This window comes from Lepisosteus platostomus, chromosome 12, assembly GCF_059453375.1.
Source record: "Lepisosteus platostomus isolate fLepPlt1 chromosome 12, fLepPlt1.hap1, whole genome shotgun sequence".
Classification (NCBI taxonomy): domain Eukaryota; kingdom Metazoa; phylum Chordata; class Actinopteri; order Semionotiformes; family Lepisosteidae; genus Lepisosteus; species Lepisosteus platostomus.
The window spans coordinates 4,851,671-4,958,720 of record NC_142622.1 but is presented as its reverse complement, the minus strand read 5'-3'; the positions used below and the strand labels follow the sequence as shown (position 1 = coordinate 4,958,720).

At 37.4% G+C, this 107,050-nt stretch overlaps 2 protein-coding genes across 3 annotated transcripts; both read right to left on the bottom strand.

Moving 5' to 3' along the window:
* Positions 1-360: 360 nt before the first annotated feature.
* calcr (calcitonin receptor) lies at positions 361-71,083 on the bottom strand. 2 transcript variants are annotated; one of them, XM_088600538.1, is made up of 13 exons: positions 70,211-71,083; positions 37,020-37,092; positions 33,851-34,013; positions 32,410-32,520; positions 31,586-31,698; positions 29,803-29,894; positions 21,563-21,689; positions 13,514-13,667; positions 11,250-11,310; positions 11,087-11,153; positions 10,439-10,657; positions 10,294-10,335; positions 361-7,238 (listed from the first exon to the last, which is right to left on the bottom strand). In XM_088600538.1, exons 2-13 carry the CDS (start codon positions 37,068-37,070, stop codon positions 7,017-7,019), a joined length of 1,422 nt encoding a protein of 473 aa, XP_088456664.1. In that variant the 5' UTR covers positions 37,071-37,092; positions 70,211-71,083; the 3' UTR covers positions 361-7,016. The 2 variants fall into 2 exon arrangements, with proteins under 2 accessions (XP_088456664.1, XP_088456665.1); XM_088600539.1 differs by having other exon boundaries at positions 70,522-71,083.
* A 25,480-nt stretch (positions 71,084-96,563) lies between these two features.
* On the bottom strand, positions 96,564-102,824 carry tfpi2 (tissue factor pathway inhibitor 2). The gene is made up of 5 exons (XM_088600536.1): positions 102,656-102,824; positions 102,112-102,282; positions 100,899-101,078; positions 99,787-99,960; positions 96,564-99,344 (listed from the first exon to the last, which is right to left on the bottom strand). The coding sequence occupies exons 1-5, from the start codon at positions 102,726-102,728 to the stop codon at positions 99,277-99,279; spliced, it is 666 nt and encodes a 221-aa protein (XP_088456662.1). The 5' UTR covers positions 102,729-102,824; the 3' UTR covers positions 96,564-99,276.
* Between the last annotated feature and the right edge of the window lie 4,226 nt (positions 102,825-107,050).

Genomic DNA, 107,050 nt, shown 5'->3' with positions numbered 1-107,050 from the left:
GGAACAAATCAAAGATTATAACATGGGAAATTACCGAACTGAATTTAAATTTCACCTTACAAAGAGTTTCGAGGAACAAATTAAGCTTGTAAAACAAGCAATTATTTTTATTTCCTACAAAATACATTCCCATAATTGCTTTAACACCATAGTATATATACAATTACTTACAAAAGTGTGTAATTTAATGTGTAGTTAAAAATTATAACCAGATCTGGAACTGCTCCATTCATATTTACAGTAGTGGTGGTATAGTTAAAAATGCAGAACATGGTACAGTAGTTCTTATTAATGCTGTTTATCCAGAGACAAATCCTTCACTAAGAAGACACCGCATGGACAAAACCACGGAGACAAGACTGGAGTATGATTAAGAAATATATTTTCTATTGAGAAAGCTAATCACAAGCTGGTCAATGGTGCAATTTACAAAAATGGGGACTCCTCATTTTTAAGATATCACCGGTTACTTCAACAGCAATAAAGAAAAGCAAACACAGGCAGTAAACATTAAATATGATTTCGAACATGGAGACTTGTGGAATATTTGCACCAGTATTTCTGTAGCATCATATGTACAGTGCACAATACAACTTAATAACATTACAGCAGGAACATACATTTTTAAAAATATATATACTGTAGCAACATGTGCCTTTAAGAATTACAATGGGAAACACAAATAATGCAATCAAATTTGTGATACATAATTCATTCTTTTTTTCAGTCATAATTCAGAACAGAATTAATTATAGATTAATAATGGTAGCACAGTGGTGCTTAATTTCTGAATATTAGCGCATACTTGGTACTGATTCCCATTTAATTGTGAGGCGCTCAGCTGTGACAGATCACAATGAGAAGGGCTGGATTCAAAAACCATTAGGGTGGTAATGCACCAGGCTTTCAAGAGACTACTACTACAAGAGCTAATTAATAGCTGCTATCTCATTACTTAGATGTATTTCACGAGGAATGACAACGCCCCAAAATCAAAACGTGGCGAACTATTGGGAGTGAATATTTGGCTTAACCCACTTGGCTGAGGGAAGACCTCCTGGCCGTAGGACGAGGAGGCCAGGACCCCCCGCAAGGTAACCAAGGGGCAGCTGCAGAGGTGGAGTTGGGGTGGAGGTGGGATGCAAAAGTCGCATGCGAGGGTGCGGGAGGGAGAGGGAGATCGCATTTGATATTTATAGTGTTCAGTGGAGGAAGGACGAAGGGAGTGATTGCAAAACACAGACAGCTGGGAATGATTGAGCGTGGTTGTTGTCACCCCTCCCGAACTTTAGTTAAATAAACTCCATTTCTTCCACCTGATTAATCTGATTTTTTGCTTCTTTTATTAAAGATATTGTTAAATGATATTTGCATGTACAGCGTGCTGTACACTCAAGGATGATTGTGCTATACCTTTCCTAAAATTTTAACTCTTTTAATTTAGATGAAGACATCCAAAAATAACTCACAAAAATAGTTTTATTGATCTTATCATTTTCAAAAGATATCTCTTGATATCAACACATGTACAGTACGTGTGCTGGGTATGTTTAGCCCTCAGAATTTCTTTGATCTAAGAAATAGCAAAAAAACAAACATATGACTAATGTCAGAGATAAGGCTTTGAAGATCTTAGCATGTACAATAATTCCACTCTTGTATTTAAAAAGGCATTTACATGTAGTCAATGTAAGTACAGCACTGCAGTGAATGATTTACTAGTGATGGAGTAAGTTGTGATCCTTTAAAATGTAACCATTAATGTTTATAAAAGCTTATTAAAAAATAGCTGAATTAGTGCTATAACATATAGGTAAATCATGCACAGAAGTGGATTAGGGTTTAACATTTTTTGATGCTCATTTTAGCAAATCTGAATAGATCTCTTATATTGCTGAAAAAACAAAATATGTATATGCAGTAAACAGTTTCAAAGTGAGCAAGAAAAACTATGAGCTGTCTTAACTCACAAGTGAAGGAATCGGTTAGTAGGTCTCAAGAGCAGGTGGAATAAATCCCTGATGCAGTTTCTCAAATCTATATATAAACTATTGTGCTAGTTATATTGTTGTATAAAAATAACATAGTTTTCACAGCTGCAATTACAATTGTTATCTTTATTGCTGGTGCACCAGCAAGATGGGCCACACATTCTTGCTGAGTGAAGATGTACTCAGGAAAAATGTAAGTGGCACAGGGAGAATGACAGAGAATCCTGCGTACAGTCAGGGAACACAGTGGTAACTGAGACATGTGGCATGAGTAAAACACTGTCAGCCATTGAAAGCATGTACTGGCCTATTTAAAGAAAGGAATTAAATGCCAGTGTGAGTTGTTGCTTCAGGGAATTTCCACAAGACTGTATCGTTCTGTACTCCGTATGTAAAGATTATGTTTGTTTTTTTAATTGTAAATAAATACTGGGGGATTGAAGAGCAGGTTGTGTAAATGAGTGTGAACTGAGATTTTAATCCAATTCAAAGTGCAAAGTTTGTCACTGTAGGAGTATGTTATAATTCAAGCAAACAATGTACTGTATACTAGAGTGAAATCATCATGGCTTTCAGTTTTTGATCTCAAATGTTGAAGGGTTTCCATTTTTTTATTGTATTTCACAAGTATATTATATTTTGTATAGGAGAACGCTCTAATAAATATTGCACACTAAGGCACAAAAATAAGAAATTTATATAAATGGCTTTGAATGTATTCCACTCCATTAAGTATTTCTAGTCAAAGATTTGCAATTAGTTGATCTGATTATTCTTCAATTCAGAGGAAGGTAACTACTTCATGGATATATTAATCAGTTAAACAACTGACCTAAACCAAAATCTTCACATACCCACATGTATTAGTTAAATTATTACACATCTAAAAAATAATTTAATGACTCATGATTCCTTTAGAACTACTGTATATCATGATGGAATGATTAATGGTTCCAGTTTTTTTAATGAGATGTGAATCATTCAGTCTTTTAAACAACTTGGGATGTACAAGTTGTCAGGTTTAATCATAGTAATTCGGTGAGTTAGGCATTGGAAAGCAGAATATTGTGAATATTTTATTACACTAAGGACTCTACCCTAGCTGAAAATGATATTCCATTACTAAAAGTTACATGAAGCATTCATGGATATTTCAACAAATATGTTTATTTTAAATTATTTTAAGACGTTCTACACCAAAATGAATACAGCATAGTGAAACGTGCTGACTACTTCATTTACAAAGCAGTACTCTAGAGGCGAGAATAATCAAAATTCTCCAATCAAATGAACAACCCCATAAAAGAGAACACATATTGATCTTTTTGCATAATCTAAATTTTGGAAAGATGACAGATTTTTCTCCCCAGGAAGGCTGCAAATTGCACTTTGAATATGGAGTCTTTATTAAATGTGCTCTTCCATCTCTATTTTAAAGAATTAGGCAGCTAAACATATTTAAAAAATGCCAACACATTAATCCTCCTGGCATATAAACAGGAATATAAACAGCAACAAACAAATTGTTTCAAAATATTTTTTTTTTTAATGAAATGTTTTCTAATATCCAAACTATATTGCGGCAAACAGTTTCAGCAACAGGATGGTGACACAGAGCAGGCTGGACACAGGAGTCTAAGTTCCAACAACATGGGGTAAAGCACTTTAGTCTACAGTGGGCATGTGAGTCAGAAGGGGAGATAGGAGGGGAATGAGGGGGTGCAGGACATTGTGGCAGGACATGTGGCAAAAGAGAGAGGGAAGGTGGGCTTTCCTCCTTATATAGGGTAATGCAGGAAGAAACGGACGCAGTCATGTCAGGGGCTGAGAGAGAAATGGGACAGTGCAACAGCAGGAGGGAACAGAAACACTACAACTTCCAATATCCTTCGTCCTTACATTTCTAGCCTCATTAAAAAGGAAAATTCCTTGCTCTATCGGAAGTATGCATTGCAACAGTCTTTCTTCTTTTCTGTACTGAATCATATACAGTTTATTAATCAGTTTATCTCGGATTATGGAAATGGTCCCATATTTTATTTGCTGTGCAAATGATTTAAAGTACAGCAATCCTTCACCACACAAAACATTGGCTAATATGTCTGAATTTCTTTGCTCACTATGTTAAGCTTATTTTGTACCAGCCCAGTATATGTAATGTTCTCATCTTATATTTTACTCAATACCACATACAGGCTAATAATGATTGAAGTACTTTGGTTAGATCCTAATAAATGGGAAAGAGACTAAATATGCAGAGTGTATTTGGCGTAGCTCAACTGGCTGAACTAAGCCATAAGGCTGTATTGCATAACTCCCCTGTGTACTGTGAGGATTGATCCAGGGAGTTGTTGTAGAGGTGTAGATGAGGAGGTGGAGGCACTGTGGGGAGTCCCGGGTGCGAGACCAGTGGAAGAGCAGTACCTACAGTAACCTGTCTCCTGTATTTCTATGATAACTTTGTGATAATTCCAAAAATGGGATAATTGTACTTGGAGCTTTTGATTTCACTGCAGAGTCTGGTCCAAGGTACAAAAAATAAAAAAAATGACAGCTTTATTAGAATTCACTTCTAAGGCCGTAGTAAACAGTGTTGGACAGCTGCAGTTATGTGTTAGTGGTTAGGCAATTCGTTATCCAGGCTGCACAAGAACATCCAGATGCAATCAGGCTAGAAGAGGGGTTCTTTGTGAATTTCTGGACTGCAGTGTGTTGGGAAATGTATTTAAAATGCAATCTGTCCAGAAGCCAGCTAACGAGCAGGTCATTTTACAACTAGCCCGATGGACTGGTGAATATATACATTTCTAAATCTCCCAATTATTTTTAGATTTACCAATTTGCCACATAAATTATAATATAAACATGATACCACACATACAGCTTTATTCTTGGACTCACCTGTTTTTTTTAATGTCTACATCTGTAGTAGCACAAAAAGCACTCTACTAAAGCAACTACATTTACACCGTTTTTCTCATTCTAACAATGATTTACAGATTCTTTCTGGATCTTTCATCATGATGCCCACGTTCTGAAAAGAGATCAAGCATACAGTGTTTTTACCAGACACACTGGAAAGACAACATCAACATCATTATCCACTTCAGGTGTGGAATGACCTCTTTACTGTAAACAGCAGGCAAACTCCATAACATGGTCGTGTAAGTATTTTGTTTAAACAATATTAGCATGATGAAAATAACATTTTTGAGAAGATATTATTTAAGAAAAACTCTGCAGGTATTGCACACAAAGCCAAAAACATGAACATGAAATGCTGATTTAAAGTGACATACTGTATCATAATCTTTAATTAATAATGCTAATACCACCAATAAGGATCTCTTAGAAAAATATTTGTTTTTATTAATTTCTTCAGTAATGTAGATAATTATGTACAAATAAAGCGCACAAGCTTGATAGGAATGTACCAAAAAGACCATCCCGTATTGAAAATTGATATGAGTTAAAAAATGTTACACATCTTGCTACTATCTAAACATATAACACATAATTGTAAAAATTGCATTTACCATTTTTAAGTGTCTCTGTCCTTTAACACCACTGTTCTTTCGCACATGTTTGAGTATAGCTTTTTATCATTTTCAAAATATGAACACGTGTTGGCGTAAATTGTCACCCCTTTTGCTCAATGGACTCAATGAACTACTGGACTAAAGTTATAAGACACAGGAAATGTCAAGTTACTGACGCCACCATTGTTACATGCAACCCACTTGGAAATGTAACAATGGTGCTGTCCATAGCTAGTGACCTAAAATAGGAGAACATGGCTTGACCCCCTAGAAAGAGCGGAGAAGGCTGTACAGTATCACTGAATACAAAAAGGGTATTTGCAATTTCTAGCTGTTTCCTGCACTTTTCTTTGTGATTGTGAACCACAATATATCCTCACTTTCATATTTCAAAATGTGATTTTTTTTTCAAAATTTGTGCAAACCCGACTAACAATTTAGTTAAAGGCAAATTCTCTACTGCTTTAAAGTAAAACAGCAAGTGTAGATGTGCTCATTTCTGGTGAACAATTCATACAACTCACACAATTCTTAATTTATTAGTAATTACATTAATATTTCCAATGCATCACTATGCATCAGTCATTAAGAGTAAATATATGAAAATAATAAATACAAAAAATGACCGATTGTCATATATATATATACTGTATATGCTTTTGTATATTGTAAAATATACAATACAGTATAAACTTCCTAGGAACAGGGTCATCATACGAATCCCAACAATTAAATTCAAAAGAAAACAAAGGACTTTTCATTTACTGCCAGGGTCTCAGTCATTCTGGCTGTGTGCTATTTTGTTTATGGTTCCTATTTGCATTTTTAATCTCCCACTGAAATGTCCAGCAGTGTTACATTTCAATTTGTCCATTATTCAGTTTTTACACACTCTCACCTGACAAAAGCTCTACATGTGCTGCTGCACAAGTAGGTACTTTTATGAGGCTTTTAAGACCTCAACAGGTGTTGTAACAAGTGATAACAAATGGAAAAAAATCAATACTTACAAACATCATTAAAGGTGGAACAGATGAAATATGTACAAGACCCACAAACTTAAGTTAGGCACCAAGGAACGTTATATCATCTCAGAGATACACAGTATGATTTGTCATCTAAGGATTTTTTATGCATTTGGCTCAGAATCAATGGAGAGCATACCAGTCTGTGAACTGACACACCCTTTGGTATTTGAACAGCAACAAATCCTGATGTAGGATGATCTTCAGCCCTTGGGAGCTTGGAACTAGCAGCTTCAGAAATACCACATTTGAATATGAACTCCTTTCTTTTAAAAAAACCCAGCACTGAACTACAAACATACCCTTGAGCTCTCTCCCAGAAGGCCCTTCACTGCCAAGACAGACTCTACATTGCAACTTGGGTGTCAAGCCAGCCAGTTTAGTGTCTGACCTGGGGCTTTGGAGTCTTGTATGAGGAGGAAAGTGAAAGTATCTTTTTTTATTTAACACTTGTTCTTCAGTCAGGCATACGTCTCTTGTGATTTTAATGCAACCAATTCATAGTCTTCTGAATGTTTCCCATTTAAGTGTTCGCTGTTACAGTCAGGCTGATATAGATAGACTGGGACCTCTGTGATAGATGTCGTAGTGCATGAAGTAGACCGCATAGAGCAGTGCTCTTTCCTCCGCTGGCCCCACTGAGCTTTATATTGCATCCATTGTCTCTTGAGAGCTGCCTGTACCTGAGAAGTAATGTAAACAGAATTATTTAGCATACAAATACACCAAAGAGATCATTCTGTGTTTCAATCGCTGTAGTAGCAGTTGGTAGATACATCAGAGATGAACTGTGCATCAGCAATATTCTGAAGGGGAGATTTACTGGCTTGTAAACTTACTGAACAGCCAAAGTGTCATTTGAAGATTACACAATGCTACCAGTGAGACGATTATACAAAGATGACACAATGGCTACCAGGTGTGTTGCACCAACTTGTACCTGGTTATGTTTCACGTTTCATTAAATCAACACGGAATTACTGATGCACGGATGATTACTGCTTTGGCAGAGTTCAAAAGCATGAAATTAACAAGAGTTAAAAAAATGTCCAACTGGTACAGAACAAACAGTTGTGTTGAAGAAACTAATGTTCTCACAAAGCCTCATTATTAAATGTCAATGGACCCTTTATCTCTCAGATACTTAATCTGTTTTGCAGACACATCCAGCTTGTTTACAGCTTTGCTTCAATGGTGATTTTAACTGACTGCTCATGCATGAGCTACTGTATTAATTGACCTACAGTATTTTTTCCAGCACTGTGTACGGTACCTTCCTGAGTATTAAACGCAACATTTCAAAGACCTTTCAAAGTTGCTCAGTCATTGTTCTTTGGTAAGTACCCAAACCACATGCTGGATGTCCCACTAGGTTATTTTCAGTCATTGCTTTGTTCTACATTGCTCATACATGGATTGCCTTGTTCTTTTTCCAAATCTTAAACATTTCTTAAACTATTTAACCAGTCCATATACTGAAGTCCTGATGTACAGTACAATATGTATAGCTACTGTATAAAGAGATGGATGAAGACTTAATTATTTTAGTATTATTAGTACTGTATATACAGTAGCAGGAAAGCACATATTCATTTTAAAATAAATAACTGCCCCAATACCCACAATACTACTACTACTAATAATAAGAACAGGCTCAGCCCACTTGTAACAAGTCAATCTGTGTCACTTGGCTGAAGAAGATCCACTTTTGAAAAAACACTTTTAAGATGAAAAACAAAGCAGATCAATATACATGTATAAGTAAACCTACACAGTGCAAAGTAAACCCACTGCATTACATAACGATATTTTGCTAGTATATGGAATTTGGCAGCTTATTTTATAAAGTCAGCTAGATAATTCAATCTGTAGATTTTGAACTCCTTACCATAGCATAATAAACTGTATAATGGACCACATACAGTAGTGATTATGAGGTTTAACCAGTAAGAGGCTGTTATTTTTCTAAGCTGCGATATACAGTAGATGGATAATACAGTACAGTACATAATTGGCAGGGTGCTTTCTATTAGGGCACAGATTCTTGGTCAAATATTCACTTTGCAGCAAAACAGCTTTCCAGGCATATGTTCCTAACACTGTGGGTACTGTTTGAAGCCACACAAGAGCAGGTGTGTGGCCACGTGTTATGCCACATTAAACTATCAACAGAATTCCAAGAAACAGAAGTCTCTTGGAACTTGTGGGCAACATAATTATGCCAAGACTTGCACAAAGTAATGCCCCACTCCAGAGATAATGTTCAGGAATAATGAGGAAGGTAATGCAAACTGAACATCTCTTGCTTCCCAGTTTGTGTTAGAAGACATTAATAACACTTTTTATTAAAACAATTTTCTTGAATTAAAAATCTGGAATTGATGTACAGTATGCACACATACACAATACAACTCATGGTAGGAATCAGATTTTCCAGCATACATAAGTACCATACTGTGTTACTTACTGAATTTTAATATAGAGTTTATCTTCTGGAACATTGCGCATTCCAAAAACAATATCTTAGACCTTATTACATCTGGAAGTGCTACACTATCCAGTCAAAGGTTTGCCAAAAGCCATGAACATCTCAACAGCCATTTCACTCTCTGTAGCATGACTTCTGCATATTCATTATGGTTCAAATGAGGTCTTGTTGGGAAGGTTGGGAAGACTGCTCATGAGCCTTGCATGTCGCTTGTAAACCATTTTTCAGTTTTTGAACTTAGTGGAGATCTCAGTGTTGAAGGAAGTGTCAGATCTGTGTATGTAACAGCAGTGGCTTTGTCATCCTGAATAACAAGGAGCCCAATCCATAATAATCAATATCTGCAATAAACATCATACCATAATTTTCATATATCCTAATGCTTCTCTTCCTACCCTCCTACCCTTTGCTTCTAACGCTATTACACTCATACCTAAGACATTTACTGGCTTCAGATATTCAGCCCAAACCCCATTTGCATTAAAAGTTTATTCCATGCTGAGAAGAGAAGAAAAGAAACACAATGTTTCAGCTGTGGAGCCATGACACCTGAAGAAGACTCCACAGCCGAAACTTTGTGTTTCTTCTCTTCTCAGCATGGAATAAACCTTTACCTCCACTTTGCAGCCTACGCATGCTGATGCAAGTTTACTCACAGTTAATAGTTGTTTGATTTTGAAAGCTTATCCTGTGTCCATTTTATGTAGAACCAAAACACTTTTAATCTATTTTTCTGTAAATTAAAAATGCTGTGCATTGTTCCAGATTCGTCTCTTCTGCTTGATCTCAAACTTTTCTAACGCCACCAGCACCTCATAACCCCATTCCACACCCGAGCAAACAAGACAGCAAGCCAAAGAACGATGAATATCCCAGCCAGTTCCTTGTCGCAGAGTGAGTGGAATGGTAGGGTGCTGGAGTTATAAAAACCCTAATGGTTAAACTTACTATGACTTACCTTACCAGGCAGAGTTATCAGGAGTTTAAATGAGGAGTATGCAATGAGTCTATCCGAGGCATCACGTGAGTCATGCAACCGGTGTTTGTTGGCACAAGTCACAACAATATGCAATGCTCCAGCTACGTGTTGTCAGCCACTAGTGACAATCTTCATTTCTAGACATTATCTCATCTCTCATATTTAAGGCATCTACAGAAATTCTTTTTTGACAGGAGCTACCATTCTCAATCTTATATTGTCACACACCAAAATGTACACTGGCATTCCCAAACGTAATAAGAAAAGTTACCTCTCCATTGAAAAAGCAAAATATTGTTGCCACCAGCAAACCCTGAAAAGAAAAGAAAAAACACATTTCTTCACAATTACGCAAAACTTCAGTTTGCAACACTTTCAGTATTAGAGTGGAATACTGCAGATTTTCAAAACATTACCTGATAATGCATTAATATATGCATAATGTAATCATATATTTCTCCAGCGAGTCTGTTTTCTGGCCTCCAGGGGAAAATCACAAACTGGATTCCCAGCAAAGGGACAAGGATCAGGGTGGCCCTCACAGCTTTCATGTACATGTTAGACTCTGCTCGATGGGTGTCTCTCAGTTTTGTGACCAGCACTCTCACAATATTGAGCAGAAAGAACAAATTAACCTGAAACATACAAATTGAGAGCTTATATCAGAATTCAAAAGTCACATACTGTACAGTATGAAAGACCTTAAACAGATTAAAACAATAACACAGTTCGCAAGTAAAGTGTAACGGTGGGACACAGTTACAGTACGTGTTAAGGAATGTCCAGATTTGAAAGAAAAATCATCAGTCCCTACAGGTTTCTTCAGGAGGTAAAAATTAGCTCCATTTCATGAACCAAGATATTATTAAATGTTTTTTTTTAACTAAGCACTGCTGTTTGGTATGTTTCCTTTTAAAAATCTAGTCTTCTCAAAAGATCATGAGGTGTCTACAAACATAGGGTGTAGGAAGAAAGCTTCAACTTTAAATTTCATTTTCAGTAGAAAATGGAAGTTATTTACTGGATTTACTGGTTTTCAGTAAGAAAGATTGAAATTGACTTACTAATAGTGCTGCCATAATGGGTCCGTGTACAATATAGAGCAAATGGGTTTCCACACTCATCCAGCAGCTATTAAAGTAAATTATGGATTTAATGCAAATGTCAGTAATAATATTTTACAAGGAATTTGAATTCAAATGCTCATAAAAAAATAACAGTACTTACATGTCATTAAAATATTTTGTTCTTGCAACAGCGTGGATTGAGGCAGGAACTATAGGGAATCCTACACAGCGTAACAACAATGCAGGGAGAAAAGACTGGTAAAAGAAACAGTCTACGAAGCAGGTAAAGTAGCATCATTAGAAACATAATGATGTGTCTCATGAGAATTACACGAAATTATTCAATCTAATACATTCACGGCAGAGAAAAATGTAAATAGCAAGGAGGGTTTAATTGATTAGAATGAAACTGGGAAATTGATTATTTTAAATGGCGTTTAACTTTAGTTCAAAATAATCCAATAAATCAAATTAAGAGAGAAAACATTAATTCTGGATTAAAACGTATAACATTGTTTAACATCTGAACGCCCATGACTGTTTATATATACATAGATATAAACAAAAGAAAATGACTTTTGGAATTATGACTATTTTTTGTTATAATTGTGGATGGAAAGAGAGAAAGCCAGGCAGGATATCATAGGAGGCAATGTGTGCCAGAATTGATGAAAGATGGGATTGGCCGACATGGACAATCATGAATAAGACAGATGCAGTACAAGGTTATCTCCCAGTCCTCAGCAATAGCAAAGATGTCATGTTTATGTCACTGATTTATCAGTCAGGCACAGTGGATCCATCCTTGAACACTGCACTAAATTGTGTACAAGAGGAAAAAATACATGGCTAACAAACCATAAATAAGGGATTTAACTGATTATTTGAGTAACTAAATTAATCAGAATACCTAAAATATTATATGACTTGACGTCTTATACAAAACTACATAGGCAAAGTTTCAGCTTTTATTCTTTTAATGTGCTTCAGTGAGGATTTTACAGGGCCTTATAATAATAATAATAATAATTGCTTACACTTATATAGCGCTTTTTCTGGACACTCCACTCAAAGCGCTTTACAGGTAATGGGGACTCTCCTCCACCACCACCAATGTGCAGCATCCACCTGGATGATGCGACGGCAGCCATAGTGCGCCAGAACGCTCACCACACATCAGCTATCAGTGGGGAGGAGAGCAGAGTAATGAAGCCAATTCACAGAGGGGGATTGTTAGGAGGCCATGATTGATAACAGCCGATGGGGAAATTTGGCCAGGATGCCGGGGTTACACCCCTACTCTTTTCGAGAAACACCCTGGGATTTTTTTAATGACCACAGAGAGTCAGGACCTCGGTTTTACGTCTCATCCGAAGGACGGCGCCTGTTTACAGTATAGTGTCCCCATCACTACACTGGGGCATTAGGACCCACATGAGCCGCAGGGTGAGCGCCCCCTGCTGGCCCCACTAACGCCTCTTCTAGCAGCAACCTTAGTTTTTCCCAGGAGGTCTCCCATCCAGGTACTGACCAGGCTCACACCTGCTTAGCTTCAGTGGATTGCCAGTTGTGAGTTGCAGGGTGATATGGCTGCTGGCCTTACAAGGCTTTTACTGTAACCTGCATATTCAATATAGCATTCAGCCCTTTAATAACAAAAAGGCACTGTCCTTCAGATGAAGTGTTAAATTTGTGGTGTTAACACCAAAAAAGGTGTTAAACTGTGGTCCTCACTACAATGTTGATCTCACGGTACTCTTCCTAACAGTATAAATGTAACAGCAGTGTCCTGGCTAAATTAAGGAGTGCCTTAATTCAAGTGGTAAAATAATTCCTCACTGCTCTATGTATATTTAAAAATCTGTGGGATTTTTAAAAGAGTGCTACATAAATTCAATTATTATTATTATCAATAATTAATAATAATACATTATTTTTGCTTCTCCATCTGAACCTTTATACTGCACAGCTCCCTTCCTCAGTGGGACTACAAGGGGATCAAATCTCAGACCCTGGAAATACGAATCCTGTATCACTGCATCTCACAGAATAGCAGTCTTATGAATCACAAGGGATTAATAGCAGTTAATTATCAATTATGTGTTGCTTTTAAAAACGGAGTGCAGATATAAATGCATTTCAAGGTCAAGTGTTTTTTTATCACACCATCATACCATTAACAGATCTGACATTCATCTATCAACAGGTCACTATAAACATCAGATGTATCTGATATACAGTAGTGGCTGATCCAAATGGGATCTGTGGGTAAAATGACTACTGCTTACTACTGTAAGCATTGTGCTTTCTTTATTTTTTGTTTTAAACTTTGTTTAACATTGATATGTTTTTTTTGTATCCCCACAAATAACATATTTTGTGTATTTTTAAATGGAAATTTTTACTGCCAGAAATCAAACTCACCCCAGCCAAGCAGATAGTACCAGTGTAAATGTTGCTCTTCCGCAAACACAGCCACCACGATGAGGGTGTGAAGGTATATCCCTTCACACAGCATCCAGAAATAGTTACAGCCCAGCATGTACTGATGAAAATAGTTCAGAACTTTACAACCCACCTGCAACAGAGATTTGAGGTCACTGGTTACAGAAATCTGTGTTGAGAAGACAGGGAACTGATCTTGTTCTCCCATTTTGCCCCTGTGCAGTCATGGTGTGTGTGTGGGGGCCAGTGGTTCCTACCCAGAACCCCTGTATATGCTGTTTTTTATTACCACTGATCTCTACATCACCAGTGCTAATTCACGTCACTTATTAGTCCGCTTGCTTGTTTAGGGTTTTGGTTTACTTGATTCTCCACTCAGTCCTTAGTTTTGAAAATATCGGAATTCCAGCATATTGTTTCCAGCAACGTCAGCAGGCAGTATCATAACAGTCTCCCTCAATTAGGGTTTTTTTCCCATCTGCTGAGATCCAATTGATTACATTTCATGCAGCTTACCCAGAAATTTATACAGAGTTGATGCCAATTATAAATCCCTTCCAAAGGCAAATGTAATAATCTAGGAATTAATTAGCTTGTGATTAAGACCTCAGTTGGAACTATCACTTCTAGTAGAGAACTGGGGTTTTCTCCCTTTTCTGCTTGCAAGCCTGGCTGTGAGGTCTTGCATAGATACATTAATAAAAAGCTTACAATTCTTTTATTGGTCCGCTCATTACTGGAATCCTCCCAGAGCTTGTCAGGATAGCATGCCAATTATTATTTCATTTGTCTCATAGTAAACAATATTCAATAAGCTTTGTTTCAGTCATTTTGAAAAACATGGAAATAAATATGTTTGTGGACGCCAGAGAAATCTATTTTTATGGTGAATTTTTGGAAAGAATGCTGTGAAGGAAAATAAAGTTATAAAAAAATGCCCTGAAGCTGTTATTGGCAGTATATACTTTTATACTAAAAGTCCATTTAACAACCACATACCCAGCCAAGGCTCTCTTCCTTGAGCATATTGTACTGATAAAACAACCGTGGAGTGAACACAATATGTTACAAAACGTCCTCTGTTTTAATCTTGAGTCTGTGTCTCAGTCTAAAGGGAAAGCTCCAAAAATCCCGGAATTTAATGATATTGATAGGGTTGTTCACAGTAGGGACATCTACTATAAATTTTTAGGAAAAGCTCTTTAAATATATATAGCAGTTTCATTACATATTTGCAACATATAAAAGTAGGTATCTGCTATTTATTTAACATTACTATGTTAATTTTCTAGTGAAATCTAAAAAAATTGAACCATGCCCTAAATTATATGGTACTGTATTTTCCATTCATACATTAAAGGTAGAAAAGGCAATATTATTGTAAGGTCAAATGATGTGGAATATATAGTATTCAGATCCTTCTTATAGTTAGGAATGATTTTACAGTGTGACTGTGTTCTTTTATTGAAGTTACTATAGCTGCTGTATATTTCCTCGCCAAAAGAACATTGTGTGAACTACAACCACATGCTGCTTCGTGAGGGCGCAGTGAGATCCCTGTGGTTTTTACAGAAAAAGAGATACATGGAAAAATCATTCTGAACACGCCAGAATGGTTCCAAATACTTTAACTTGTAAAAATCAAATTTAAAGCATTTTCCAGGTGACTTGATGTAACTTCAGATTACTGTTCTAATTGCAAATGTGCCCTCTGTGCATACTGTAGCAACACTTCACACTGTTAAAATCATACAGTACAGTATAAGTCCTTACATACTGTATTAGTACAATTGTGTTGTAAAGAGATAACATACACATTATAAAGTAAACAGCTAATGCATCCCCCCTACTCCCTTAAAGTAAGCTCAACTTTAAAATTCAGAAAGCCTTTTTCTCACAAGAATGAATTGGTTGAAAGGTCTTCTGACAAAAACAGTAAAAGCTGAGGGTGATGGGTATCTTCCATTCTATTTTCTGTGAATTACAGTATAACTTCTGTCTAGTGTTAAGTAAACTAAGTATAAGTATAACAAATATATTAAAAAGTCATTTTCAACACATACTGTACAAAAATAGTTATTTTAAATTATATACAGTTGTGCTGCAGTGATGTGTTATTATAGTCCCTTATTCAATGAAATGGAACTCTCCAATCCCTTCAATGCTGAATTAGCCATTCCAACACACAAATCACTGGAATTAAGGTATTTTCTGTCTTAGCACTATAACCTAAGTTACATAATATAACTATAACTATAATCCCAATAAAGCATCTCTTCAGATCAAAATCTAACCTCCTTCTTCAAGATCACCTGTAATCTTAAAGTATGTAAACACGTTTATCCCAGCTGGTTCACAGTAAACCAGCCTAAAAAAATCTACAAACTTTCCCCATTGTATACCTGCCAAATACAGTTTCTGAACATAAATCCATACAGTTCTGGAATTTACTTATTTGGTTTATTAATAGCACTCAATATATTGTTTGTCTGGAAGTCCCTGAAATTAGTTCTGGAGAACAGCATATGAAATATTGCCCAATTTAATTAGTTTTAAAAATGGGTTGTTTTATAGCTCAAACATGGCAGTAAAGAAACTCCTGTAATCGGAATCTCCATTTTCATCTGATAACTTCAGACTCATTATATATTGTTATATTATATCTAAGCAGCACAGAGAAATTACAGAATGAGGAGAAGGTACAGAGAATGTTGTATAAGAATTCATGTATTCATGTATGTTTATCAACATACTTCATCATAAAATTGAAGGGGTGTGTAACAAAGCCAAACAAATTACTAAAACACATTTAAGAATATAAAAACTGTATATTCTAAAGAATATCTGTAATGCCACACTGCCAATCTCAAAAATCAGTCTTGATAGTCTAGTCTACTGAGACTCCTCTTCCACATCCAACAGCTGCCTAGTGTGCAGCCTGTTGCCAATATCATTTTCCAATCAAAGTAACGTCAAACACCTTGAAGCAAAAAACATAGCCTGACATGGAATGACCTGTAACATTTTTAAATGGCCAGCAACCATGAAAAATTTGAGTCTTGTGTAAACAGTAAATCTCTTTTCCCCGTGAGCGATGTGTTAAGGCATGTTAACAGCCGCGGTGATTAGTTATCTTAAGTCAGGATAATCAAGAAATGTCAAAGAAATGCATAGAAAAAGACTCAGGGGAACTATCAGAAGTTAATTCCACAATGAAAAGTTTAAAAAACAAATATGTTTCAGTTTTTGAGCCTTCACGAGGTGGAGGAGAGAGGAGAAAGGAGAAAGAACGAAGAGGTGTGTGTTAAGCCACGCTCCAGAGAAGGAGCTCAGGGATTGTTCCAGGGATAGGAAAAGTTAAGATAGGTAAGACCAAGCATCACGTCCCCCTGCACATACAGTACAACCACCCTGCTCACCCGAGCTGGCAGGGGCTGGGAGCCTGACCCATGCAGCTTAGGAAGCACGGCAAGGTGGGACCAGCCAGGACAGGCAGAACATAATAGGAGAGAAAGAGGCAGGCTAGCAGCCTTCAAGAGTGCCGAGCAGACACACACAAAGATAAACGTGCAGTCACGCACAACTAGAGAACCACAGATGCTTGGATTCACTGGCCTTGAGGCACATCTCCAAGGTTCGAGCTCAACTGATCCATCATAGTCCCGAGCCACACACACAAAGGGACAGGGAACCCGTGACAGATTGCTGAGCAGACGGGAATGCATGACAGATACCAAACTGACGAGATTCCATACCAGACAGACTGGAGCCCGAGAGCGTATGCTGAGCAGACTGGGGACTGGAGAATAGAGAGCAGACCAGGCTGACAAAAACCCATACCAGACAGATGGGGGTCTGAGACATTAAGGGGCTCAAGGGGCTCAGCATTAAGTCAGAAAGACGGAGGTCCAAGCACAGTCAGATCCACTAATTTATTGAGCACCACACCTGGCCAGGGTGTGGCTGCAAACCGAATCCAGGTGCTCAGAAATTCCAACATGGACCATTTCCATGGCAACCGTTGTGGAGACACCAGGAGGCAGTGATGTAACAGGTTGACGAAACCCTGCTAGCGCACCTGATGCGGAGGATGTAACAGTACAATGGAAACGACCGGTGAGAAAGAGTATGCAGATTAATAGAAATCATGGAGATGAATTTCAGGAGACATTTTCTTTTAGAAACCAATTAATCTCTTGTTAAGAACCAGTGGAACTGCATTTCCTTCTGCTGCTACCACCAGTGTCAAACATGGCCCTGGTTACTCCCTCTCAGCTCCTGCTGCTCCTGATTCCATTTCTTTGGCTGCGGGTCTATCTTGCATCTTACCTCCGGCTCAGTCTTCAGGTGTCCTACAATTTGTACCATCTGCCTTTCTTCTTGCTGTTATCCTCAGAGTCCAACATGGACATGGTTTCCTCCCTCTTGACCCCTGCTGTTTCTGTCACCTTGGACCCACATCTGTCCAGCGTCCTACTTCTGGCTCAGTCAGTTGGCATCCTACAGCTTTTAATATCTGTCTAGCGTCCTACAAATGTCTGCCTGGCGTCCTACATCTGCCTCAGTCAAGGCATCCTGCAGCTTCTAATGTATGTCTTCTCTTTTCAATATGTCTGGATTTTCACCAGCCACTATACATGGTGTCCAACACAACCCAACACTGGTGGTACCTTCAGTACCGGGTTCCTCTCTCCTGGCCCCTGCTGCTCCTAATGACATCTCCTCAGCCCCTGGTCTGTCCAGCATCCTACTTCTGACTAAGTCAGCAAGCATTCTAAAGCTTTTAATGCCTCCCCTCTCTTTTAACATAATTTTGCATCTCCGTGTTGTGCCTGTACATTTTTTTTCTTTGTTCTTTTCTGCATTGGTAGTCTTTGGGGTTCACTTGTTTCTTTTTTGGGGTTCCAAACCTTTGTCCTATTGCCAGGAGGCTAACCCAGTACTACGCAGGTTAAGTCAAAACATATTATACTTGAATACTCAACAGACATTCATAAAGCATCTGATTATTGGATGACGTTATTCATCACAAAATGGAAGTTCTCAATGAGTGATAATGACATATATAACTAATTATTATGGAGTTTCACTATATATACTATACAGTATATACAGTCAGTCTCTTGCAAACACCTCACATTTTGTTTACATTCACCTCGCCTCCATCCCATCTCCAACTTTGTAGCTGCTCCTTGGTTAACTCCTAGCTCTGAATGGGGGTCTAGCTTGATTGACCTATTGCCAAGAGGCTTCCTCTTAACCAGGCAGGTTAAGCCAAAACCTATTATATTTAAAAGCTCAAGAACCATTCACAAGGTATCTATTCCTTGTGAAATGAAATTTGTTTTTATTGCTCATTGAATATTTTGGGGATGATCTAATCTAAAGTGATCTGAACTGAATAATCTGAAAATCACTATTTCTGAAATATGATTTACATTTAGTTGCTAAAAAAATCCCAATGAAAGAAGAACCATATGAAGAAGAAAATATCATTTAATGAAATCAAGTTGACACAGGAAAAATGTTAGTACAATATCAAAGCTATTTTTTCTGGAATATTGCATTTTTTTAAACTGTCTGATGAATATCCAATTCAGTTTTCAGAATAAGGTTTTAAGAATTAATAGTAGTAAATTCCATGGTTGATATCTTCTTTTTTATTAATCTACTCAGCACTTTACTGTGTGTCATTCCAAGTCAAATATCTTCATTTAAAAGAAAACAGTGTAATTATTTATCCTGTCTTGGAAATAGTGAAATGAGCTTTTAGGAAAAATGTTTTTCGTGGATGAATCGGACACATGGAACATGAAAACGCTTTTATCATTCAAACGTTAATATTGAAATGTCATCTTTGTAGAGAGGAACTACGCTAAGCTTGCAATTTTATTTTTAACAGTTTTGGCTGAAACACTTCCTTACACTATTGACACACCTAACAAATGAAGGCATGTGAGATGGGCTTTTTAAAAGTGGATAAGCTACTTTATTATAACTTCAAATTATACTGCAGTAGATATCTTAAAACTATTTTGGTAAATAATATTTCCATATACAAGGTCTTAAAAATAAATTCATACCTCATTATTCTGTAAAAAAAACATAAGTGGTGCTTCATTTGAGTGATTACTAGAACTCTCAAACAAATCACTTGAAAGGAACATACAGTGAAGGAGAACAAATCCAAAGAAAACAACAATGTAGTCACTGATAAAGTACTGTAACATTCACATTCCAGACAGACAGATTTACATCTGTGCTAGTAAAACCTTCAACCTATTCAAAGGATTTCAGAACTGGAGCTCAAAGAACCAGACTCAGCACCCACTGTTCAAAATTCTGCCAACGGAAAAAATAAGAATCATATTTTTCTAAGACAGAAGCATTAATCAAATTTATACACATTTAAACACCATTATAACGTATTCCATTCTGGAGATTCATTCAGTATTTGTAAGACAAATGTAAACAACAATAATAACAATATACATAATGACATCTTCCACTAAATATATTTACTGACATTTAATATTTTGTGTCAAAGATTTATGTGAGAGAATGACATTTGCAAAAATAATTTGTTCTGATTTGTTTAGGTTGTTTGGGAAAATGCAAGAAGTCTTAAAAAAGGGTGATGGATAGGAATGCTGCCAGACATTTGGCCTTCAGGGTTCAAATAATAAAATTCCTACTCATTGTCACAAGATTGCATTAGCATTGCTAATACTACAGGAAGCCTGATTGACAGCTTCTGCTTACTATAGGTCAACCGATCATAGACAGTTGAGGTTGTGGGATTGTGATAATGTGAGCGTGTGCATCTCTCATTAAACACAGATATGTGACAGTAGAGGATGTACTGTATTCATTGTAGCTCACTGATGTTTTGAATAGAGTTCACTGAGTTCTTCCAGCATGGTGACATTGTGACATCCATCCTCAAGCACCTTTTAAGAATCTGCAGTGTCAATGTCCTTTATCTTCCACGCCACCTACAGAATACCCTTGAGACAAGAGACAAGGGCATGCACTGCCACAGAATCTTTTACCATTAGAAGGTCTTTCCAGAGAGAACTGGAAGAGTAAACCAACATTCATGGACTGCGTGGATGAGGGCTCTTTGCTTTTGAAGTAATTCCTTGTAAAGACAAATAATTTATAAAAGTATCTGATGTTTCATTATAGTTATGAATTTCAAGTAATTACGACAACGAGTTCTACTACAGAATGGTTACAAATGAAGGATTGCCATTTGTCCCTGTGGCACATTAAATCAGGCCAAACGCACAATTAATATCACATGAGCTTTGCTCTTTCGCAAACCTGGTGCAATATACAATACAGCAGTACAAGAAATGTGTGATTAGATTCTAGATTTTAGACTGTCCTTTTTAAACTTTTGAAAGAACCTATGTTCAGCTTAGTGAAGTTCCCAGAATTTTCAAAGGTCTACCAAGTTCTATTAACATAATAAATACTTACTCATACAGTATTACTTACTCCCATAATGTCCAGCAGAAATACTCCTTTCATTTCAATGTCAAAGTAATTGACTTACTATGTACTACCCTCAGCTAGCACATCTGAAAGCCATTGTACTAAGCATTCAATACAAATAGCAGCTATAGTGCATTGCCAAAAGGAAAAGTGAGTGCAAAGAGGAGACATTTTCAACTGCCATGGTGCCTTCTTAGAGCCATAATAAAGAGGACTAAACAAGACAGAAATATTCATTTGTAAGCACTAAAATGAAACAAAGCAAGTTCAAGGTACAAGTATTAAACGAAAATAATCTCCTCATTACTTGACCCCTCATTTGGGTCAAGAAAAACAGCATGGCACAACTCATCTTACAAGCAGATTTCAAAATCAAAGTAAGACCTTTTAGATCTTGAAGGAAGAAGGTAAGAGCAGTCATAAATTACAGGTAAAGAGTAATTTCTCTTCTCTTGTATAATATTTTACATAACATAAGCAATTTCAAGACAACACTTGGCCAAATAAAACAATTCAGAATATACTTACAGGATTCCTTTCCACCACCCTGGGGTTGCTTGCAACTGTAGTAAGGTTTACAATTGTAAACACCGAGTTTAAAACATAGGAACAAAACAAGTTCTTGTGAAGTGTAATCCGCTGGCAGCTCAGGCTCCTGGAAGAGAAAAATACTTTCAGCCCACTTGTACTGGAGAAAAATTTATAATGTGGTTTATATACGGTACATTCTATTTGAACTATTATTTCATCTTGGTTCTGCATTGCTTTCTGTAAATTACAGAAGAATACTATTGGTTCTGTGTCAAATAGACAGCTGCAATATTTTAGTCTACTTATATTTTAAAACTTCAAGAAAAAGATCTTGATTTTTTTATGTCATGAACCGCATTGTGTGTAGTAACTGATTTTAAAGGAAGAATATACAGTTTAGCTTATTTTGTCTGGGTTTGCGACTTAATAAAATTATGGGTGATTCTAACTTATGTCTGAAATATTGTTGGAGGAAAGTTTGTGTTGCCAGACTTTAAAGAGTCCAAAATATTTTTCATATGCAGCAACAGCTCATATTATTCTGTACAGATCACATTTTAATTAGCAATGATGTAAACAAAACCATAAATAAATCAACAACATTGATAATCTGGCTTTTACTAACTTGAATAGATTTTCAGATGTTGCATGCAGTCTTGAAAACAGTTAAAATAAGTATGTTAAATACATGTTCAGTTCTGTTTTTAAAAAATATTTTTAAATGCTATTAAATGGCTTTTAGCATCTGGACCTTTCAATACAGCCTAGCTATTCCCATAAAATAAATGACAAGAATTAACTTAAAAAGACATTATGTTCAGGTTGCAAAGTGTTCACGTTTCATATTATTTTAATCAAGGAATGAAGGAAAGAAGCACATACAATTATTTTCACAGTTCTTAACATATAAACATATCGTGTACCATTTTTCCTTTGACCAGTTTTGTCTTTTGGAAAAAAAATAATATTCTCATATATTGCAGCTCTTATCTGATTCATGAAACGGTCTGTTGTATACCGTACTGCAAATAATTAGGGACAGAAATAAAGGCACCTAATGTAAAAAAAAAAAATCAAACAAACACACCAAACTCATTTTATCGCTTCACTTAATTTACATTTCAATTTCAGTGATACTGTATATTGGAATAGAACTTGCTTTGCATTTTTTAAATCCTAAAATATTATTACTTTTTTTTTTCCTGCAACAAGATTCTTTGGTCCAGATCCATTTTATTTGGCTCAGATTGGGGGAGTCATGGAGTTGAGCGAGTGAGCAGAATAATGTGAAATCCCAAATGTCCACAGCTTGAAACACACATTACATTCTAAGGGAGGAGAAGTATAGTTTCATCTACTCGTGAACCTTCACTTAAAGAAGGCAACGTGTCAAACAGCAACTGTAATGAATGCTCCAGATGCAACGAGAGCAGAATCTCAAACACGCATATAAACATGCAGAATGCTGGCTTAAGGAAAAAAAACATCAGACTGCATGAAAGACTAACTTCCTTTTAAAAGGTCTCAGTACTATTAAATGTTTGGGGAACATATTGGTTTTAGGATGAATGAAAAGTAAATCACATTCCAAGCAGAATTAAGGAGAAACCTACAATAAAAAGCATACCACTGAACCAGGATTTTGTCAGATATTCTTGTGCAGTATGGAAAAAAAAATATTGCAAAGTGCAAGTATTGCCAAATTAAAAATCTTAACAATACAAATAATAAAATAACATATATTTTATATTTTTATAGTGAAACAAAGTTCTCTAAAATATCAATGGAGAAAATCTGATCTAAAGTCACTAGATTCACATAAATAAGGTTCCCTGAATAAGTATTCACCCCTTTCCAGTGAGGTTCCATTTTGTTGAATTCCAAATGGTGTATACACAGTTATCAATGTGAATATTGTGACTGAGAACTGAAATGTTCAAACACCTTTAAGGGTGAAAGAAGTTATACTGTATGTCATCAAAAACTACGATAAAAAACTAAAAACTAAATACAAAATGGTACATCTTTGGAAGGGGGTTAATACTTGTGAAGGCACTGTTGCTATTATTTGCAATACTGAAAACCAATATTAAAGATTACAGGAATAATAACACAGCTGGTATTGCCTGAATAATTAGAGTAGCTGCTATAGAAAATGGACTACAGTCCTTTGTAGTGCTGTACAACATTGGTTGATTAAAAGAAGTACAAGTCAAGTTCAGATCTATGGGCCTTTAGCTGTGTGCCTCTTTTATAAATGGAACCCACATTGAAAAATCTAAGTCTATGAACAACACTAGTCCATACAATTAAGGCACAAAGTCTTTTTTTAAATCAATCAGGAACATCAGAGTGGCTTTGACCTTTATTTACTCAGGCCCTGAAACATTTGAAACAAAATTTCTCTGACTCATACTAATCATTGAAGTACCACTTCAAAAAAAGTTTCTTCAAAAAAGTAAAGTAAAACACATAGCAGATTTCTCCAGTGGAGCACAACTAATTACAAAGACATTACATTTTAAAAGAAGGAGGAAAAAATAAGAGAAACTGTTCACTAAGTGCAGTGCAACATGTGTTTGATCAAAAAACGAGGTAGAAAACACTATGGCATTGAAAGGATAAGGGTCTGAGGTATTTAGATAATGTTTGAGAGCTGTCTGACACTGTTTTCATAAAACTTTCAACAGCAGCTTTTTCAAACCTACAATTTCAAACAGAGCTTCCACAAATAATGATTGACATTGAAATGAAACTGGTTTTGATAATCTGCTGTGTACTAAAGGTAAAGAGATCCATGCATTCAAGAAGTTAGAAAATACGCATCTTTGAAATTCCATTCAAATCTGTTGCCAATTATTACTTTGAACCTTGCATTTTACTTCTTTTTAATGTTTTTTTTTTTTTTTTTTACGGCGCCCCTGGAGCAGTTGGGGTTAAGGGCCTTGCTCAGGGGCCCATTCTTGATGATGTGTCTTTATTAGTAAATATGTGAGGTGATGTTTTATTAAAACGGCTCTGATAGCAGTTAACAAATGCTCCACTCTCTGCTAAAGCAGAGAATATCCTTCTATCATGCCAATTTGGCTTGAAGAGGTCTGTTGACTTATTCTTTCAAAAAATTTGAAAAGGCACTGATAAGGCACAGTACAAGACAAAGTGTCAATTACTCTCTCCTTTAACATCTTTTGCTGTTTTCTGCAATGCAATGTTGCACATAAAAAAAACATTCAAAACAATATAAAATGTGATTTAGTAATTCACTAATAAACACCATCTAGAGTCAACATGTCTTAGAGGCTGTTTGGAGTAATTTGCCTAGTCGAGGGAATTGCAGACTGTAAGGATGAGACTTACTGATCCCCCCTTACTTTCACAAAATATGAGCCAGGGAGCTGCTGCAAGAGTGTAGATGGTGTGACAAGAAGGGTGTGAGAAAGGTGTGCAAAGGGAAGTTCAGGAGGTGAGATAAAACATACATAGGAGACCAGAAGTGGGCAAGCTCAGGCTAAAATAGAATTAAAGTTCTGTTAACCATACCTTAATCATGTTACTGTAAACCATGCATTACTTCTCTACACTGTCTGGCCATGTGGAACAGGGTTCAGCACACTGAGCATATTATAGAAGTCACATCCCTCCCTTGAAACCGAGACAGTATTTAAGACAATATTGAGTGAGGATGAGCTGCACTCATGTTGGTGCCAAATCTCATAAGCTGTAAGACTGGGACTTTGACATTTAAAGAGATTTGACTGCAAACATCACACACTCAGTTCATAAAACTTTCTCATTTGATATGGGGCTTTTTCAATTTTCAGTTAGACTCTGTGCACAAATCAGCTATATTCTTTCTCATTCAATGGACTTTATTCTAAAAGACAAAATAATAACGATAATCATCTTCATCATCTTTATTTTAATAGTGCCTTTAAAAACATTAACCTCAAAGAGGCTTACAATATATACTTGATATAACAAACGCCTGTGTTTTATAATATGTTGGAGGAATTGCTTTTTCTACAAAAGCTTAAACCAGATAAACAGTCTTCCTTAATTTAATTAATGTATCTTCTGTGTATCAAATATTTCAAGCTTGAGGAACAAAGTACAATGCTATAATAGATCTAAAACTCATTTCCACAAGAATTTTTGACATTCCAATCAATCCCTTACCTTGCTAAATTGGTCCAATTATTTGATTTAAACTGAAATGTTTAACACTTTTATGCAAACCTGACAAAAACTCCTAGATTAAAAAGAGCCTTACAAGATCAAAACTGAGACATTAAAATATTTTTACAAATGTCATTTTGCACTAATGTATAGTTAAAATATTTAAAGTTGATACAATTTACACTGGAATGAACACCACTATAATGCACTAGTTCTCTAGCAATTAAATTTTACACCTCTGACCCAGTTATTCCATATTATGTATTAGTGTCTTTATTAGAAACGCACTTATTATGCATTAGTATTTCTTCTTTCACAACTTGCTAATAAACCAAAGTTTGCTTTAGATTTTTGTTAAACATCAACAGTGAAAAAAATATGATTCATCATCCAGGTTCCAGAGGTTTTCCTCATGCAGACTCTGTGGTTGAATTGGCAAAATATTCTGAGCAACAGAAGTGTAACAGTTTTTGCTGACAGAAACTTCCAGTTGTATGATGGTGGTTTAAAATTCTCTGCTATGTGGATTATTAATCAATTCACTTGTGTAAGTATTTTCTCAAGTCCCAAACCAATCCAAAAATAATTAGTTAGAAAACCACACACGGAAAAGAAAAAATAACATTGTATGAATTATTTGTAGCTGTCTTAGATTATTCTGAAAAGGTACAGGTTACTAACGTATAGAAACATTTAATAAAACCAAAGACTGGCTTGGAACTAGTGGAAACAACTACTGCATATGAGATGGCAAATGAGATGCAGTATAACATCACTGCCTTCTGTGGGCTAGAGCATCTGAGATGGGGTAGGGAGAATAATGAAGTGTATTATCCACTGATGTCAAATGTCATTTTGTCCTTGAAACACGCTAAAAAAGAGAGCACATGTAGGGATTTTAAGATCAGCATTATTTGGATTGCTACATTATTTAAGCTGACAAGTGAAATGGTGAAAGTATAACAATATAGGAAAGAATATCTTTTAACACAAGAATGCAGATTGAGGAAACGTTACTGCTCAGCATTATATTAACAATGTACTTGCAGTTTTTCCTATTCTTCCATCCAGAGGTTCCAATTTTCCAACAGGATCACACAGTACTAGAATTACAATGGCACAGTCTTGAGAAAGCACTGATCTGGTGTTGCTGGGGTCAGCTTTTACACCTGATCTGAAACCAGCAGAACATCTGTGGGACTAACTTGCCAATGTCATCAACAGGAGAAAACCACAGTCAGCCTCTGCCAGCTGACTGATGCAGTAAAGGAAAAAACCTACAGCAGTCTCTTGTGTTAATGTTCGGGGGAGGGGTCATACCTCATTCGAATCTTGTAATATTTTCATTGAAAGTGTCACATTACCCTGTCAGCTTGTATCATATACAGTAGATACAAAAAATTGGGGACCCAATGAAACTGCTGAAACAGATCAGCACAATACTGATCAATGGCCTTTCAGTCCCACAGTCCCAAAATTGTACTACCAGAATAGAGCTGTGGCCATTGTTGTAGAACATGAAAAACCAGCATAATCTCATTTGGATTTATTTCCTGAAGAAGAAATTCAATGTCTATTGAATGAAGGTTAATATTCAAGCTATGACTTTTCATTATGTTTAAATTATTTTTAAACATCTCTTTCATTTTTTAACTGTATTCTATCTGTTTGCTTTAACACTTATGTTATGAAAATTATTTCCTAAACATTTCATACTAGATCAGATTTTAAAACCTTTTAAATTTACCCGATCTTTAATTTGAGTTTTTATAATCTACTCAGCTTGATATATAATGGACAAAATATCAAGATTCAAACATAACAGTCAGTAGCACGTAACCTTGTCTTAAAACTTAGACAGTTTCAAAATTGCTTTTTCCCCTTCGGCACTTCTGAAAATAAATTCAGCAACAAGACATTCTGAAGATCCGCTTGAGGTATGAATTTCCTCTCTTTTCATATTATGAATCTGAAGGAACCAAATCTAGGGTTTTGTGTTTGTTGTCAACATTATTGAATGTTTCTGTGTATACTCAACTGTGTAAGCCATAGGAATTGTTCAGTTGAAAGAGCCAATTATCTTTGAGAACCATACCTTTTCAGCTTCAGTATTTACCAAATGAAAGTCAGAAACATGAACAAAATAACCTCTTCTGCTGCTTAAGAGTTCTCACTAATTGTGTACCATATATCGAGAAACATACTTCTGCAGTCAACAGCAATGATACCACCTTATACCCTGATCCTGTCAGATGTCAGAAGCTAAGCAAAACTGGGCCTAGTCAGTATTGGTATGGGAGACCATCTTGCTGCTTCAGGAGGTGTTGGCTTACCAGTAGATGAGACTCTTCCTGCTTTCCAAACCAATTCCCTGGTGACTGCGGACATACAGTACATATGTCTGTCTACATACAGATTTTGCAGTCATGCTAAGGCTTATTCTGTGTTGTCCTGAACACAAAATGTTATATCAAGGTCTTATGTATTTGATCATTAATGATAACCATGGTAGTGAAGGCCATCTACATTATGGACTTGCTAAAGTTCCCTATTCTTCTAGAGAAACTGTTTCACATTTCTGTGCATGTCCTGCTGTGTACTAGAGCTCTATTAACTTTGCCTTTATAAATAAGAAAGTATTCTGCGGGTAATTCCTTTGGCGCCACACACAATGGAGTTTACCCTGGTTTCCATGGTGTGAAGTAAACAGAGAGCACATGACCCACTCCCATGGGTGGGACACCAATCCATCAGAATCTCTACCTGCAGCAAACACTAGTCCCTGTTCATACTGCTGGGCGGACTGGAGCCATCAAGGCAAAGTATATCAGTCAAGGTACAACAGCAGTATCTGCAGTAAGAACTAGAACGCACAACCCACCAGCCATGAGTCCAAATGTGCTTATTATTTTATGTTTTCAGTATATGTGTTAATAAACTATATATTTTATATTGACTTCAAAAACAAATGGGGACATTTGTCTTAAAGTGTTCATCTGTCTTTATATGGTTTAATTACTTTATCATGGCGTAATGCATCACTATGTTATTGTCTAGGTAATTTCCATGGCTCATCAGGCCAGAACTTCCTCTGGATTCTGTGGTGTTAAGTGGGCAAGAGAGCACATGGCTCCCCCTTTAATTATGACATAACATGCATGCTGATAAAATGTGTTTATTATATAATATTTTTACATTATACTATCATATGATAACTAGAGATGATAAAGATTTAAAATAAGTGTATAGTTATATTCTGCTGTTTAAATTACACCTAAAATGATACATTTACAATGCAGTCCATTATTAATCTCTACGTTCTGTATATAATGCAATAACAGCTATACATGTAACTTAACTTAGTGTGCTAACGTAAGCTTTTTTGTACTGTTTACTGTTAATATCAAAATTTAAAATTTGAGCAATGCTTTTGCTTTATCCTTTTTGTTTTTTTACACTCGCCTCTGTGATGGTTTCCAAGCAGCTACATACCTATTGAGCCCATTTTGTGCTGGAGTGTATCCTGCTTTTGAAGAAACATTAATATCTGAACTTGCCGGAAGATTATTCGCAAGATGTCTACTGAACCCTTGCCTGTCATGCACAGAATTAACTCTGAGGAGCTTGACGTCACATACTGAACCATGTATAACCCACGAAAACATAAATAAAAGCATGTAATAACCATAACAAGAAGAAGTTAAAACGTGACGTGTACATTTCAAACCAACAGCTTCTTGCTTTCCTCTTCAAGTTATGTCATGGCAATGTCTTCATACAGATTTTGCATTCATTCTAGAAATACACTCCTAGAAATTTGTGAATGTATTTTATGTTCAAAGATAATAAAATCACAGGTAGTAAAATAATGAGTACTTCCTTCCTGAGAGAGGAAATGAAACATTTAACCTTTCTCACTTAAACAATCACATTTTTCCTGGAAAAAGTTCAGCTGACAGCTTTATGACATTTTACACACACGTAGAATGCTTGACAGTGCTCTTTCATGTAACATTTGGGTGCCATTTCAAACATGATGACATGGAATGAAAGATACTTACTTGAAATAAAAGAATATTGCCAGAGAGATCAAAAGTGATGCTATTGATAAAGCGTGGCCAACTATGGCCATGTAGTACAGAATATAAGCCATCTGTGAAAATAAAGACATTTTAGTTTTTGTTATGTACAATTTCTAATGTAAACTGATTCTTAGCATAGAGGCTGAAACACAGAACCACAGTACACTTCTGATGCTAAGATACAGACTTCTGAGCACATACTGTACAGTGTGGCACATTTTACACTATAGATTTTGTGTTTTTGTGTAAAAATGAAGCTACCTAATACTATCACAGCAACAGAAGGAAGACTGGAGCGAAATTAATGCATTCTGCCTTTGAACACGTGACATAAAAGGTTACATTTGCTACTTTTACTCTTAATTCTCAGTTCATACATTATTTCAGCACCATTGATGGGTGAGACAACCCTGATTCAATAGGCCTATTCCTATCAGGCTGATTCAAACTGCCATCTAGCAAGCTGCTCATTTTTGTTAATTAGTTTGTTCACTGTTTATGTCTGGTATTATATTCATGGTACCACAGATCAGTGGAGTGAAATATTTATGTGCCCCTACAGTATATTTAAATAATATTCAGTTCTAATGGTCATAGCACTCCTGTGCCAATTGTGGCAGTTATGAATCATGTTTAGTGGAAATGAATGGTGACAGCCTTTCTTGTGAGGAGTTAAATTTCTGATTCTGAACAGGCTAGGAATGTAATCTGTCATCTTAAAATGTGATTAAAGGGAAGAATCATTGGAAATCCCCATAAATTAGCTTCAGTCTCCCTTCATGAGCTGCCTAAAACAGTATAATATTGATACACATCAATATTTCTTGGATGTCTGGGAATGAATCACAATGTGCCACAGTGTCTCAAGGCTTATTCTTATGGATATGCTGTAGAATTCATTCATAAGTAAGACTATGTTACTTATAGAACAGAATGAGATTCTGAATTACATTTACAGTACAGTAACTGTTTCATGATTGCTTTTGGATATTTATTTGATCTTAAATACAATTCCCAAAGAACAGGAATGGTTTCAAGACTAATCAAATTGAGAATCAAAGGTACCGCCTAAATGCCTAATTCAAGCAGATACTTTATAGTAAATCTGGCATATTCTATCTAACCATCCTACAGACAATCATAATAAGAGCATTACAGGGCCATGAAGACTATACGTGCATCCTAGATTTTTCTTTCCTTACTCTTTTTCCTGTGTGAGTGCTTTATGATGTCAGATTTTAGTTATAATGTTTATTTTTTAATTGGGCAGGCTAAGGAAAAATAAATTATGTTCATGAACCCTTTATAAGGGGCGGAGTGGTGGCTCTGTGGCTAAGGATCTGTGCCTGTGGCTGGAAGGTTGCTGGTTCAAGTCCCATAGCCAGCAGAGGAATCCTACTCCATTGGGATCCTGAGCAAGGCCTTTAACCCCAACTGCTCCAGGGGTGCTGTACAATGGCTGACCCTGCACTCTGACCCCCAGCTTCTCTCCCTGTCTGTGTGTCTCATGGAGAGCAAGAAGGGGGTATGCAAAAACACAAATTCCTAATACAAGAAATTGTATATGGCTAACAAAGTGATCTTATCTTATATTTTCAAAGTATAATAGAGACTCATGCTCGTAAGTTTGACTGCATATAACATTTGATGTATTTGTCTACTTATTACCGACATATACTGTACCTTCCTATATAGCAGGTTTTAAAAACAAATCATACTTTGTTTAGAAATTATAGCACAAAACAACAGTACAGTCCCTTACCTTTAATTTGTCCTTTGTATAGGCAATACATAATGTATAGTTAGACCATGTTCTGTTGGTCTCAGGATGTCGGAACCAATTGCCTGATTCATCACAATATTTGGTTACTTTCTCTAAAAATAGAAAAAGATATAGCTAAATTGTTACGGTGTACTCAAAAAGTTAAAGAAATGAACAAGAACACTAGTACTTACAGTATCTACAGTACAGTATGCAACATCCAGTAAGACCAACACTGTTTTCAATATCACAAGAACTGGGAAAGTTGCACCTACACCACAGGAACTGCAGAAGATTTAATCTGACACAATGATTCAGATACTAAAGATCCTAATAAATAATAAAACATTTTATTTGCACTCATCCTAAAAATGATTTTTAAATAAAACACAAATAAAGAAGATGAAAACTATTTTTGGGGTTAGGAAACCTTATTAATGCTAGAGCATCTCCCCCTTTTCAGTTTCACCAGGTATTAAATGATCTTAGTTATGAGTAAACTTGGCACTTCAGAGTACGGCACATTTTCTGAAAGGGAAATGAGTTCTGTTTTTTATTACTTGCCAAAGTACTTTATTATTATAGCAAATTAAATGTATAAGTAATAAGAAATGTTTATCTCATTATGCTAACACACTGTTAGAGTGAAAATATACAATATATTGTATGGATTTTGCTCTGTAGTTTTTTTTCCCTTATGATGTGAACACAGCTACCTCTCTTCATTTTTAGACTGTAAATAAAACAATGAAAGATATTGTGACAGGTTTAGTTATAAGTTTGCTGAAGTATTCTTAGTTTTAGGACAACATTGAAAGTCTCACCAGTGGAGTCAAAATCTGGGAAATAGGTTGGACAATTCTGTGAGGTGTATGTCCCAGCAGGGGTGTCCTCCCAACACAACCACCCATCCCAGGTCCGGTTACAGTAAGGACCTTCGGGATTCACAAGAAGACAAATAAACAAAATGCTTTTTCCTTCTTTTTCACAACGCTTAATCAGACATTTCTGTGTTCTCACAGCACAGCATCAGTTAGCCTATCAACCCATCCTAAGATACACTGTACAATATTGTGTACATATTGGTCACCATGATATAAAAATCTGTGCAGCCAGATACTGTACATTCCCCTTCTCAAAAGAATACTCTACACTGACAAGATAACAGAACTGAACCTTGTTAGTGATGAACAGACAAGACTACAATGGGACCCGATTCATGCATTCACAATCCTCAAAGAAGATGATCAAATCAATCACATGCAGTTCTTCGAGGCCAGCAGTGATACCAGAGGACTCGTGTGAATTGCATTTTAAATGGAGAACAGGAGGCACTGGAACAAAGTGACACCCCGCCTTCTTTGAGGACATGAGTGGATGAGTCCCTGGATCAATTAGCTGCAGAAAAATCTCTTCTTGTGTGCAGCCACTCTTACTGTATGTTCTCGGTTTCACGTTTGTTGTGCTTAGAGGAACATCAGACAGAAACGCCACGGTGGAGACCAGGAGACCAACTGAGCGCGTTAAGGACTCTTTGGATATTTTGTGTGAAAATGATTTCCACCCGTTTGTGTTATACTTGTGGTGTTATTGAACGGATGCTCAGGTCAGGGTCAACTTCTAATGTTGCAGTTCCTCTTCCTTGCACATTGAAGCTCTCTGGCTGTGCGGTGCGCCACGTGCATCCTCTCGACCTCCCCTCCTTCCTCCTCAACATCACCTGTGCAGCAGCTCTCCCCGGCTTGCCCTGCCGAAGTGGGGGGGTGACCATGCCCAGGACAGTCACTTTCTCAGCCAGGCGAGTTCAAGCCAAAGCACAAAGCATGCTATCTTTTTGACAGCCTGTTTCAGCATTATTAGAATTTGACCAAGCAACTGAATTTTCTCCAATACAATTGCTAGTTGATACTATAGTTGATACTGCTTTCATGAACTAAACCACTCAAAAATGAGCCAACCTTCTAAACAGATGCGAAATAGTATCATGTACAAATGAAAAAGGGCAGCAACTCTGGCTGGTGGATTTAAAAACGATCTTAAATAGGTCCACCAATATGAAAAAAACACCCTTAATTTAGTTTAAATGCCTTCAGGGCTGAATACCTGAATCTCATGGTGAAGGTTGTTATAAATTTATCATTCATCCCAAAGTTAAGTACAGAATTGTCTGTCAATATAGAGTAGATAATGCATCAAAACATTAAATTACAATAATTTATAACATAACTTTCCCCCTGAAAAAAAAGCAAAAAACAAAGCTGTTACCTGTTTTATTGTAAGGCTGATCTCTATACATTTTTTCAAAGCATTTGTATTGAGCATCAATAATTTTTTGCCTTTCCTCAGCTTTCTGCCTCACCAGTGGACTGACAACAGTTTCTGCTGTTGGTTCTGTGTATGTTTCTGTAGCACAGCTTGTAGTTGCCCTCTGTGAAAAGAAAGCCATTTCATTTTCCTGAATGAAAATGCAGGAGGTTTGATAGAAACAAAAAAAGCACAATCACCAATGTAACAGGAGGCTGATGTACTTTGTTGTCAGTCAAAAGATGACTGTTACAGAGTGCATTCATTGTGAAATACTGTATTTTGAAATATACTATTGTTCGTATATGTGGTGCATACATTTGCACTGCTAAGATATGATTAGTAGCTGAATGTTTGCAGGACAATTCCCTTTGGTGACTTTAACAAAATAGCGATAACATTAAATTAATTCAACACAACATAAAAATGCAACAGCACTGCCAATGACATTTTTATGTAATTGATAATAATGCTGTACTCCTCCAGCTTTGAGAAAAAAGCAAATGAAAAAACATGAACCATTTTCTTCAAGAATGACATTCATTAATTCATTCATTAATTAGGAAAGGCTGGAATGTCTGAATTATCCACATTGGTCAAAAAGTGGATGAACCCCTTTACACACAGTAAACGCAAACACATATACTGTTGAAGAGCGATGTTGAGTGATAAGACGGGTCTGAATTATTCCTGAGCGGGCTGGATAATTGGGATTGCTGCCAGTGATTTCCAAACAGCGCCAACTGAGTACCGAATAAGAGCTGCGTGATTTCCATACTTCAAATACCTGATGCACTGGAAGATATTGTAGAAAGACAATGGAAGAACGTAAAAAAGCGTAACTTTCAAATTCCTGAAAAATTAGAGAGAGGATGTGAGGATTCTTCATACAAAAACAGGTAATATTAGGGACATGCCCAAAGCCTCAGCTAAACAACTTCCCTCTGTTCTCTTTTCTGTCAAATAAATAATATGAAATAAGCTCAGGTGCATTTGGCTCTCAGGGCAGTTAAATCAAAGTTCAGAGATGGCTTTCCAGTTGGAATCTTTCAACAATCTGCACTTGTTTTTCAACTCTTTGAACTTTTTTCCTGGCTCCGCACAAATGTGCAGATGATTCCCTGCCGTGATGGGCTCACAGAAAACCTTTCTGTCAGTGACAGGAAAGGAAAATAAAATATTTTTAAAGCCAAATCAAAACAAAGTGGGTCTCCAAAATATACTTCATAATTTAATTTCAATGTAGCTGTAAACCACCTAGAATTCTTTTAATTTCACATCACAGCTCTCGCAGCTCATTTTTTGCTCATAGCCTAATATTCAAACACCTCAGAAATCAGACAGGCCACAAGAGAAAACTACAGATTCATAAAACATACATACATGTTTTCACACTGACAATTTATATAAACAAATAAGGAAATTAAGGATGTAACTGTATGTACAGTATTCATAAATACTGGTTGTTGGCAATCTTATTAGAGATAATATTATTAAACTGTATATGTACAGTATATTAATCTTCAGAATTAGCTAGATAAAGAATGCAAGAACTTAAGGCACTTTACTTCTATGATGATCATTTTGTTAAATGTTCTTTAAACATAAAACCAGCTCCAGAAAGTCTCCTCTCTCCTTTGTTCTTCATCTGGTGATTAGAAACGTTGCTCCCAGCTTATGGTGATGATTTCCTGGGCAGCTTTCCAGGGAATAAAACCTGTTTCCAATCACTTCCCAAGTTTTCCAGCTGACAACACATAACTCTTATCTGATGACCTAGGCACTCAGCTGTAGACAAGAGGATTTGTTTTCCTTGATTTCAAGCCTAATCTAACATGACTCTTTCTTTTTCTAAAGAGTACTGTTGTCCCATGTAGAAGTTTAGCAGCCGTACATATGATGTCACTCCAAACATTGAAGTAAATGACGTCATACATACGACCACCAAGCCACCACGCATATCAGCCTACACGTATTCAGGGTGAAGAAAGGTTACCCAGAGGTGCAATATTTATGCAATAAAAAGCTTCTTAAAAAAAAGAAACACTCACACAGTGCAGGTGTTGAAATACAGTATGTGCCTCCTAACATACAGTACCAACACAGTGACAGGGACATCCATTCACACAGAACCTGAACAGCTTTCTGTCATCGATGAAAAAGAGCAGCCCTTCTTGGAAATCAAGAGGCCAGGGTACATCAGATCTGAGAGTGCCTTTCTCTTACACATCATTGATTCATTGTCTACGCTCAAAACCTCTCTTCCCTGTTTCTTGCTGTCACTATATACAGTAACAATTTTCTTGTAAATGTATAACAATTATATAACAAATAATAACATTATTTGTTATTCAAAGCTGATTACAAAATTTGACATTAGCAAGTTGATGCATGAGTAGACAGAACTTGAACAAACTGACTGACAAACATATCGGGGCTGCTTTTTGTGAAAGGTTATAGTTCAGTGTGTGTCTGCTTTAGTGAATGTGAATGCTCATTAAATATACATTCATCGCTCTTCCAGATCACCAACTTCAACTCAGGCAGCACATTTAAAGAGATTAATTACATTCTATTTCTATGTTGTTGTGCAGAGATAAGGGAAAGGGTAATTAAATTTAAGATCAAAAGTAATGATTGGAATGCTTTTATTTCCTTGATAAGAAACCAATTGGGAATGTATATTGCATGTTCTTAATGTATAGAAGACAATCTAGTGTTTGTGCACTTCAGACTGTTGCTAGCTTTAATAAGTAGAGGCTACATTTCTGTGGTAAAACAACACCAATGCCATTTGAAAAATTGATTTGTTTTTCCATTTAACCATCTTAACATGTAGAAATAAAATACTGAAGAAACAAAGTATAAAATAGAATTAAACAAAAACCGAAAAACAAATGTTGCATGTTTTCCTAGCTTGTAGTTACAGCAGCTTTTACAGTAGTTACTAACCCTAATATGTAAAAATAATAATCTTGGGGGAGATCAAAAAAGTGTTGCCTTTAAAAGCTACTATTTAAATGCAAGGATTTCATTAATCTTACCCGTTTCAGTATTTGCTGAAACAGGCAGATGCTGTAAAATATATTACCAGCCTAAGCATCTTTAGAAAATTATTCATATTACTTACCAAACCTAGTGTTAACGCTGTAATGAGCCAGTGCATGCCTTTTAATTCCATCACTGATTGAGCTCAGATTGACCTGACAACAGAAAAAAAAACACACAGTATGCATGAATGAGTCAGACAGACTGATACACTTGACTACAGAACAAACCATGTAAAGATTTTGTGCTTACTTTGTTTACAAGTAAACATTGCCAAATATTTTTGTTCAGTTTAAAAACGTTTTGTAAAATATGGTTGTGAATGAAGTAAAGTACAGTAGATGTTATTAAGAATACACAGAAGGCAAATTATTTGGCACATTCTTAATTCAATACAAGCAAGGCATTGTAAATAAACTTCCTGTTCCTACAAAAGCATCGGTAACAGTTCCTATAAAAGGTCATGTCTGTAAAAAAACATAACACTCTGAGATCATACTGACATGTTTGATGCTGAATGATTCAGAAAGGTATGAATTAATTCCCTGCCTTTTTTCCCTGATTGCAGTTTTTAATAAGTGCTTAAAAAGTTTTGAAAATTTGATTTCCAAGTTTATATTAAATATGATACAGTAAATGATACAGGTATATTTTATTTTATTATTATCATGCACTATGTATGTAGTTTGTGTGCTAATATGTGTGCTGTTTGTTTAACAAATATATTTAAACATCTTCACCTATTTCCAACACAACTTCCCATTTTACAGTATCAGTATACTTACCTGCGATGTCAGATAGGAAGCCCATGAAATTGGGGTATTTTACTATAAATTAAGAAAATTAGCTGAAATAATAAATTAAACATAACACTTGATAAAACAGCTATTTCAAATGGAAAATAGGCAAAGGGACACTCAGGAGGCACAATATGAAGTGGGCAAGATTAGGATATGACTTCCTCCCCAATTTCAGTTAATAAAATGACTGCTGTTAAAAACATTCTTTGTAAAGAATGAAAAATAAAAAAACAAAACATCTACAAGCTTTAGTCCAGAACTCACAGCACTATAATCCATTACTTCTACACGCAAACAATTTATCAAAGCTTATAACAGTATTGACCAAGCAAGCTGATGTGTTTTCCACATGCATTTCTGTTACAGGAATAAAACTTACTGGCACCAGTGCAGTGCAACACATTGTTGAATCATTCTGCTTAAACTTAACAATAAAAAAATATTTTTTTGCCTTTATCATTAACTTTTTCAGCTGAGTCTCTCTAAGTACAAAGACAAAAAGCACATTACACAATGTGAAATTAAGGAAAGTTGGAAAGCCAGGAAAACTAAATACAGAAGGTAAAATGATCCCCAAAAGTCCCTGAATTATTTTTAAGGCTGTTTTTCAGAGCTTTGGGGCACAGCAACAAAAGTTCTGTAACCCAGAGATTTCAGACAAACATGGGGAACACACAGTAAACCAGAATCAACTGAGGTTCCATGAAGCACTAAATCAATAACATATTGCCTAGATATTGTGGAGCCATGCTGTGCACAGCTTTAGGCATAAGCAAAAGGATTTCAAAATAAACTCAAAAGCTGACAGGAAGCCAGTGCCGGGACTCCTGAACAGGAGTAATGCAAAAAGGTGTGTCCGACCTAGTCAGGATTCTAACCGCCAATTTTAGAGCAGATTGTTTTTGAGACTGCTGAAACTGGGGTTTAGCATATTTAATCCTTGAAAAAAAACAGCCTAGCAATATTTCTCAGATTGAAAAACAATGTCAATCCAATACTCGGCACATGTGGTTGAAAAGTGAATCCATGATTGAAGATTAGACTTGAAACTTACGCACAATGCCAACAATTTACAATGCTACAATTCCGGCTGTATGTAACTGGTGAGAGGAGCTCTACTGCATGATTTCAATCTTATCACAATTAAGGAGCAAAGGGTTTTGTTTCATCCAAGCTTTTATGTAAAGGATGTTTAGAATGAAAACCCACAAGACAATCTAATTCATGTAGGTGTATTTATGTTTCCGTTCAACTGATTTACGTTATATACAGGAACATGAATTGTTATTGTTAATAGAATGAATTGAAAGCCCTGAAACAACAAAAGGCTTGTGTTCCTCCCGGACCTGCATTATTAACTCCATTAGATAGGTCTTAGATGTTCAAGTGTTCTGACCTTGATGGAACTTGATTAATCCATCATCGAAGCACAAACGAAACTGAGCTAGCCCTGTGTGTTAATCCATCCGCTTAACAGGTGTTCCAAGCTTCGTGGCCTCCAATGCTTCCATATTATTAACTATGTTTCAAAGTGTGTTTCTGTGAGACACAATCTATAATGATGTATATGAACATTCTGAGCTTAAAAAAAGACGCAAGCATTTATCTGTGAAAGCTTTAAAGACCTTCCTATTATTTTAATTGATTTTGACAAATAAGAAAAAAAACAAATTCTGATTTGATCAAATAAACTGTTTCCTGTTTCCTGAGTTGTTCTTACAAGGTTAACCATCACAGATATGTCACAACTTCAGTTTCTGAGTTGCATAAAACACTTTTCAGTGCGTCAACATTTTAGGTTTTTACTGGCCTTTCAAGTAAAACATTTTCATTTCACATCCTTTGGTAAAGCTTACCAAAGCACTATTCATTCATTTCTGTGGAAAAGGAGTTATAAATTATAAGGGAAAAAGTTTTGCGGGATCAGTGATATGTTTTTAAAGTGTTGCCTAAAGGCTCAGAATTAATCTCAAAATAAAACTGCTTTGAAGACAAAATGTTCCCATTTTCTGGAGAGACGTTAGAGACAAATCTAATCTCTAATGGTAGTAGTGCTTCTGTAATGAAGATGCTAACAGCTTGCAAAAGTTTTTACCCCCCTTCCAATAATATCTTATCTTGTTGAATACAGTAGTTGAATCTCTCCATAAAAAACACCACTTGACTAAGGCAGAGATGAGAGTTTTTTAAATCATGTGAATCACAATTACTACACACAAAGGTTATCCATCTAAATGTGTGCCTTATCGATGTCATTTTCTGCACCAGAACTAATTTACCTTAATTAAGGAGATGAATACTTGGGATCAACTTAGTTTAGTTTGGGAATTTTCTTTGCCATTTTTGCTGACATTTAACTTCTCTCCCTAGTAAAAGTGTTTGGTTCAAGCAAGTGTTGATTAATTAATTCTATTCACTTCAAACAACGGGTGCACATAATTTGTAATTCAGCAAAACAGGATATTGTTGGAAGGGGGTGAATACTTTTGCCAGGCATTGTACAGTATCACAAGTGCATCATTAATAAATATCATAATCACATGCAACTCGACTTGAAAGGTTTTTAATAGGACACTGAGCTATAATCTTAAGAGCATTCTTACGTGCCTTTCACAACTTCATCTGGACTGAAACCCCCATGGAGTCACAGAAAATTGTTGTTCAAAAGGTTTACTGTAGAGGGATAGTTACTTGACAAGCTTACTACACTGATGTTTTTGTCATTGGTATGAAGCCATTACGTTTTTGAACACTGTCCAAGAGTAGTAACACCCCGGGTATCTGGGCTACGTGTGCTTTAAGCATCACAGCATCAGCAGGCTCAGTGTGGTCCTTTGACACGCATGGTTGCCTAATAACTGAACACCTTTGGGATAAAGCCAGACATCCACTCTGTTATCTATCCAGTTCAGAATCTTTGACAGCTCTTTTGTGAATTCATGAGGCATTCAGTACATATAGTCACTGAAGTGACACTGTACAGCCTGATTTGATGCTAACGGGAAATACCAACAGCAGTGATTTCTGAAATATCATATGCAGTACTGTGATAGGTCCAAGTGCAGACAGGGCACTGTTGTTTCACATTTTAGGTGCCCAGATTCCAAAATGGACTAACATAAATTACAGTCACGCATGATATATTAGCATAGCTTCATCACTCTCTCTAAAGCAAAACTGGCACGCAATATCAAAGCTGGTCAGAACACACGAGCATGCCTGCCACATGCCTCAGAAAGCTTGCCTCTGTTATTTATTCTGACATCTCAACTCACTTGATAATCCAGGCTTGTTTTCCACATTCTTTAAAACATAGCTAGGACACATGGTCCTTGCTTTAATGTTTTAGACAAATACTATTTCTTGACATGCTGTTTTAGAAACGTACTATTTTTAAATAAAGTGTTCAATGTGGATTATGTGCTTTCTATTTTTTGTCTAAAAAATATTAAAAAATGTAGCACTGATGTAACAGGCACACTGACAACAAAAAGCACTCATGACTGCATTGAAAATGTAAAAACACTTACTCATAAAAGGATGGCACTAACTCAACTTTTCTCAAAGACACACAGTACTGAAAGAGGGCTCCTCAGAGACACCAAGAACTGTGAAAGAATGTGCAGTTCTACTGTACCTGTATCTCTATGATAGTAAAATATCAAAAGAATTTATCTTCTACCTGTCTTGAGATCATTTTTACTGAGGACAGGTGCATAACCAATATGCTGGTGTTTTCAAAATGAAAATGTTGTCTTCGAATGCTTCAGATGTATTGAGTTATTTTTATTTTTATTAGACTGCTACAGTAAATCTAAACAATCAAAAACTAACTAGATCTAAGCCGGCAGCACAATGAGTAATCACTTAATTACTTAATTAATCACTTAATGGTCACCACGTTACAAAAAAGTGTTTTGCTGCTCTGCTAAATGACCCTTGGAAGTCCATCTGAAACTCCAGCACTTATTTACAGAAAGGATTAAGGGAGTATTAAACAAGCTACCCAGCTGTGTTGTCAGAGCACATATGCTGGCTTCTTTCAAGAAAGGTTTGAACAAGATACTAGAATCAATCAGCTACCAACTACCAAAGCAAACTACCAGCAAAATGACCACTCCATGTGTGTTACATTTCTTACGTCCTTACAGTATGTGATCACACAAGTTTAAAGCATTTCCACAAATTAAGCAAAACACACCAAACTGGTATCTAAATAAAACAATGAAAATGTATATATTAAATGTATTTTAGAACATTGAATACTATATCTGTCCCTCTACCTTCAAAGACACTCTGTCAGGAGAGTCAACTTCTGCTATATAGCTGAACATTCTGTTACACCAGGTCAGATGAAACTGAATACACTTTTTTCAAATAAAAATTAATAAAATTAATAAAAATGTACAGCATGTTTACAACAACAACAATAATGATTTAAAAAAGTTAAAAACTGAAACCTTTCATCAACACAGCCAAGATTAAAAACCAACAGTGTTTTTTTTTGTCCTTTAGGAAGTCTTACAAAATGATAAGAAGTGTGACTGGATAACTGTTGTAGGCATTGTATTTCAAAATTGGATTATCATGCCTTTCTGGTACAGTATTAAGCTATTTTATGAACCAACACTTGTTACTTCAAAATTGAAGATTATCTTGATTTGTCAAACTGAAGTGTACTGCTTGAGTTTTTTTATCTAATGTTCTAACTGGTTGAAATAATAATCTGCTCATATTCACAGGAACAAAGGGGGAAATTACTGAATAGCATTAATATGGCTTTGGAAGCAAACAAATTAAGAGAACACTACTAATTAAAAAGAAAAATATTTGAAAACATAATTACATACTTTATTGATATACAAAACGAAATTGTAAATTGTGTAATTCTAACAACTGAATCCAGGTTTCTCTACTGGGAAATTCATTGGAAATTATGTTTTTTTTAAAGGATTTTAAAATAAAAACATACTGTATCTGCACCAGGTTTTCCAGAAAGTAAAAGCCCGTTTTTTCTCTGGTGCATTAAGAGCGAATAACCAGCTCTAGCTCCCAAAGTCACAGGTAACTCAAGCGCAATAAGGTGGAAAATTATGTTAATTAAAGAAAATACAGCACAACAGGTCAACATGAGACACTAGAGTCTAAATATCTGAAACATTCTTTTTTCTGCATCACAAAGTTTTCAATTGAAAAAACATTAACAGTAAACCACACAATTTGATTTCAGTTACTCTCGTAACATTTGGTTGTGACCAGCAAAGATGAAAATATTTCATGCATTTACAGCATAATGTGCTTTAATGTTCTATGTCTGACAAGCTAAAAGAAATAAATATGCTTACTGTTGAACAGAAAAGACTACAAATAAACAATTTCAAGGACTCTTAATTTCTCATGGTGAAGTCGATTAATAAGAATTGGAATGTGTGTCATAGACTGCCTAGATCTGGCTGCCTCTCCTATTTAAGCAGCTGCGCAGGAAGGAACCTGGTTAGTGACACTAACTGTAAAATGAAGAGCTTGAGAGTTCAGTTGCTGAGATGAGAAAAATGTGCAAGAGTTAACAATATCCCCATCAACCCACAATGCTGGCCAGTATGGAAGACTGGAAAACAAATCTTAAATCCTGCATGGAGCTTGTCCCACAAGATAAGATCACTTTATTAGCCATGTACAATTTCTTCCATTAGGAATTTGTCTTTTCACAGACCCCAGCTTGCTCTCCATGAGACACACAGGCACACAGACAGGGAGAGAAGCTTGGGGGCAGGTTCAGCCATTTATACAGCGCCCCTGGAGCAGTTGGGGTGAAGGGCCTTGCACAAGGGCCCAACGGAGTAGGATTCCTCTGCTGGCTGCGGGATACAAACCAGCGACCTTGCAGCCACAGGCGCCGATCCTTAGCCACAGAGCCACCACTAAGCACTTAAGTGACACTACAAACATATGACAAAAGGTTTTGTGGTCAGAGAAGACACAACTGGAACGTCTAACAACGCACTTAAGTGACACTGCAAACCCAACGCAGTTCATCGCAGTTAAAACCATCCCTGCTGTCAAGCATGGTAGTGGCAGTTTTGTGTTATAGTTCTGCTTCTCATCAGCAGGAAGTGGGAAGCTTGTCAAGATTAATGGGAAATCGATGGAGCAAAGCACTGGTAAATCATGAAGGTTTTCTTCTTTCAGACTGACTTGAATCCTACTGAGAATCTGTGGAAAGAATTGAAAACTGCTGTCCACAAGCAATCCCCAAATAACCTGAGTCTGAAGAGTAGGATGGGAAGAAACAAGTTGGTAGAGATGTCCCCAAAAAGACATGCAGCTGTAACTGCTGCCAAATTTGCTTCCACCAAATATTGAATTTACAAGTCTGAATACGTATGAAATCAGCATAGCTGTTTTTTTCTCTATACGTTTTGCTGACATTTACCGTAGCCTCTTACACTTAGATGCCTTCAGTTTGAGCATTTACATTTTTAAAAAATAATAGGTTAAAAATTAATGTTTTATTTCAGATCAGAATTTCACAAAATACTGAATACTGAATACTTTACAAAGCACTGTATAAAATACATGTACAAAATTCATAAGTACTCCATTACCGTTTAACCCCTACAGTAGTTGTATTTATTGGCATTACTGATAGAGATTTTAAAGGGAATTAGAAAGCCCCAAATCACCTGCTAATATTGCAGTTTTTTTTCTCAGAGTTAACCAGAAAGCATCACCAAGTGTAAACTTAATTCCCTCCATACCATGCTGAACCATTGCTGCTGACATTGCAATGTTACCAAGGGTGCTGTGCATCTGAGTTAACGTAGATTCAAGCCTACAGTGCCAGCCATTAATCTTCCTTTGATGAAAATGCAGACATGAAACTGTACTGTAGCTCCTTTGGACATTTATAACGCAGCACAGTAATATCTCAATTCTGTCTTCATTCAGCAGAGCAAATGACTGCTGTTGCACATACAGTATGGGGGGAAATGAGAGAGTGTCCTGTACACCTCAACAGTTCTGAAGTTATTCTGCCCTACTTATAATTATTTGTAAATATGGATATTTATGCAATATGCAATACATTTATATTTATATTTATATCTATGGTTACATCTATATTTATATTCATACGTGTGATACGATTTTCTGTGTACTGTTCTGTTCTAGTTTCCTCTTGTGTGTCCGGACTGTGAGTAACTCTTGTATTGTATTGTATGTATTGTACTATTAGTATATAATTCGTTACACTGTGGCTGTGTTGTGTGTGTTAAGCTGCTGTTGCACTGCAATTTCCCTCACGGGATCAATAAAGTATCTATCTATCTTATCTTCAGCAGTCAGAAACATGAAGGGCACATACAAGCTACTAACCCATTTGGAAAATAAGCTGTTGCAGTTCACAAAGATGAAAATAAATCAGTCTGGGAATAGTAAAAGCTTCTCAAATATTTTCCTTTTCAAACATTCAGACATTTCAAATTTCATTTTAGGCCTGGATTAAGTTAAATATTAACCAACCTTCTACCCACAAATTACAAGCCTAGACCTTGTTTGCAGGTTTAGAAAAGCAGGCAAATTAAAATCCAGCACTAGAATTTGCAAGTGAAAAAGCAAGTATTGGATATTTACATCTGAACAATGGTAGTAAGAGGTCTTAATGGCTGTACTCTATGTTGGATTCAATGTTTTTATTTTCAACGCAAATGCTGCATTTCCCCTTCTAAAGAGTAACGAATGCAGTTCCAGGTATTCTAGGCCCTTCTCACATTAATTACTGATGCAGCAATGAAAGCAGACTCTCAAGCACCTGAGTGCAGAATTTGTGTAGCGCGAGTCTGAACAGTATCTTTTTAATTCAATGTGCATGGTGCTTAAAGGGTGGCACGGGGGCACAGTACATAGCGTTGCTGCTCTGCTGTGCTGGGCCCCTGGGCTCAAATCCAAGGGGGCCGTCTGTGTGGAGTTCATCTGTTCTCCCTGTGTCCTCCCACAGGGTCCCCTTTCCTCCCACAGCCCGACGACATGTACAGTACAGTAGGTTAACAGGTAGCATGGGTAGGTGAATGGGCTTCTGGGAAAACGGGCCCTGGTGTGAGTGAGTGTGTGTGCTTGTGTCTGTGTGTGCCCTGTGATGGACTGGCGTCCTGCCCAGCGGGTGTCCCTCCTTGAGCCCGCTGCTTACTGGGACACCGCTCAGCTGCCTGAATGAGATAAAGCAGTTCGAAAATGAAGAGCGAATGAATAGATGGAGTGCTTATCCCAGGCTTTAAATCATCCATAGTGCTGACCACTTTACCAGATCAGGGAACTACCTTTTTCCCCGACTGAGGAATGAGATATGGAAAATTGATTCCGCTTTCATGGTTAACTACTACTATTATTTCTGAATATTATTTTTGTGAAATGAGAATACATATTTGAATAGAAAGCCAAAAGATAATTCGAACTGAAAATGAATTTTCAATTCACCTGTTTGAGGGTAGAGTGATTGGAATATTTGCACAGGACTTTTTTTTAACATTGCTCATCCTTTATTTCGATATGGAAATCATGTAGTAAGAAATAGCACAGTTCAGCTGTCCTTCAGCTGCCTTGCTGCACATCAGCAATGATCTACATTTGGACAGAGATTGTGTTATTGTCTGTTCTTGTTTAGGTATATTTCCTAATAGCCTTTGACATAATAAATAATAGCATTTTGCTAAATTGCTTATAGACTCATGCTAGCCTCTGTGGGAGCAGGCCTCCCTTATTCTTGATTACTTCTTAGCTAGGCAGTCGCCTTCAGTTTGTATCCTTTTCAATTGAATAAGACGAGCAGCACATGAAGCTATTGAGACCAAAAGAATTTAGTCTCGAATATTATTTTAGTGAAGCTCCATGGCCTTTTCTGTGGCAACTGTTCAAGATAAGAGAGGTAAAAATAAATGCATAAATATAAAACATAATTCAAGAACCATTCTCTAAATCAGCATATTAAGCATTGGTACACAATTGTATGAAATATATTTTTTTCAGTGAATTAACAGAAATTATATATAATTTTAAATTATTTTACACATTGAAGCATCCAATTCACCAGTACAGGAAATCTATTTTGAGTTCAAACACTAAAAATATACACAGGAGCACATTCATGTTGTATTTCAACCCAGGACTGTGGTTTTCAAGACAACAAATGAATACAGAGTTCACTTAATTGCATCTGCATTACAAACTTGTTATGCTCGGTGACTGCAACTAAAAAAATGGAGCAAAGGAACAAGTAATAGGTTTATTCCATGCTGAAAAAAAGAAGAAAGAAAACACAACGTTTCGGCCGTGGAGGCTTCTTTAGGTGTGACTTCAGTGAGAGGTGAAGAAGGCTCCACGGCTAAAACGTTGTGTTTACTTTCAGCATGTAATAAACCTATTACTTGTTCCTTTGCAGCCTACGCATGCTGACGCAGCTACCCACCTGAACTAAAAAAATGGAGGACAATTTGAACATATTTTAAAATATGATAAGTACAGGTATTTAAGGATAATTCATTAATTTAGTGCACTTTCCTAAGACAATGAAAATATTTTAACCATGCGTAGTTATCATATACATATAAAAGCCATTCTATACTTCTTTACATGTAAATACCATGCTGTAAATATGCTTTATTTTATTTTCAGTTTAGAGAAGAAAGCTTTAGGTTATAAACTAAAACATAAATGCTTGTTAACTAACATACTGCGAGTCACCATTTATTTCTCTAATGCTTTTATCCAATTAATCCCAAATTATTTCAATTTACACATTTATACAGCTTAGTATTAAACTGGGGTGATCTGAGCCCATGTACTGTATATTTAATGTGTCTTCCTTTTCAGTACACCGGAGACTCTGGAAGAAACAAAAAATCGATGAGGATCCAATCTCACCATGTGGTTAGATCTCTATCTCAGCATGTTTTCTTGCTCTTGGGCCCCACTGATCTCAATCTATTCACACTGTCCATCTCCTCATTAAACTGTCTACCCAATCCAGGCCTATTACATTCAAATTCTGTGCATGGTATGCAATTGATTAATTGAACAGGCAAACATGAATGAAGTTCCTCAAATTCTCAGGCCAGTCAAGCAATCAATTAGACCTTCATCAGACAGACATCCATTAAGGCTGGAAACTCTCCATTATTGTGGAAGCTGGGAACCACTCTGCCTGCCCCTGATGATTTAATCCTTTCTTCATTCCACTGTATTATATTAAGTGGATCCACATAAAGTACCTGATGTACTGTATGTAATGTCACTGGGCACAGAGCATAACTCAACATAACTCATTAATCTTATAAGCAGAAAACGCAGATGCACAGCAAGGATATTTTATAATGCGTCGAAACTGCAACAATTAAATGGCTTTTTTTAATTGCTTATGTAGAATTTCTATTATAATTGCTTACATTTGTATAGTAGGGGAGGTGGAGTGCAATGGGTAAGCCTTGGGGAGTATAACTGAGAGGTTTAGGGTTTGGCCAAGTAAGATTATGCAACCAGACTACGGCCCAGTTTCTGAAATTGCTGTGTCTGCAGCAGTATATGAATGGTAGCAACGGAAGTGCAGGGGAGCACCTGTACACAGAGGCAATAAAAAGGCAATTCTGTAATTTAATCATTTTACGCCTGCGCTAGGGTTCATTAAAATGTGCAACCAAGTGCTGCAATATTCGAGTAGTCACATCCCAGGTGCCTGGCTCCTGCACGTTGGTTGCTCATTACCGGTGTGCTTTTATAGGGATGGTGTAGCGTAGCAGGTAAACTGACTGGTGGATTATGAGTTCAAGCCCCCACTACACAGCAGCAGTCATTATGCACCAGAAGCCACACAACACAGCAGATCAGGTGGAGAAGGGAGATAATACAGTAGTTCATAAATGGAATTAAATGGGAAATGAATGGAAGGCAGTTATTGAGGCAAGCACAAGTGGAAATTTAGCGAGGAAATATGGGTTTACTCCCCTACTCTTTCAAGCAGAGTTATAGGATGTTTAATGACCAAGTAGTCAGGATGTATGTGTACTTCTTCAGCATCATCCCCTGAAACACTGACAGCTAGACCACTCAGATCAGTAAGTGACTCAGTAGTGATTTTGCTTTGTTAACAAAGTGCAAATTGTCTTTCATTATTTCTTCTATTCTATTTTAAACGTGTATTTCATTTTTTTCTTTCTCTCCATGGATTAATTCTGAGCTCAGATGAATGATGAAAATGTATTAGGCTTGCTGACTGCCAGTTGAGGAATCAGCCTTTCATTTGTCAATCAAAGTTTGAAAATTACACAGTTCATAATGTGTTGCATTGAATTTACATCTGTAATTATGGAGGTTAGTAAACCATAGATTGCTTTCCCCCTTTAAAGCACATATTGCCAAATGCAGATAATTAGACTGCATGTTTAATGAAATTAGTGAATTGTTTTTGAGACAGTGCTAGGTTTTCACACATGCCTCAGAGAAATCCAGAAAACTAGTGTTGAAAGATTTCCATTTATTGTATATCCCTCCCTAATACAAAAACAATTTTACTGGTAAAACATACATATTTTAACAAACAAACCAGTAATCTGATGCCACAATTCTGCAACGCTGAATATAATCACTTTTTTTAAAATTAACACAGTTTCAGTTCTCACTGTGCTGTAATTAATATGTTTCGTAGATATTGGTGTGTTAAAAAAATTAACATCTATTCAAAAATTTAAAACCATTATTTATCATAATCATGGACTATAGCTGAACATGGACTGTATACTCCTGCAACACACACATAAAGACATAATATCTAGCTAGTTCTTGTATATTTCTGACTAAAAAAACATTCCCCAAAAATCTGGCAAGATTCCAAAGACATTGGATTTAATTATCTTTCTGTTTAAAACGCTTGCCTGCATCAATTAGTTCACTAGCATACAAACATGCCTGTTACAGCAAATGAATGCCAGCAACTCCATTTGAGTTGCTACTCTCAAGTGTTCTGCCAGGTTTAAGCCAGAAATTAATTATCTGGATGACAATCATAAATCCATCTCTCAGGAGATGTTCAGTGATGAGTGACTGGTTAACAATAAGTAGTCAGTAAAAATATTGTTATGGACATGCATGATTATTAAAATGTTCACATCTTGTTTTTGATGTTTCTGTTATTAGTACGGACGAGCATCACGATTTTCAGAGAAGCCTGTACAACTATAGAGTGTTAATAAATTCAATGGTGTTGGTATAGCTATTAATGTTTTCTGGTTACATGTTCTGTCAGTTGCATTCACAGAGACAAATCAAAAGCTTGGTGACACTTGGGACAGCTGTAGAGAAACTGACTGTGGTGATGAGGCTGAGAATTAATACATATACTGTATACACACCTGTTAAACAATCAACTAATCCCCCAGGATAAAAGTCTTCACATATAGGAAGGGACCTATAATGTAATAATAATAATGTTTCTTTATTAGCCCTATACAATTTCTTGCATTAGGAATTCTTCTTTTCGCATATGGGACCTATATGTGAAGGATACAGGAAGAATGATATAGGAAGTGCAGTTCCAATGTGACTGACACAACACATATTATATGTCAGCATCTCCACTACACAGTAGATTTCACAAGGCAAGACAGCAGCCAGAGATCTTGTGACAGTAGAATCGTTTATCGCACTTTGTGGAACTCTGGCTTAACCTACTGTTGCTGAGGGCCAACCTCCCGGCCATAGGACAGGGAGACCTGCACCCCCAGGCTTAGTGGAAAGGTGACCTAGGGGTAGCCGAAAGGTGAAGAAGTGGTGGAGGAGGGATGCAAAAACAAGCAAGGAGAAGGAGAGGGTGATGCATGGTATATACAGTATGTGAACTGAGGTGATTACATCAGGATTAGTTGTGAGTTGCAGCAGCAAACGTTCGTTAGAACTCAATTAGTTAGGGCAGTGAGCAACTGCTTTACCAATTGAACTAACAGGGAACATTTTGTATACCACATTTACAGTGGGATTTAGACAGAATACGGGGATTAAAATCCTTACTCTTATGAACAGTTCTTTGGGATCTATAATGACAAAGTAACAAGTAATAGGTTTATTCCATGCTGAAAAAAGAAGAAAGAAAACACAACATTTCGGCCATGGAGCCTTATCAGGATATGTAGGACAGGATATAATTTCCACACAGAATATACAGTAGTTTTTTAAGATTTGAATGTGACACACATACACACAAGAGGTAATAAAGGCATTATGGAAAGTTTGTGTATGTATTAAAAGCACATTTAAAACAAAAATTACATCCGTATTGGAAGGCTTTACTTTATAAAATGTTCAGAAGTGACATGAAAAAATGGTGATGTATTTTGTGAAAGAAGTGAAAATACATAATTTCTCAAGCAACACTTGACTACTGTCTCCTGCGAATAGCAATTTTTCTACATTGAAATTTCTTTTAAATTTAAAAACTTTGCACCATCCTGTGAGTGAACTGGCAAGTGGATCTTGCATGGCAGAGATAAGATCCTGTCAAAATCATCATGAAATAAATTGAAAATGTGCTATATCAAAAATTACAATAGAAATTGGCAGAGCATTGCTTACTTTTCAGGTCTGAATTTATTCATAATGTCTGCTCAATATTGTGAGAGTGAAGTTTGAAAGAGTAATCATTTAACTTCACATATATACTTCGTAGCACTTGTTGAAAACTTTTGTTGTTTTGTTGAGTAGCCATTAGCTAGAAAAGGGGAGTTCAAAGAAAAACTAACTAAAGAGGAATTGTGATTAAAATCTGGTTCTATCCTTACTTTATTCTCCTATTTTATTTTCCTAGCAGAAAAAAAAGATTTAAAATATTTGTAATCACAAATTTCACTCCATGATCACACCCTCCACACACAGTTTTTAATCAACTCAGCTTACTACTGAAACACACACACTGACCAAACAAGAAAGGGGACCCCATGCATTCTTCTCAGAATTGTGCACTGGGAGGCCAGCTTTGAATTTTTCCCTCCTGAAAGCCCTGATCCAAGCTCTTATCCATTGGAGGAGTTCTGTGGCTCTTACTGACAACACTAATGTACATGCTTACAGATGAGCCACGATGAGCCACAGGGAGCACTGATGCACAGCAAAGTTTTGGAAAGCCTTACTGATATAAAATGCACTGAACCCCAGAACAACTTGCTCAGTTCATGTCACTCTTCCAGGAATGTGATCACATACAGAAAATTCCCATACAGAAGATCCCCAGGACTGCTTGGATCAATCTGCTGTTGGAACTAGCATCTCTACTCATTGAACCACACAGAAGCCCTTAAACATATTTCATTCTGTGGGGTGTCATAGGGTAAAGAACTTAATTATTCTAATTCTAAGAGTCAGGTTTCATTAACCTTTACATTGTTAAATAATGGAGAGGGTTTAAAGTGAAATAGCAGCATGAAGTGAGGGAGAATAGAGTTAAAGGTTGTGACGGAAACTGCAAAAGCTTGCAGATTTTTTAAATTTTGTTCTAATATAGAACTAAATTGTTTAGTTCAATATGCAACACGCACATATTGTCAGGAAAAATAAAAGCACATTTTCCACCAAGTTCAGATAATACAACCGAGTCCTTTTCAAAACAGGAAAAGGTGAAGGTCGAGGTGCTGAAATGTTAATGTGATGCTGATATTGTTTGTTTTCTTATTTGATAGTTTTGTGTGAGCATTGTTGTGCATTCTGTATTGTTTATACAGTATAATGGGATTTGTTTTTCTAGATTTGGTTGTTGTATAGTCAATAAACACAGATTTAACCTAATGTGAATAGACTGATTTCTAGTTTAAAATGTAGTGTAGTTGTGGCTTTATAAGGATCATCATGATGTACTGTTTAATATTTCAGGCTACTGAAGTACTGCTCTGGTTTTATGAGTCATAAACAATTTGCAATGCGTTATGCATCAGGATATTAGGGAGTGTTAAGCAATGTTGTATGCAGGTAATTTGTCTTTGCAGTTAATTTGTCCTTTGTGAATGTGTCATTCTGTGCGTTCCTGAATTTCCTGAAAAATGTGATTAAAAACAGAATTGGAGTTGTGCAGATTAGTTTTTTAAAATATTGAAAAAGGGCTATATCTTCTTGCAATTGTGACCCTTAAAACATAAAACACAATCTTTTAAGAATTTATCAATATTAATTTATGAATAGTTAATACCTTAATACAGGCATCTGCAGTAGGGAGACTATCTTCAGCAGAAGTTTGTGAATTGTAGGGTATGAAACATTTTGGATCCTTCGCTTTACCGATATGTAAAGGCCACATCAGGAGCAGGAAGTTATGACCTATCAAATGACCTGCAGCCTCTCACCCTGGCTGTCCCAGCAGAGCTGAAGATATTATCCACTCTTCCTCTTCTTATATCCTGTTCTTTTCAGGGGACTGTGGCAGTAATTCCTGGCAAATCCCTAATTACTCCTGAAAGCTGGTCTGACCTACAGACCTCAAAGAAACATTTCTTTGACATTATTACAGTACGTGTTGAGAGCGACAAATACCACCAGTATCTCCAGCTCATTCTCCGCACAAATAGGAAACACATGTATTCTATATGTTCGTACAGGTGCAATGTGACCCATGCTCCATAATTAAAAATGACATAGTCAAGTATCCTGGGTTAGGTCATGAGGAATACTCAAATTAAAATTTTCTGGCCTTTTCTTTTGCCTCTAGTGCCATGTTTGTGGTCTAGATGACACAGGCCAGGGCACTGATGCAAAACACTTTTGTTTCTGCTCGACAAAACATATCAGGGTATGCACATGTGGGCTACACACATAACCACAAATTATCTCCTGCTATTTAAGACTGTTACAAAGGTGATACCATGTATTGCTCTTTAACGTATTGCAGCAGATATTTAAAAATTTAAAACAACTGCAATGAACGCACAAATGCAGTTGATATTGACCAGCACAGGTGATTCGCCTATGGCAGTAGTCGAGAACCTGCAGTCTGTGAATCATATGTGAGATCAATACGCATAAAACTAATCAAAACACACAAAAGCTCATTATCATTGTGTAAATGATCAATTTGACTCAACCAAAATATTAATTAACGCATAACATAACGCATCGTAGTGCTCTTCCAGTTAATACTGGTGCCTCACGGCTGCCTCTTGGGTCCTGGGCTTGGTTCTAGAATAGGCCATCTTGAGCCTGAGTCACCATATTCTGTCTGCCAGGTACTCCAGTTTTATCCCCCTTTCCAAAGACATGCTGGCTAGGTTAACTAGTGTCTCTAAATTATGCCTGCAGTATGTGTAGTTCCAGCCTGTTTCCAGTACTTTAAAGAGACGTTCTGGTTGCTGCCACCCATTACGGATAGATTTCATAGTGCAGCTGAGTGCTAAGAGTTCCCGGATTAGACTACTTTCCAGCACATGGTCAGAGCATAAATATAGGAAGCAAACAAAGTTTAAGAGTTCACGTCTGTACTAATATTTCATCTCATTATGTGATCGAGATATAATCTGCTTGTTCGATAACCTTGCAATCCTCACTGATTCACTTCTTAATACTATACAAAGATAAAAGCAAAAACCTGTGTTGGCTTTGTCAAATGTCAACTATAACATTGTCTTCTAACATATCCTTTAATTCAGGAATAGTATCAGACACAAAATTCAATATTATACCGTATGGGGGGTTCATTAGAGTTTTAAACGGAAGGTCTTCACTGAAATTCAAGAGTGATGATGACAACCAAACCTTGTGCCCTAGTTTCTCTAATTCATAAACATTCCCAACCACATTGCTCTAAACTATACTGTATATAACAAATCTCTCTTATTTGAGAATTTCACCTCACACACCCCTCCTCCACTACATCTCCACCTTCGCAGCTACCCCTTGGTCAAGTCTTCACTCTGTATGGGGGTCCCAGTTTCCTTGTCCAGTGGCCATGGGCTTAGGCCAAATTTTACTGTGGCTAAATACCCAACAGACATCCTAAAATGCTTCTAATTCTTAGGCCTCTTTATTTGATATGAATGATCGATAGGAGGTCAAACCCTAATCTCACCCACTTCTGCCTACTTACAGTACATACAAACATCCCATTTAGGTTTTACTCACTAGTTCATTTGAAATCCCTCCCTCCACCCCATCTTTGCACTTGCTGCAGCTCTTTAGCTCATCCCTCTTTATGGGGGGGAATCTGACAGCCGCGTCATCAGAGCCCGGCTGTCGTTCTCCTCGTCCAGGCAAGCTACACCAACAAAGTGAACTAATTCAAATCATGCATCTACTACGCTTTAAATCATGGTCTGGCCAAACTACTGAAAAGAGAGTGATAAATAACTAATTCCATGGCACGCTCATACATAAAACTATTCAACGTCTCCCTGTTTTGATAATACAAAGCAGACAGCACTGAGAAGGCCACCTCGCATGTCTTTTTGCTTTCATAGTTCAGACTTTGTCTGCTCAAGTAGGTTCTTGTTTAAAACTGTTTTTTTTTTCATTAGCATTAGAAATGGAGCTCCAGTCCGTGGAAAGTAAACACTTTGCACAACAGCCTGATAGTACTACTAATGAAATGGAATGGTTACTGTTAATATTGCAACTTTCAGTGTATAGGGCCCAGGAGACCATTGCTGCACTTAGAAAAAGCTCAGCTGCTACACTGCAGACCCCAAACTTGAAAGGCTTCAGCTTTAGACATTGAAATAAAAAATGACAAAAATTGCAGAAAAATGACTTACTTGGTTTAAAGGAAAAAATGTGATTGTTCTACATTGCAATTCAGTATATTTCACATGTGAAGATGCAGTTATCTTTATAAAACTGTCACATCAATTGGCTTTGGAATTCATAGGCACTTAAAGTTTGATGAGCATCAATTATTCTCTGTGAATGGAGTAAATGGATTGCCCTTTGGTGATGACTTAATTTTCCAATTGGTTTAGAAGAGAAGATTAAGTCACAGAACATATTCATCCTTTACTGTATATAGTTGTTAAGCTTCAAATGCCAAGCTTAGTTCTTTGCTCCAAGAGACTACCTATGGAAAAAATATAAAACACACATTTTCTTTCATCAAATTTGAAGGTTAAAAGAAAAAATATTTTTTTCACCATCATCTTAGATGCGGTTTAAAAACAAAAGCGCAATCATTGTTACAATTAAATAAAATCTCAGTTCCCATCACTAGTTGCAAGTTACTAATCCCAGGTTCTATCAAAAACCTGCTAAATCAATGCCCCAGTTTTAGCAATTCTAAATGTAAATTGTAAGAATTTGTACATTGTTGTTTTCTTTTTGTTGATGAGGTACTCTACAGTAATTTGTTTGCCTCAGAAGATTCAAAATCTGACTTGCCTTTTTGCCCAGAGCATTACAATGTTTTTCTACATGAACCGATTGAATGTTATTATCTAAGTTTAAAATGTGGCCATAGTCACTTCTGGCTATTTTTTCCATGCGGTTTTCATTTTTTTCATTCAGAGCTGATTCTTTTTTTTCTTTGTAGAACAATTCTGTAAGCGGCACATCACTGTACAGATTCTGTGAACTTAATTACACTGTTATGACATTTCTGCTGTTAAATTAGTTACTGTGATAAGTTATATTTCACCATTCCTTAAAGTGTTAAAGTGTTAAACAGTTAAACTGTTTGGATGGGTGCTTTTTAAATTTAGGCTATCCTAAGTAAACATGTAATCCATTCTGGTACTGTTAAGAAATCCTACTGCAATGCTTTATTCAGTAGTTCAGCAAAACTTTAATACAACGGGGCAACAAAGTTTAAAGGAATGGTATATTTAACGTTTATTTGACGTAACTCAGCTAGCTGACAAAATAGTTCAAGTAGGTAGCTGCGTAAGCATGTGTAGGATGCAAAGGAACAAGTAAAAGGTTTATTCCAAGCTGAAAAGAGAAGAAAAGAAACACAATGTTTCAGCGGTGGAGCCTTCTTTGGGTGACTCCGAAGAAGGCTCCACAACCCAAACGTTGTGTTTCTTTTCTTCTCTTTTCAGCATAGAACAAACCTTTACTTGCTCCTTAGCTGACAGATTGGTAGCCGGCCTCTAAGAATGAGGCCACCTTCTGCTTTACAAAGAATGAGCCAGGGAGCCGCTGAGAGGGTGAAGATGGAGTGGAGGGAGGATTTCAAGAACAGATGCACAAAGGGGTTGTAACGAACAGTTCTTTCTGGACCAAATGCGGACGACACAGTCCGACGGAGTGGGGGAAACACTGGGGAAACGTCATGCAGGAAAACAGGGCTGAAGACAGGGGGGCGTGTCCAAGGTGCGCTGGTGCACGGGGAGGTGTGGCCGAGGCGAACAATCCGAGAGTAATCCTTAGGGAAAATCCAAAACGCAAGGGTAAGTCCAAAACCAGGAGATCCATCAGAGCAAGAATTAAAAAACCACGAAGGCCGGGTCGGAACCGGCGGACGGGGAACAGGAACGGGAACCGAGATTAAAACCTTAACGGGACCAGGCGCTTCCAGGTCCCGGACTCGCACGATATGGAAATCAGAGCAGACCGGATGAGCGTCAGCGCCTGGCTTTTAAGGTGGGCTGGGAATAGGGAACAGGTGCAGAGAATAAAGTCTTAAGTAAAAGGGCTGGAGCACCCTTAAGGAGGGGGAACTAATATCGTGACAGGGGTGTGCAGCAGGTGAGAAAAAGTGGACGAAATTCAAATTTGACCTCCCCGTGAGCATCTGTTTAAAAACTCTGTTACATTTTTAAAATAATAATATTCCAAAAGAAATGTACCTAAAGCACACTTTTAATTGTATTAGTCAATTATAATAATAGTCTATAAGACATTATTAGACTTTAAAACTGACAGCAAATCAAGAAATGAAACATAAACACAACTGATGAGTACTTTAAAACAAACTGAAAGTTTTTGTAGTTCAAAACATGATTCTAAAATAAAGGTAATACAGTCTCATTTATTTATACAAAACTGATAAAAAACTGGAATATTCTGAGACAACAATGTTTAAAACTTCATCAACGAAGCAAAAATCAAATTAATAGAATGGAACGCTCTCTAATCTAGAAGATGAAGGCGATTTATCAAATCGTTTTTGGGTTTTGGAAAATTGTGCCTGTCTACATTTACAAGATTGATATTGGCTACAAAAAAATCTAATCAGCAATTAATGTGAAGACACATTACCCTTACCCAGAACTCTGTTAAGTGAAGAGTTAGGCACACTAAGAGATCCATTTTGATGTTCATCCCTTTATACTGTACATAGTGTGTAATTTGATAATCATAAAGCCATCGTAAGTGACAGAAGAATTATCAGACCCTAGTCTTAAGGTTTCATGTCCTGCATTGGCCTCTGAGCATTCATTCACTACAAACATTTCTCGAACAAATGTTTGCAGTTCGCCTACTGGTCACACTTGGGAGTGGAGGACGCTGTCATCTACAGTATCTGTCACACAGAGCTAATTCTCACCTGGAGAGGCTCCACAGCCGAAACATTGTGCTTTCTTTCTTCATTTTTTTCCAGCATGGAATAAACCTATTACTTGTTCCTTTGCAGCCTACGCATGCTGACGCAGCTCCCCACCTGAATTACTGTACTAAAGTCTTATCTATCTATCTTGACTCAATTTTTAAATCTGGTTTCAGAAAGCCTGAAAAGACTGCCAAGAAGCTCAAGGCTGAATCCTGGTCAACCACCATGAGTACCTTTGTTTTCATTAGTCCTGTTTTTTGTTTTCTATGGTTTTTCTGGGTAAGAACCCATTATTTGCGGTCTGTTTTCTTCAGGGTCATGAATGCACTGTTTGGGAACGTGACTTGGATCATGGATACCATAATAGACATTGTAGCTACCACTCAGGGAGGCAGGAAATATCCTGGGTGCACTCAGGAATCCAGACTGCTCTTCCATTAACAGACATATTGATTAGCGAGCACTAATGTTTCCTTTGGACAAAATTGAAATTGAAACATTTTTAGGTCCAACATAATTCTATTGCCATCTTTTAAAAGATTTTAGAGGATAAAAAATAGTTTAAAGGTAAAGTATTACCTGATGAGAGTATTCCTGTAAAAATGATGCAAAATATAATTAAACGGATGGTAGAAGAAAGTCTTATGAAACAAAATCTTTAGGAATTTAATTATAAGGAATACATGTGGACAGTGAACTTCAAATGCAGCCGATAAATTAATAAAAAGTTACTTTTAAATAACAGCACATTGTTACAAGGGAATTTTATAAATAAGATAATTTTTTAGTAGACATTAATCATGTAATTTTCTGTTTCTCTTTGTCTACTACTGTCCAGGAAAAGCTCATTTCTCATTTAACCATATATAAAAAGCCCTCAATATCTTCTTGTGACTCAGACATTTAATGCTAAGTGTAAATCACACTGTGAAAGACAAAGAAATGTTGCTCAGGGTGTATTACAGATTTTGCCTCTTTATTTCATAAATCATTTTATAAATCCTTCACTTTCTAAATACCAGTTTCAGATGCATTATTCTCAAAGACATATCCTTAATACTGAAAGAAGCAGATGTCTTTGTAGTTAATCACACGTACTTTCATATCTGTTCCTTATAAAGATTCTGGCCTAAATTCTGAAAATATAAGACGACAAATATATCTTATTGTAATTGACCCATTATTGCTGCTGGAACGCATATCACTATTAACTACATTTTTAAAGCAATACAAAAACTTTTATTTTAAAGTAGCATTTGTTTCATCTTATTATTATTTAGCAATAGTAAAATTATTCAATTGCATTAATGTAGATCGGTGATTATTAAAAATATAATAAGATCATAAAATATTATTAGTACATGGTTATAATGCACGTATATACTGTACAAATACTCTAACAACTTGCAAAATAAGGGGTTCAATTTCAGACACCACAAAATAAGAATTTGATATAGCAAATAACCTGCTAGAATTTACAGCCTTCTCACCAGCTATTTTTACTTTTGCATGAAAAAATAACAGTGCTGTCTCACATTTCTGTTTCCCTACAGACCCGGGTTAAAGCAAGCTTTCTCCTTGAGACTGCGTTGTTAAAGTATTCATAATAGCACAACCAGGTGGTAAAGTCCAGACATCCTAAGCATACATCCAGCACAACTGCAACTACTGTACATGCACACATAGATCTCCTAACATACAAGTTACAGTATAGATTAAAAAGCATTAAACAGCAAATGAACAGCCAACCCACTACAGAATCAATAGCATCTGTTTTCTTTTAAATGCTACTGAGTGGTTTTTTTAAGAGCTAACAGCAAGCTTTCTGTTTTCCCAGAGAAGCATGCAGTTCAGGCAATTAATATTATACTGTAATGTCTAGTATTAATCAATGTAACAGTTTTTTGTGCAGCTTAAATTACAGTGTTGAGAAACTACAAACTGATATGTTGCCATGATGCAGAGAGGAATTGTAAGGCCCAGGCTCCCATTAAGTGTAGTTTAGGACCCTATGCAGACTGTATTATCCAGAAGTAAGTGGAGAAGGACAACAGGGAAAGGACGTAGGAGAGGATCGGGACGGGCTGACAGACAGGGGAACGTGACGACGGTGAGCGGGTGCTCGGGGGGCGTGGCGCAGGCAAACGAGTCCAAAGAGTCCAGGAGGAGAATCTGGGGCGCAGTCCAGGGTCCAGGTAACGGGAAATCCATCCAAGACATATGAAGATTAAAATCCGGAACGGGATCCGGAAGAGGAACAAAGTGTTAAAACCAGGGTAACGAAGCCAGGCGCTCCGAGCCCCGGACTCAGACGGTCAGGACGCCGTGATGAAGCCTGTGCCGTCGGGTCTCTCCTGGACCCGCTGGTAGGTGGGCTTCCGGGCGTCCATCTCCCAGTGCTGAGCCAGGAATAGTGAGAGCACCAGGCTGAAATAGAGTCAGACTAAACAGGGGGCAGGTGCACGTAATAAACTAAAATACGAAAGCGTCAGAGCGCCCTTAAGGGCGGGATTACGATCGTGACAGGATTTTTCAGAATGTTCTCATATATCACTGATTTGGTAAAATCCCGTGAAGAAAAGTAGTCAGTCAACATCATTATCTGCCAAACAGCCCAGAAAAGTGATTTCTATCCATTAATGCCCACTTTAAACATAGGGTTTTGGTCCTGAGTTAAAGACTAAAGTGTGCAGAAATAAACGTGAAGTACAGTAACAGGACAAAAATAGGTTGATTCCATTCTAAAAGAAAACATGACAACATTCCAGCTGTGGTGCCTTCTTCAAGTGTGATGGTGTAAGTTTTAAAACAAGAGTCTGAAGATTATAAAAATATACCAGTATAATTTAGGCAGTGCTGAATACTTAACAGTGTTTCTTTTCGCTATGAGAAGTTACTCTTCAGTGATTAGTCGCTATATTAATGAGTAATCCATAATTTATTTATTTTTTGTTAACTGGGCAAGTACCATGGGTATAAACAGTACATGAACTAAAGTTTCTGATCTTTGGGAACATAAGACTCAAGTTTCTCAACAGTTCAATAAACTTAATCTTGCAAAAGTGCAGATGGAATCATTTGTAAGGATGATATATACCATTTAACATCAAAAGAGATATTTTGCCACTAGACACTTTCTTTTGCATTTAACAAGGATTTTTTTTTAAATGCAAAGGAAAGGAGCAAGATTTTTACTTTTATGATTCATGATTAACATGAAAGAAATGCCCCAGTCCTAGAGCATCACCCCTTCACTCACCTGCTAAATAATTAAGCACTTAATTTTAATTGCTTCTTCTTTTTATCATTATTAGCTGCATTGGCAAAACTATATTACTAATATTTTCTTAATGTTAAAAAAGGAAATTGCTTCTCATAAAAAATCCATCTTAAAATGGGCTAAAAGAGAAAAATCAACATTTGACAATTCTCATGCCAGGCTTGTGGGATATGTATTTGGTTTAATGGAAGAAAGCACTGGAGATATTTTTAGAACCTCAAGTTCTTTTTGCAATTACAGTATATCTTTTTTTGTTTATCGTGAACGCAATTTGGGAAAATGTTACAAAGAAAATGTTAATGATTTTGATCTCTAATTATGTTATCTGCTACAAAATACCTTGATCCTGCCATAATAAAAAATCCAAAATAATATTTTCTTTTAATCTATATTTCTAACTCACTATTTCATTTTCTCAAAGATATGCTAAGTTATTTCTGCTTCATTTTCACTTATTTTGTTTCAGAACAGATGAAGAACATAACATTGTTAAAAGATTTACGAAGGAGAGGAAGACATTTGGTTCATCTATATAATTTGATATATAAATATAATCATCTCACCTTCCTGAACTTCCCTTCCCTTCCTTGTGAAAGTGAGGAAGGATTCGGTCAACCTCATCCTTACAGTCAGGCTGCTGGTCCCTCAGTGAGGTGAATTACTCCAAACAGCCTCTAATACATTTTGTCTGTACAGTATATTGCATGTGTTAGGATCTGACCAAACTACTGAAATACAAAAAAAATTTAAACTGAAGCTTTTAATTCCCCACTGAGTCATTTAATATACATAGACTCAGATTTAGTCTCCTCTACACCTCAGGAAGGACTTAGAAACTGTGCAGATAGAAAAGAAGAACAGCAAGCCTAATGTCAGGGATAAAAGGACTGAACATAAGGCAAATTAACAAACAAAAACAGGTACAGTGTACTCCCCAATTTGAAATATTGCTGAAGATCGTCTCACCAATTATGAACTATCAAAAAAGATCCTAGTGTAAATGGCAATTAAAATACTGGAAAATGACAAAAAATACATTTAGCAGAGGATGTAAGGATTTAAAATAGAAAGCTGTTTTTCTTGTGAAACATGGGTGCTCAATGTTTTTAGACTGAGTGATCTATATCCATTGTCAACATCTGTACTGGGGGATTCATCATATAAATACTATAGTGTATTCTTTCACCTAGCAGCTGGAATTACAGTAGGTCAGTTGAAAAGTATTTCCTTGCAAACACACTCTCTTTTAGCTGTGATTTCCACAATTTGTAATGTTAGGATGTCACAACTAAGTCCTTCATGCAGTGAAAATAAAATTCCCAGGACATCGCACATGATTAGGTTTGCATTAGTTACACATTACGTAGCATACAGCAGATTCACAGTGGTGTTTTGTATTTAGAGAGGGCAGTAATTCGGGCATCAAACATAAAAATCTAGCACTGTATAGACTGACATAATTTGCTTTAAAATATTTTTTATATTTCACAGAAAATGCTGTTAATCTTGTTACAGAAATTATTTCATGTGTTAAGTTGAAACCTTTGAAAGAAAAGGACACAACTAGGAGCCAAGTTTCATTTTGGACATAAAGGCAATGTCAAAGCAAAGAAGGTTAACAAATGACAGGTGGTTATTCAGTATATCTAGCTTATTTGGGTATTACAATGGTTCTTTCAACATGCTTTCTGCAATCTAAAGATCAGCATCTTTTTTTCATCCACCTCACCTTTTACACTTATATGTTACGAACCTTGCAAGTTAATGTGACTATTTTTTAAACAACTGGACACTTTAAATGGGATAATATATTCCTCTGAAATCCAATTTACTGCCTTACACTTTGGAAGAAAACTCTTTTTTCGGCTCACCACATCAGTGATTTTAACAGCAGGATCTTCCATGTGTTATATAAAAATGCACAAAGCCTAAGTCTAAGTTTTAACTCTAAGCATCAGTTAAATCTATTGGACCTCTTAACAGCTTTATAGTGAAATATAACTGGTATTCACCAAAAATACAAGAAATGGTGTGGATAGCACATTGCAGAATAATTTATGTAAAACATTTTTTCAATATGAAATGTTTTCAATATGAAAACAATGGAATTGTTTAGCTTTCTAACGTAATTGAATTATATGAATGTTGTTTTTTTTTACAATTTGTTCACAAGGAGCTGTGGAATCCTATATCTGAACATAATGCACACATGAAATTTGCAGGGAGAAAAAAAAAAAGGTTGCAAGAGTTCAGTCAGCCAATTCAAAGTTTACACAGACCCTTGCCATATTGAAACACACTTATGGTGATAATAATATTCTGTTTTCTGTATGTGGAACAGTATCAAGTAGGCAGTCAGAACCAAAAAACTTACAGCCGCATGCGGGTCATACATGCTTGTTTGTTAGCGCACAAAGAGCGGAGATATTAACGTGCATCGAGGTGTGAGGTTTTGTCTTTGTGGTGTGTTTGTTTGCTCCTTTATCCACTTATTCAGTACAACACAAGCCAGGATTGAATCTAAACGCCCACCAATCGCACATTTTATACCCAGTACTTGATGACAACTAGATCACTGTTTTTTGCCAGAGACGTCTCAGTTCTTGTTTGTAATTGACCGTGAGGGGGCATGAATGTTTTATTTGAATCTGGGTCTACAGTATAACAGTAACAGGTACTTTCTCCCTAAATTACAACGCTCAAATCACATTTTTTTTATCATTTTCTAATTATTGATATATTAAGACATATTTGAAACATCTATCAAAGAAATACACAGTAAATGTAAAAATACCAGTTCTGTATATCAATCCCATTTAAAAAAGTTTTATTTTTATGACCAATGCAGGAGACTTTATTAATTTGTACTTGCTCTGTGTTCATGAATATACTGGTTCAAATATACTGGATGAAACAGCTAAAATAACAGAAAACGTAATTTTTCTGTGTCTGTGCTATTTATAATCCATGTCAGGTATTTTTGTAAATAAAGAATATAATTATTTCTTTAATTTGTCCAGTTGAATGACAAGTAAATAAACGCTCAATGAAGCCAGGGACAGAAAGTTGAACTCACATATCTCTAATTGGTCCAAGAATCTCACCTGGTTGTTTCTTGAAAGAAGCCAGGCTAACAACTTCAAAAACATGGCTGAGCAATTTGTTCCATATTCTCACAAACCTTTTGGTAATTTGAAATGTACTTTCACACAGCATCCAGTTGTGCCCTCTGCTATGTGTCTCACTGTTCATTATGAAGAACTCCACTGGGCTGACTGTCAGTGCATTTGAGGACTTTGTATACTTATATTAGATCCCATCATAGTCTTCTATGTTCAAGCCTAAAAACGTCCAATTTCATCAGGCTGTCAGAGTAGAAACTCCCAGAATGTATCTGTTTGCTCTTCTCTGGACTCATTCCACAAAATCAGTGTATTTTCAGGTGAACAAAAGCTTACAGAATATTCCAAATAAGGTATCATTACTGCATTAAACAATTTTAACATAGCATCCCTGGATGTAAATTTTCTGCTTTTGACTATATGTCCTTACAGTTTGTGTGCGTTTTGTATTGCTTCCACACAGTGCCTAGAAATTGTAAATGATGTGTCAAAACAAATCACATGACTACTTTTGAAAATGTAAATGCGTATTTAAAGTACAACAAGGTTCTAAGGAAGGAGGAGAAATAACAAAACCACTTATCTCATACTGTACCATCAGAAACTGGCTAATTATCACCACAGCTGCTTGCTGAGATAAATAAAAGGGATGACTGTGTGGCATTCTTCCTAACAGGCTTGGAGAACCAGATTCCAGACCCATTTCTTCAATTAAACACACAGTTCAGCGCAGTCAATTCTACCTTTCTAAAGAAAGCAGTGAAAGGAATCAGTTAGGTGACACAGTTAAGCTTTTTTGTTGTTGTTGTTGTTCACTGCAACAGCGTCAAGCAAATCTAATGCAAACAAATCTGTCAACGCAAAACACCTGGAAGAATTCAGCCATGACATCTTCCAGAGATCTCCCAGAGGGACAGAAGAGCAGGGGTGCCCCAGTACTTCAAAAAGCAAAATCAGAATTTGCCTCTCAATCAAACAAATATCTTTGATGACCTCAATATGTCGCAAATACTATATATGTTCAGCTACTAAAAAGCTAAATGTGGTGGTGGTTGTTCCTATGATTTAATTAATAGAAGACGATTGCATGTACTATTTCCTCATGATGTCTTAATCCAGTATGAGCCTAACACAATCTTATACAAAATAATAGCACCACCTACTGATCACAGATACCTGGAATGGAGAACATATGGCTTCAGAGCACTGAGAAATGTGTGCATATTAGACTCTATATCTAATACTTTTTTATTACAAAGAAACAGAATTTTTGAAAATTCTAAAAGAAGTATCATTGTTCTCAAAACGTTTTGTGTGTGTGTAGGTTAGTACACCAGCTCTTTTGTTCGCAAAACTCTACGATGAGCTCGGCGTTTTCCAACAACTGAGAAAGCAGTCAATTGTTAAAATGAAACTTATTTAAAAAGGGCCATTTTCAGAGTGCCAGAAGCATTTCTGTAATGTTAAGGCATGTTAATGTATAAATAGACTGGAAATGCACCTACTGTAGGAACTCATTGACAACAACAAATATTTGTTTATTGTTTAAATAAACCTCTTTTATAACAGGGTATACAAGAAAAAAAATGCCACCCTCATATACATAAATGTTGAAATAGTCTTTTGCAGGTAGCCAAGCTGAGGTTTGTAAATCTCTGCATTATAGTTATCACTAATAAAGTATCCATTTATTATCAATAGGCTGCTGTTTTGTGATAAGAATTCATGAAAGCCTATTCTAATATCCCATACTCACAGGACCCAATATAAGAAACCTCCTGAATGAGACACTAGTCTAGCACAAAGCACACGCACACAAGGAAACACCAAGTAACACTCATTTATAGACAAATTAACCAAGCCAGCATGTCTAACAAACATATAATGTACTGATGTTTACAATATCACAATTATCTCAAAATACTGAAACAATATGTATTTTGAGGGCAAAGCTGACACTGTAAAAACCATTCTTTTTTATATTTCTTGAAACTATGTTCTTACCCGAAAGCACAAACAATGACATTTTCATATTAAGTACCAAACCATCTGCTTCCCAGAACATTAATAGCTGTTCTAAACATCAGAATTTTTCATTCATCAATTCTTTATTTTTAATTTAAACTGTCTTTTTCGTAGCCTGGATTGTTTTTCTAATTGAATTATTTTGAGAGTGTATCTAATAAAAACCACCGAATGCACACTTCTGTTCATACTGTATATATGCAGCAATAAATGTTTTATTTGTTTATGTTAAAAACAATCTAATTAAAGAAAGTACTATTAAATTAATCTTGCAATTCCCTCTTGATATCAGGTTTAACAAATTGATCATTTATTTCACCTGACAAAAAACAAATTTAAAATCCAATATTACATTAAAATATCACTCTTTTTGTATTATTCAGATGGGGCTTTACTTCCAATCTGTGTACAAAAGCAAACATTTCACATTAGAGTTTTATTACAGAAAATTAGACTTGATTATATTCACAATTCCCCTGGTTAGGTCTGACAGTTGGTGTTGAGACACTGATGCTACACTGAACAGCAAAAGAAAGTAAATTTAAAATAATTTGGAATCTGTTTCTATCTGAAGGACAGCACACATCTGTTTTCTATAGCGTTTGACATTTTTCCAGTGGCCTCTATCAAGCTGACAGAGCTTGATACATGATTTCTACACCCTAATTTTCACAGCGGGACACCAGGTACATGTAAAACAATACATATCACATCACAAAGTCTGATACTGTTCTTTGTTGTTTAAAAAAAAAAACTGAAAATGGTACGCAAGTTGTACGGAAATTAAAAAAAATGTAATGGTGTCATTTTTCACCATCACTTGAAAGTGGGGTTCAATGTTTCCATTAATCTGTTTGCTCTAGTATAATGCAGTTTACAAGCTGAACTGGTCCTCATACACCACTGCTATCAGCTGAGTAAGTCTTTGTTTTCTGAGGCTCAATGTTTTGTTAAAGAATCTCTTGTCAAATCTCTTTCATATAAGGAGGGGAGATTTTTCTGAGCTTGGTAAACAGTAAATAAGCAGCAAACGTTAAGTTTAGTAATTGATTTCAGGATGAGACTGGAAGGATGGGCTACTACAAACATTTCTATGAGAGGCTCTTTTTTAAAAAGAAATAAGATCTGGAAACAGAACAACCTGAAATGTATTTTTTTTTTTTGCTAATAAGAGGAATAGGAAAATATTATAAAATATATATAATAATGCAATCATGTTACATCTACCTGTATATCCTTCACCTAAAAACATTTTGCTCTGTGGTGTAGAGTGGTGCAAAGATTTCAGCAAGGAAATATATTTTTTGTCTTTCTGATCTTCATGATGGTCTGCAAGTCATTCCTGACATATACTGTACTATTTACACCTCACTTGTATACAGCAGGGTATATTTATGCTTAGCAAAAAGAAAGCACTATGCCCGTCATACGTTTTCAGCTCCAGACCTTCATTGAAATACAGGGAATAGTATTTGTTTTAGATCTGTTAGCATTTCCCTGTCACACAAATGCATTATCGCAAGTAATCTCAATGTTCCATACCACCTCTCTCCCACCCACACACGCCTCTTTTAAACAGTTGTTGGGAAACCATTTTCGTTTACATTTTTCTCTCATGTTCACAACAGCTTTTCAAATAAGAGACAGTTGCAAATTTTATATAACAGCATTTAAAGATGTAGCATTACCTACCTGTAAATGGTGTGTTTTAGGTTTCACTACAAGCTCCCTAACACCACTATCTCAGTGACATGGCATTTGGCATTTTATACAGAATAAAGTTTTATTCTGAAATTTGTTTGCCAGCTACTCTGTCATGGGTAATGTAGTTTGCATTACTAGAGAAGACATCACAACGGTGTCATGTGTGAATCGTTCGGCAGTTTTAAGAAAACAACTTTATGTATTGTCATTACAGTGATTATTAAACACTGTACAGTAACTCTTTCAAGTCCAGCCTAAAACTAATACCCTACTTTACAACATGGAAACAAATTATCTCCCCCAAATATAAAAATGCAGCAGATACTGTAAATCAGGGACATTTTAGAAGTGCTATCCATTGCAAAAATATTCTGAGCTGCCACTCAATAGCAATGTGCAGAGTTAAACAATACATTAAGAGAGGCAAATTACAGGGCTTTGTGGAGAGCCACATAAGTGATAAACACTTAACACTGTATAATACACAGCACACAAAGCAGAAACAACTGAATGGCCATACAGCACAAGTAGAGTACCATTAAACTAGTTCATGGGAGACTACAGCTGCTGTTTTTCAGCAATGCAAAGCTACATCTTTTTGTTTACACACTGGTTTAAGTAGTTCAGCATAAAAACCATTGTAATCAGAAGAATTTTGTCTGAAACTGTAAATTAATCAGCCAAACTCTAAAACCAACTTAGAGAGTATATTTATGTAATAAATACAAGATTTTGTTATAAGATACAGTAAATACAGTACACAATCCTACATAAATGCGTAGGATTACTTTAATAATAATCCTCAGGTATATTTTAATAATATTGCATCACCCATGATAATATACAATAATTAAACACTGCATTCCTAATTGAATAAAGATTAAAACAAATCGCTAGGATATACCTTAGTAATACTGCATAACTCATACTAATACACAGCAATACAATTAGACATTGTTATCATAACAGAATGAAGAAGAAAATAACAGCCTAGGTATATTTTAATAATGCTTCACCAACCATTACAATATACTGCACATTAATTTAATTCGACATTGTAGTCAAAATGAGATTATACAGCATACAGCTGAAAATGATTTTTTTCCCCGTTTTAATTCCATTGGTGTTATTTCGCTTTATTATATTCCTTTCTGTTTAATGGGGAATGAATCTCGAAGAGTGGTGTATGTACTGTATGTTTTTCATATGGGAAAACTGTGCATAGTTAAAAGTCGACCATTGATACACCCATCTATGAATGAACGTACAGCAGTTCAAGCGTCATTTTCACCGGGTTCCACTTCACCCGTTTTCACACAACAGCACATGATAGAGCAGGCACATGGAATCGATTTAATCAGTTAACAGTGGTGGGTAATTCATATTAGCAAGTCAGACAAGAGGGAAGTAAAGGCAAACTGTCAATGAACCTTTTCTTTCGCACTTTGAGGTCCAAATGCTACTGCCTTCTCCCGCTGGTTAGGGCTGCCCATTCATGTATTCCAAGGAGTACAAACTACCGTACTATAGTTTCAGCTGTGAGCTACCAAAGCTCAGGTTTATGATAGGAATCGCGGCAATATTCATTCATTTACTCCCTGCTGTCTCGCATTTAAAAATCGTGTCCATATACAGTACGGTACGATTTAAGTCATCTAGCGCAATAGCCTACTGTACTGTACAGTATATCTCACAATAGCACATACATTTAAGAACCATGCATGTCTCTTTTTTTTCTCCTTTTTATCTATAGAAATAAGCAATCAGCACTGTTCACGTTACAGTGCACGTTCGGTCCATAGAAATTACGCAGGCTTTAATAAAGTAGGACAATTCAATGTGACTTACCTACTGTAGCTCTGCTTAATAACACGGGTGAAGAGTCTAAGGTTGCCAGCGTAGCTCCACTGATGTACTTGTGTAGCAGGATGAAGGCAGCTATCTACAGTTCAGAGCCCCTCCAGGTCCCCTGGGAACTGAATTCCATCATCAGAAATCCCCCCTTTTTATTTTACAGTTCTGCTTAGAAGATTTAAATGAGTTTGGTTCCACAAGAAAGGGATCCACTTCAAGTCAGAATTAATTCAGTGAACTTCATTATGCTCGGTTGTGGAAGGTCTGCACTTAAAAAAAAAATGACTTGAGGCTTAATTTTTTACCTTCGAATGGCAATGCCCAGCAACCAATACTAAGTGCTGTTACAGTTCACCAGCAACGGGTAATCCGACTGAGACTAACAGCAGCACATTGCCCACAATGCAGGACAGTAGGGAGAAGAGCTCCACCTCAGCAAGCAACTGGCCAGAGGGCTTTTTTACTCTTAAAGACACATGACGCGCGGTGCTGTTTCTTAGCCAACTGATAGCCTGGTGCTGAGAGATAGAGAGACGTTTGTAAATACCTACAGTAGATGCGAGGCAGTAAAACCGCCCACACCCGTAAAAACGGTGCGTTATGTTTTATAAATGCGTTCGAAGCCAAAAGACACCATAAACACACCTGCAATAAAATGGCGATCAAACTAACGATAAACCACTACACTGTATGTTGATTAAATAGTAGGATATCATAGTGGCCAGATGCCACCAGATTATAGTAGCTGCGAGACAGTTATACTCTGGGGCTGACCCGCTTATTGCAGAAGAGTATATCTGCAGCTACATCCTGCAGGACTGTAATGTCTGTACAGCTAATGATGTGTTTGCGCTACTCTGCAGTTACTATGTGTGCTGATACTGTATGACTGGTTGTAAAAATGTGTACTAGGCACAAAAGGGCAGCGTATAACAGGGGGAAGGCACAAACAGTGTTACCTACTGTACTGTGTCCGCTAACTGGGAGGGACATTGCTGTAGTAATAGTAGTGAGACTGGTGTGTTGCCTGTGTAAATCTCCAGAAGGTGGCACTGCGAAGCTGACGCTGAGCCTTTGCAAACAAAAAGAGCTGGAGCAAGAATTCCCTTCCGCCTCTGAGTGCTTGTGATCACTACTTAGTTATCTGCAGTGGTGTGGAAGGAGAGGAGGGAAGATGCCCGGACCTGGAGAGACAAGAAGAAGACAAGACGCAGAGGAGGAGCTCTGGGCACCTACAGATGGACAGGAGGACCAGATGGCAGAGCATTCTGCTGACTGCCTGGCACCAGCGAGCCACAGATGCTAAAGCAGCCAGGCTGAAATGGGTTTTGGTACTCCAGTACTCCATCAGTGCATGAACACTGGGGAAAAGAGAGCCCTCTGATGGTCAAAGAACATGTGCCCTCCTCCACCATGCCACACTAAAGAAGAGGTCCGCCTTCAGAAGGCCCCCCTGCCTCCACCCCTGAGAAGCTTTAGAGGCAGGGCTGGAGGGCCAGATTGCAGAGAGGGGTGGCTTGCCTGACCAGAATGTCATTAAGAGCAAACCCCAGAAGCGCTTATCAGTAATGCACGACCTGCTGACATTGGAGGACCACATCCACAGCACTAGGGAGAGAAGGAATCCTGATTATACAGCAGCACAGGCCCTCAGAGCCAGGTGACTGTCAGGCCAAATTGGACAGAGTCGTTTGCATTGGCACAGCACCTGCCACCTTCAAGAGGCCGATGAAGACGATGAAGAAGAGGCAGGTGTCCTTATGGGTCTAAATGGGTTTAAATCGTGCTGCACCATTCTCCAGAGCTCTCAAAATCCTCCTATAAGGGTTCTTCTGCATTAGAGCAGCGGGACTCAAATTACACCCAAGGAAGGATGACCTCCTCCAGCAGAAAATCAAGTTCCTTGGGCATATGGCAGGGTTGTAGCAGGCTGCTCCCTAATTGCATCAAGGACATACTGTTACAAGAGCCAAGTAAGCCTCCTGTCTGGGGTTCAATAAGACCCTATGCACGACGGTCCAATCCAGAAGGAACAGGAGACAGACTCAGGGAAAAGACAGTGAAGCCAGTGAGGGGTTACAGTTCGTGATCTAGTGCCCATGGGAAAGCAACCCTAGGCATCTGAGTCCGGGCAGGTCCAAGAGGGTATTCAGGAAGTTAATTCGAAATCCAAAGGCCAGGTAATCCGTCCGGGACAAAGACAGGATAAAATCCCCGGAAGGGGGGAAACAGGATGAAGAACACGTAGACACGGAACAGGAATGGGACAGGAGACGCCGAGTCCCGGACTCGGTGGGTCAGGATGCCGTTACGAAACCTATGCCCTCGAGCCTCTCCTGGACCGGGTGGTAGTCCGTCTTCCAGTGGTGAGCCCCGAAACACCCGAGGCTCAGGGTTTGAATAACAGAATGTGAGCAAGACACACCAGGGAATCAAGTCCAAAGACTAGCCAATTAGAGCGCCCTCTATAGGAGGGATGTTGACCGTAACACGTACAGAGAGTTTTGCAGAGCTGATGTCTTACTATCACTGCTTTGTGAAAAAGTTTGCCTGCAAAGCCACTCCCCTTTACTGATCATGAATGGGGAGCACTGTGAGCGGATGAAAGACAGTGAAAGGATGATATGAAGCCTGAGAGAGGCAGTAACCTGGTTGGGCTCCCATTCAAGAGGGATTGGAAGACTCTGGGAACTTCTGTCTTTGTTGGACAGAGCTCTTTACTGCTGGTGAAGTGGCTTGGGGGGGGCAATGGAAATTGGTATTCCTGTGTGCTGGACCTGGCTCGGGGCTCTCTGCAGTGGGGACGGACACCAGGATGTTCAATACTATTGCTGGACCTGTATCATCTCTGTGGTACAGAACTGTCCCAGCAGCTGGTCTCCTGCCTCCCTCCTACAGTACCAGGTGGGGGCACCTATAGAGCATGTTGGCATGGATGGATTTTTATTTAACAGCAAAGAGGCTCAGTCCCACACTCAAGTAGTTTTGAAAGTACATTCATTCCAACACCAAATCCCTAGAAACTATCAATTATATCAAAGTCAGCAATATGTTGATTTGGTGATGCTGTGTAAGTTCCAAAATAATTTATTTTATTGTAACTGAAATAAATCTTTAACATCCCTTTGTTGTCTGATAGTACAGAATTTAATGTGCAGATCAGTGACTTTTATATACACTTTACATACTTTTGTTGATTTCTTTATACCTTGAGTGTCAGGAAGTTTTGCCATTTCCTATAAGAGAAAGAGTAATGAAAGCATTTTGACCAAGCATTTGGAAAGAACTTCACCTACAGCATGTCCTCCAAACATTCATGACAGTATTCATGACTACTTAAAGAAAGATAGTGGGTGTGAAACCGCATATTGATGAAACATTAGTCTGGTTAAATACAGGAAGTACTTAATGACTTCTGTTAGGCTGAAATCTCGCAGGGAGAACTCCGCTTGAAAGAAAAATAAGATGCAGTATAGGGATACTGTATCTGTATTAAGATGATATTTTGAGAGTCACAAATGATCTCTTGGTGAAAGTAAAAATAATTTAAAATATTGTATATAGTGATACACTGTGATATTTTTAAATCATATTAATATTTGACATTAATATTGCTTAATTTATTATTGTTAACAGCACAAGTTCAATTGTTCCCAAAGAAGAAATTGTATAAACCCAATACATAAACCAATAATGAACTTTAAAGTCTTGTTAAATATTTTGGAGGTTATTTTCTGTATTTTAGATCTTATGTTTGCATTTATAATGCAATATAAAACAGCCTAATCCAGTCCAAAGTACATACTGGCACATTGTAGAGTACATCCCATCATTGTTGAGGATTGTAAAGTAGCATCAGACCAGACCTTTTCCTTAGCTTGCTTTGTTTCGGAAATAAAGGATGATGTAAGTGTCCCCACAAGAGTTATAACTGTTGGAGCATGCAACTTGCTGAAGGCAACAGCTGACCTTGGTAAAATGTCAGTTTAGACCACCTCAAGGATTTAAAATCAGTGGATGTCAGATAAATAAAATTCTGCCAACAAGATGCACAATTCACCCCACAGGAGCTCCAGAACTGTAGCCCACATTTCATGCAGATTTGCACTGAGTACTGTTGGCCAAGCAATCTTGTTGGCCAAGCATCATTCCTGAGATGCAATGGAGTCTGAAGTTGGAAAAAATGAATACGATTATTGTATGAAAATTAACAAAAGAATTCCTAGTTTACATAGCCCAATTAAGGTGGGAATTAGAACCAGGGTGTTAAATAATTGGGTAAAAAGTAAACATGGATTACAGTTCTGTTCTATATAATGTTCAGAAAGTTTGTGAAGTTGATCTTCAACGTACAGGTTAGTGGAAGTCAGGATCAAGAGAGATTCCAGAGGACCTCAGAAAACAAACAGATCTTGTTTTCAGTTGGAAGAGGGTTACAAAATTATGTCTGGACATTTGGTGCTCTACACATCCACTGTCAGACAGATAGTCTACAAATAGAATATATTCAAGATTATGTATATTTCCTATAATATGAAATATAATATATAATATGTAATTATATAGTACATAATTAATACATATACTAACTGAATTTATAATTTATATAATATAGTATATATTTTAAATATATTTATATATTTTATATAATATATTTTTCTGGATGAACAGTCTCCCCAAAGTCATCCATCCAGTTCTAACCACTTCTTCCAATTCTGGGCCGTGTGGAAGCCAGAGCCTATCCCAGCAAGCAATGGGAGCAAGGCAGGGTACACCCTGGATGGGACGCCTGTCAATCACAGGGCAGACACCCACACATTCACATCTATGGCCAATTTTCTCAGAAGCCATTTAACGTAGTAAAATTGTATTGGCTGAGGCTGTGGGATGAACCTGGAGCACCCAGAGGTAAAGCACGCAAAGATGGGAAAAAACAAACACCACGCAGATAGCACCCCTGGGCCGGAATTGAACCGGGGGCACCGCTAACCACTGTTCCACTGTGTCTCACTCGCCCTAAAACCAATGCAGAAAATCATCCAGGAAGATACAAAGAACCCCAGAGTAACATCTAAAGATCTCAAGTATAGCTTTGCTGCGGCTAATGTCAGTGAAAATGCCTCAACCATAAGAAATTGGAAAGGTTTTCATGGGAGGATAGCCAGAAAAAAAATATTTTCTGGACAGATGAGTCAAAATTTGAAAGTTCTGTGCGGCAAAAACCAAACACTATCTTCCAGCAGAAGCACCTCAGCATGGTGGAGGGAGTATCATGGCCTCAGCGACAGATTGCCATAGTTGACGAATCATACATTCAGCATTGTATCAGCGAATTCTGGAGGAGAACGTCAGGCCATCCGTTCATCAGCTGAGGCTGAGCTGAAAGTGGGTCATTCAGCAAGGCAACAGTCCTAAAATAGCAGATCTACAAAAGAACGGCTGAAGACGAAGAACTTCTGCATTTCGGATTGGCCAAGTCATAGCTCGAAACCGAATCCCATTGCGATGTTATGGCAGGACGTCAAGTGGGCTGCTCATGCAATGAAACCTTCAAATGTGACCTACTTTAACAAGCTCTGTAACAAAGACTCGGCCCAAATTCCTAAAAGCCTATACAAGAGACTCAAAAATTGGTACAGGAAACATCTTGATAAAGTCATTGATGGTCAAAGGAGGTGCCACAAGTTATTGAATCTAAGGGTTCTCATATCTATTCACATGAGGATATTTACTGTTTAGGATTAAATAATCCAAGTATATATTTTGTGTTATATGTTTAATAAGGCTATTTTATATTTTATTATGACTTTCATAACATTACTTTGATATAGTCTACAATCTACAATATAGGAGAATACAGAGCAGTCTAGGGAGTTTTCAGCACTGTTTCAGGATAATTCTCTTATTTATGGGTATTATAGAATATATTGTATTTTATCAATTATGTATAACCCTTTACATTCATAACATTGAAGAAAAATTACATATACATTTCCAGTATAATGTTTTATAGTGCAAGATTACTAATCGTATTTTGAGTATTTCATATGTCATTAGAGTTCTACTTACATGAAAGAGGAAAGGGTTATTTTTAAATAAATTCATTTGGTCTTAATTTTCATCCATCAGCTAACAGGAAAAGAACAAAATTGTCACAAATGAAATAATTTAAAGTATAACTACAGAAAAAACTATCAATGTGTCTTGTGGAATCACATGGAAACCTCTGTTTTTAACATCTTTAGCTTTGCAGCAACTAATTGTATTATGTGCTACTCAAATACACAAAAAATCCACATTGTTGCATGAAATTACAAATGTTAAACAAGAATTGAATTAAGTATATACTGTAGTAAACTTACATCACTGTTTGCCAACATGGCTGTGACTTCATGAACAATTCCTAAAAATAAATATGCTCAAACAATTTTCAGGTTCACTAAACAAAGTAGTTATAGCCACTTTATCAATTTTAATTAAACATTATGCAAATATTATTTTAAATCTTCTTCTACTTCATTTTCAATGATTATGTTTAACATCGTCTTTAAACATTACTTCTTTAAAGTTAAAGATACTGGAAAAAAAATAATTAATGAAACGTCATCAACAGAATTAATATTTTGTCATTATTTGAACCTTTACTTGTTGACTGGATAATCACAGTAAGTATGATTAAGGCACATACATCCCTGAAATTTGTTTTGGAACAGAGTTCCATTTTAATAAATGTAAAAATAATTAAAATGTAATGAATTGCTCATAATAATTATGATTTACAAGAAAATAAAGCTTTTTATTCCAGAAACATGAATAAGTAATTAAGACGAAGGCTAAGAGCCCTAAAGCAAGAAGATTTCAATATGTATGCATGGAAATGAAAAAGGGATCAGTGCTAAATATATTCATTTAAAAAGTAGTGGAACTTTTTACTTTAAAATAACAAACAGTAATTACAACTGCAATTTGTTAGATTTGTGCTAAACTTCACATTTTGGAATCTGTTATTTGTTCTTCTCTGTAATCCTAAATTTCACAAAGGCATTTGAAGAACAAAGAAAAAGACTTTGCTTCAGCCAAAGTATAAATCTTTTGTGATGGTTTCTATCAGTCCCTCTTGAGATCACAGGCTTGTTTGATTGGAAAAGGGCAGCCACATCTCTGATAAAGGTTATGCAAATATCTTGCAAAATTTAGGGGATATGTCTACAACTTGTTTTACATCATGCACAGTAAAACTGTTCCAGTCTAAAATATAAATTTTAAAATGCTTTGTCTTTTTAAACAAATACTGTGTACATGTTCAAGTGGGTAGCTGCGTCAGCATGCGTAGGCTGCAAAGGAACAACTAATAGGTTTATTCCATGCTGAAAAAAAGAAGAAAGAGAACACAACGTTTCAGCCGTGGAGCCTTCTTCAGGTGTGAGAGAGACAGGGCAGTAGGCAAAGGTAATGTAGCGGGAGAACAAAGGCTGGGAGGGAGGAGGAGTGAGAGGCGGGAGCAGGGGACAGAAAGAGTACATTTCGAGGGCTTGGTTCTCGAAGTCGATGTCGTCGCTGCATAATCGTCGTAGCCTAAGGAACTGTGAAAAAGGAAGAGAGTTTTTAGTGTGGTTGGGGTGAAATGAGCTGTACAGGAGGTAGCTGTGTGAATCCGTGGGTTTGTAATAAACCGAAGAGTCGGGGGTAGTTGATGGAGAAGTTGATGTCTAGAAACAGAAGAGTAGTGGAAGATATGTTAACCGTATATTTGAGGGACGGGTGGAAGTTGGTGAAATGGTGCAGGAAGAACTCAAGCTGATCGATGGAGCATGTGGCGGCACCGACGCAATCATCAATATATCGTTTGTAGAGGTCAGGGACATAGCCAGTGTAGGAAGCGAAGAAGCGTTCTTCTACCCAGCTGACAAAAATATTGGCATAGCTGGGTCCCATTCTGGTGCCCATGGCATGGCATGTACACATACAGTGTACATGTACTGTATGTAGAATTCAGAACACATTTTCTCTATTGATTGGAATATGTGGTTTTTGTAGGATCCACAACAATTTCTGCTTTCCTCTCTGTATGTAGTCTTGGAGCTTTCTATATCTGATCTTGATTCTATTGCTTGTAACAAACCTTTTGTCCAGACAATTGCAACACACTCTTCATTGTCATTCTGGCACATGCTGCAATATTCTGCAATTAGATTGCAACTGCAAGAATCCTGATCAAAATCAAACATTGTGATCACATAATTTGTCAGCAAGCTGAAGTTCATGATGTTCAGTGTAAAACAGATACTGTACCAAGATGCTATCAACAGAGGTACAGTTTCTTCCTGTCAATCAATGATACAACAAACAGACAAGGAGAATGTAAGAACGGTTCTTTTCTGTCTCTCTGGGATGGTGCTCTGACAATTATAGACGCAAGATGCTCCAAGCAGCAAATAACAAGCTTAATGACCTCTATTAAGGTAGACGTACAGTAGAATATTCTATGAAGATGAAAAATGGAAGTAATATTGTAATAATGAAAGATGAACATCCATCCACTTGGTTTACAAGCTCTTAAAATGACGCACTATACTGTGAAAATGCAATAGTGTATATAGTAGTTCAGTTGGGTAGCTGCCTCAGCATGAGTAAGCTGCAAGGGAACAAGTAATAGAGGTTTATTCCATGCTGAAAAGAGAAGACAGAAAACACGACTTTTCGGCCATGGAGCCTTCTTCAGGTATGAGAAAGACAGGGTAGTAGGCAAAGGTAATGTAGCAGGAGAACAAAAGGTGGGAGAGAGGAGGGGCGGGAGGTGGGAGCAGGGGACAGACAGAGTGGCCAATCAGGTAGTGTGACGTCAGGATGGGTGAAGAGAGGTATGAAATGAAACCAACAATTAATATCATATTTGTTTCTATTTAGTTTTCTAGTGTTTATATTCTTGTTTCAATTTACTGGATTTTAAATTGTATTGTGACACTTATATGGAGATTGAAGAATATTATGTATGTCATTGGTAGAAAGCTGATATATATATGCAAATCTTCTATTCCCTGTGGTACAATGTAATGAAGCTTTTGGTCAATTCCAAAGGATATTGGATCAACAGCATGAAACTGAGGCTCTATTTTAGTTTCAATAGAACAATTTAATAGAATCACATTCTTTCAGGATTTTCTAATGCATTTTTAACTGATCAGATAATTTTATGGTCTGTAACTGTAGTATGTTTTGGCTATATTACTAAAATATTCTGTTGTTTTTTTTTTTACCTACTTAATATAAACTCTTTTCAGCTGCATCCTGGCTTATTCATTCATCAATGTAATTACAGAAACCTGAAATTAACTGTATTTACAGTACAGTAATTGAAAAATACAGCGATAATGCCAAAGAGACACATCTGACTTGATTCTTTCTTTAGAAGCAATGCAAAACTAGGTCGCTTCCTAAACTGAGTCTTGGCTGCCACAAACTCCTGCAGGACAAGAACAAAGTGATGCTTGTGAGCTCACTGGAAAGGAGCAGGTGTAGTCTGGTTTAAAAATAAATTAAGTCTGATGTAGTGTAAGAGCAGTGTGTCATCTATAGATTCAGATTGCAGTTTATTAAGGTTCATTTAGCTACCTGTATATGTATATTGGATTTTAATGTGAATGTTCATATGAAAATCTTCATTACTGAATGAGTACAGAGTACAGAGAATAACTCGTTTTAAAACATTTTCCTAAAATTCTGATTTTTAATTGCTTTTCTTTAACATAATGTGCTGATGGGTTTTCAATGTTGAAGATGGTGTTGTTTATGTCGCAAATTCTCTTAATGTATAATAATGCTAAAAATACAATATGCAAAATTGAGAATGTCTTAGAAAACTTCTCAGAAAACATCTTAGAAAACAAAAAGTAAAAAAAAAACTTTGTGTGTTTTCATTTGTCTCCACATTGCACCCTGAACTCACATACTGTAGCAACAAAAGAAACAGCAGGAGGCCACTTTATATTAAAAAGGACAGTAACCACAAGAGTACTTTACTGGACACATCGCTATAAAACAAATTTCATTTCATTCATTAAGATTTTATTTACCATAAAAAATAAGACAGATCAGATAAATAAGATTTATTTTAAAACCCTATGATTTATGTAGGCAATAAATACTATAAATTAGATTGGGTCTAGCTGCTATGCAAATAGTTCTATTGCAGGCTACAGTACGTGAACGGGACAAATAATTCCCTCTTCACTCTGCCACCTAACGACTGTAACTGGTAAAGCCAAGAGTATTTCTTTTACTTTCGTAAATTGCTGTTTCTTAAGGTGGCCATGAAGTGCAAAACACAAACAGAAAAGAATGCAAAATATAAAACAAATACAACCGCCATGGTATTGCTTATTTGGTGTATATGGTCAAATATATTCAAAATTATGTATACTTTCGTGCTCTTGTTTAACCTTGGCATATTTTCTGTTGTGTTTATATTCAATTCTTATGACCCTTTTCAAACTTCAATATCAGGTCCATCCCTCCATTTACTGAACTGACAGTGATTTTTTCAAGTAGAGTAGGATGAAATGTTTTCGTCAGGGATCGACAGATTTCAGTAATTCTGTAAATCACTAATAAAGTGCTTTCCCACCAGTTTTAACTGAAAAAAAATAAAAAAATAAAAAATAATTAATGTAGTATCTCATTTATGTAGTATTTCTGCTGTTATCTCTTTTGCTCATGGTGAATGCCATCACACATCGGATTGGCAGCAAATATTTGGACCCTCCACGTCAAAATACTTCGTGCTGGCCCTTACTGGAAGGTTATTTTATTGCGCAGTAACCTGTGTCCATTTGACAAAAAAGGGTGAAGTCGAACGTAAACCCATTCCTTTTCTTTCACATTAATGGTCTGGTAGGCAGCAGTCATGAAAGTCTTTGTCACGATCATCATCCCTCCTCTAGAGGGCGCTCCAACCCTTTTGTATTTTAGTTTTATTATTGCGTTCACCTGCCCCTTGTTCCCCATCTGTTATTGAAACCATGTGCCCCCGAAACTCAGGGCTCTGCATTGGAGGAAAGATGCCCTTCTTTACTCGTCTTTTAGCTTCCATGTTCCTGGTTCCATGTCCCCGTTACCTGTTTTTATTCTTGTCGTTGTCTCAGAAGGACCTCCCAGTTTTTGGATATTGGATTGTGCCCTGGTTACCCTATTTGGACTGTTTTGGACTTGGTTGCCTGCGCCACGCCCCTTGAGCACCGGATCACTGTCTTCCCGCCCGGATCCGGCCGTTTTTTCACCGGTGTCCGACTCCCATCGTTTCCGGGTTATACCGTCCGCATGGAGTCCTAAACTACGCACTTCACGGGAGTCAGAACCGGCTCCCGTTACAGTCTTCTCATGGGCAGCTGGTGGTAGTTATAAGCAGACACATACTGTACTAACCAGCAGCATTAAAGACGGTTAATTAAAAACAGGAAAAATGAAACAGATTTCAAGCAGCATTCAAACTTCGAAACAATGTGGAAGGTCAAACAATCTTCATTTGCAGGAATTCTCACTCAGAGACTTGTGGGCTTTGGAGCAAGTTCTAGCTTATCAACTCATTAATTTGAGTTAATGATCGTTTTCAATTATTAACGTAAACGTAGTTAACACATTCATAGATACATGGGTCACTGTGTGAAGTGTGAAAGAGGCATTGGTGTGGGCTTGTATTAACAGTGTAACGCATACGGCCGCCATTGCAGGTTGTGCGAGCCATCTTACCAGCGCGGTGACGTCACCGCCCTTCCCTGTGAATAGCCGGGCTGATGGGAGATTTCCCTTTGGCTCAACTGGCTGGGTCAATGTTGAGTTATGCTGGAAGCCTGGGTTCGAGTCCCCATCGGTAGGGGGTCCGACCTGAGGTGGTAGCGGCAAAGGGTGGATACCCAAGTGAACCCGAAAGTGCTACAATATCTACAAAAAAGAGTAAATGTCCTAAAAATGTAATTTCTGGCAAACAAATGACATATGGTTTCCCCACAAACAAACAAAATGTTATTCTAATCATATCTTGGTTAAAGTATTTTTGGGGGTCTACTTTAATCTTTTTTGGAGCTTTGTTTGAGTGCTGTTGGAAAGGAATAAAGTAGGAATCAATGGGAAATTCTGTCAAATATTAGAGCACTAAAGTATGTGTGTTACGGATACATTTACAGAAAGAGAATGCAAGTCACTAGGTAACAAATCTACAGTATTTATTCCAGCACAATGAGAAATATTTAAAAAACACAACAAACATGATTGTTTACAATATACCATTTGTTATATTTTAATGTCTGTCACTATATATACAGTATATGTGCAAATATAATTTTCTTTGCACAACATTCATTGACCCCACTGCATACCCTGGAGCTTATATTCCAGAGTTATATCTACAGAACTTTAAATGAGCCAGACTGTACTGTATGTTCAGTGTTTTCTGGGTACTGTTATGAGGAACAGCCTGTACAACATAAATGGTTTAGAATTTCACATAAACTCTAGAAGTCGTTAATGGGGAATATGCCTCAGTTAATTTGTGCAGGCAGTAAACGCATCTACTTTTAATCAGTTCCATGAACAACTTAGTTGTTAGTATGTGAGTGTGGTCAAATTGCTTATTATAGAAACTGGTGTAAAAAATGCTTTTTCTAGCTGTATTATTCATCCAGATTGATTATAGGAACACAAAAAAATTGCTTTTGCCGACTGTATAATTCACACTGAACATCCCAATCTATATACCTGGAAATCTGCTGGGAACAGTGAAAAAAGTAATGGTATTATAAAAACTATTAACCTTTGTTTTTTTTAATAGAAAGACTGCATTAGAATGACATTTCAACACTGCAGAATTGAAAACTTAATTATATTCTTGCATTACAGGAGGAATGTTTTTTGACTTGATGTACTGTAAAATACATTATGAAGAGGAAGCTACAAAACACAAGAGAAATGGAAGAAACAAAGATTTAACCTTCATTTGGAAAAAAACTTAAATTATATAGTTTGAATTAATCTTCTAATAGAAAAAAAAGCATTCATATTTTCAGCAGATGAATATTGATAATGCAATAAGGAAATGACAATCTTTAATTATGATTCAGCCATGTCAATGAACCCATCAAGGCTTGGTGGTTACCCCAAGAAAATGGCAAAAGTTTACAGGCTTCCCTATAGCCAGGCACCAAAATTACATTGATCACAAGAAAGGAAAATAATATGGAATAGCAGTAGTGCTGTAGTAGTTGACAAGAATTGAATTTCTGTGCTTGTGATGTTCATGCTATTTCCAATCTCTCCTCCTTATCCACGCTGTTCATTATTTTACTTTTAGATCTTTAGAATGATTTTTGATCAACATCCTTGCATGAAGTACTTCATCTCCAAGCACCGTGTGACCAGTCTAATCAATGACACCTGATTGACATTGTCATTATACTCGGAATAAAGATGCTCCTATCATCAGGACAATGGCAGGGGCTTGCAAATGCTGGAATTATCTCCATCTTATTTTTTGTGTTGTTAAATGACATTGAACACTGTAGTTGAGGGAGTTCTTAACTCAGCAATGTTCAAGGTTCTCTTTCCAGTGGACAGTAGACTGTGTGTCTTCAGGGACTGATCCTTGGTTTCTCAGGCTGCAAGTAGTCCTTGTGACAGTAAAGAAACCTTAGATATTATTTATGTCTGAAAGCTATTAAATTTCTTTTGTATGGTCTGTCTACCACCTGTACAAAATAAGGATATAATTTCCTTAATTCTCCCTTGAACCTCAGCCTTTTTGGTAGGCCAGCTTCTTCATGACAGGTGAGTCGGCTAGGCACAGAAAGCTTTCTGCTTGTGATCCGTAAGGTCATTAATCACCTGGGCATTTTGTCAAACCCATCCTGGAGTTTTCTGGTGTAAAATAAAAGTGTCTTTTTACAGGGATTTGCGATATTTGTACTGTTTGTCCCCAGTTATTTGAGGTCTTTCTTCAGTTCTCATCTTGGCTCTATCGTGGAGCTTTAACATTGTTTCCCCAATATATCTTTGTAAATTTTTGCTTTTCTTTGGATTCTTAAGTCCTTCAGTGTTAATTTTCCATGTACATTGCTTCTTCTTCAGGTGACATTTGGGAGCCAGTTTGATTGACATAAATGAACTTAAAAGAGACCTTGTAATAAATCCAGCACTTCAGTAGGTGATGAACACCATCAAGCACATAAAAAAAATACAAAGCATGTATTTTTGTATATGACTGACAAGAACTACACCTTCATACCGTCATCATACAGATTTACATCAAGACCATCCAATTTAAAGGACAATATGATTATGACAATCTTCAGTAAAGGGGGACAAATACAACCTTGGCAAAACCATTAAGAGCATTAGCCAAAGCTGTCTCATTTGCTGAAGACCTTCTTGCAGAATCAGTGTGTTTACAGCCCGCTAATTACGTAGAAAATGTAGGGAGCAATGCCAGCCTCTCTGTTATCATTCCTTGATTTAACAAAGTTGTCTTATTCCATGAATTGGGAGGCACTCTGAAACATCCTCCACACATCCAGAATATCTAACATCCTTTGCCTGCAGTCAAACTCACTAATGGCTCCATTACAGAGCCCTTTAAAGTCTGGATAGGAGTCAAACAAGGGTGTGTCATCTCTCCTGTTTCAGTACTCGTGAAAGCCATGCTCCATTTGATAACAGACACAAAGCCTGCTGGTGTGCAGCTGACATATGAAATGGATTGTAAATTATTTAATATCCAGCAATGACAAAATTGCCCTAAAATCAATCATCTATCTCTAGTATACTGATGGTATAGCAGTGCTGTACTGTATGTACCTTGACAGAAATGGATCTTCAGATTTTTGTAAAGGTTTAGTGAGGTATACAAAATGATGGGACTTTCACTTAACTTTCAGGGGCCTAAAATTTTTCACCAGCAAAATGCATTCTTTTGTTGCAGGAAGATGGGAAAAGGCAATATTGGTCACAAACATACTGTAGTATCCTTAACGTCAGTAAAATATTCAACTAAAATACAGTATAAGGCCTGACGTGTTCTCTGAAGCGGTCTCCGAGTCTCCTTCCTGTTTCTCCAATGTAGATGGCTGGGTATTTACTGCAAGAGATACAGTAAATAAGGTTGCTGGAGGTACAAGATGCCATCTGGGTGATCCAGAATTGTCCTGAGGGGCCTTGAATGAGTGTGGTGGTGGATGTGTACTTGCAGGTGATACAGCGAGCTCTGTTGCAAGGGAAAGTGCCTGGTGTGGATGGTTGTTGAGGCCGGTCAAGGGAGCTGTGAACAAGGAGGTTACGCAGATTAGGTGGTCGGCGATATGAGATGATGGGGCGATCAGAAAAGAGGGCTCCAATGGAGGGATCATCCCGTAGGATGGAAAAGTTGTGGTTAATAGTCCTGGGGATAGAAAGTGTGTTAGGGTGGTAGGGAAGCACCAAAGGAATGCAGTTCTTATGGCGGGAGTTCCTGATCGGGTTGATGGTCTGAGGGGTGTTTTTGGCTCAGGCAAGGGCCCTGTCAATCACACTGCTGGGGTATCCTCTGTTGATGAAAAAGGAGTTGTAATGAACAGTTCTTTGTGGACCCTATGCGGACGACACAATCCGAAGAAGTGGGGAAACACTAGGGAAACGTCATGCAGGAATACGGGGCTGAAAACAGGGGGGCGTGTCCAAAGTGCGCTGGTGCACGGGGAAGGTGTGGCCGAGGCAAACAATCCAAAAGAGTAATCCAAAGCGGGTATTCAAAAACACAAGAGGAAGTCCATAGCCAGGTGATCCATCCCAAACACGGAATTAAAAACACGAACCGGGTCGGAACCGGCGGACTAGGAACAGGAACAGAGGTTAAAACCTTAACGGGACCAGGCGCTTCCAGGTCCCGGACTCGCACGGTGCGGAAACCAGATGCAGAGCCAGGATGAGCGACAGCGCCTGGCTTTTAAGGTGGGCTGGGTAAAAGGGATCAGGTGCACAGAATGAAGTCTAAAGTGAAAGGGCTGGAGCACCCTTAAGGAGGGGGGACTATAATCGTGACAGGAGTACATTTTGAGGGCTTGGTTCTCGAAGTTGATGTCGTCGCTGCATAATCGTCGTAGCCTAAGGAACTGTGAAAAAGGAAGAGAGTTTTTAGTGTGGTTGGGGTGAAATGAGCTATATAGGAGGTAGCTGTGTGAATCCGTGGGTTTGTAATAAACCGAAGTGGAGAGTCGGGGGTAGTTGATGGAGAAGTTGATGTCTAGAAATGGAAGAGTAGTGGAAGATATGTTAACCGTATATTTGAGGGACGGGTGGAAGTTGCTGAAATGGTGCAGGAAGAACTCAAGCTGATCGTTGGAGCATGACACCTGAAGAAGGCTCCATGGCCGAAATGTTGTGTTCTCTTTCTTCTTTTTTTCAGCATGGAATAAACCTATTACTTGTTCCTTTGCAGCCTTCAAATGCTGATGCAACTACCCACCTAAAATACAGTATATGCACATGTAGTTCATTGTATCAGCCACACAGCTCAAACGTCCAGATATACTGAGACATTAGAGTTTGAACTTCTTTCAGAACCTCATTATATGCTTTGAGTTCTGTTGTATATGATTGGTATAAAATTAATTCACAAGCTGTTTTAAAATTAATTCTCTCTGAAGACAATCATAGAACAGAAATACTAATCCCCTATGAACAAAACAGTTATTCAAATGCAGTATGGCAATGTATTAAAATATTATTTAGTGCTTGCGGTTATACCTTCCTAACAATTAATAAAATCACAGCTTTTTTAAATGGTCTCATATCTGTCTGAATGAAGGGGCTGTAGGTTTATAATGTTCAAATACTCATTAACTTTTCAACAAGAAAAAAATATGGAATGATAAAAAATGGAATGATTGAAAAAATATTGTATTAAAGGGCAGCATATACAAAAATAAAAATATGTTGTAAGATCCCCTTTCTCATCTTCCATCCCCACCTATTAGTTTATGCAACAGCGTCTGCAGAAAACCAAAGTACGTAGCACAAAGTCAGGTCCTGTACCTCCTCTAAAATGATTGTGTCACATACTGTAATGTTCCACAATGACAATAACAATTCTGAAACACAAAAATGAAAGCCATCATTGATAACTGACAGATTCATCTAAATACAAGCTAGTTCCAGGTGGAAAAAATGTTCTCATTTTCATTTTTAGAGGAAATCAATATAAATTATATAACATCTTCATGCAAATTAGAGATTCTGTATTTCAAATTTTGGTACAGGTATTTGGTTGATGGCTGGGTTAGGCAATGGATTGATGTCCATTCTTTACAACTTTTAAAATAGTTAATTTCTTCTGAAACAAGTTACAGTATACACTAATCAATACTGTATATACAAAGTCTTACTTCTATCACATATTATGTTAGAGGAAGTAGTTCAAGTAGGGAGCTGCGTCAGCATGCATAGGCTGCAAAGGAACAAGTAAAGGTTTATGCATGCTGATTAAACATGAGGTGTGGACACCTGAAGAAGGCTCCACAGCCAAAAAACATTGTGTTTCTGCACTGTATGTATGTGTACTAAATTAACTATTCTATGTGAGACAGCCCTACCTCTCCACTGGTGGTGTCACGGCCTCTACCGCTAGAGGGTGCTCCTACTCTGTCCTGTCCCTAGTTTCCCTGTACTCTGCTTGTCCTTCTGGTGTGTCTTTGCCTGGGGCTATATATTTCCGGGTCACACTTTCCTCAGCATTGAGGGATCGGATGTCCTGAGACCCGCCTAGCACCAGGTCGCCCCACGTCTGTGGCCTGAGGGCGTAGGTTTCTACCCGACATCGTCTGACCGCCTGAGTCCGGGCTGACCCCCATCTCGCCGCTACACAAAGTTTTTCACTCTCCTGCCATTCCAGGGCTTGTCCCTTCTGACATCCATGACAGGTGGCTTGTGAGACCTGAGCACAGAAATCACAATGCAAAGCCAACACATTTGTGCTAGAAGACTTTATTTAACAAAACTGTTCAAATAAAACCTACTCTAGATAACAGAGCTACTGTACCACCGTTAATCCTTTCACTTCCATTTCTAACCACTTTATTCAATGCAGGGCTGTGGGGGACCAGTACATATCCCACCAAGCAACAGGCACAAGGCAAGATACACCCTGGATGGGATGCCAGTCCATTGCAGGGCAGATGCACACACACGCACACGCACAACCACACGCACACGCCAAGGGGAAGGTTTCCCAGAAGCCAATTCCTTTACATACCAAACTGGTTTCCACATGAAAATGTTGGTCTGCCCTTAATCACTGATCTAATTAATCAATTATACAGCACATGTGAATCTGATACACTACAGACACCTAAATGACCTCTAACGGCAGGGCAGTTGAGATGCAAATTACTGCTGGCCCGCCTCAGCATGAAACTGGATTTAGTTGGACAGATACCAATTCTAATGTGATTATTATTGTCAACAACTAAAATGAAGATGTATGTCTTGTTAAATGATTCAATTTGTATAATAACAAAGAGGTTCTTAAAATGATTAATATCTTCTGAAGTCTACCTTGGGAACTCTTGTGAGTCAGTAGTAAGAACAGAAAAAAAGATCTTTTTATATTCTGTTCTATTATCTTTCCCCCACTACCCACTTCAAAATTAATCGTATCTTAGAATATGAAATGCTGTACAAGTTATTTCCATTCCATACAATCAGGGAGAGGTGAATCTACACAAGGACATCCATCCATTTTCTAACCTCTTTATCCAATACAGGGTCATTGTCACGATTATAGTCTCCCCTCCTTAAGGGTGCTCCAGCCCTTTCACTTTAGACTTTATTCTGTGCACCTGATCCCTTTTCCCAGCCCACCTTAAAAGCCAGGCGCTGACGCTCATCCAGGCTCTGCATCTGGTTTCCGCACCGTGCGAGTCCGGGACCTGGAGGCGCCTGGTCCCGTTAAGGTTTTAACCTCTGTTCCTGTTCCTGTTCCTGTTCCTGTTCCTGTTCCTGTTCCTGTTCCTGTTCCTGTTCCTGTTCCTGTTCCTGTTCCTGTTCCTGTTCCTGTTCCTGTTCCTGTTCCTTAATTCCATTGTTTGGATGGATCTCCTGGCTATGGACTTACTCTTGTGTTTTTGGATTCCCTCTATGGATTACTCTTCTGGATTGTTTGCCTTGGCCACACCTCCCCCGTGCACCAGCGCACTTTGGACACGCCCCCCTGTTTTCAGCCCCGTATTCCTGCATGACGTTTTCCCAGTGTTTCCCCACTTCTTTGGATTGTGTCATCCGCATAGGGTCCGGAAAGAACTGTTCGTTACAGTCGTGGGGGAGCTGGAGCCTATCCCAGCATGCCATTCGTTTTTAAACGAATGCTCTGTAAAAATTATTTCTATGTTATTGTTTCCTACCTGTAACTTACCGTACACCCAGTCATGTGCCTGCCGCTTTCACCAGAGGTTATTGAGGATTCTGGAAAAGACCATTTTTAAAAGAATTTACTTGGCAATTTTCAGGCACCAGCAAAGATAGAAAAATGTACACTGTACAGCCATTTTATTAAAGGCTCTTGGCTCCTATAATCCACAGAGCTTTAATAGTGGGGGAAAAAGGGGTCAGTGACATGCATAAGGCTTGCACTGAGAACTTCCAGACTTTTTCAGAAAACACTAAAGAGGATCACCTAGGCAATTCAAGTTGTAAAATGGAACAGAATCAACTGATGAGACTATTGTTAGGATAACAGCTGAAGGATGATCCGAGGGGGGCAGCACACTATTGTTTCCTCATTAGCCCAAAAGCCTCTGGGATATACAGGGTCTAGGAAATCACAGTCCCTGCCTGTGTCCACCACCTCTGCATGCACAGTGCGGCTCTAACGAAGACATACAGTATAAAACACAAAAACAGCTGTATATGTAACCATAAAATGCTCTCTTACAGTATGTCATCTGATGAATAATCCACTATAATGATTCCTACACAAACCCCATTATGATGAAAAATGCTACCCTTGTTCTTATTTTATACAGTAGTCACACAGACAGAGCCTTGAATACTTTTCTTATTTTATTGTTGTAAAGCTTGCAAATAATTAATATTTGTTGTATGCACAACCTATTCCATACATTCAGTTAAAAAACAGAAAAAGAAGTCAACAGATCATTAATATGAAACAAACATTTAAAAGTCACGATTTAAACCTTCACCGTGGCACACCTAAATCAATTTGGTGCATAAACGTACCTTAAAAAGCCACACATTAGTTGACTGGTTTCTGTCTGTGTGCAGTAATAGTGGTTTACATGATTTCAGAAGAAATACACCAATCTTTGTAAGGTCCCTCTTTCATAGTAAATTTCAAGCAAAGATTCAAGCACAAAGACCACAGAGCTTTCAAAACAACTCAGGGATCAAGCTGTATAAAAGCCCAGATCAGGAAAAGGATATAAAAACATTGTATCTCTTCAAGCATGCTGAAGTTGATCATTAAGAAGTGGAAGGCACCCAGACACTACCTAGATCAGACTGTCCCTCCTAACTAAACAAGGGGGAAACTGGAAGTACTGGCCAATATGTATTGTAGAATGTTCTTGTATATACACAGACAAAATATTTCTGTAAACTGCAGAATTAATTATATTGCTGCCATCATCAACACAGACAAATGAGTGAGTTCCAGAGACATTTAGTCCTTTTGGAAGAAACTATAATTTACCCACAATAGATCTTAAATGTCGGACTTTTACAAAATACAAATGAGAAAATTTGGCATTCTTGTCACATAGTTAACTTGTAAAAGATGCTCATTGTGAATTCAACTAATGCCTCTATCCAAAACAGCTTGCATTCAGAATAATCCATGAACCGTAAAGTATTTACAGTACAGTGGGGAAAAAAAAGCATAATGTAGAGCTGACACAAAAATAGCACACAATGCAGTGAAAAAAACAGTCCCAGGTAAGATACTAGCTTCTGGTACAAAAGCATTACCTGTAGTTTGCTTTAATAAAGTCATTGTGTTAGATTTTAGTTTCCAATGGCAGACTTAGAACAATTACTAAATATTCTATTTTACAGTATTAATCACAAAGTCAAAGAGAATGGTGAACCATGAAAACAAAGGAAGATTTGTCACCCACCCTGTGGATAAACAGTGGCAAAATGTCCAGCAGTTAGCACTGCTGCCTTGTAGCACTGGGGCCCTTGGTTCAATTCCAGACCTGGGGTGCTATCTGCATAGAGTATGCATGTTCTCCCTGTGTCCATGTGGGTTTTCACTTGGTGCTCCAGTTGCTCACACAGTGCTGGTAGGTGAATTGGCTCCTGGGAAAATTGGCCCTGGTGTTAGTGCATGTGTGTTTGTGTCTGTGTGTGTCCTGTGCCTTGGTGTCCCATCCAAGGCGTATCCTGCCTCGTGCCCATTGCTTGCCATAATAGGCTTCGGCTTCCCTGTAACCCTGTATTGGATAGCGATTGGAAAATGGATGGATGCCTATAGTTTGCTAACAAGCACAGTGAAAAGTGTGTGTGGACACATTCTGTTCTATTGGGGAATTCGCTTGCGCACAGTTCTGTATTACAATGTACAAATGTGATTAGATCCATTCAATTTCCAATTACTTGATCCAGTACAGGGTCCTGTCCTGGGAGCCAGAGCCTATCTGAGCAAGCACCCCAACCAGTACAAGGTGGGAAAATTCAAAATAATCTAGGAAAAATACTTCAGCTGTGCCAAAATTACTTTAATACGAAAATATGCACAAAATCTTTGTAGAATCCTCTGCATGTGTGACCCTTTTGTCGTGGGATATTATTTCTTGCTTAGTTGTGGGGTTCCTGGTTCTGCTTTATTTGTGTGCCAGGAATGGAAGGGAAAATGGGGTTATTATCTTGCTGCTGATCAGCTCCTTCTCTCCCTCAACTACAAGGATGCAGAACAAGCATCGGGGAGGCTCACTGGCAGCTCACTAGATCAACAGGAACTCTTGTGGTTTATTTTATGGCTCGGACACCAGGATCAGTTGACAGGTTGACAGTCAAATCGATGGGGTTGTGACAAAAGCACAATGACATCTATTTATCCACTATTTTTATTTAACAACTTAGTGCAGTACTTTCTGGGCTCTTATTAATGTAATGTTTTCTAATTGCCTTGTAAATGAACTGGAAACTCAACTTTATGTAGCAGCATGGAACAATGGTGAGGACTCTGAACACGAGGCTGTAGGGTCAAGGGGTCCAAATGCTGGGTAGAATTCAACTACTGTCCCCTTAAAGGTATTCCTCTTAGATTTCTCCAAAGAAATGACAAGCTGTATGAAGAGATACTGTCCAGGTCGTCAAATAATTGTGATGGTAACATAAAGGAATGGTAAATGTATACAGTATGTACTTAGTATATAACACAAACTTAGGTTTATCATATTTCTGTTCCTGTTTATTTGACCCATAATAAACCAAGGACCAAGGACCAAGGTACAGTAGGCTACTCCTGATTAGAGTTTTGATAATGATTTAATGAGAAATGAACCAGCAGGGGTCGCAAATGTACATCATGGAATGTCCACCTATCTAATCACCCCACTCCTCCCATTTCCTTTCAGACTTCTTGTTTATTCTTGAGAAACTACAATTCAAATACTATAACCATATAAACAAATGAAACACAATTAGTAAACAGACCAAGACACAAAGTATTTTTTTCACTTTCTGTGGCCACATAAAAGGAGCTGCGTTTTATAACATTTTTTATATTTTTTTCACTTCATCTATTAAAATCCTTTTTTAAATGACTGAAATAAACCCAGTTAGTAAATTGTCCAACTTAAGAAACTTCAGTATGTTGGGCTTTGTTAGTATTTTTGTTGAGTATCTTCTGCAGGAAATTAAAAAAAATCAATTTCCCTGGTAATAAGTATCAATGTTCTGTAAGTTGCAGCATTTTTAATGTTAACCTGAGGTTTAACTATATACTGTATAATTTAAGTGTCATATGTTGATCTTTGCAAGAGATTGAGTGTGCAAAAAGGTGTCACAATCAATGCCACATTTTCTAAGGAAAGAAAATAAAACCCATCCATACTATACCAGGATTAGGAACAAGTTATAGGTTCATTCCATACTGAAAAGAGAAGAAAGAAAATGCAACGTTTTGGCTGTAGAGCCTTCTTCGGGTATACCTATTTGAACTACTTATACCTAGATTAGTTGTCATATAAAATTATGTTTATATCTCAGCAGCTGTGGAGGTACTGAAATAAACATTTATTTCTCCACAGGCAGTTTAAAGACGGTCAAGAAAATATTTTTGCTTTCTAAATGAAGATCTGAAGCAGACAAGCACTTTTGCTTTGGGATTTAAAGGCTTTTTAAGAGGATTTATGTCTCATGTCAAAAGACAACCTTTCACTTTCCAGCAAGTCAATATCAGATCAAGCAGTAACAACTGCTCGTGAGAAATAACTGTCAGATATGTTTAGGTAAAGACTGCACATTTTATTTGACACTGCTTTAAAGTGTTGGTCTCTGATTGCTGTTAACTATTATTCCAATGATAAGAGCTCCAGTATTCCCAGTTTCTCATGGGAAATGTGATTTTCATTGCAGCTTTCATAACATTGTCTCAAATCAATATAAGATATCAGCTATCTTTGAAGTAAATTCCAATGAGATTAATAAATTGTAATACACACCCCCATTATGCAGATTTCAAACATAAAAATATTACAATACTAATTTCCTTACTAAAATATAATTTAGAACAAAATCCTCTGCCGGTTTTATCTCTGCTTTCACTGAGAACAGGCTTCCTGCTATTCAGTACCATGGCACCAACAGCAGTATGTGCTTTTTCAGATTTGTTCATGTTTACTACTTTTAGTAATCAATTGAACAAACGTGCTTATTGAATGAAGATAAAAGAAATAACAAAATCGATCTTTAATAATGAATCTACGTTAGAAATTATGTTTTCAGAATCTTGCCTTCCATTCCTCTTTTAAACTAATGCTATCGACTCCAATGTGGCTGTCTCTCAAATGTGTCTGCAAAGTGGTTATTTTGAAATGTTATACATGAGCATGGTAATTTTTTAATAAGTAAAACAGAAGAACAAAATTGCCATGTTCAACCCACCTTAAAACCTACAGTTAGTGCTTGTTCAGATTTAATCTTAGCAAACCAGAGAATTGACTTGGCATCAGCTTCCTACAAGCCACTAGGGATCTCTGCTTGTGAGGACTAAACCAGAATGAATCACATGCTTGTGGGAAAAAGCTTGGTCCTTGGGTTTCTGTGAAGATGGGACAACACTGCGTGACAATGAGAAATAAAAGATGCACCTTAATAAGGCACCACTAAAAGTGACGTAGTCCCAAACCATTGAAAGAACACATGTCCGTTAGGAGTGAACGTCCCTCAAGAACTGTCTTACTGTTTTGTGCATTCCCAGCTGGCCTAGGTTACTCCAAGGTCTCTTGAGTGGAGGTGTAACTCATGTATGTTATGCATGATTTAGCCACATGAAAGGGAACCGGGGTCTTAACTAATGGATTTTTGCCCAAGGCTGACCTAACTGCATGATTTTGGACCTTGCTTAGACTGTACCTTCAATGGTAACTAACTGCTTCTGACCAATCATAAATGTATGTTTTTGTATGAAAACTCATCTTCAAGAATAAAAGCCTGTTGCTGTCCGTAGGAACATAAATGAAAGAGGCAAGCTGCTAACTCTGTCTTTCTTCCTTTCTTTATTATAATAAAGACATATTCAGCTTTATTTACCAGAGGAGTGTGGTTTTCTGAGAAGAGTAATACCATGAAGAATAACTATTTTTATATTTGCTGGTAAAAACAAAGCGGAAGAGAACAGCAGTTTTGGGAGATATCTAGGCCAAATCTCATAAGTACAGCGATCTTTAAAAAGGAAAAGAGTTCAGTACACGCATACAATGCATTCCCAATGGGCACACATTCATACTGAGCCCTGCATGCTGCTCTAGGAAACGATGCTCCAACTACTCAGCCACTGCCATCAGCAAGAGGGAATTACTCTCCATTACATCTGGGACATTAAATAATGAAATAGTATCATAAGACTGCTGCTTAATGCAAGGACTTCACGCTCCACCAGACCTTTGTGTTGTCTTTGTGAAGCATAGAGGGTATAATGTCATCAACTTCATATTTAATGCTCTGAAACTAATACATTGCTGTGAGCAAGCAGTTTTATACTTTTACCCCATAGACTAACTATTTACGTATTAAGGGTGTCTTTCTGCTTTACAGTGTGGAATTGACCTTTGCTTTCTCCTGTGGAGCCAGCGTGCACTGACGCTGACACAACTCCCCACTCGAACTTCTTTAGCCAAGGAGCAGCTGCAAAGCTGGAAAAGGAGTGGAGGAGGGATGAGAAAATAATGACAGCAAGGAAGAGAGCTCACGAGGGTACCTATAGCTTTTTGAGAAGTGAGGTCATTGAGGATTCTCTTTTAAAAGTAGCAGGACTGAGCTTGGTTATAATCATCCTTACAAAAACATTTCATACCATCCATCTGTATTCCCTAACTGCTTCTTCCAATTCAGGGTCACGTCGGAGCCAGAGCCTATCCCAGCAAGCACCCGGTGCAAAGCTGGGCACACCCTGGATGGGATAGCAGTCCATCGCAGGGCAGACACACTGACACGCACACCAGGGCCAATTCTCTCGGAAGCCAGTTCACTTGCCAGCAAGCTTCTTGGACTGTGGGAGGACACGAGAGCCCCCAGAGGACACCCACACGCACACCGGGAGAACACACAGCATACATACAGTTCCAGGTCTGGGACTGATCCCAGTGTCCAGCACTACGAGGAAGCGATGCTGTCCGCTGCGACACCATGCTGCCCATGTATTTTTTCCAGACAAGCAAATAAGAAGGAATTTCACTATGAAGGTTTTAAGCAGATACATTATTTTTTTTCTTCATAGTTTTAAATGTCCAGTATTTAATAGACAGTGAAATGGCTTCATGTTAAATTATCCCAGGGATCAATAAAGTATAGCGATACAGTATTTCAGTACTACTTTCATAACATTTTATATTACTGCCAAGGGCGTGACCCTTGAAGTGCAAACTTCTGAAGTGCTCCTGTTTACAGCAGAGCTTCCTCTCAGCAAAGTTGAGATATAATAATATGCTTTCTAAAAACAGCATATTGAAGAAGATATTGTATTTCTGACAGACTGTCACCAAAATGAAGTGGAAAGATCCTTTTAACTGAAACAAGTGTCAGACACTTGGCTATGTCTCCCAAATTAATGAAATTATCAATGAACACGTTCGCAGAGAAAGACTGACCATTTGTTTTTTTTAAAACAAAGTTTATATAAAGACCTTTATTTCAATACATCATGTCTGGGCACTGTACATTAAAATACTGTACAGAGACACTAAAACAGTCAATTGTACAGAATCAAAAGCTAGAGTATAAAAGGGAGTTTAAATACAGGACTTCAAAGTGCTGCCTGACTTTTATTAGTGCCTCATGTGAGCTCCCACATTCCTAACCTTAACCCTCAAAAGATCATTATTTCAGATCCAAAAACTAGGGAGCTGCAGTCAGAAGACTAAAGTGCTAATGCTTTGACTCGCAAAAGCAGTCCCCAGTCCACAAGAACTGTATAAAAATGACCACTGTTTTACCTTTTGAAAACATGAACAATCATGTGGATCTGGGTGTTAATATAAAGAATAGTTTATGGGAATAATGACTATGAAGTTCTATATAAATGAAAACTTGTACTAACGTTATACACAGGGCATTTACATACTGTTACTAGCACAGCGAATTTGCACACATTCTTTCATTAAAAGATTACTTGCATGTACTGCTATGGAGACAATCATAGTTAAACTTTGTATTGTAGTACGATTCTAAGAGACAGTCAACATGAAATTAAAAAAAAGATCTTGCATACTGTATCTCGTTAAAGGCGACAACAATAACAGATATAAACAGAACATGGCATACAGTATTTATTTTTCATAAGGCTTTTGATAATATTCCTCCTAAAATATGATTTATTAAGATGAAGGCCATACCAAAAAAGGTAATACATGTACTCATACTGAGAACTGGTTCATGAACAGAAAACAGTGACTTAGGCAAAGTACAGAATACTCAAAATGGGATGATGGAGTTAGTGGAGTACCCCAGGAATCTGTGTTAGGACCACAGTTTTTTTTAATTTATATCATTTTACTGTATTGAGTAAATTAGTAAGGTTTTCAGGTGATACCAAAATATGACCAGATCAGACTGTATAAGTGTAGAAACAATGAAAAAAACTAAATTCAAGACTGGACACATAGCTGATGTAATGTAGTCAAGAAGAGTGTCAAACACAAGCAATACAAACAACCAATATGAGGTCAACAACACAGAGCTTGAACAAACAACCTACATAAAATACAAATATCCAGGTTAACAAAATGTTTCGTCCTGTAAACAGTGAGGCGAAGCAATAAGCAAGGTGAAAAGCATGACTTAATATATTGCTAAAATTGTAGAATCTAAATCAAGGGATGTTAAATTGAAATTGTACAACACATTAGGAAGAACCCATTTAGAATACAATGTACTATTCTTTTACCACATTACAAAAAATGCTGTGTATTGTGCTGTGCATGTCCCGAGAGATTAGCATGAATACATATCCCAATGTAAATGTACATATGGCAAATAAACTCCTCTCTCTCTCAAAAAAAGATACTGCTGCTCTGGAATCGGCCCAATGCAGAATAACAAATTGAATGGTTCATTGTAAGCCTTAAAAGAATATCCCATTTTGGCATTTCAAAAGAATTGAATCCTTCTCGTTAATAACATAGAAGAATATGTTCAAAAATTCAAACTAGTCTAGGATAAATGAGCTACTAGCAAACAAATGAGCTAGTTGAACCGAATACCCTCCACTTATTTGTAACCCTTACTGTATGTTCATACAGTATATGGGTGTTCCCAAAAACCACAACAACTTTAATATATCAAACAGCAAAAAAATAATACATTTTGACCAAGATAACAGCTACACGTAGGAATAAAATGATTTGTTCCTGTCAATCACACAAAATGTGCAGAAAAGAAAAAAAAATGCCTTCATCTGAAATACTGACAAGAACTTGTCCAGATCAGGACTCTCTCGCTCATCGTACTGTATACTGTATACTGTAGCCTGTTAACTTACAGTACTGTAGAAGGGCAAAAAAACACTGAAAATTCAAGGTAAAAAATTTTATTCCACAGAAATAAACTGCAGACGTTTTGGAAGCCATAAACAACAAAAACCATAAATAAGAGATCTGAGTATTAAAACATTTAAAAAAGAATAACAGATAAAAAATTCAAATTTAAGGTGCTCCACTCTCCATATCGTAGAGGTTCAAACCACTAAAAACTATACAAAAACACTATTCATACATAACTTTAATTATCAGAAAACTTCTTAGTTTTTTTTTATCTACAACTGTAAAAATAAAGTTTAATTGTCTTTCAAAAACATTTTGATAACCTCAGCATCCAGATTATTTTAGGCATTGTTTTTTGTCATTTAGATTATAATAATTCTGTCTTTGGAGAGAGGAGTATCTGTCAGATATTTCAAATAAAAAATACACAAAATGCGCTTTGTACAAAATTCAAAATACTGCAGTCTTAATATAGTGCAAATGTAACATACTTTCATAGTGTAAATATTTTAAAATAATGTCTCACATGGAGAACCCTCCAAGGTTAAGGTGATATTTTAAGATCATGCAGCCACTGTGAATGATGGGTATGAATAATAATTACATCTTGACTTTATAAAGGTTCAAATATAAGCAGCAAGACGGTTTTGTGATACAGCATGAGGTAATTAATATTCATATCCATTGTATATATACAGTATATAGACTCACCATACATAACATCTTAAAATACAGTAGAACTTAATACTGACAACAGTAGAAAAACATTTCTCATCCGAAGGCACTTCTGAGCTGGTTTGTAAACAAATCACTTCAAAAAGTACCTTATTCATTTATTCTTTTCACTTTTCTCCTGATTAACACATTTGCTGGCCTTGGTCTCATTTTTCTTCCTGAAAAAAAAAATTGAATGGCATACATAAAAAACACTTTTAAGAAAGAAGTCAAGCAAACTATTTTTACATTCCGATTTGGTTTTCCAGTATTATGGTTCAGTGAACTTGTTGGGAGATGTGTTCACCCCTTTTTAGTAACAGTTATGACTCCCTGCTTGCAGTCCTTGTATAGGTATGATAACTAAGTCAAACACAATCTCATGTTAACCTTTTTCAGACACTAAATCCCACTCATATGGAAAAGCAGTTATTTGGAATAAAATGTCCAAATTCCAAATTTTTTTGCAACCATTTTTTTTGGTGGCCGATTTATAAATTACACAATCATCTTGCAAAATGCTGCACTAAAAAATTCTAAATACCATTTCCCAGGTTGCGTGTTAAACGACAAAAGCACATAAATCTAGAACTTTTATTAAATTCACGTCTATCCACACACCTTTTGTGCAAACTGCATTGCACACTTGCTTGGAAACAAAATTGTTGCTGTTCCCTCCACAGCCAGTATAGATAAACTCCACACAGGACTTCCGGATTGGACTGTAGTAATACCGTGGTATGGAGGCAGAACAAAATCCTTTATGCTCTGGGCTGAGGCAGAAAGCTGGAATGGCTGGAGAACAAAAGACCAAGCAGAGTTATTGTAGCCTGCTGTGTCACTGCACAAACATCACACGCATGCACGGTTCAATGTCTGAGGGGTTTTTCAGAAATGGAAATGCTACTGAAAACTCCACGAGTTTAAACTTAAGTCTGCAACTATTGGAAACGAACGGCAGAATTACAGTACCACCCTGTAGACCGATCTTAATAGAACTCAGGAGCTAAGCAAGGCTGGGCCTGGTCAGCACTGGGATGGGAGACCTCAAAGGAAAGTCAGGCTGTTGCTATAAATCTGGGGTGTCTGGGACTGTTGATGCATAATATCTGCCCTGCATGACGCAGGTCTGTGTGCAGCTCAGAATGGCTAAGACCTGTGATATGTTTCCCTTATGTTCCATTACACATATTTTCAGTTCATTACCTCTAAATGATGGACACCAATAACATCAGCAGGTCTAAGCCACATGACATGTGAAAATTAATAGCCATCAGTCTCAGGGACCTTGCCTAGCTGGTAGGCATATTATTCTCACAATGGAAACCTGTAGTCGAACTATTGAGGATTACGTTAAAAATTTAAAAAATGTTCATGCTCTGATTGCAGTTCAAGTTGTTAAAGCATCGAACTGATTTCCCCCTTCCTTTTAAAATAGAAACGGGGTCAAGATTAGAGAAAATACCGTAAAAGGCTAAAAACTCGCCTAGCACTTACTGTAAGACTTTGTGGGTTTCGTTTTGCCTCCTAATACGGTAAACGCATTGCAGAGCGTGAACTTGAATTCTCCTACAGTACATGGCCATGTTTTTATTCTTACAAGCCAAATTATAAAGAATTTCAATGGGCAAATGTATTGCGAAACAATATAGCAACACTTGTCAGGAATTAACCCCTCGAACTGTAGAGCACAAGAGAGGCGTCGCATCAGGTATGAACATGTAACAACATACATCTGTGAGGGTCGCAGGATTCCATGCAGGATCGCTTATCATCAAACTGATTGGCATTGCCGCGGCAGCCCCCATAATCGAACTCTTCGCACTGCATCGCGGTGAAATTGAAGTAGTATTTCTTGAAAAGAGCACGGCATGGCCCCTCCTCTTTATCCAATCTGCAGATTTTGGGAATCTCTAAACGTACAAGAAATGGAGTTAGGCGAGTTGGCAACCAAACGCATTAACTTTGTAGCCCCCACCACCACCACCACCGCACACAGACGAAAATTATTTTCTACCTCTAGATAACCACGTCATGTGCTTTACAAAGGTAGAACTTCAATGGTGGGTGAAGTGAGTGATAACAAATACACATGCCAACACGATATACATTTAAAAAGTGGCATTCGCGCATTTAAGGCAGGAAGTTTAAACAAAATGTGTTGCACACTGTATTTGAAAAAAACGGACCAAACGTGACAGACTTAAGACAACCTCTTTTGGTAAAGCATTCTGGAAATTATTTTCCCACTAAAGGAGGCTAGGAAAGAACATCATGAGTACGCTGATGCCAAATTAAGACAAAATGATCATATTTATTGGAACGTTATGCGGTTTGCATTCGGAACAATAACATAGTATTCTACAAATTATCATTTTCTAACATGTTTTACATAAAAGTCACACATCCACGGTAAAACATGTTAACGTGCATGATCCTCCAAAATGTGGTCGTCTCCAACAATTTGTGATATCATCTGGTATTGTATGTGAGGAAATAGACAAGGAAGCATTTCATTTCAGTACACTGGTACATATAACAATAAATTCTAAACAAACCTACACTTTCAAAACCTCTAATAAAAAAACACTGCTGTGAAGTAAATACTAATTGACTGTGAAACATTAAACATTCAACTCATGCATCTGTATGAAGTTGGAACAAATACTGAATAGGACTGCGAAAATAAAATGACTTGAATTATACTGTACATTATGTATAAAATAAGATTGACTGCTCTGTCTTATTTCAGTATTCTCTTTTTAATAAAACAAACTTCCACAGAGCTAACTGACGTGTGTTTTAGGCATAACCATCAGACGTTAGCTTAAGCTGAAACTTTCGTTAAAGTCTACTTTCACCTTTCTGTCGCTCCTTTCCAAGGTTACGCACACGTGCTTGACAGTTTTTATACATTTCACATGGGAAGGGATATACAGTACTCACTTGGTATCTTCCAGCATGTTTTCTCGCATTCTTCTAAAGTTTCAAAATTATTGTCGTTTCCCTGACAGCCGCCGTAGCTGAAGTCCTCGCATTTCTGCGTGTACCTGTTGTAGTAATAACGCGGAATCGTGGCTCTGCAGGGACCTTCAGCCACTGGGAGCAGACAGACCTCTGGAACAGAAAGAGAGTTTATACATCATTTTTAATTTAGGGTTCCAAAGAAATTTTCTCCAGTCGAAAACAAAACAGCGACCGGCCCATGTTTTCTAACTGAGAACAGACGCACATATAGCGCTCACACACTGCAGTAATTTGGGCATCCTGAAAAGTCGCATCGTCTCTAATTTTGTTTCTTCTGTGCAAAACGTTAACTTTCTAATCCGAAACAATCAAAACCCGTTAAGGGCCAAATCAGAATGACTGGAATAAAAAAAAAAGTTTAAACCGTTTTGCTTCCCTCAACAGTCATCTCTCATCTTGTGTACAAGGCAGAAAACGTGTTGCAGAGCAACGGGAAACAGTTCAGTAGAAGTTGGCATTTTACCTTTTGGTGGCAATCCAAACGCTTGTACAAGCAGGGAGAAAATCAAAATGATGTTTCCTGTTAATGATTCCATTGCTGCAGTGTTGGCTGTATTGCGGCCCTAGCGAACCCTTTTCGAGATCCCTTTGAAAACAGCTTTCCGTTTTCCAGAGCCTCTTTTATACCGTGGAAACTTTCCGGCTGGGAGTTTGAAAAGGGCGTGCTTCACGAGTCATTTCCAGTCACTGTAGTGAAAGTTACTTAATTCCTTTGTTACATGTGAAGTCATATTTTACATCAGTTCGCGATACTGCTGATTGAATCACTTGGGCATCACACGCGTTTTGCTCAGAATACTGCAGTACAACGTAAATTATTTAAAGCCCAAAGTCTTTGCCTCGAATTGCACATAATGTCATGCCTTCTCTCCATAGGCTGAATAGGATGGTTGAGTAGTTATTACACATATACTGTACTCATCTCCATTCTTCACCAAAATCAGGAATAACACATGCGTATGCATTCAGAATCTAACTGATTTTGGCGAGATATGTTAGCAGGGCAAATCGTCAGTGTTGGGTGTTTTCTTTTTACGCTACATTGGCATTTAAAATTCGATTATGATGTTTCTTCGGTTCTGTTTCAGCACTTGAAAACAGTTTGACGAACAACGGAGAAGGCCACATGTCCACTCTTACTGTTACGAATAAACAACACCCCACTATTGTTTTACTGTAGATATCGTCTCACTCTCTGCTTCCTGTTTTATATTTTTCATGTCTTTTTTGTTAAGCCCATATCAACTAATCATAGTCCAAATGCAGTTTTGCAGGGAAGAGAAATGTGTATTTTAGTATATCTTTTTCCTATCGTTTTTAAGATTTTTTTTCCAATTCGGTGTTTTTCCACCTTGGTCTAGAGAGATATCTGTGTCTTCAGGTTTTTGTTTCTAATTATTAGTTTTTAATTATATTAGTTCAGCATTACTATACAGTAGTTCTGCTTTGCTATCATGTCTGAAAGCCCCATTGCGATTTATAAATGCCGTCCATCCTGTATGTTTTATGAGATTCATAATTTCCCTCATGCAGGTGTGTTGCCTGGAATGCAAACCGACTAGACCAAATCAGAAAGGGAAAAGTCTCTTCGTGAGAGTCTGATATACTGATTGTATCAGTATGATGTATTGTCATTTCCACCTGTCATTTGATAACGTATTAAGTGCGGTTTAGTCAGAAATATGGCTTAAAAAGATGAAAGGGAAAGTGCCGGTATTCATTTGTAGGCTGAAGCCTTTGCAAACTGTGCTTGTGAACTGGGGATTTTTTTTAAGAACCCCGTACCGATAGCGGAAAACGAATAAACCAAAAGTCGAAACTAGGAAACAAATTAAGCTAAGAAATCAGCAAAGGAGATGTACTGTAGCGCTCCGCTGCAACGCAAAATCAACACAGGCAGTGATAACACGGGGCCGGGGGATTAGAAACCGTTGTGAAACTGGATTTAACAAATTCAGTGTGTGATCCGGCACAAATGAGCGCCCGAACCGGGGAAATACCCGTGAACAGAAATGAGCTGGACTGGCCCAGTTTATCCCAGATAGGGCGGTGAATCAAATACCAAGTTAACTACTACACCAGGAATGAGTCCGAAATTAAGTAAGGGCTCTGTGTCTGAAATACTGTAGATGAGTCAACCGAACAACAAATGTGGATTCACAGACGTACAGTACATGTACAGTACATTGCTGACACACAGGCCCATATATTTCCATAATTGAGAACGCGTTATTAGTTTTGTAATTAAATGATAACTGTACGTAGCCTCCTCATCACCAACACTGTCTATGTTTAAGAACAGCATTCCATCGACAATGGATGTCCTATTTATGCACCTTATACGGCAATTCAAATCAAGAGAATAAGTTAATTTGTTGTCGTTATTCAATTAATGTAATCATGTTATTGTAGCTTACACTGCCTATAGTTTAACTTTTATTAACAAAATTTCACTTACAGTACAGTGTCCTTCTAATTCACCATGAAAGCGCAATAAGCATGACACATTTGGCTCCCTTTGATGACTAGCCTGCAATACTTGTCCTTAGTACCGTACTTAGTACAACCTTAAAGTGAATCATTACACCCCTTGACGTCATCATGCCTAGAACCATGACTTATAAGTATTATCAGTAGATAAGACCAATATTACCTTCCCTTTTCAGACTTTATGTTAGGAATATTGACTTGTATATTACGTAAATAACACATGGTTGATTGAATAACACATGGGGTTGATTGAAGATTAAAATGTTAGTAATTAAAAAGCAAACTTATGACTAATTTATTGCACAGTAAGAATTTCCCAATGATGCTATTTGCAATGATGTTAATATTTCAAGATACATATTAAGGCAATATTAACAATTTTATTGAGGCAGCATGGGGGCTCATTGGTTAAGATCACTTTATTGGCCATATACAATTTATTGAATTAGGAATTTGTCTTTTCACATACCTAACTTGCTCTCCATGAGACACACAGACAAGGAGAGAAGCTTGGGGTCAGAGCGCAGGGTCAGCCATTTATACAGCACTCCTGGAGCAGCTGGGGTGAAGGGCCTTGCTCAGGGGCCCAACAGAGCAGGATTCCTCTGCCGGCCACGGGATTCAAACCGGCAGCCTTCCAGCCACAGGTGCAGATCCTGAGCCCCAGAGCATTGCTGGTGCCTGGGGTTCAATTCTGGACTTGGGTTGCTATCTGTGTGGAGTTTATGTTCTCCCTGTGTTTGCATGGGTTTCCCCCCACAGCTCAAAAACATATGACTAGGTTAATTGGCTTCTGGAAAAATTGCTTACCAGGATAGGCTCCAGGTCCCCCAAAACCCTGTGTTGGATAAAGACGTTATAAAATAGATTAATGGAATTTTACATTGTCCAAAAGGTAAAAAATGTATTTCTTCTAGTACTTTTTCTGCACACATTACTGTAAAATAAAGTGATTCGGGTACAGTAAGTGTCTGCATTAGAGCCAAGCTGAAACTGTGGGGTGACTGTGATTGCAATCACAGTAGGGAAATGAGCCTGAGATCTCCACATACTGGACATATTCACCAGAATTCAGGTAAAAGTACTGTGCCCTAATTAGAAGATGAATCATATTTCATAGCTTTAAGGCAGTTGTATTAAAAGACCTGGAACCTAATGTTAATTTTCTGAAAGGTGACTACAACTATCAGCCTTCTACAGTACATAGATACTGGACAGAATAAATACAGATTATTTGCAGATACTTCCCCTTATTTTTATATTATGCTTTTGGTTGTTTGATCAGCTCTCTACCTCCCTGTGACAGGCCTTCTCTAGGGAAAAGACATCCTTGAGTGTCACCCGTCTTACCAAATGGCTTTTAAGACATTTTTTCATTTCTTTCACATTCACGTAAAAATGCCACGTTATGAGGCAGCATAACTCATTCTAATGGACAAGGACAAGAGGCACGTTATACATTCCTCCAAAAATGGGTGCCAGCCTTCATTAAAACAAAGTGTGGAGCTTTAGTGTAACAGGAGTCGGTCCAGGAACCCGCGAAGCATAGTTCAGGACCCCATGCAGATGGTATAATCCAGAAGTAAGTGGAGAAGGACACAGGGAAGAGACGGAGAGGATCAGGACGGGCTGACAGTCAGGGGCGCGTGACTATGGTGATCCGGTGCCCGGGGGGCGTGGTGATGGCAAACAAGCTCAGGCAGTCCAAAAGGGGAAATCTGGGGCACAGTCCAAAGTCCAAAACTGGGGGATCCATTCAAGACAAGACAAACACGATTCAAATCCAGAAAAGGGAATAAAACCAGGGTAACGAGGCCAGGCGCTCCGAGCCCCGGACTCAGACGGTCAGGACGCCGTGATGAAGCCTGTGCCGTCGGGTCTCTCCTGGACCCGCTGGTAGGTGGGCTTCCGGGCGTCCATCTCCCAATGCTGAGCCAGGAATAGTGAGAGCACCAGGCTGAAATAGTGTCAGACTAAACAGGGGGCAGGTGCACTAATAAACAAAATACAAAAGTGTCAGAGCGCCTTTAAGTGGAAGGATTACGATCGTGACATTCAGGTAATGCTCATCCCATTAAAAATAAGCAGGCAATTATTTTTCTGTAGCCTTGGTGAGTAACATATTGTGTAGGAGCAGATGGTGATTAGAACTACTTTACAAAGGCAACAATGTATTCTTCTTTTCAAAGGAGGAATTGGCAAAAATGAAAGAATCAACACAAATTGTACAGATAAATACAAAATGTTTTTTTTTTTAAATCCAGAGCAAGACAAAGCAATGATTGCAGTGCATGCAGCACACATGCTATTAATCTAACACCCAGCCAATCCAGTATGTCTCACACAGAAAAATACCGTAAATGGAATA

Bases quoted from the DNA above. Each gene is read 5' to 3' on its own strand.
- calcr (XM_088600538.1), bottom strand. From the start codon at position 37,070: ATGGAATTAAAAGGCATGCACTGGCTCATTACAGCGTTAACACTAGGT. The intron at 13,668-21,562 runs GTAAGTATATTC...TCTCTGTTGCAG, and splicing joins GGGTGGTGGAAAGGAATCCT to GTGGGTTGTAAAGTTCTGAA. The intron at 10,336-10,438 runs GTAATGTTTTGA...TTTTCTTTTCAG, and splicing joins ATATATTAATGCATTATCAG to GGTTTGCTGGTGGCAACAAT.
- tfpi2 (XM_088600536.1), bottom strand. From the start codon at position 102,728: ATGGAATCATTAACAGGAAACATCATTTTGATTTTCTCCCTGCTTGTA. The intron at 99,961-100,898 runs GTATGTTGTTAC...TTTGTTCTCCAG, and splicing joins ATCCTGCGACCCTCACAGAT to CCATTCCAGCTTTCTGCCTC. The intron at 99,345-99,786 runs GTGTGTGGATAG...TTTTTTTTTCAG, and splicing joins CAATGCAGTTTGCACAAAAG to GAAGAAAAATGAGACCAAGG.